The sequence below is a fragment of the Astatotilapia calliptera genome, chromosome 17 (assembly GCF_964374335.1).
Source record: "Astatotilapia calliptera chromosome 17, fAstCal68.1, whole genome shotgun sequence".
Classification (NCBI taxonomy): Eukaryota; Metazoa; Chordata; class Actinopteri; order Cichliformes; family Cichlidae; genus Astatotilapia; species Astatotilapia calliptera.
This window is the reverse complement of record NC_137438.1, coordinates 14,532,174-14,676,352: the sequence shown is the minus strand read 5'-3', so window position 1 is coordinate 14,676,352 and position 144,179 is coordinate 14,532,174. Positions and strand designations below refer to the sequence as shown.

At 40.4% G+C, this 144,179-nt stretch overlaps 5 protein-coding genes and 3 long non-coding RNA genes across 9 annotated transcripts; 5 read left to right on the top strand and 3 right to left on the bottom strand.

Moving 5' to 3' along the window:
• Positions 1 to 10,731: 10,731 nt before the first annotated feature.
• LOC145421550 (uncharacterized) lies at positions 10,732 to 11,927 on the bottom strand. Its single transcript, XR_013902933.1, has 2 exons — positions 11,810 to 11,927; positions 10,732 to 11,437 (listed from the first exon to the last, which is right to left on the bottom strand). It is a non-coding gene; the product is annotated as an uncharacterized LOC145421550 (long non-coding RNA).
• A 144-nt stretch (positions 11,928 to 12,071) lies between these two features.
• Positions 12,072 to 12,870, bottom strand: LOC145421549 (uncharacterized). The gene is made up of 3 exons (XR_013902932.1): positions 12,729 to 12,870; positions 12,335 to 12,436; positions 12,072 to 12,239 (listed from the first exon to the last, which is right to left on the bottom strand). It is a non-coding gene; the product is annotated as an uncharacterized LOC145421549 (long non-coding RNA).
• Positions 12,871 to 14,811: 1,941 nt separating this feature from the next.
• Positions 14,812 to 19,526, bottom strand: LOC145421617 (uncharacterized). The gene is made up of 2 exons (XR_013902993.1): positions 19,225 to 19,526; positions 14,812 to 15,340 (listed from the first exon to the last, which is right to left on the bottom strand). It is a non-coding gene; the product is annotated as an uncharacterized LOC145421617 (long non-coding RNA).
• Positions 19,527 to 25,791: 6,265 nt separating this feature from the next.
• Positions 25,792 to 29,624, top strand: c17h8orf82 (chromosome 17 C8orf82 homolog). The gene is made up of 3 exons (XM_026147039.2): positions 25,792 to 26,131; positions 26,224 to 26,272; positions 28,400 to 29,624. The coding sequence occupies exons 1-3, from the start codon at positions 25,967 to 25,969 to the stop codon at positions 28,885 to 28,887; spliced, it is 702 nt and encodes a 233-aa protein (XP_026002824.2). The 5' UTR covers positions 25,792 to 25,966; the 3' UTR covers positions 28,888 to 29,624.
• A 2,911-nt stretch (positions 29,625 to 32,535) lies between these two features.
• On the top strand, positions 32,536 to 39,445 carry naprt (nicotinate phosphoribosyltransferase). 2 transcript variants are annotated; one of them, XM_080291637.1, is made up of 13 exons: positions 32,536 to 33,021; positions 34,147 to 34,274; positions 34,362 to 34,444; positions 34,729 to 34,859; positions 35,279 to 35,415; positions 36,275 to 36,471; positions 37,533 to 37,673; positions 37,811 to 37,895; positions 38,010 to 38,090; positions 38,182 to 38,284; positions 38,475 to 38,632; positions 38,932 to 39,039; positions 39,174 to 39,445. In XM_080291637.1, exons 1-13 carry the CDS (start codon positions 32,769 to 32,771, stop codon positions 39,258 to 39,260), a joined length of 1,692 nt encoding a protein of 563 aa, XP_080147763.1. In that variant the 5' UTR covers positions 32,536 to 32,768; the 3' UTR covers positions 39,261 to 39,445. The 2 variants fall into 2 exon arrangements, with proteins under 2 accessions (XP_080147763.1, XP_026002812.1); XM_026147027.2 differs by having other exon boundaries at positions 32,541 to 33,021; positions 35,300 to 35,415.
• Positions 39,446 to 42,183: 2,738 nt separating this feature from the next.
• LOC113009003 (1-phosphatidylinositol 4,5-bisphosphate phosphodiesterase gamma-1-like) lies at positions 42,184 to 86,122 on the top strand. Its single transcript, XM_026147019.2, has 32 exons — positions 42,184 to 44,628; positions 55,734 to 55,883; positions 56,660 to 56,753; positions 61,000 to 61,047; positions 61,630 to 61,714; positions 61,863 to 61,943; positions 64,050 to 64,084; positions 64,431 to 64,503; positions 64,593 to 64,688; positions 64,971 to 65,089; positions 65,678 to 65,763; positions 65,922 to 66,042; positions 66,168 to 66,336; positions 70,073 to 70,192; positions 70,301 to 70,408; positions 70,503 to 70,687; positions 71,137 to 71,337; positions 71,744 to 71,863; positions 71,980 to 72,163; positions 73,433 to 73,510; positions 74,692 to 74,795; positions 74,876 to 74,972; positions 75,060 to 75,126; positions 76,506 to 76,672; positions 79,156 to 79,252; positions 79,339 to 79,563; positions 80,726 to 80,871; positions 81,330 to 81,444; positions 81,545 to 81,706; positions 81,839 to 81,927; positions 82,437 to 82,621; positions 82,749 to 86,122. The coding sequence occupies exons 1-32, from the start codon at positions 44,358 to 44,360 to the stop codon at positions 82,807 to 82,809; spliced, it is 3,939 nt and encodes a 1,312-aa protein (XP_026002804.2). The 5' UTR covers positions 42,184 to 44,357; the 3' UTR covers positions 82,810 to 86,122.
• A 1,789-nt stretch (positions 86,123 to 87,911) lies between these two features.
• On the top strand, positions 87,912 to 104,268 carry LOC113009009 (alanine aminotransferase 1-like). The gene is made up of 11 exons (XM_026147028.2): positions 87,912 to 88,619; positions 93,606 to 93,695; positions 94,021 to 94,129; positions 94,237 to 94,367; positions 95,861 to 96,104; positions 96,483 to 96,562; positions 96,652 to 96,788; positions 102,541 to 102,715; positions 102,793 to 102,948; positions 103,231 to 103,340; positions 103,435 to 104,268. The coding sequence occupies exons 1-11, from the start codon at positions 88,266 to 88,268 to the stop codon at positions 103,538 to 103,540; spliced, it is 1,692 nt and encodes a 563-aa protein (XP_026002813.2). The 5' UTR covers positions 87,912 to 88,265; the 3' UTR covers positions 103,541 to 104,268.
• A 1,929-nt stretch (positions 104,269 to 106,197) lies between these two features.
• On the top strand, positions 106,198 to 114,672 carry LOC113009018 (alanine aminotransferase 2-like). Its single transcript, XM_080291344.1, has 10 exons — positions 106,198 to 106,296; positions 107,037 to 107,145; positions 107,234 to 107,370; positions 108,291 to 108,534; positions 108,784 to 108,863; positions 110,989 to 111,125; positions 111,656 to 111,818; positions 112,743 to 112,898; positions 113,471 to 113,583; positions 114,464 to 114,672. The coding sequence occupies exons 1-10, from the start codon at positions 106,198 to 106,200 to the stop codon at positions 114,552 to 114,554; spliced, it is 1,329 nt and encodes a 442-aa protein (XP_080147470.1). The 3' UTR covers positions 114,555 to 114,672.
• The last annotated feature ends 29,507 nt before the right edge of the window (positions 114,673 to 144,179 follow it).

Sequence of the window (144,179 nt, the reverse complement as noted above, 5' to 3'; positions counted from 1 at the left end):
GTTGGGGTAGTGGTTGTTGTTGTAGTTGGGGTAGTAGTTGTAGTTGTCGCAGTACTTGTAGTTGGGGTGGTGGTTGTAGTTGTAGCTGGGGTGGTGGTTGTAGTTGTAGCTGGGGTGGTGGTTGTAGTTGTGGCGGTAGTTGTAGTTGGGGTAGTGGTTGTAGTTGTAACTGGGGCGGTGATTGTAGTTGTAGTTGGGGTGGTGGTTGTGGTCGTGGCGGTGCTTGTAGTTGGGGTGGTGGTTGTAGTTGGGGTGGTGGTTGTAGTTGTGGCGGTACTTGTAGTTGGGGTGGTGGTTGTAATTGGGGTGGTGGTTGTAGTTGCGGCGGTACTTGTAGTTGGGGCGGTGGTTGTAGTTGTGGCGGTCGTTGTAGTTGTAGTTGGGGTAGTGGTTGTTGTTGTAGTTGGGGTAGTAGTTGTAGTTGTCGCAGTACTTGTAGTTGGGGTGGTGGTTGTAGTTGTAGTTGGGGGGGTGGTTGTAGTTGTAGCTTGGGTGGAGGTTGTAGTTGTAGCTGGGGTAGTGGTTGTAGTTGTAGTTGGGGTGGTGGTTGTTGTTGTAGTTGGGGTGGTGGTTGTAGTTGTGGCGGTAGTTGTAGTTGGGGTAGTGGTTGTAGTTGTAACTGGGGCGGTGATTGTAGATGTAGTTGGGGTGGTGGTTGTGGTCGTGGCGGTGCTTGTAGTTTGGGTGGTGGTTGTAGTTGTGGCTGGGGTGGTGGTTGTAGTTGTGGCGGTAGTTGTAGTTGGGGTAGTGGTTGTAGTTGTAACTGGGGCGGTGGTTGTAGTTGCGGCGGTACTTGTAGTTGGGGTGGTGGTTGTAGTTGTGGCGGTCGTTGTAGTTGTAGTTGGGGTAGTGGTTGTTGTTGTAGTTGGGGTAGTAGTTGTAGTTGTCGCAGTACTTGTAGTTGGGGTGGTGGTTGTAGTTGTAGTTGGGGCGGTGGTTGTAGTTGTAGTTGGGGTGGTGATTGTAGTTGTAGCGGTGGTTGTAGTTGTAGTTGGGTTGGTGGTTGTAGTTGTAGTTGGGGTGGTGGTTGTAGTTGTGGCGGTACTTGTAGTTGGGGTGGTGGTTGTAGTTGTGGCAGTGGTTGTAGTTGTAGTTGGGGTGGTGGTTGAAGTTGTAGTTGGAGTGGTGGTTGTAGTTGTGGGGGTAGTTGTAGTTGGGGTGGTGGTTGTAGTTGTGGCAGTGGTTGTAGTTGTAGTTGGGGTGGTGGTTGTAGTTGTAGTTGGGGCGGTGGTTGTAGTTGAAGTTGGGGTAGTGGTTGTAGTTGTAGCTGGGGTGGTGGTTGGAGTTGTAGTTGTAGTTGGGGTTGTGGTTGTAGTTGTAGCTGGGGTAGTGGTTGTAGTTGTAGCTGGGGTGGTGGTTATAGTTGTGCCAGTGGTTGTAGTTGTAGTTGTGGCTGTGGTGGTTGTAGTTGGGATGGTGGTTGTAGTTGTAGTTTGGGTGGTGGTTGTAGTTGGGGTGGTGGTTGTAGTTGGGGCAGCAGAACAGGCAACACCTGATACTGTACCAACGCTCTGCATGAAAGGTAGAGACCCCAGGCTTAAAGCAGCTTCACACAGGTTTGCAGATGCACAGCCGTAACCTGGATATGTGCTGGTGCCGCTATTGACTGCAGAGCAAAAAGAAGAATTTCAGGATATGTTTTAAATTGGCTACTTTCCAGGAAGCTTAATATATTTCATGCAAAAAACAACTTAACAGCTTTTTAAAACGTTTATGTGTTTGTCTGACTTCCAGGCTTGAAATTTAAAATCTTATCACAGTAACTTTCACACCCAAGGATAACATTTAGTATAAATTAGGGTAAAAGTTTCTGCTCTTTTATATGTCAGATGTATTACAAAAGAATTTGAAATCATCTTTGATTGAAAACCGATGACACAACTGATACAACATAAAGACTCACTGGTTGATTGGAAGCATTGGTTCTCCACTCCCTGACACTGTAATGTGGAGGAGCACTGACCAGTGGAAGGGTCACAAAAGTTGCATACTCCACCATTATTTGACTGAGAAGCAGGATCTGAAACAGAAAAGGAGGACATTTCATTTCAGAACAGAGACTCTTACAACATCAGCTTATTGTTTTTATTTCTTTATATTATTCTTTTGTCTTCGATGAGCAACGTAGTATTTAACTTACTTGGTAGAGTTGCTGAGTTGCAGTTATCTGTGTTGCAGCATTGAGCAGAAGCCAGAGCACTTTGAAAACCCAGGTCGACTGAAAATGTCTGAGAGGTTACGGCTGGACACAGGGAGGTAGATGCACATGCCTTGTAGATTTGTGTGACCGGAGTTCCAGATGAAGTAGCTACAAATTCAAAGTGCGGTTTGTCAATGTTGATGGAACACAAATAGTTTCACAGCAGTTGTAATTTGGTGAAAATATGAAATATGATATGAAGAAAACATTACCTAGAATGGTAGCTGTAACACACATTGTTTCCGATGAGGAGCATGTAAGTAGTGCTGTGCTTGAACATGCTGAATTAATGCAGGTTTGGCACTGGAGGGCTCCAGCTGCAATCAGGAGAGAAACACAAAACTGATCATCACAATTTAAATATATAGCAAATATGAGATGTTCTGAAAGTTCATATTGGGTTACAGCAGGTTACAGTTGAGTCAATTCTACTCACTAACTTTGGGGGAAAAAATTACAATGTAAGATTTAAATAAAAGATTTAAAGCTTTAAATTAGACTCTCTTCTACCTGCAGGTGAAATGAGTGTAGTTACCTGTGGTGGAGAGTGCCCAGAGGAGAAACAGAGAAAACAGCAGCTTCATTGTGATGAACAGGTCTGTTCTGCAGATTAGTTTGCCTGGACTGTGATACTAAAGCTGAGGAGCAGCACTGCACTTTATATACTGAACAGGTGACCTCACAATTGCATGTGTTCACATTTTTACAGCATGACCATTCATGCAATTAACTCTTCTTTTGTCAAATCACTATGTCAGAGCACCTTACCACACCTTTCCTCTTCAATTCAACAACAAGTATCCGTGCATCACAAAAAACACAGGAATTCTTTTTTACATTATTAAGTTTTTAACAAATGTGAATGACCTTGCGTCTTGTGTCATTAAGCCATCATCTTTAATTTTGACTTTGAAACCATAATTGACTTTTTGTTCACACAATTCCATTTGTTTATAACAGTTGACACTTCCGAATAAAATCAGGACCAAATGTTATGAAACAACCCTGGAATAACTTTTCTACAACTGATGAAGATCAAGCCTAAATGCTTTACATCAAGTATTGTCCTCTACATATACTACTAATGATAAATGGTGTCTAAATAGATCAGGGGTTATCAACTACATTTGTCTAAGGACCAGAATTTTATCAGCACACACTGTGAGGACCAGATGCTCTCATAAAGTAACTGAAGTAACATAAACATAACATCAAGTACCTCACATTACCTGTACTGTAGTAAGCCACTAGAGAGCGACTGCAATATTTTAGGCTTCATATTTGTGAGGCTAATAATGCATGCACTGAAATCATACAGTTTTTGTCATAATGTAGCTTCGTGTTTGTTTGTCTAAGAGAGGGACACAAACATAGAGATACTACAGAGGTCAAGATAAAACAAAAGAAGTCCAAAAAGAACTATTAATTTGCTAACAAATGTTGTGTTTTTAATCTCAAAATTAATATATCTGAAAAAAACAGTGATCATTGTAGATGTCTATTTAATCAGCTTATACTACAATAACAGTTTTCATTCCTACTTGAATGCCAGTTGTTGACCATTTCAATATGAAAACTTGATTTTACTCACTAACACAGTACAAACAGTGTGGTGTGAAATCTGTTTGATTTTATGTGTAAGTTGAAAGAAAATCATCAGATGTTCCTTAATGCAAGAACTAACAGTCATGACTGGGAGGTAACTGTCTGAATAAAATATAAAACATGTTAATCACTCTTTATTTTCTTGCCCCACACCTGCTTCATTCTTTCCTGTAGATCTGGTTTGTTGAGAAACTGACGGCTTTGTGATCAATGGTGTAAAACCTGCTGCAGGTGTGGCAGCTGCCTTACCCGATCAAGATCAATACTTGAACAGTGGAGTAACTTTACTTTTACTCAGCTACTGTACTGAAATGTCTTTTAGCTCAAACATTGATTTTCTGGTTTATGCTTCTATGCTTTGTACATTTTGCTCTTACACGCTTCAAACAGCCAAGAAATCATCTAAACCTCATGATCTACCATCTCAAATGTTTTCAAAAACCATCATGAAGCACAACTGATGCTGTAACTCTGTCACAGTGTTGTGCTACTCTGAATTTACCACACCTGCTGTTGTTAAACGGATGTCATTGCCACGCTCTCTTTGTAACATAATAATAGCACGCCTATTCAAATCAAACATAAAGCATCTTATTTATCAAGTACGATCATGTGTTACACACCTGACTTACGTAGAACTTCTTTTTGTTCTATTATGCACTATCACAGAAATAACGCAGGTTGTTTCTGAATCACTTAATTAAGGGTTTGGCCATTGCAGTAATTCTTTAGCTAATGCCCTGGTATGTCACCTACACCCCACAGCCGAGTTATTTTTTAATATATGCTTCTCTTTACTATTTCTTTACTCCTTTCTGTTTCCATGTCTTAGATGAAACATCTGAAACACTACTGTGTGTCAGGGTCCTGGGAGCGTGGGACATCGGAGGGCAGCAGGCACGGGGTGTGTGTGGACACAAGAGAGTGGAGAACACGGAGCACGGACTTCTTGCATGACACAACACGAGAGTCATGGGAGAGCACGGGGATTTACTGTTATTGTTTCCATTATTGTTTCCATGAGTATATGCATCCTCACTGGGTCCTGTGCTCTCCTCAGCGCCATAGAGCCCTGTTGGCTAAACCAAACCAATTCTTATGCCTTCAACATGACTGGTTTGCTAATTAGTCAGTGATGATCTGGAGAGGGGCCTCTACAAGCTAGGCAACGGCAGCCTGACTGCTATTAGGTATGATCAAGAAATCCTTGGGCCCATTGTCAGACCCTGCTCTGTTGCTGTACATCCTGGCTCCTCCTGGTGCCCGTCAATGCCCAGCCTCAGCATTATTATTAGCCTCACGCAGGATCTCAGTGATGCCGTGGACCAAGCATGTCTTAACATTACAAGCATGCATACAAGCACATGGGCACTGTACAAACTAGAGATGGCACGATACCACTTTTTTATGTCAGATACTGACATCATAAATTTGGATATCTGCCGATATAGATATAAATCTGATATAACGTATTTTATAAACAATAAAACGTTATTTTTCTCAAATATCTTGCTGCATGTTGTATAAGTTCATACTCAAGTTTAATAAAACAAAACAAAATTAAAGCTATTCTACTATACCTGTATGCAAAAAATATATGGGGGTCGTACAAACTACTGATACTGATACTGATACTGCATTGAAATGTCTGCAAAATGAACTAGCCTACAGCATAATTTTTTCACTTTGATTTTAAATGTATCTTTTATTTGAGAGATATACAGCAAAAAAATCCCATTGAGATGGGGCATTTTCAAATTGTTTCTTTAATGTTTTTGTGCAGTGCATATATACAAATACTAGTGTTATGTCTAAGGAATTGTACATTTTTATTTTCTTTTTTTCCATTAAAATGTATTTAATATGAGTAATATAGCAACACTTCAATGGAAGCGCTTATATTTTTCAGAAAAACTGGCAGAGCCACATTGTATTTTTACTCTGTACAATCTGCCACCATCAGGGTGCAGTGTTGCAGTCAGTGAGCCTGTACTAGAAAGAGAGGGTGCAGAATTGTTTACGATTATTCTCTGGCTCATAATGTTGACCTGGGGCCTGTTCTTCGTACGTCGCTTACTACATCCAAGATCAAATGACACATCCAAGACCAAACCATCGCGCTAACCGTGAGCTCGCTAATCCGGTTCCCCGAACACACCTGCTGTTGACGATTAGTACAGCTGGACGCAGTAATGTGACATCACTGGGTGTCGTAAAAGGGGCTACGCATCGATAGTAGAAACATTGATCGGCAACCCGCTGATTGGTCGGCGAAAATGTCGAAGGAGCGCGCTCGGTATTTTCCGGCAGCAGAGCAAGAACTCATGAGTGAGGGATTTCAGGAGTTTCAGAGTTTAATGAAAACGCAAGAGAACACTGCAAAGGCTGCAAAAGCAAGGAGAGAGGGGCTGGCAGAAAGTTGCTGACAAATCAAACTCGTAGGTAATTTAATAATAATAATAATAATAATAATGGATTGGGTTTATATAGCGCTTTCCAAGGCACCCAAAGTGCTGTACGATACCACTATTCATTCACTCCCACATTCACACACTGGTGGAGGCAGCTACGGTTGTAGCCAGGCTGCCATATCGCGCCATCGGCCCCTCTGGCCAACACCAGTAGGCGGTAGGGTAGATCTATCATATGACACTATATTGTCCAATATCATATGGCATTATATTATATTATAATATGTTATATTATATTCCCTTTCACATTAGAGCCACAACAGGACCCACAAGAACATGGGAACAAGTAAAAGTGGAATACAGGAGTATTCTACAGAATGGTAATATTTATCTCTTAGATTGCTTTTCGTCTCTTGGCAAGGTAATACTGGCCTGTAATACTCTGTTAGTTTGTTCATAACAGCAACCAAGAAAAGGGCAGAGGAAAAAAAGACAGGTGGTGGTCCTGCACCCCCTCGTCAACAAGTTGGTTAAGTAAATAATACCCTCACGGGAATATCGATATCTCTCAATGAGCACACTGTCGCGCTGAGCTAAAGGATCCTGTCTATCCTGCAATATACGCTGAATTCTGAGGACTCTCCTTATCAATCTTGCACCTTCCACAATGGGTTGGTCGCGTATACGGACAGGACATGGCTGCGACAGGCTTCCCAAATCCACCTTCGCTTTTATAGCCGTGGTCTCTCATCTTGATTACACGAAGTAATTTACAATTACTACTCTGAAATATGAATTACATCTATAATAATCACATACATGTAATAGAATGTTAATAGTACATTTCCCTTTTTTAGGAAATGACCTGTATGTGTCTGTGTGACATCAATAAAAGGATCAAGTGCTGCATTATCTTTAGTTACATTGATGTTATTTATTTATGGTGAAACAGTGGTGGAATATCGCTGTTGCTTTCGTATAAATGAAGCGGACATACCTGCGTGGCCGCGATCTAATCCTGTTTACATAAAGTAAACCTGCTCCCGAGCAGGTTTACGCTTACGGCTCTGTTGCTATGACAGCAAGTCCCGGATGAGCTTCGGGGAACCGAACGATCCAGGATCACGCAAAATCGTCAACAATCTAATCCAGCTAACTTACTTAGCGAGGTACGAAGAACAGGCCCCTGGACTTTGTTGACTTTTGTTTGATATCTTTATTAGAATGCTTTTGGGCAAGAGACGAAAACAGGGCGTTGTTGGAATGCTACTACGCAAGTAACCCTGGCGGAAGGGGCTACATGAATAGGATGAGGGACCTATGGATTCTTCGATACCCAACATCCACAATGACGGGGAAACAACTAGTAGCTCAGTGTTCCAACATTCGAAAGAAGGGACTGCTCTCACAGCTAGAGATTGACGAGGTACAACACAAATGCTACGGCAAGGAGGAGTCAGGACGCCAGGTCAGGGGGGCGATATCATCACCCCCACCCGAGATTGGGTACATAGCCCCAAGTGCGATAGGAGAAGGATCGTTGAGTGCGAGAGGAACTGACCTGAAAAATAGGATCATGGCCAAGCTTGAAACCTGGATCCCCCGTAGCCGGTTACCAAGATTACGTGAAGTACCCTCAGAAGGTCTGCTAGATGATGTTAATGCAGCACTACGGGCAATACCTACAACCACGATTACCGACACTAACAAGCTGATCTACAATACGGCAGCAGTGATCAGTGAGATGCTTGGCTACAAGTTGAACAGCGACAAGGAGCAGTACCCTCCATGGAGAAGGAGGCTAGAGGGCAAGATCAAAGTAGCACGGAGGGAGGTTAGCCAACTAACGGAGTTGCAGAAAGGTGCGACAAATAAGGTTCCTAAGAAATACAGCAAGCTGTCCATACCTGAGGCCTTGGAAACTGCCAAGCAAAGACTCACAGCCTTGGCCAGCCGCTTGAGGAGGTACACCAGAGAGATAGAAGGCAGGAGAATAAACCAGCTGTTCTCCACAGAACCAGCAAAGGTGTACTCTCAGTGGCAAGGGAACAATAAGAGAACAGCACCACCAAGGCTGGAGACGGAGCAATACTGGAAGGGCATATGGGAGAATGATGCAACCCATAACGGCAGTGCTCAGTGGCTAGAGGATCTAAGGGCAGACCACAGCGACCTCCCTGAACAGGGTCCAGTAACCATCACAGTGGCAGATATCCAAGAAAGGGTCTCCAGTATGAAGAGTTGGACAGCACCAGGGCCCGACATGGTTCACGCCTACTGGCTGAAGAAGCTGACTGCACTCCACGAGCGTCTGGTAGCACAAATGAACCAGCTGCTAGTTAACGAGAGACACCCGGAATGGCTAACTGAAGGCCGGACGGTCCTGATCCCCAAGGACCCCAAGAAGGGACCGGTCCTCTCCAACTACCGACCAATAACCTGCCTCAGTACTACATGGAAGCTCCTGTCAGGCATCATATCGGCTAAGATGAACAGGCACATGGGTCAATACATGAGCGGGACACAGAAAGGAATAGGCAAGAATACCAGAGGCGCAAAACACCAGCTACTGGTAGACAGAACAATCAGCCAAGACTGCAAGACCAGACTGACCAACCTGTGCACTGCCTGGATTGATTACAAGAAGGCCTATGACTCAATGCCCCACAGCTGGATACTGGAATGCCTAGAATTGTACAAGATCAATGGGACCCTAAGAGCCTTCATCAGGAACTCAATGGGGATGTGGCGTACAACACTAGAGGCCAACTCAAAGCCCATAGCACAAGTCACCATCAAGTGCGGGATCTACCAAGGAGATGCTCTGTCCCCACTGCTGTTCTGCATAGGCCTGAACCCCCTCAGTGAGATCATTAGTAGTCAGAACTGAGGGGATTGAACTACCAGAAGGCAACATTGCAGACATAGAGGACAGTTACAAGTACTTGGGGATCCCGCAGGCGAATGGGAACCATGAAGAGGCCGCTAGAAAAGCTGCAACCACCAAGTACCTGCAGAGGGTCAGGCAAGTCCTGAGGAGTCAGCTGAATGGTAAGAACAAGATCCGGGCCATCAACACGTACGCCCTGCCCGTGATCAGGTACCCTGCTGGGGTAATAGGCTGGCGGAGGAGATAGAAGCCACTGACATAAAGACAAGAAAGCTCCTTACCATGCATGGAGGGTTTCACCCCAAGTCCAGCACCCTGAGGCTGTACGCTAAGCGGAAGGAAGGGGGCCGGGGACTGGTGAGTGTCAGCACCACAGTCCAGGATGAGACAACGAACATCCAAGAATACATTGGGAAGATGGCCCCAACTGACCGAGTGCTCAGTGAATACCTCAGGCAGCAGAAACCCAAGAAAGAGGAGGGAGACGAGGAACCATCATGGAAGGACAGGCCCCTGCACGGTATGTACCACCGGCAGATAGAGGAGGTGGCTGATATCCAGAAATCCTACCAGTGGCTGGACAAAGCTGGACTGAAAGACAGCACAGAGGCACTAATCATGGCAGCACAAGAACAAGCTCTGAGCACAAGATCCATAGAGGCTGGGGTCTATCACACCAGGCAAGACCCCAGGTGCAGGCTGTGTAAAGATGCCCCAGAGACAATCCAGCACATAACAGCAGGGTGCAAGATGCTAGCAGGCAAGGCATACATGGAACGCCATAACCAAGTGGCCGGCATAGTGTACAGGAACATCTGTGCCGAGTATAACCTGGAAGTCCCGAGGTCAAAATGGGAGATGCCCCCAAGGGTGGTGGAGAATGACCGAGCTAAGATCCTGTGGGACTTCCAGATACAGACGGACAAAATGGTGGTGGCTAACCAACCGGACATAGTGGTGGTAGACAAACAGAAGAAGACGGCCGTAGTGATCGATGTAGCGGTTCCGAATGACAGCAATATCAGGAAGAAGGAACACGAGAAGCTGGAGAAATACCAAGGGCTCAGAGAAGAGCTCGAGAGGATGTGGAGGGTGAAGGTAACGGTGGTCCCCGTGGTAATCGGAGCACTAGGTGCGGTGACTCCCAAGCTAGGCGAGTGGCTCCAGCAGATCCCGGGAATAACATCGGAGATCTCTGTCCAGAAGAGCGCAGTCCTGGGAACAGCTAAGATACTGCGCAGGACCCTCAAGCTCCCAGGCCTCTGGTAGAGGACCCGAGCTTGAAGGATAAACCGCCCACAGGGGCGTGTTGGGTGTTTATATGTATCTATATCTATATATGGTAAATGTATCTATCTATATCTATATATCTATATCTATATATAGATATATACATATATTTTACCATAAGTGTGTGAATGTTTGTGCCATTACTTTAATAGCCAGTTACAGTACGGATTGGAGGATATGTCAAGGCACACCGTCATTACCAAACACAGGTTGGACACCATGTAAATATTTATCTGTTTTTATTTATTTGTTTGTTTTTTTATTGTATTCTGTTTGGCCTAAGTATGACCACCAGCATGACATGAGAAAAAACAAAACAATAAATAAAATTCGTGTCGGTTTCAAACATTTTTATTTCTTGTTTTTATTTATATATTTTTGCTTTTCATGTATTTGATTTTATTTATTTTGTTCATGGTTTTACATTGAGAGCCATTTATGCAGAATCCCTTGTCCAGTAGATTGTTGATGCCTGTAAAGTCTTTAGCATTGTTTGAGTTGAATCTTCATTGTTTTCAGATATTGATACTATTTTTCCTGCTACAAGGAATGCTCCAGTTCCACATTTCACACAAGCCTTAAAATGCCTAATATCCTTGATAATTAAAAGAAAAAAGAAAATATGCAGAAAGTATGATATATTGAGTAAATATTGGTATGTATGCTGTTTTTTTTTTATTTGTCTTATATTGATGCCTTTTTACTGTACCTCAGCTTCAGACAGATTCCAGCCTCTTTTAACTAAATTTGGATTTCCTAACCCCAATCAGGTCTTGAAAAAGGTGTTTTCTGAGTCTTTCTGATACTTCAAATGTTTTTCATGCCTTTTTATTTTATTCTAATAGATAATATATATGAGTCCAAATATAAGATAGATGAACGTGGTAGTTGTTGTTGGAGCAGTATTACACAAATTGTTATCACAACAGCTGACGTTCCCAAGATTCAAGACAGGGAGACTTGACAGGCTGGACACTGCTGTACAGATGTTTTCAGACATGCAGCCCTTGACTGGAACTGAAGTGCTGATACCTGATGGCACTGTAGATAAAAATCATCATTTCAGATTTTTCATCTTTATAGAAACAATTTTGCTCAAATCAGAAAGAAGTATTGAAAGACGCTTTAAGCAAAAACCTTCTACAGCATGTAATTACAACATTTACCAGCAAGGTGTATTTTACCAGTGGGTTTGTAAGGTGTTTTTTTTCACGTAGCAGTCTCATTAAATTAGCTTCCTTATTTCGTCAGTGTAATAGTGACTCATAATATGACTCAAATAACAGAATATCTTGAAGTTGTATGTAATATAATGCTTTTTTTTCCTTTTGTTGATGTTTCATTTTTCATATTACAAAAACACAAATTTGTATAAACATTTCAAGGTAGCAAAACAGGTTTGAAGAGAATTACCAAATGCTTGAAAGCAGCGATTCTCTACTCCACTACACTTCACTGTAGAGTTACACTGAGTGGAGCCGGGGTCACATGAAAAACACTTCAGATTGTTCTCGGTCTGATCTGCAGGGACTGAAATAAGAATGAAAATCTTTTTCAAAAACAGAAAACATTACAGTGACCAGATTTAACATTCCAGGTCAAGAAGATGGCAGGATTCCGACATTATTATCTAGCTTGTGTTTTCTTGTCATATAGAAACTCTATCTTTACTTGCCAGGCAAAATGTTTAAGTTGCAGTTGTCTTTGTTGCAGCATTCAACAGATGCAGCTGCACTCAAAATACCCAGGTTTGCTGAATATGTCTGAGAGCCTAAGACAGGACACACGAAGTCTGGTGCACAACCCCTGATGATTTGTGGTACCTTAATTCCAGACGATGTCACTGCAGAATCAAAGTGGAGTTTGTTAACATTGATGTAACCTCCCAGTACATGTATGCTCACTGAAAAGTAAATGATGGAATAAAGAAGAGACTACCTAGAATAGAAGATGTCACACACGCCTTCTCTATAGTGCACTTAACTGGGTTTGTCGTTAAACATGTCACATCTTTGCAGGTTAAACACTGAAGGGCTCCCGCTGTGAAAAAAAAAAGTGAAATTGTGATCACATTTTCATTCACATTCATGAAGATAGCTGGGTTTTGCTTTATTGGTTGAAAGGCTTTAAGGGATCTTGCAATACATAACGTGCAATAATGGTGAGCAAAAATAGGCTAACTCCTAGTGCTTAGAAGCATGATTTGAAGTCAGTTCATAATTAGTCAGGATAACATTTATATTCCCTTTTAAAAAATGTTTTCTGCAGAAGTAAAAACGTTTAAGTCCTTACATTTTTGGAGAAGTCTAAATTTAAGAACAAGATGATGTACCTGTGCTGCAGAGTGCCCAGAAGAGAGTCAGGGAAAGAATCAGCTTCATCATAATGTGAAGATTTGTTTTCCCAGATAGTGACACTACACATAACATAAATGGATCCATTTATATACTCTACAGAGACTGAAAAACAAAGACAGACATCAATTTCCTAGAAGCTCCTCCTTCAAAAAAGAGAAAAGCAAACAAAAAGATTTCTGAAAGGACCTAAAGATCAAGATTACAGATGAGCTGATGAGGCAGTTTGGCCTACAGTGTTACTGCTACAGTAAGAGATATGATTGGAATTTAAATTTACCGCATTAATTCTTCACTCCACTGCTTTGGAGTGAACTCCACTGCTTTTCTAGACCTAGTAACACACACTGTACCATTCAATAATTTATATCTAAATATTGCTGGTTGTTATATTTTTACTTCTTAGGAAAAAAAAACAGCAGATGATATTCTGTGATAATAAATGTTTTTCTCCAAAAATGAGTGCTGTAAAACCTCAAAATTGATCTTTCCCTGCTCTCTGAAACATCATTAAGGATAAATCATACATTTATTACTTTATTTAATCAGAGAAAATGTATTTACTCAAAGAGGCTGTTTACACATGTTAAATTGATGTGTGGTTAAAGTGTATTGTATTGTAGAAAAAAATTTCTACACTACACAGATCCAATCATGATATAATCTAAGTTATGCATTTAAAAAAAAAAACTACATAGCAATTATATACTTACATTTCAAAGCCCACAATTGCTCCCTTCTGTCATTGTCTCCATTGAAGACGTTCTCAATACAGGTTAATACCAACGTTAAAATGTCTAACTTCATGATCCAGAACATGAAACAATAATTTACGTAGGACGTAAGGATGTAAGTATGTTTTGTAATGTAAAATGTACTGTTTTTCTTTAAATCAAACATGACACATTAGAGGTCATGGTATGCAAAAGTCATAGCATGTTTACTTTTTTACTCCATCACTAGCACAAACATTTGCTTGCTCTTCTTCAGAAATCCCTCAACTTGTCTTGTTCCAAATGCCACAAATACTTGCTTAGACTCCAACCACAGCCTCACACCCAGAAAAATACAGCAGGTGTTTTAGAAACAGTTTCTTTGGAACGTCTTTGTTCTGGCATTTTGTTCGTTTTTATTTAAGGCTGGGTAAACAACTTAGATACATACAACCTCCACAGTCACTCTTGCTGAGGTTTCACTAATGCTTGAGAGAGTCTTTTCAGTCTTTCCAAACAACACTATTTTGAAACAGATTTGCAAAACACACACGCACATCAAAATACATTTTTTAATTTTATGTAGCCCCTGACCTGAACGTTCCTTTTAAGTGAAAACTGCAACCACCTTCCACTAATTTTCCAGCTCAGTGGTGGTAATAACAAGTAGCTTTGCATTATATTCCACTGAATTATTGCTTTGCTATTTTTGTTAGTTGGTTAGGTATTTAAAACTGATGACCACAGCAAAAGTAGAAATTCAGAACCAGGTATTTAGTTCAGTTCAATTTTATTAATTTAGCACTAAATAACAGATACAGTTACCTTAAGTTTGGTTATATTGTATGCTAAAGACCCTACAATACACGTTTAAGATACCACCTCTCCATTCCTTTTGCTATATACTTACATTTTAGATCCCACATCTAGCCCCCTATATTTGACTTTTTGTGTGTTCTGTCTTTAATCATAGACTTAAGGCACAGGTATCAGTATTGGAATGTTTCACTAATGCAGCTGCATTCATAATCCTGAACATGAAACAGGAAATCTTCTGCATTTTACAACTCTTATTTAAATAACATATACTGTATATAGGGCAGTTCCTGGTTCAAATCAAATCTGCGACGTGAAAGGCCATACAGTAAGGTAAGAAAGGAGGAAGATTGTGAGACACAAGGTCTATTGACTGCTGATATTTTGTTACTGAATCAAAAGTGCAAACAGAAAACAAAAACCTTGTGGTTCATGAGAAGTCCCTCACCATGCCTGCTGTACTGGATTCCAAAAACATATCCCACCGTATAATAACACAATGGATGTTTTGAAGATGATATCTGGAAACTTGTTTGTTCTAGCATTTCAACACTTTTTATTTAGAGCCGGTTTAACACGTTTCATACATATAAGTCAAGATTCAGTTACTTTCTGCTGTGGTTCTAATGATTTCAATTGTGCATTCAGGGAGCACTTGCAGTCCAACAACAGATAGGTCTGTATAAAAGATGAAGCAATCACTTCCAAAAGTATTTTATGGAGAATGTTATCCAGGAGCTGTAACAGATGTACAGATAGAATAGAAATAATAGATGAATGCTTCATGTTTCATGTCGGATTGTGACTCGGACATTCATTAATCCTCCACATTTCCATTGCTTGAAGAGAGATAATGCTTTTTAAGGAGCCAGGGTACTTGTAACTGTTGAATCTCCTGATCAGCCTTCTAGGAACTCCACCCCGTCAGTCCAGATCCCTTTCCCTCTCTTTTCACTCTTTGGCCACACTGAACCTATTGTTCAAATTATGCTGTACCCTCCAGCTGTGAAAGGTCATTGTGGATGCTGGTTTTCGTCTTATCCCATGGTTCATATATTGCACTGTGTATGGGGAAAAGAATAAGAATTCAGCAATTCATATTCCATTATCAATGTTACCTATCGATTTGCTTCCTTTTTGATTCATTTATCAGTTCTCATTGAGTTCTTGTTTGCTCCTCTTTGAAAGTCACCATCATCACTTAGCAGCATACATTGCTTAATTAATTCCAGGAGAAACTAATTTGATACATTACTCATTGCATTACTTTCATGTTTCACCGTAAAATGACCAGAAACGCACTTTCTCACACTTAGCAGTTAACTACATAAACCTGAGGCCAACACAGCCTGGCTTCATATTAAATAGTTTTTTGAACAATAATAAAAATTTTAAAAAATTGTCAAGTCATTATGCAGGCCGCAAGATTGAGACATTAGAGCATCTTAATGTGTGTTTTGTTTCCATTGGTGTGGAATTACCTGTCACGGTCCTGGGCCATGTTGGCCCAGTATTCTTAGTTCTCATGTATCTTTGTATTCAGTTCCCTGTTTAGGCTCTGTTTCCTGAGTTGCCCTGTTGTGTTGTTCCCTGAGTGCTTTCCCTTTATGACTCTACCCCCTGTGTGCCCCTCTGTGTATTCATGAGCCCTCGTCCCCTTTCGTGTTTATTCCGTGTCTCCCCTGCCCGTTATGTTGGTGTTCTACTCGTGCTCTCTCTCCTCCTGTCTGAACCTCTGTACTTCCTGTTTCGCCTCGCCCGTCTTCCCACCAGTGTTGTGTTCACTCCTGCCATGTCTCGTGATTATTATCAGTGTCACCTGTGTTCCCCATGTGCTCCCACTCCGCTCGTTAACCCTTGGTGTATTTATGACTGCGTCTCCCTCAGTGCTGTGTCGCGTTCTCCCTCATGTTGTGTGGATCTTCCTGTGTCTACCTGCGAGTGTTAGTTTACTTTTCCCAGTTTAGTTTTGTATTTCCTGTGTTCTGCCGTGCCAGCATTAAAGCTGTGTTTCTCGAGTTCATCCCCGTGTCTGTGAGTTTTGCATTTGGGTCCTCCTCCTGCTTGCCACACAGCGTTCCATGACATTACCAAAAATAGACAGGGCATAGCCGAACACATGAAACAGGAAAAGACCGCCATGTAATCCCTTTATTTCAACAAAGTTACTGTATTTCTGAATACCACCTTTTAAAATGGTAACTGTAACGGAATACAGTTACTCATATCTTGTATTTTAAATACGTAATGCCGGGACATTTATTTCGTTACTCCCCAACACTGATTGTTCTTGAGATCTCTGAACCACACAGCTTCTCCACCATGAGAAGATGACAATCTTGGAAGAACAACAAAATTATTTTACTGTTTCCCCGGTAACTGTTATTTTTATATGCAATGTGCATAAGTAATTGGACAATTTCATGTGTTCACTGGAATGAGGCCCAAACACGATGATGACGTTGGTCATCATTAGAATGATCTTTGGGAGTGTCTAAACAGTCTATTAAAATCTTTTTTTTTTAAGTAAATGATTCCAGAATTTTTCTCTTACCTAAGAAAATTTCTTCACAATGTAATGAAAAGTCATCTGGGTTTACAGCATAGTGCTGGTTAGACTCAAGTACAAAATTAGACTTTGTCAGAGAATATCTGTCTATGAACAGCATGTAAGGTTCAATACTTAGACACTAAATGCTTTTATACTTTAATCAAACCTGCCTATGTTGTTTTTCATGCAGCCGCACGATGAGGTTCCGTGCAGGTATGTTCATGTCTGTTTCGTCACGCCATTTGGTTCACAGTTTCCATGCATCTACACAGCATTCTGTTCACAGTGGTCATAGTTATTCCTTTCAGTCAGGTTAGTGTTTTTCCAGTTTAGGTTTTTGGTTAGTTGCAGTCCCTGTCCCTGTTATGTTTTGTCTACTACCTTCTGCATCAGCCCAAATAAAGGCTTGCTTTCAGTTTAAGTTCACTCCAGTCTCCTCGCCTGTGTTCGCACCTGGGTCCACCACACACACTCTCCACATGGTCTGCCCCCGCTGGCCGTGACAACTACTAGGTATGGGGTAAGTGATTACTTAATCAGGCAGACCATAGTGATAGCATGAATGACATTTCAGAACCAACTGTGTTACTTAGGATTAAAATAATTAAATAAAGCTGCTTTTATATACACATTGCATATTCTCATTAACAAGTTGGCGCTCTGTGTTTTTGAGGGTCGGAAGTTTCAGTCAGTGTCATGACTGAATCAAAATATTGTGATTGACATAGATGGCAGAGAGTTTTTTGCAGCATGCTTAGATATCATAACTAGTTAACAGTCAGGATGATATTTGTCCCAAACTTAGATAATAAAAAGAATCAATAAGATAATATTAATAATCAAGGCTTGGCAGGTAGGTGTTTTTTCTGTCTTTGTCATTCCAGGAAAAGGAGCAGATACAAGGTTGGACGTGAACAGAGAGGAGACTCGAAGGGAGACAGCAGGACAGCCACGTTGCTTCCGGAAGAAGGTAGTAATAATAAAATGTGTTATTGTTGGGGTATAAAACTGTACGGCCTGATCCGGGGTCATCCTCTTTGTGAAGACATATAGCTGATTTCACATAGAGGGCCAGCACTGTAACTTGTAATTTCAACAGCCAAAGCAAATTAAATCTTTTGAAAAGGCAGATATTTCAGATAAATAAAGTTGACATGACTTTTGGAAAAACTGGACACAACACTATATAATTTCAAAGCCCACAGTTACTCCCTTTCATTGTTTTCCTTTTTTGCAGATGTTCTAAAATATTAGAGAAGAAGCAAAGGTGTTTTAAAATTACAATCTAAAATTAAAATGTCTAGCAAAAACAGCTGCATGAAACAAAAAATGAACTTCATGTAGAAAAACATTTTTTTTTTTGTATGTAGGTCAGTTTTTGTTTCAAATCAGACATGACACATTAGAAGTCATAATACACAAAGGTAAGAAGGGAGGAGTTGCAAATAAAAATAGATAAGGTGTGTCAACTGCTGATATTTGTTTTTACAAACAGCTAGCTCTTCATGAGAAGTCTCTCAGTTTACCTTGTTCCAAAATGCCAAAAATACCTGTTGCTTTGGGTTCCAACCACAAATCCCACACCCAGAAGAAATGACAGGTGTCTTAGAAACAGTATCTTTGGAAGTTGTTTGTTCTGGCAATTTATAAATTTTTGTTTAAAGCTGAATAAACAACTTAGATACATAAGTGAAGGTACACCCAACCTCTTGCTGTGATTTAAATGGATGGCATTCGGGGACTGTTTGACTTCACAATTGCCGTTTTACAATTCTGTAAAGAATGATAAATATACATTTTAATGTTATGTAACCACTGACAAAAAGGTTCTATTAAGTGAAAACTCTCACTGACCTCCACCAGCTTACCAACTCAATGGTCAATGAGATATAGCCAATACCTAAAAGCTGATTTTGTTATATTGTATGTTAAAGACTGGTGTGAATTAGATAGACATCTTTAATCAGAGCCATCTTTATTCATTCCGCTGCAACTCACAAGCTGCCAGCCACACATAACGCTACACCACAACTCTCTACCCCTGCTTCCCCATGGTTTTAAATACTGCGGACGGATGCCGTGCAGGTGCGTCCGCACGGTACGGCCAACCACACCTCACCACAAAGACCTACAACAGGGGTGTCCAATTCCAGTCCTTTAGAGCTACTGTCCTGTAGCCTTCAGACACATCCTTGTTCTAACCCACCTGAATCAGATGAATGGCCTGTTACCAGGCCTTTGCCAAACTTGAAGGCATGCTGAGGAGGTAATCCAACCCTTTTATTCAGCTGTGTTGGAAGCATCTAAAAACTGCAGGACAGTGGCTCTGGAGATGGATACCCCTGCCTTACTATATACATTTACCACCTCTCCATTATTTAATTTTATACTTACATTTCAAATCCCACAGGTACTCCTCTATGTTTGTCCCTTTGTGCATTCTGTTGTACTTTTTCAGGTTTTCAAAATTGTTAGATTTGAAGCACAGGTGTCAGTATTGAAATGTTTCACTAAAGCAGTTGCATGATCCTGAACATAAAACTCATTAAAGACACTTGTTGGTTTAAATCAAATACGACGAGGAAATAGAAGTGTATGTAGTGCAAATAGCAAAAAGCTTGTGGTTCAAAGCTAGTCCTTTTGTCCAAATGGCAAAAATACCTGCTTCACTAAATTTCAAACACAAACCCCACACCCATAATAACTCGACGGATGTTTTGAAGACACTTCTTCACTTTTTTTCCCCGCCCAAACCAGATTAACAAGTTTGCCACATAGTACAGACGGCTTCTTGCTGTGGTTCTAATGATTTAATTGGTGCATTCAGGGTGCCCTTGCAGTCCCACAACTGACAGCACTTATATACTCATAAAACATAAAACACTGACTTCCAAATATATTTTGTGGAGAATGTTATTGAGAAGCTGTAACAGATATACATTGCATTTTGATTTCATGGTTGACTGATTCTTATGTGTCCAGAGTCAGGTGATACAACAAGGTGTTGCATTCCTTCACTCTTTGCTGCAAATTATTTTCACTTTTTATTTTCTCTGTCTTTAGCATTGCTACTATACTGTCAGCCGGTTATGAAATCCTGCAGGTTAGAGCGCAAACATGATCCCTGCACAATCTCACTGAAGATTTGCTCACATCTCCCAACTCAATAAAGTCAGCATCAAAACACAAAAATATCTCATAATTTGAAAAGTCCAACAACATAGCAGTGATGAATTGAGCCCATAAACAGTACAGCACTTTCACTACTGTGATGCACTTACTTTGTTTTTCATATGTTAATCTTACAAAATCCTTCATATACATAATGATCTTCCTGGTGGTGCTGTTGCACAACCAGGTCTGTTAAAAAATGTTATAATGATATGGCTTCCAATTGATGTATATTTATTATATTACAGTATTCATAATGACACTATATCCAGGGTACTGTAAATTCTGTTTGTCAGTTTCACAGTCCACTTTAGGTTTTTGTAAGATTTATTTCTGTATCAATTAGTGATGGGATTTCCGGCTCTTTTTAGAGATCCGGCTCTTTCGGTTCGGCTCACTAAAAAGAGCCAGCTCTTTCGGCTCCGAACCGGCTCTTCAGGTTGTTTTGTTGCTTTAATTAATTTATTATTAACAACAGTATAAAATTGTGCACAAAAGGAATTACTAACGTTAAAAAAAAGTGGTTTTATTTATATATGTTTATATATAAATATAAAACACATTTCTAGCATGAACTGAACTTCCAAAGCAGAGCTACTAGATCACTTAAATTACACAATTGAAAGCATGTGTGTATTGTTTGTGTATTTATACACAGGCACTCATATATATTCAAATAATTTAAAAAAAAAAGGTCATTTACCTGTTATTACCACACACCAAATCCGGTCGTTGGTACTTGCTGGCTTGTGTAACCACTAGGTAACAAAAGCTCAACACTGCGCCCAGCATCCTGGAGCACTTCTGTTGTCTTTTGTACGTGTTTTGAGTTTTTATGTGCTTCTGAGTTTTTACGTGTTTTTACATATTTTGAAGTTTGTACGTGCTTCAGGGTTTGTATGTGGTTCAGAGTTCGTACGTGTTTTGGAGTTTTTACGTGCTTTGTCTCTAGGGGCCACCGTAAATATACTTTTATTTATTCACTCCACAAAAAAATGTAATAAATAAATCATATAATACAAAAATCAACTATTCACATTTCAACTTTTAACTATTTCAATTTTCCGCTTTTTCCTTTTACAAATTTAAAGTGAAACAACACAAAACACTGCAAACCACAACACAATTAAATATAAATTATAATATGAAAACAAAAAGAACATGCATATTCTCTGTCATATGGGCCCGCATGAATAAACTTTCTGAATCCTTTATCATCTACAACTGAAAATAGTTGTGTATGATTACTATACCTTTCTAATGTGATGTTGTTGTCCCTGGCTCTCTTTCTCTGTCTCTACCTCCTGCTCTGTTCCTGCACTATTGAGTGTAACTACCGCCCCTCCCCCCTCTGCCCAGCATAAAGCACAAGACTCACGTGCAGAGTGAAGCGGAAAAAAAGTGCGAGAGAGAGAGGGTGAGAGAAAGAGGGGAAAAAAACCAAAAAAAAAAAATGTGACGGCTCGCGATAAGGAGCCGGCTCGCGTCGTTCACGTCAAAGAGCCGGCTCTAAGAGCCATTTCGTTCGCGAACGACCCATCACTACAAGTTACTAGTAGTAAGGCAAGAACGTGGCAAGCTAACAGCAGTTAAACTAAACAATAAACAAAAGAAAAATCCTTTAACGGCTTGATGTAATTATTGCAGGACATTCTGGCCACTGGTATTAACTGCGTACAAATTAATTAAATACTTAAATAATCCTACCAATATGGTATCAATATACCGAGGCATAACTTTAACATGCACAGACAACTATAGCTATTATCATACTAGTTAAGCCGTCAAAGGTAATCACACTTACAGGTTAAATAACGCACGTGTAATCACACAACACCAACTGCCATGCTCTGCCGCTGCTCCTTTCGTCTCTCACTCCCCCTCTGCTGCGCACATGATCACTGATTCCCTTTGGGTGCGCTTGATTCTTGCCTGGTGACATCCTGAGGCCAAGTCAGCAGGTAATTTGCACAACCACCAAGGCAATTGACTCTCAGGGCATTATTCACTTTTAAAGGAATAGAATTCAATACAAAACAAGTACTATCCAAATGCAATGCAACACATTTTTTTCAGAATTTATTGAAAACCTTTTGAGCAATCATTTTTATAGACAGAATGACAAGCACGTACGCAAATGCTCTCAAATAAAATTTTTATTTTTTTTTAATTTCACCAGGAGCTTTTATTATGACTGGGAAGCCGTGTTTAATACAGGAGCAGTTGATTACTTCAAGACCTATCCTATAATGGTACCCGCAGCCACAGCAAACGTGCCATTTCAGAGCCTGTTATGTTACCAACTCTGTTTTTTGGGGGTTTTTGGTACTATCCTAATGATATATTTAGATTTTGAACCCCTGTCCATCATTTTACCCTTTGTGCATATTTTGACTTAGCACCTTGAGGCAGCTGTTGTTGTGATTTGGTGCTATATGAATTGAACTCGGTTTGCATTTTCTCCCTGTGTTTGCATGGGTTCTATCCAGGTACTTGAACTTCCTCCAACGGTCCAAAGACATGCAGTTGGTGGGGTTAGGTTAGCAGGTTACCAGCGACATTTCCCTGGTGTGTATGGGATAAGCTCCAGCTCCCCAGTGAACTGAATAAGAGAACTGATGGATGAATCAAACTGAACTGGTAGACTTAAAACGCAGGTGTCCGTAATGAAATTAAAATGTTTCACCAGTGCAACTGCTCTAACTAATGATCCTGAACATTAAGCAGGAAGAACTTTTATATGCATTTTATTTTATTACAAGGTGCTCTATGTGGGGAAGTTTTTGGTTCAAATCAAACACAATTCTTACCTTTAATATGCAAAAGTAAGAATGGAGGTGGAATGGAGGAGGGTTGCAAAAAGGGAAAAAAGAAGCTTGTACTTCATAAGAAATCCTTAATGTCGTAGTCCAGGTGCCCTAAATACCTGCTTCCTGCTACAATGGGTTCCAACTACAAACTTAAAAACAAGTTCTTGAGGAGTTGTTTTCTTTGACATTTTATCTTTTTTTTTTTTTTTTTTTAAGATGGTTTAAAAAGTTTGGTACATTATTAAAGATAAAGGCAACTTCCTGCTATAGCTCTAACAATTTAAACGGCGGTGTTCAGTGATTCTTTGTCGTCCAACAAACAAACTGAATGCATTTAAATACTAATTATAAGAATTGCTTTGATTTCTCTGTCCTGCAAAATGGCTTTTTGGGTAACACACACACACGCAACAATGTTATAATAATAATGGATTGCATTTATATAGCGCTTTTCAAGGCACTCAAAGCGCTTTACAATTCCACTATTCATTCACTCTCACATTCACACACTGGTGGAGGCAGCTACAGTTGTAGCCACAGCTGCCCTGGGGCAGACTGACAGAAGTGAGGCTGCCATATCGCGCCATCGGCCCCGTTAGCAACCAAAATTACACCTTGAATGAACTCTTGAGTTGTTGATGTGTATCTGGGATCTGATCCAGACAGGTCGGAGCTCCTCTTCTACCAGTCTGTCTGCTGCTGCAGGCTGAGTTCCTCTTCTGTCTCCAAAGTGGAACAGCTAACAATAAATACATGAATAGTACAATGAGACTGATGCACTGCAAATGTACTGGCTTAATCTAAATCCAACTTCCTACAGGGAGTGCAGAATTATTAGACAAATGAGTATTTTGTCCACATCATCCTCTTCATGCATGTTGTCTTACTCCAAGCTGTATAGGCTCGAAAGCCTACTACCAATTAAGCATGTTAGGTGATGTGCATCTCTGTAATGAGAAGGGGTGTGGTCTAATGACATCAACACCCTATATCAGGTGTGCATAATTATTAGGCAACATCCTTTCCTTTGGTAAAATGGGTCAAAAGAAGGACTTGACAGACTCAGAAAAGTCAAAAATAGTGAGATATCTTGCAGAGGGATGCAGCAGTCTCAAAATTGCAAAGCTTCTGAAGCGTGATCATCGAACAATCAAGCGTTTCATTCAAAATAGTCAACAGGGTCGCAAGAAGCGTGTGGAAAAACCAAGGCGCAAAATAACTGCCCATGAACTGAGAAAAGTCAAGCGTGCAGCTGCCAAGATGCCACTTGCCACCAGTTTGGCCATATTTCAGAGCTGCAACATCACTGGAGTGCCCAAAAGCACAAGGTGTGCAATACTCAGAGACATGGCCGAGGTAAGAAAGGCTGAAAGACGACCACCACTGAACAAGACACACAAGCTGAAACGTCAAGACTGGGCCAAGAAATATCTCAAGACTGATTTTTCTAAGGTTTTATGGACTGATGAAATGAGAGTGAGTCTTGATGGGCCAGATGGATGGGCCCGTGGCTGGATTGGTAAAGGGCAGAGAGCTCCAGTCCGACTCAGATGCCAGCAAGGTGGAGGTGGAGTACTGGTTTGGGCTGGTATGGTAAATAAATGGTAAATGGCCTGCATTTGTATAGCGCTTTTCTAGTCCATAGGACCCCAAAGCGCTTTACACTACATTCAGTCATTCACCCATTCACACACACATTCACACACTGGCAATGGCAAGCTACATTGTAGCCACAGCTGCCCTGGGGCGCACTGCCGGACACAGGCGCCACCGGGCCCTCTGACCACCACCAGTAGGCAAACATGGGGTTAGTATCTTGCCCAAGGATATTTGACATGCAGCCCGGAGGCAGCCTGGGATCGAACCACCGACCTTCTGATTAGTGGCAGACCTGCTCTGCCACCTGAGCTACAGCCCCACAAGCTCATCAAAGATGAGCTTGTGGAGCCTTTTCGGGTTGAGGATGGAGTCAAGCTAAACTCCCAGTTTCTGGAATACACCTTCTTCAAGCAGTGGTACAGGAAGAAGTCTGCATCCTTCAAGGAAAACATGATTTCCATGCAGGACAATGCTCCATCACACGCGTCCAAGTACTTTTTGGGTTCATTGAGAACATGGTTGTTGTTCAATATTAAAATTATTCCTCAAAAATGCAACTTGCCTAATAATTCTGCACTCCCTGTAGAGGGTGCATTCAAATAAACCTGATCACTCTTTCTTTAGCAGTTAATATACAATGAGCTAACATTGTAACAGAAACAATATGTACTCTGTGGTTATGAGGTTAGTACCAACTAATGCAACCAGTCACTGTCAAACATGTAACATCCATATACATATGTGTTATACTCTGTATTTTGTTCTTACCTTCACTTGGTCTATGCTGTACACCTGGCCTTTTTTTAAAAAATTGCTATGGCTATATCTTCTCAAACATCTTCACTTTTAGCTGATGTGAGAGATTTTACATGGTGTTCAATATGAACCAGCCGAATCAGACATTGCAGAACGGGTGCTGTACATTTAGCACTGAAAGAACTGACATAAAAAAAAAGCAATAAAGTCTGATTGACTGATAATAAAGACCAAATAGTATTTGATAAAACTGAAAGAATAAGAACAAAACAATAATAATTGTAAAAAAACAAATGTGACAAATAAAGGCTTCATCCATCTATCATAACCTTGGAGTTGGACTTCACATTTTTCTACCGCAAACCGACAAGTCAAACACATCAGATTTTTTTTTTTAGGATGACCTGATTCTTATCTACAAAGTCTAAAAATGTCTGTTTCACTACATTTTTAGATACGGCCAAGTAAAATAACAACACAGGTATTTAATATGTAAAGATTACAATTAGAATTCTATTATTCTTTTCTAATGTGTCGAGCCTCTCATGAAATATACGCGCGTTACATCTGCATTTCAAACGCGTGCATGATATCATCCACTAGGTGGCAGCAGAAAATAAATGACCACATTGCACCACTTAAACACTTCCGGGTAACGTTTGTTCGATTGTAAACACTTGGGGCTTTAATCTGAGTTGTGTAAGGTGTGCAAATAGCAGAAACACACAGGCTGTCGTTTGTGAAACACCACATTTTCGGTTCCCGTGTTTAATACGGAGCCTATTTACTATTACTCGGTTATGTTGTTCCTCCGGACCGCGGCTTTCAGCGCCAGAGCTCTGGCCGCTCTGCGCCGCGGACCAGCCGGCTTAACCGCCTCCAGAGCGACCGCTACGTACGTCCAGGGCCAGAGCCCCACACCACGCATCCGAGAATACTTCTACTATATCGACCATCAAGGACAGGTAAGAAAGTAAACTAGCTCTTCAAAAAGTAAACATCCGGAGTCTCCCTTTAGCAGTAAATATCATGTTAACTTTCATTCCTCTACTTGCAGCTTTTCCTCGATGATACCAAAGTGAAAAACTTTGTCACCTGCTTTAAAGGTAACCAAGAAACATACAGCACAGACTTATTATTTATTTTGACATTAAGAAATGACAGCGTTACAGTACACAGCAAAACTCTTGACTGGCCCATCATTTCTTTATAATTGAAAATGGGCAATGTATGTAACGATTTATTAAAATATCCAAACATGCATGGAAATACAGTTTAAGGCATAAACAGTTTGTATAATTCTAACGAGCTTGGAACCTCTCTCTCTTGGATTTTGGCACTCTTTTGTTCTCATCCCTTCATTAATTCTGAGGTCCAGGCTCAGGGAAGATAGTGTTTTGTTCTTCCGTCCCGTTTGGTATCCTCAGTACATACTGCCGACAATTTGAGCCCAAAATGTAAAGTTTGTATTCATCACTCCATACGACCAGTTGTCATTGATTTTTCAGTCCGGTTCTGGTGTAATGGTCACACCCCTTTTTCCCATCCTTAAGAATGTCTTCTTCTTCTTCTTCTTCTTCTTTTTTTTAAAGGTACAGCGTGTAAAATATCACCGCTATATGCTGGTAGATTGCAGTTGACTGATTTCTGTTTTCTTACGCCTCCCAAATCATGTGCATTATCGTAGCTTTAGTGACTTCTGTAGAACAAACAACTCTGGCCAGCATTAATCTGTAGTAAGAGCAGGCAGTCAGTCCACTATTTACCTCAAACATCAGAATTCTGAGTGTCCACATCTGTTTATTCTGGAGGATGCTGCAAAACTTTGTGAATGGAGTCTGATACACATCAATGAATCACTTAAGCTCACGTCTGTCAGATGACATGATATTGAGATGAGGTGATGAGGATGTCCTGAATTTTTCTGTTGGTTAGCGGTGCTGTTTTACCATTGTTAGCTGCTGTTAGGCAGCATTGATGAAACTTTCTCTGAAGTGGATCAAACCTTGCGGTGAACCCCAGGAGAACTGACGGCTCTGACGGCATCCCATGGGATGTTGTTAAAGCCTGCGTGAAACAACTGTCAGGGAATCCTCACCATGCTGTTCAACCTCTCCCCGACTCATGCCACCATTCCCACCTGTCTGCCTTAGCCATCATTTCCATCCTCCAAAAGACTGGAATAGACCGCCTCAATGACTACAGACCCATAGCCCTTACGTCTGTAGCCATGAAGTGTTTCAAGCAGAAGGCCCAACAGCAGCTGCACTTTCTACGCATCCTGAGGAAGAATAACCTGGACCAGAAGCTGCCGCTGGTCTTCTACCACACCTCAGTGGAGAGCGAGCCGTCCTACTGCCTGGGTGTTTTGTACTCCACTACTGAGCCCAGGATGTCCCACACCTCCAGACTCATGAACAGGTTCTTCCCTGGGACATTTAGACTGTTAACAAAAATTGTTCTCCCACACCCCACCCCTGCCCACCATCCTCACCAATATGAGCTATGGTCTGAGTAAACCTCACCATTCAGACCACTTACAAGAATGATACACGTGATAATGCACTGCTTCCAAGCACTTTGTTCTCCAGTGTGTGCCTTTATTTCCTTTTTGATTGTATATATTTCTCCTGTTTGTTATTTATTCCTTCTGTCTTACTGTTATTCATGTACAAATGTTAAATGGTTATATTTGAACCATTTGCGCTTTTTAAATTAAAAACAACTTATAAGGTGTATTACATATGCGGCCGGTCCTTAGCTATGTACATTAAACACATGATGTAGAAATACTTCAGAAAATAAGTGCTTGAGACCACTTATACCAGGTATTTCAGTTAATTATAAAAATGTCTGGATTCTTGGATGCAAGGAACCAGACTAAAGAAATGAGAGGTAACTTGTGACATTTCACAATTCGCAATTCACTTAAATTGCAGCCAGCTTGAATACATTGTAGTGTTGTACATTAAACTGGGAAAAGAAAAAAAAATGTACTTTGTGATAATCCTTGAGAGACATTTAAATTGTGTTACACTGAGATGATAAACTGTGACATTTAATTATGGATTTAATATCACATTCTTATGTTATACTAAAAAAGTTTTATACAAAATGTAGTGCGATGTTCATATACAGTTGAATTATTTTAATTTCAAGTAAATTGCATTAATACCACTTGTGAGACCATTACTGATGCCCTCATTTTTTATTTATTTGTTTTTTGTTACCAGATAAGGAATTCCTAGTCTTCTTCTTCACTCGTCTGCGCATGAATCATAGTGGTCGTTACGAGGATGACTTCCCCTTCCTGTCACTGTGCGGCAGGGAGAGGAATTTCCTGCGCTGCGATGACCGACCTGTGGTCTTCACCCACCTGCTGCAGAGCCCCACTGGACCGCAGGGCGAGCAGGAGCTGCTATCATACTGTGGCGGCGCAGAGAAACTCTCCGCCCTGTTCCGCCCCGAGGCGCTGTACATGCATCCTGTCAGCGGGCGAGTTTACCACCCCTGCTCAGAGCTTTCAGGTGGAGTCGGCCTGGTCAGGTCGGCTCTGGCAATTGAACTCAGCCCCTTCTTTGTGTATACACAAGAGCGAGACCAGTCAGGACAGCCTACATACTTTGTATGGGCAGGACAGAAGCACGCACTGACCAATGAGCTTGCAGGATACTTCCCTGTAGCTGAGCAGGGCAATGGACACCAGGGAGAAGTGGGATAATTTGGTAATGATTCCAGACTGAGTTTAAAATCTTCTTAGGGATGGGATGTGTGAGAAATGAGAATCACTAATGAATAATAGCTCCAACATTTTTTTGGCTTGCAAACAAAGAAATGCCTTCTTTTGTCTCAGTGTTTGAGGCTGTAGCCCACTAAAGGTGTCACATTTGAATTCGGTTTATGTGCCTGAAGCGATGAAATTATCCAGACAGTCAAAAGAGTACAGCTGTCTAGTGTTTAGGACTGTTACATTGCAGCAAGAAGGTACCCAGTTCAAATCCAGGCTGGGACTTTTCTGTGGGTTATTTGCTCTGTTGTGGTCTTCCTGTGCCTACGTGGGTTTCCTCCTCTTGCTCTTTCCCACAGTCCTGAGATATGCGTATTTTAGGAAGGATATTATTTATACTTCTGTTCTATTAATTAAGCTGTTCTCCTGAGGAAACTTGAAAAGAAATCCAAGTTGTTGTATCACAATAGAATGTGGTGTAAAACTGAGTTTTTTTTAACAGTTGTATATATCATATTATAGTTACAGTTTTTGCAAATTTAGGTGCAATTCCTTTTAAAGAAAGATTCAGATGTAGCCTCACTTTTAAAAGTTGAAACTTGATACAAATGCATTCATTGTGTTGAATGCAAAGTCTAAGAGTATTCATTTGAACACTGTAAAATCACAAGCAGTGTGAACTGAAGTGTGCTTTGGAAATATTTTGGAATTAAACTAATAACATATTCCAAGGTTTAGTTTTCAGTTTATTTTTGTCACACAAAAAACAAAATGCTTGGACACTGCTAGCATGGGCGCCTACAGAAACGCAAAGCAGTAGATGAAGCATCGCTGAATATGTTTCCAAACCAACTTCATTCTAAGCCAAAGACCAGAAAATATGGTGAAGCATATCTTCCCTTTGGTTTCACCTGCACAAGTGCCGAGGTAGGTCTCCACTGCAGAATTGGTTTTCCCTTCGTCGGGAGCAGCGCTGGGCTGTTTAAATCACGGACAAACAGTATCCCACATTCGTGATTTAGTTCACAAACACTTCTGGTAATGACTAACTACTCCTGACATTTTGGAGATATACATACTATACTTTATAGAGTAAAGTTACAGTGGGATACAAATGATATCAAGCTGATCCTGCCACGATTTGTTCCCCCGGTTCAAATCACGGACAAACAGTATCCCACCGTTATTTATGTTTTAAACCTGTTTTGCTCAGAGAGGCATTTTTTGAAAAATGTATTGATAGCAATGTTGAATATTATTACACAGAAAAAAAAACAACTACATGTAAAATAATTACACCGTGACGCCTCTGCCTTTGTAAATGGAGGGACAGTAACTGCGTGTGTAAATGTAAGCCTGTAAAACCTGAAGATGGTCAGATTAACACATTTGTCTCTATCTGCCAGTCTGCAATTCATCTCATGTAAACAATAACGTGGCGCACAGGGTGATGTGGAAAAAGGCACATACCTTTGACGTTGCATGATGAACTCTGTATTCCTCGTCCACACGTAAACGCAAAAAAGGAGTTTTAAAAAAAATCTCCGTTTTCGGTGATTCGAAACGCCGTTTACGTGTGGACGAAAGGTCAAAACGCATAGAAACAGCTGCGTTTTCAAAAATACCCGTGTAGATGTGGACGTAGCGTAAAAGAGTTAGTAGTTTATTTTCTTACTACCTGTAATTTATTGCAGATTACTTGTATTTGCTTAATTGTTTACTAAATGTTTGAGGTGTGAAATAAACCGCAATGGAGCAAAATATGGGTGTGTGTGGTTGGAGGATGTGTTAGTGCGTGTGCGTGCGCGCGTGCACGCGGTGGGGGGGGGGGGCGAACATTTTTCTTGTAAAACAAAGGGGGGCCAGCAAAAAAAGTTTGGGAACCACTGGGTTAACTAATGATTGTACATTGCCCATGCATGTGAATGTGAGTTTGAATAGTCTGCCCCTCTGTGTTAGCTTTCCGACAGACTGGTGCCTCTTCCCCTGTTGCAGCTGGGATAGGCTCCTGCTGCAAACCGCTCAGGTCCTATGGCTGCACAAGCCCAAATCATTAACCCTTCACCACTGTGCTGTGTATTACAACTAAACTTCTCCACTTTGCTCTTATCTGTCCAAAAGACATTGTTCCAAAAGTCTTGAGATTTGTTCAGGTGCAACTCTGCAAATCTAAGTCGTACTACCATGTTCTTTTTAGAGAGAAGAGACTTTCTCATAGCAACCTTCCAAACAAGACATGCTTGTTCTTTCTTTTTTATCTACATTCTCTTGTCATAATGGTTAACATTTAAAATCCAGAGGCCTGTGGCTTTATGGTTGTTGTTTTTTTTAATGTTCTCTAAGCATAAAGCAGTATGACCTTGGAGTAAATTTGTGTGATGTTCAAGTCTGGGAACACTGTGGGAGTGTGTTAAAACAACTCCTGCTGTGACTGGCCCTCTCAATTACCTATGGAAGCACTAAGGATGTGTTAGTTTTTCATAGGACTGCATAGAGTCACGGGAAGACTTTTTCACATGACTCTAGCTCATTGCCAGATTTAATTTCAGCTTGACATAGTGGCCTGCAGAGAACAAACTAAGACCAGTCATTACTAGATTGTTGATAACCAGAGATGGGCAGTAACGCGTTACAAGTAACACGTTAGTGTAATCCGATTACTTTTTTCAAGTAATGAGTAAAGACAGGGATTACTATTGCAAAGAAGGTAATTCGTTTACTGTTACTTTCCCGTGAGCACGCTGCGTTACTGCATTACTAAAACCATGATTTTTTTTGTGTGTGAGTGTCTCACGACAGTGACCTAAGCGAGTGCGGCATTCGTGGCAACAGCTGCGTGCAGATCAACAATGGATAATATAATGGATACTATAATATATCTCGAGAGAGAGAGTATGACCGTGCAGCATTTAAAGTGTGGAAGTACTGACCTTACTTTGAGTTTGATTCCGTAAGTGACAAAAACATTAGCGTCTGCTGTTCGAAGAAAACTTTTACAGCATCTGTTTGAAAGTGTGAGTTTAAACACAAAAGCCTATTTTTTATATGCTGGAATGTGCAGAAAATAGGTTTAAATGTTAAACAAATTTCTTCCAGTCAGAGAATGTTGCATATAATTAAAGTTTTGCTTGATGCATAAAGTTTAAAAATTAAAACTAATAAAACAAGTTTTAAAAAGAGACTTTTTCATTTGATTACATTTTATATGATGGATTATGCAGAAAAATGGTGTAAATGTTTTTAAAGATTAACTAAGTAACTAATTACTTTCAAAAATAAGTAATCAGTAGGGTAACAGGATTACTTTTGGGGGGTAATAATCAGTAATTAGTTACTGATTACTTTTTTCAAGTAACTTGACCAACCCTGTTCATAACTATGCAACTGACAAATAAAGAATCTTGAATAAGGTTAAAACCAGAGGATGCTTGCTGACATTTTGGAATAAATTTAGTCAGAAATTAGAAATAATCAAATAAGATATTCCAACATTTTCATGGCTCATTATAAATAAAGACTAATTTTGTAGTTGCAATATATGCATAGATGGTGGGTTTTTACATTGCGAGCTGAAGGATCTCGCTCCTTCACAGCAGGTGGCCACATGGACGCGATATTTTGAAAGTGAATCCAGTTTTCATCATCCAAAATTGCGTTAGGTTAAGCGCATGACTCGTGACACGGGCTGACACTAATGGGAATCACTAGACCATAAATGTACGCCAACAAAGAGACTAACTGAAAAGTCTTTAATGCAACAACGTGAGCCGTGGCTGTATTTCCCAGCTGCCCCGCTCCGTCTCTGCCTCAGGGGGTAAAGGAGTCGGTGGGAGAACTGCAAGTCCCAGAGGTCTCGGCATCAGCCCTGGGAGAACATGGCAGCGCCGTCCAGCAGTAGCACGTGCAGCGGGGTTATGGAGCGGTGTATCCGGGAGCGGGTTCCCCCGCTGCTCACCGACTTGTACCAGTTCACCATGGCGTATGCGTACTGGCGGGCCGGTCGCCACGACGAGCACGCCGTGTTCGATCTCTTCTTCAGGGACAATCCGTTCGGCGGAGGCTTCTCGCTGTTCGCCGGGGTGCACGACTGCCTGCTGTTCCTGCGCAGCTTTCGCTTCGCAGACGAAGGTGAGGAGATCAACTAACTACATGTTACTGTCACTGACTACAAACTGGACATAAACGCTAGATTAAATAATAAAAGTCTCGTTATTAATCCGCTGACAGTCACGTTTCTCTCCCGTGGAGCTCTGGTAGGCATACAGAACTGGTTGCGCAATACTACTTATTATTTCTTAAGAACTGGAAAAGAGAAAGTAGTGACTTGTGAAAACTTACAGAAGCCCAAGAAGCAACTGTGCTTCTTTAAGTTCGTAAAGTCCAGTTTCCCCAAAGCCGTTAAGAATACCACCATTAATCGTATGATCGTGTTACTATTTGTTCCACCAGCAGCAGCTTTGCTACTCCAGGACCGATTTAACCGCAAAAGGCACACAGGGGCTCTGCAACCTTGGTTTTATGTAGGAATATAAGCAAATCATCTGTAGCCCACTGCACATCTACTCAGACTGACTGCGAGGTGTTAGTGCTCTGTCTGTCTGTATGAGAGTGACAGCAGTCAGTCCGAGTGGGACCACTGTTGATTTTGGATACACAGATATGCCAGTCCAGCATCAGTATCGGATGACATGACTGCATTAGATGTTGCTACCTATCCCAGTAACTAATGTTAATGTGCTTCCCTCGCTTTGATATAGGACTGTTTCAGTGTTTGAAAGTGATGAGGTTTGCACAGTAGTACACAGCAGAGGAGCACTGTTTCACACTGCCTTCAAAGTGGTGGACCTATGATGTTTCTTCTATACATGTGTTGGAACGTGTACTTGAGTAAAAACAGGAAATCTATTTTCTCTACCACAAAAGTATGGTCTAAAGTAGCATAACATCATCAGTTAAGTAAAACCACCAATTTCTTTGCAATACTTGAATTAATGCACTTTTTAAAACTTTAGCAGCTGCACAGGTGAAAAGTGATCAGCGCTAAGACAGGATCACTGTGCCACACTTGTGCAACAAACATGTTTAGTCTAACCTTCGTTATAGTCGCACCACTGATTTACAGGAAACGATGTGATTTATTTATTTATTTTTCTGTTCCTGTGAGTGTAGGTGCGTGAGACAGGAGGACAAACAGAGAAGTGAGTCAGGAGAGTGTTACAGGGTTGTGTTAACATTTTGTGTTCATGGATCCAGATGTGGAGTTCCTGCGCTCTGTCATGCCTCCAGACACTGACCCTGCCTTCTTCCAGTTTCTGCGATGCCTCGACTGTTCGGGTGTAACGCTCCATTCCGTCCCCGAAGGCACTGTGGTCTTTGCCAGGGTGAGCTATGAGTCTTTAAGGTTAAACTGAGGTTCAAAGGTCACAGTCTGAGGGACTAACTAGTGCTGCATGTCATCATATCTTCAGGTGCCTCTCATGGAAGTGGCTGGTCCACTGGCTGTGGTACAACTACTGGAGACAAGTCTATTGTGTCTTGTCAACTATGCCAGGTAATACATAGTCATATTTCTGTCTTTCCTGGAAAAGTAACATCCTGGTTATTTTCCCATGTTGTGCCATCTTTAAAGCTACTGCGTTCACCCCGAGGACCTTAGGAAATATATTTCTGAAGAATTCTATTTCATATTTGGGAAAATGTAAATAAGCTTATTTGCGATATTTTGTTTGTTGCTTTCATGGAATATAAATGTCATATACTGTAGCTTCATTGAAGCAAAGCTAAATTTATATAATGGACTGTTGCTTCAGTGTCCTCTCTCTTCTCTGTTGTCAGTCTGGTCTGCACTAATGCTGCCCGTTTCCGTTTGGCGGCAGGCCCTAAGAGGAAGCTGCTGGAAATGGGCCTCAGGAGGGCTCAGGGTCCAGATGGAGGACTCACCGCCTCCCGATACACACACATCGGAGGTGATTGCTGTGTGATTACTTTGTTTTGATCCTCCCAGATCTCGACAGATAACTTGGCACATTTGTGGAGTTGTCACTTAAAGGCTGCTTTCCTATATATATATATATATTTTTTAAATGCCAATATCAAAAATCAGAAATGTGATTTTTTTTGATATTGGCATTCCATCCAACGAAACTCATGAAGAGGACGCCTGTCTTAATGAGAGGATAAAAGCATCCATCTGTAACCTCTGAAGGAATGTAGCGATCTGGACTTCATTTCCATGCTGTCTTACACAGCGTGTCTGCAGTATTTACTGAAATTCCCAAAGAACATTACTATATGACATCAAATGAACAAAAACCAGCATGTTTTATGTTGAAATAATGCATGAAATAATGTGGAAATGATTTTCTTCTGTTCTGCATACACACAGAGACTTTATTCCATCTTTCAGGGTTTGATCTTACCAGTAATGTTCAGGCTGGTTTCCTGTTTGGAATCCCAGTTGCAGGGACCATGGCACACTCGTACGTAACTTCTTTTACCTCCCTGGAGGAAGTGTGGCCGCAAGTGAGTATGTGCACTCTGTCTTTACGTCATCTGAATGGAACCATACCATTCAGATAATTGAGCTACACATCTTATGTGTTTATACTGGCAAACCAGAACATGACTTCCATTTTACACTCGGCAGGGTTTGTAAAGATCAGCTGTGACATGTTCCACGACTCATTAATGCAAATATCCTATGAGCCAATCACATGGCAGCAATGCAATTATGGCAGCAATGCAATTAAGCGAATTAAAACATTACTATACTAGCAAGGTCTACCAAAAAAGCTGGTCTGGGAGTTTATGTAAGGTAAAGGTGATGTAATATTAGAGAGAATGCAAGAATCAGACCACTCGGCGACAGTGAGGAGGACACCCCCCCCCTTACCACACTCCCTGCCGGTGCCTGATGCCCTCGTGTGTTGGTGGTTCCCGGTGTCTGGGACTGGGCGCTCAGGTATGTACTGGCTCACTCCCAGTGGCTGCTTGACAAGGCCTGGCGCCCGGGACTTGGTCGGGCCCCTTCTAGGGGGTGGGGCACCCCCTGACAGTGGGCCCCTGGGCCCGGGATTCGGTCCGTCCAAAAAACACAAACTACCAGAGAGAGTTGACAAATGAAAATGAACGACGTGCACCAGTGGCATATAAACACCACAGTCCCCAGCCACCTGAGTTATCACCACCAAAACTACGGGATGGTTCAAAAGATTCAGCTCCCATTTGAACCCTAATTTCAAAAGTAGAGAGGGTATCAGTCTCCTGAGGGCTGGTTTCACAGGAGAGGCACACGTTAGGCTCTCCTTATGTTGTAATTTGGTAACTGAAATGCTCTATTGCATTTAACAAACTCTTAAACGTCTTGTTTGTCTCTTTACAGACACTTTCGGCGGTGAACGGGGAGCATAATCCAGTCGATATCATTTCTTTAACAAAAGGCTGGCTGAGTCGTGTGTGTGATCTTCTGGGAGCAGAGCCAGGGAAGATCCATGAGGGAGAGCTGGCTGCTTTCTTGTCTTATGCCATCGCGTATCCTCAGAACTTCCTCCCAGTGATTGACAGCTACAGTGTTGGCTGGTAACTCCTGCCTTACATTAAGTTAAAGTTAAAGTTTACACTGCATATATGAGATAAAGCTGACAAATTGGCAGTTTGGCTAATGAAAGCCAGAAAACTAAGAAGCTCTAAAAACTAAAGGAACACTTTTTAATCAGAATAAAGCATCTAGTCACTGAAACTTCTGGGATTAGAGTTAAAATAATGAGACAAGCCCCAAAACAAAGGTGGAGGCCACTGACATTTTTCCCTCATCTTTTCTGACTGATTTATTCATTGGTTTTGCATTTGGCTACAGTCAGAGTCACTACTTTTAGCATGAGGTGATACCTGGACCCTACGAATTGATGTTGTAGAGGTAATCCAACTCCACATCAGTCTATCACAAGGTAGGCTGGGTCTTCCAGCAAAGTTTGAAGTGCATGGAAGAGATTCCAGGAGACAGGCGGTTGCTCTAGGAGAGCTGGACTGTGCAGGAAAAGGTCTTTAACCCACCAGCAGGACCTGTATCTGCTCTTTTGCGCAATAAGGAACAGGATGAGTGATGCCATAGTCCTATGAAATGACCTTCAACAGGCCACTGGTGTGAATGTCTCTGAGCTAACAATCACAAACAGACTTCACAAGAGTGCCTGATGACCTTGGAGCACAATTAGCATTTTCCATACAATATTAGAACTGACAGGTCCACCACTGGTGCCCTGTGATTTTCAGTTTAAGAGCAGGTTCACCCTGAGCACATGTGACTGATGTGTCTGGAGAAGCTGTGGGGAATGTTATGTAAAATCATTAAACATGACTGGATTGGTGGTGGGTCATTGATGGTCAGGGGAGGCATATCCATGGAAGGACACAGACTTGTACAGGCTAGGCAGTGGCACCCTGACTTACATTAGGTATCAGTTTCATGTGATGAGAGTATGCAGTCAGCTCCTGGAGGACGAAGGAATTGATATCACTGACTGGCCCTTCTCTTTTAAGCCTTGTCTTTTCTCCATTCCCTAGCTTTGTTTCCATTAAACAAAGCTAAACACAAAGCAGTTCAATGATCTCATCTATTCTGTGTGTAAATATAATTTCAGCAGCGGCATCTTGAACTTCTGTGCTGTGGCACTGGTACTGTGTGAGCTGGGCTACAGGCCGGTGGGGGTTCGTCTTGACAGCGGGGACCTTTGCAAGCAGTCCCTTGATGTGCACCGTGTCTTCAGACTCTGCAGCGAGCAGTGAGTAAGGTGTCCTCCCGTCTGTCTTTAAACTTACAGTGAGATATGTTCTGACTCCTCCAGAGATCTGTGGCTCGCGTCTAATTTTGTGTCACTGCTTTTTGATTCCTCTCTTATTGTTCATTTCATCTCTGCAGATTCTCCATTCCTGCTTTTGATTCCCTGATCATCGTTGGGACTAATAACATCTCAGAAGAGAGCTTGGCTGAAGTCAACAGTAAGGTAAATTGAGTGGCCATACAGGGTAATTCATTAGGAGTCAGTCAAATTTTGTGACTTGTAAAAGTGACTCCCTGCAAGACCTTTCCATGTCAGCTTGATGTGTCATTGTCTTAGGAGAACGCGATCAGTGTAGTTGGTGTTGGAACACATCTGGTGACTTGCACAAAACAACCTTCCCTTGGCTGTGTATATAAGGTGATTTAATGAGAATTCACACTTACTAGCCTCTCTCCTCTCCTGCCATGTTTAACACCTGTATGGTTTTGTTTGTTCCTCTGTTCATTAGCTGGTGGAGGTGAGAGGAAGACCCAGGATGAAGGTCAGTGAGGACCCAGAAAAGAGCACTGTTCCTGGGAGGAAAGCTGTCTACCGGCTAATAGATCCTGAAGGTGAGAATTGAGTACTACCTGCTGCAGCTGAGCTTCTTTCTCTGTGTGGCACAACAACAGGAACGCCACAAATTACTTGTTATAAATGATCAGAGACAGGTCCGTGAATGGCAGTATGATCGTCCCTTTAGGCAGAAATGAATATGTTCCTGTAAATCTATAATTGGTTTCTGTCCTTTCTCCTCTGCAGGTCATCCATTTCTAGACGTGGTATGTCTGGCGGTGGAGTCTCCTCCAGAGGCGGGACTCCCACTGAGCTGTTACCCCCTGGGATGCAACCACACCGCCCTCTCAGTCACTCCAGCTCGGGTCACCTGTCTGCGTCAGGAAGTGTTTAGTAAAGGACAGGTGAGGATGGGCCGCTCTCTCAAACATTAGCAGACAGCTTATGAAGAATTGTGGGATAATCACACTGAATACATACTTTTTTTTTAAGCTTTGTATCTTAAAGATTTTCCATTTAGATTTTTAATCAGTGACTAATAAGTTTACAAAGAACACCAAACGTATGTAATATAACAGCAAAGAAAAGTACTTTCTTTAAAAACTATTAAAAAAAAATCACACTTCATGTACTAAACAGTACCAAACAAGCCACTATAGTGTGTGGGAGCTTTGCCTTTATGAGTGTCTCCAACATTTTCTAGGTCACACAGCCTTTGTGCAGCACTGCAGAAACTAGAGCAAAGGTCCAGCGCTCCCTCCAGACTCTGCACCCTCGGCACAAGAGACTGCAGAAGCCGGATTCCTACACAGTAAGTCTCTCAGTACAAGCTGTACTGAATGCAAGAGTACAGACCAACTTAGTCCTTCACTAAGATGCAGAAATTAACTCTCACAGATTGTGAAAGATTTCTTTACCTATGCCTGTGGCTTTCTCTTCCACTAGGTGGCCCTCTCCCAGAAACTCCACAACATGGTCAAAGAGATCCAAAAAGGAAGCAGCAACAACACCAACTTTCTTTTAGCCAACTAAAGCGAATCAAGTGTTTCCTAAATTGCCTCACAGAAGTTCTTATATTTATAGAGCATTGTCTGAATGAACCCTTACAGTGGGGACACTCCAAATACTGGAATAACAGCTGTTGTGTCGCCGGTGTTATTCAGATGTAACGAATGTTTTTAAAGAAGGATTAAAATAAAGGTGTTTAGTGCAATGATCATCAGGGTTAGACACTCTTTCAGACATATCCTTATAGTTATGTTTTCTACATTTGGAAACTTTCGACAATAAACATCCAACAAATCTAAAAACAGGAGCCGCACTGTGAAATGAAGACATAACAGTGCAGAAATAATCATGTTCTCTGAACCAGACTTTGCTGCCTTGTTGCAGATTAATATCATTAAGTTCATGTTAAGGTGCTGAAGAAAGACGTGGTTGGAAACTAGAAAAAAAAATAGAAAGCTGCCCGTGCATTAATTATTTTTTCATATTAATAATATTCTAAACTTGGGACTAAGACTCAGGTTAGTGGAATTTTTTAAATAAATATGTAACCTCAGACCCTTTGATCATGCTTTTGAAAAAGTGGAAGCAATTACAGGTTGATATTTTAGCTCCTGTCAAAGATTATGATTTTGTTTGACAGTATAGAAGCTAAGGAAGTTTGACCCTAAAGTATTTGTGCTTTCTTATCCATAACACTTCATCCATAATCACAGTAATCAACATTTTATGTAGGTGAGACTACACAGGATGAAGGCACTGAGGAATATCGAAATTTCAGGTTACTTTAGGTTCATCACACTGTCGTCTTTTCACTTAAATTAAGAGGAAATCACCAGATTATAGATTACGTTTCCTTTGTCTACATGATATTAATGTAAAATGATTCATATGTAATATGTAAAACACACACTTTTCATATTTAAAATTCTTACTGATAACTTGTATTTAATAATAAAATCTCATCTTCAATAACAAAGGCTGCTTTTTGTGAGCAAGAAATCACCACTTCAGTTGTATTTACATCTCTGAACTTTCCTGCTGTATTACTGCAAATTATAGCACTTTTTTAACCAACAAGTGTATTGATTGTCATTGAGTGCTTGATTTATGGAACAGTTTTACCTAATGTGTTTCTTTCTGGGCTCTTAATATGAAAATAAAATGACACAACAATGAGGTTTTTATCAAATATTCACATTTGTTTTGAAAAGGTATGCTCAAGTTAAACATAGAAATGTAACAAAAAAGTTGTAAACATATTCTTTATGTTAGTAATAAACAAGCCCAGTTTCGTAGTGATATGTGTTAGTAATAAAAACCTATTCACAACAAAAGTCTCTCAAATCCAATGGAAGGACTCAGTAAAAGATAAATGGCTGCTTGTGTTAAATCCACACAGAAAAAGAAAGTTCTAAAGCTGTGTATAAGTCCTTGGACTCACGTGTAGCTTATTTCTTTCAGCTGTTCTGACAGTATCTGTGTTTCTGTCCAGTGATGGTAAAGAAACTGAAAATCAAAGACTGCAGCTGTTTCCAAGTGTTCTTCTCATTTACCTACAAACCAAACGCATGCCACTAAAACAGTATTAAATGTGCCATGATAACAACTTTAAGTTCATTTCAACATGTTTTTCTGCTTTTTGCAGTTTATGGTTTCTTTGCAGGATTCATTTTAAGTTTGAAAAGAAGCAGCAGAGTGAAGATGGAGACAGAGTGTAATGGTACTGCTCTTAGTTTAGATGTAAAATTTAACCTTTAGGCGATTAACTGAATGCTCACCATTCCTCTTTACTCTGCTTCAATCTGAAAACTGTTGGCAACAATTCTCTACATCCCACCCCCCAAGCCTCTTTTCCTTGCTGCTGCAGGACATGTGAGAAGAGTTCCCTTGAATTCTGATTGGCTGCCTGCTGACCAGTGGTAGTGGAACTGGAGATACACCCAGTGGACATATGGAGCTGATTAAAAACAGAGAGGCAGTGATATCATCCTTGACTGTCTCAGCGGTGGATCAGTCCACACTCTTTTACAGCCTCAGGGAGTCCTGCTAATGCACATTACTGAACTTTAGTCTATTTCACTACATAAATAATGGTCAGTAGTGGGCGAGTTATTCCTTTAGTTATGGGGATCACAAGGCACAAATCCTCTATCCAAAATTCCACGACACTACTTTTAAGCCATCCCTAATCTCTTTATATTTTGCTGGAAAAATGGGAAATAGGTGATTTATTGGAATGTCCAAATATATGGAAATGTAGTATATAAGGCAAAAACAGTTTGTGCTGTTCTATAGTTTGAAAGTCTGTAAGGCATGACCACCTTTACTCTATAAGTAGTTTTCAGGAATAGTTCTCCAGGATTCTTGCAAGACATTCAAGCTCTTCTTTTGGATGTTGGCTGCCTTTTGTTCTGTTCTCTGCCAAGATGATCCCACACTGCTTCAATAATGTTGAGGTCTGGTCTCTGCTGAGGCCAGTCCATGATTGATAGTGTCATGGATAAAACACTGTTTTGGGATCATTGTCATGATAAAAAAAAAACTTTCTATTTTTGTGTTCTTAATGCCATCAATTTTGACAAGTTCCCCAACACCACTGGCTGAAGTGCAATTCAAATCCACCTTGTTTGTGCAAAGATACACTCAATGCCTGTCAAACAGTCTTTTCTTTAGCAATTTGGTTTTTTGTATTTGTGTAAAGAAATGGGAACCAATTATGTGCTTTTTGCCTCTGGCTGCTAGTAACAAAGTGTCTAAAGGTATAATTTTAAGTTGTTTCTTTGCTAAGTTTTCTGTTTCCTGCAGACAACACACTGATACACTGCTTTTAATGCTTGGCTGATAGGTCAGTGGTAAGTGACTTAAAAAACAAAAGTGGCAATGTGCATAGACGCGACTGAAAACGAGTGAAAATCTCCACACACAAAAAAGCTCGGGACCACTTTAAAAGTTAGAAGAATGCATTTTTTATTATAAGAAAAATAAATGACTAGTGGCTCAAGACTTCTGCAAAGTACTGTACATAATAAAAGTTACTAAAGTTTTGCATTGTGCAGTAAGATGAGAATCAATTTATTATCCTGTTAGGTCCACATATATTTGGACTTCTTCTTCTCTATTTTCCCTATCCTTCTGTTCATTCTCTCCCAACCTCTCTGTCCTTTTTCTTTCTCTTCGTCATCCCCCAGTTATGTCTGTTCTGATTGTAATGACTTAAAATAAAATAACAATATTAAAATTTAAAAAGTAATAAAAAAAAATCCTGACAAAATTCTAATTAACTATGACAATCAAGTGGACCAGAATAGCAAAAGGTCCACTTGGCACAATCAATCTGGGCATTTTCCTTGGACTTCAGAAGACAATTCCGATTGCTACAGTGACGCGGGAAAAAAAGTGATCAATACAATCCTAAAATTAGTTCTAATAGGTACATTAAGAAACCACAGAGCAGCATTTTGAACAGAGTTCAGGATGACTTTTTAGGGATACCCCAGAGGAGGGAGTGGAAGCGGTTAAGAAATACTGTATATACTAGCTGGAAATGAGATTCAGATTCTGACTCTAACCAGTATTCTTTTTATTTCAAGGACATAAATTACTATATTTGGAAAGAGGGGGGGCATATTAAATAGCACACGCAATTTGCAAAGTGCATCCATAAAATAAGCGCAAGATGCAGACATATTGGCTAATTAGTGCTAGGTAATGGACTGATAAGCCACTACAGTTTCACCCCCCAGAATTAAAGCACAAACTTGCTGAATGGTCTGTTGTACACTACAAACATGTTGGTCAGATAATCCATCAAAATGCTCCCAAACATGCTCCCCTTATTAACAGTATTAGTTTAAAACGATTATATGTATAATGTCCTGGAAATCTAAATTTCAGCTACGACATAAAAACAAAACAAAATAAACAAAAAGAACAACCTCTAGCGAGCTCACCAGTCTTTTGATTTACTGTTACTGGGTGACACATCAGTGACCTTTGTAATTTGAACCGCACTTAACCTCCTGACATGCCCAGATACCCGCTGAGTCCACTGCGCATTCGCTGCAGAAAACGCTTTCACCTGCAGATCTTGTAGAGGCCGGCAGGGGGCGCTCTGTTCTCTGGCTTCTCTCCCTCTCTGGCTGTCCCTGCGACTCTCCCTCTACTCCCCTCATCTTCCCTCAGATACTGTACAGCAGGCAAAAAAAAAAAAGTCGGATCAAGCTTTTCCGGTCTGCTGGCACTAATTTCCTCTCAAGACCTCTGGCGTTGAAGCTGAGGATACGCACAGATCCAGAGACAGAGAGCGACATCCTGGGGAAGGAGCAGCAGGGAGGACCTGGTGAAATTAACCGCACAGTCTTGCACCCGTCTCAAGGGGTTTTCTACCACGGGTGAGTGGATCCTGTGAGCAGGGAGAGGAGGAACAGAGAGGGAGAAGGGAGCAGAATGCTTCGGCAGATGGGAGCGCTCCCGAGTCTCGTCGCGGCTGCTCCGTGCTTTCCCATCCGCGCGTCTCTTCGTCTCCGTGAAGCCGCCACATAGCGGCCGCCGCTGCCCGTCCTCCTCTCCGCCGCCACTCCGGGTATTTGCCCGGCTCGTTATTGCATAACCCAGCGTCTTTGTCACCAGCCCCGACTTGATTCTCGTCAGTCAGCGGTGAGGGGATCCACATCTTGTTTACCGGCCCAGCGAGAGCAGCGAGGCGTCCAAGCAGGATTTTAAGCCGGATCATCACGCTGTCTGGCGGTGATGAGAACTCACCCCGAGTGGATTTCACTGGTGTGCTGCCAGAAGCATCTGGAAAGGATAAGACAGGAATACACTCCCCCCTCCAGAGTACCAGAGGATAGTTCACATCTCAGACGGGTCGGTGTTTGAGCTGTGCAGCTGCTGACTGATGCCTTTTAGCTTGTGTTTTATTGGGGAATAGTTTTATTCACTCTGGCTGCCCCAACTGACACAGTTCATAACCAGATTTCCTCCTGACCCCAGTGGGCTTGAACATGTTGAATACCCCTGTCCTTGTTGCTTGCAGCTGGTGACTGAAGGATAAGCATCCTATTCGACAAATCACAACAGATTAGTAATCCAGCAAGGTTTACTTTTAGCGATGCAGTGAAGATGTGTGCAGCCAGATTCAGTGGCTGCCTCAATGGCTGTGCTGAGGAGGCCCCCAGTAGTGTTGCAGGGGCTGCTGGTTCAGTCATGGTCTCCAGGATGCTGGACTGGTCTGAGGCAGGTGCCCGCATCCTCCACAGCCTGGAAATGGGCACAGTGATGACCATCTTCTATCAGAAAAAGTCTCAGCGCCCTGAGAGGAGAACGTTCCAGATAAGGCAGGACACGAGGCAGATAGTGTGGAGCAGAAACCCAGACAAAATAGAAGGAGAGAGTAAGTATAAAATTGGGGATTGATTTCTGTGAAATGTTTAAAGTCAGTAATTCATGTTGAAAAGTCAAACAGTTCTTCTAAACTAGCAGCAGTGAAACAATTGTGCTTTTAAGGCTTTTAAGGCTAATCCAATGTTTGCGTCTGCCAAGTTTAAACCAGCCCGCAAAACACAAGCATGTTTAAACCATGGAAACATCTGTCTCACATTTATAACACGCAGAAGTGTGTTTGAGTCAACCAAAGAGTCAACCTGGTTGAGCCTTTCCATCTTGGAGCTGTTCTGAAACAAGACCACAGATTCAGACAGCAGCGCTCCATATAAAACAACCTGAAGAACCAATCCCATAAACGTATAGGTTTGCTCTACATCACAGGTGTCGAACTCCAGTCCTCGAAGGCCGCAGTCCTGAAACGTTTCCATGTGTCTGTGCTGCAACACATGGAGAAAATTAGTAGGTCATTATCAGAACTCTATGGAACTTGACTGCATGCTGAGGTGGCAATTCAGCCATTTGATTCATGGTACAGCAGCTCATGAATATGGTGCAATAAAAGTACTTTTAGAAGTTAAAACTTAAATTTATTTAAACTTACTTGCACAAGGGTTAGGGGTTGCCACCTCGGCATGCAGTCAAGTCTTTCCAATGACCTAATTTTATTCAGGTTTGTGCAGCAGGGACACATTTCAAAGTTTCGAGGACTGGAGTTTGACACATGGTCAGAGCTGCTGACCATGCATGTAACGCATTATTAGAAATCTGAGTATGATGTTATTTATGTGGACTCTTTCAGCTCATTGTGAAAGTCTCTACTGCTGTTTTGGTACCATTGTGCTTGATTCTCTCCTCTGCTCGCTGTTTTCTGTCTGGTTTAGGTTGATACCTGGCTTTTTTTTAAGGCAGTAAATGAGAATTTTTAGGAAAAAAAACCCCACCATCACTTCATCAAGACAAGGTTATTAAAGAAAATCCAATATTCTGATGTTCCAGTTCAGTCTTTATTTGAAAAATCTTCAAAATAGATATTATGCGTCATATAAAAGTGGTTAGAAACAGTCTCACATAGATGCAGTGCCAACACTAGACAGCAGATTTTCCCACGTCAGTTACATTAAAAGCTGAAATGAAAGGCAGTGATCAATACAGTTTTCTCCAGGCGTTAATCTGCTTAACATGGCTAACTAGCATAGGCAACATGAGCACTTGGCTAATTAGCCATCAATATATAATTCACATAATCAGAATTATGTCCTGACCCCTGTTTCCTTTCTTTATTTACAATCATCCCATTACAAACTGTAGTCTGTATAAAAATGTTAAAGAGTTATTATGTGTATTTATGTGTATGCTCATATGCTCCCTAACTTGCTGCACTTATGCAAGATTTCTGTATCGTGCTATTAAATAATGAGAGCTCAACAGCAGGGGCAGTGGATCATGTGTTTGATGACCTGAAGTTGAGGCAGCAGCACAGAAAGGCCTTCTGTCTTGAACCATCACACCCATGTTCACAGACTCATCAAGCCTCAAAGATAAATCTGCGGATGTGACAAAGTTTTGTATTCACACAAATGAATGTGAATGGCTGTGTTTACGCTATATTTATGAGTTAAATGAAGGAGAACAATAGATCCCATAGAACTTCTTAACATTTTTTACACACCTCACACAGTACAGCCTCTGTCTGAGTGCTCACTGCTGATCCGTACAAAGAGAATACCTTGTTCTGAAAGCAAGGCATAATTGCGTGATGTGGTACTGTGTATTTTTTTTTCTTTTTTGGGAGGTGGGGCTGCTGTAGGGCTATAAAAAGTGGGTAAATCTAGAGAAAATAGTTGATATAGAGATATATAGTTGGCAACACTGCTGTAAATAAGGGTTGCAGGCATACAGAGAATTCTCTTTATTGAAAAAAAGAGAATCTATGTCTATTATTAAAAAAGAATATATACAACAAACAAATATCCAGATACATACAGTGATTACATAGTTATGAAGAAGCTTTATAAAAATGCAAAATAACAATAATTGGGTGTATTTCTCTATAGCAGAGGTTTGATTGATTTTAAATATTTGTGCTCAGAAATCTTTTAACTATTGAGAATAACACATTCATACAGGATATGATGGCGCTGTTTTCCACAAATCACATGCACAGATTGTGTATCAGAAGATGTTGAAGTATCAGCCAACGATTAGGTGTCAGTGAAATATGCTGACAAGCAAAGAAACAGGACACCACAGTCTGCTTCCTCAGCTCTGTGTTCACGCTTTTAAGAGGTGATTACCAACTATAGACTGTATGTAAAAGATGGATATGGACACCTTGATGTTGGTCACTGGGCTGCAAAGCTTTTTAAAGCCTCAAGCTGAGGATTTTTGCAGGTGCCATTGTCAATAGAGACCTGTCCTAAACCACACTCTGCTTTAATGTCCTAAACAGTGTGAAATCCACTTCTTGAAAACACCACCTTCAAGCGGTTACATCTTTTAAATCCATCCATCCATTTTTTTAAATACAGCATACCAGCTGTGACCCATTAAGATGCAGTTTAATGTTAATTTTTATCTGTTATGGCAGCAGGATAAAGGATAAAAGTACAGTCAAGTGCCCAGTGAGGCCTTATACTGAGACAGTGCAAATGTACAAAAATTACACATTTTGTTGCTTTTCTGTCTCAGTTTCTTTGTCCATAAGTGCACTATGGATAAAGAAAGTGAGGTTTTACAAACCAAATGACACAAATATTTATGCACACCGTGTGTGTTTGTGTGTACAGCACTTTCTTTCTCCACAGTGCGCTTGTGGGCAAAGAAACTTTGACAGCCTAAAATAAAACCAACTTCAAAGTAAATGTAGGAAAAGCTGACTTTGAAGGCTTAGCCAACTGTTTAATCAAGTTTCTTCTGATTTAAAACTAAATTTGTCCAGTTTTACGCTCTAATTCAGATTCCTTATAAAGGTTTTGTATTTAACAATTTTAAGAGTGTTTTAGAGCTTTAAAGTTTGATTTCTCATGGAACTCATGGCTCAGTAGCTTTCCTTTTTCGGGGGTTTTGAGCTATGAGATTCCCTCTGTAGTCACTGGATGAAAACCAGACCTGATGTGGTTGAAAGCTCAGGAAAAAGGCATTGTTTTGCTGGTGATGCAAAAAGCTCTGAGATCTGGATGCTGCTTAAGCTTGAAGCAAAATCAATATATAGTTAACTGATCCTTTGAAAAAACAGGTTTCTGGGGTTTTCGTTCTAAGCGTTGCTGTAAAATGACATTTTGCTGTGGCAGGCTGTTCCCCACAGTGTCGGAGTGTCTCCCGTCCCGACACTGTGACAGGGCCCTCAGACGACAGACAGATCATGACCCTGTGACCTCTGTTTCCTCCAAGTCAGCCTGCCTGTCACTCTCAGCACACATGCTGCTGCGGCGTGGATCTTTGGCCAGCTTTAGCTTTTCTGCCGGCTGCCCAACATCCTGACTGACTGACTGGCAGGTTGTGGGCTTAGACGACTGAGACAGCCTATTGGAGTGGAGTCAAGTGGCAGTGGTAAACTTAAAGCAGGCGGCTGTTGTTGGGCTGTTGATTCGTCCTGTCTGGGGTGTGGACGCTATTGTCTGCGTCCTGGATTTTGTTGCCCGGGAGTGGATTTGTTACAGATTCTGTTAGTACTGAGAAAACTTATGGTATTCACAGCTGGCATGCTAGAGTTTCCTTCTGTCTGCCATGTGTTATTTTAACTCCAGCAACTCTTCAGAGGCGACGCATCACCCTGACAACCAAGAAAACTGAGGTTTAAATAGGTGTCAGGTGTTGTATTTTGATCCAAGCCATGATTTTTTAAAAACCAAACCAAGTAGGTCATATATACAAATATATATATATACAGTATTCTGTAAGTCTTGAGACAACTGAATTTCTGTGAAAAATTGGAAATTGGTGCAGCGATTTATTGAAAGCTATCCAAACATAAATGGATATATAATCTATAAGGCAACAAGAGAGTGGTTCAGAACAGCCTCCTTGTAATTTCGATAAGTATTCTTCATGAGTAGCACTCCAAGCTTCTTAAGCTCTTCTTTGGATGGTGGCTGCCCTTTGTGCTGTTATTTGTCAAGATGATCCCACACCACTTCAATAAAGTTCAGGTCTGGATTCTGGGGAGGCCAGTCCACGACCGATAATATTTCATTGTGTTTTTGTATCTAAGTATGCTTTTACTGGATGTGTTTGGGGTCATTGTCATGCTGAAAAATGAGGCTGCTGCCAATCAGACATTTTCCTTGAAAAGCAGCCCTAAACCAGGACATACATTTGAAATTAGGATTCACTACAGGATCTGTTGCCACTGATTTTTATTAAAGTCATTGTGTAATTTGGCTTAATAATAAGATATTTTGTGTTATTTGCTTTGTGAGGGTTTCGATCATTGTCTGTTGTGTGAGCAGCAGAATGAAATTTTTATTTTATGAACACATTCACAATGAAAAGCTAAAACATACAGCACAGAAGCTGGGAGAACACAGAAAAGCTAGCCTATAGTTTTTAGATGACCTTCCTTTTTTTTAAAATTGTTGAGCTGTGATATTCAAACTGTAGCAAAGTTCATGTGTGCCATCTCGGCCCTCTGTTTCAACAACAAACAGTTCAGTATCAGTAAGCATTTCTTAAGCTAGCAGTCATTTAAGGGGTTGGGCAAGTCAGCAGTTGTTAGAACCACAGACTGTAAGTAAAAGATGGTTTCTGGACTTCTCTGCATCTCATTTTTCACAATCACATGTTGTTACTTGCTCTGCAGATGATGTCCAGTAGGTGAATAATGAAGAATTTATTAATACTGTTTAGTTATCTGTAGTTGCCCCTCCTCTCTTCTGAACTCTCCTCTGCCAATCTTTCTCTGAACGCTCAGAGGCTGATTTAACCTTAATTGTAAACCTAGCAAAAAACAGCACCTTGGCTAATGAAGGGAAAAACATTCAAGTGTGAGCATGTACAAAATCACAGAGAACACCTACTCTGTCCAAGTCTACACATTCCCACAATGGTAAAAACAAAAACACCCCGTTTACACAAAAACACAAAAATCCTCCCACTGGAAAAACTCATCAGTAGATTCTAGGAATTCAGCAGGTCTCTCTTTGACTTTAGCTCCCACAGCTCTTACTCTCAGCCACCCATGTTTATCCCTCCTCTTCTCGCCTCTCCATTTTCTTCCCCCAGCTGTCCTTTCTCATTTTCCTGCCCCCACGCATTCACCTAAACACCCTTCTCATTTCCAGATTTTCTCTGACCTCCCACATTATTTTCTCACTCTGCTTTCTTTCACTTTCTTTTTGTAGTTACAAGCTCATTTATCTCACGCTTAGACCATCATGACCTTCCCCTTCTCTCCTGCTTTTCTTTCCTTTGTTTTTGTTGTTTTTTTCCCCTACTGTTTGCTCAGCTATGTACACACCTGCATGCTTGGATTCAGTGTTTTTTGTCTGAGATGAGCACTTTGGCAAACAGTGGAGGTATTAAGTCTTGAGGCAAAGGAAGTATGGGGTTATCAAGGAGTGTCTCACTTCCTGCCTCAGATTGAAGGGCCGAAAACAAAAGGCCCAGCGTCATCTACAGGAAGCAGAGACATGGTCCACAAATGAGGAGTTGGATGTTTGAGATACTCAGAGTGTTTTGAATCAACAAAGAACAATTTTGTTCTTGATTAGGGTTAGCCAGAGTCAGTTTATCTGAAATGTGCATATGTAAGATCACTATGCTGAAAAATATGAGATTGCTCTCAGCGGTGTCGATTGTCCTCCCATCTTTAAATTTTTTCTTTAGCTCCATTAAGCTGGGACCATACAGAGTATAGAAAAGTAGCTTCAGAATCTGAAAAATGAAGTCTGCATCCTTTATAATGGCCAGCAGGGGGCAACTCCTGTGGTCACTAAAAGAAGGTTGTAAGTATGTGGAAAAACTTCTCCTTTGTTATTTGATCTGTGACCTCAGTAAATGGTTTCCTTCTAATTTATTGTCTCCATTAGAGTGAAAAACAAGGATAGAGCCAGGCATTATTCAGTGCTTAACAGTTAATCGAATATAAATTTTAGGTATGATTTTGTCTTTTAGTATTTATGAAAAAAAAAGTAGTGCTATCAGCGTTAATCTTCATGGGGCTGTACGGCGCTAACGCGGTAACAAGCTAACCGCTCTAATGTGTTGACGCCGTGCAGTCCCACGCACGGGACGACCCATGCTAACTCGCTAACGGAGATTTGCCGTGTTAATGTGGTTATGGCGTTAACGTCATTTTAACGAGATTAATGCTGACAGCACAAAAAATTGGATAAATTGCATTTTTGTATTCATTTTTACTATCATTTTCTCTTGTCTAGCATGAACATTTTCCTTTACAGCAATGCACTTTCTCCCCTCCTTCAGAGCCAACTCAAAATTTAGTTCAACTACATTATTTGGTTGACAAGATTGTCTAAAAGAAGTAAAAGGTTTTTGACAAGTGAACCTGCCTATTAGCAGCGGTAGGTGCCTTTGTGTACAGATCACCAGAGGTGTTTCACCTCACCAGTCCTGGAGCACAGTGTTGGTTGGCTTCAGGCTCTCCATCGCTCCCTGCATGGCTACCACGCATGTCTCTTCCTGAAGATGCAACATAATTACCAGTAGAGCCCTATGTCTGTGAAGGTTCTCAGTCATCCAGGTCTAAGGGCTTGGAAAGAAAAGCGTCTGAAGAGCCCTACCTATTTATACATGGGCCTAAATTATTGTCTGTTATAAGCTGTTTGGCAGTCTTTCAGTATCTACATTTATAACTAAATGAAAACTAAAAAGTAAAGAGAGAAGAGAAATATCCTTTAGTCGTGTTGCATAGTTTGTCCATTAGAGGCCACAGTATCAGTCCACCTCTGATGACCAGTTTACATGTATTTGAAGTGCCTGAAGAAAGCTGCTGTTACTTTTAGAAGCTGTCTTCATCCACAGCCTTTCCCACTCCTTTCTACTCTTCTTATTAACAGTAAACATCTGTGAATTACAGTAGAAAATGGAAATCAGAGCCAGAAGTGGGGCAACGTGGCATTTTTGATGCTTTTTATATAACTACAGCAAGTGCAAGAGGTTCACATCGTCGACCCAGAGTGCATTGCTCATGCACGGTAATGACAGCTTCCATAAGTCATAATATGTATTAAAGTGGGATTTTTTGATTATTTTTTAAATATTTAAATTCCAAATTTGTAATCTCCATTAAATTTAACTTCATTTTGCCTTGTCTAGCTGGGCTATACATCTGTGTTTGGATGTCAGCTGAGTTCTTCGATAATGAAAGCTTAGAAGTTTTGCGCAGCAATAATACTATTAAACCATGTTACAGTTATGTCATATCAAGCTTTTCAATGACGAGTCCTTCTAACTGTTCATTATTTAGTCCTTGTCTAACCTGAACACCTCCCTCCCTTCAATTCAAATTCTTTGAGCTGCCATAAACTATTTGTTCCAACGGGCAGGAAATTCTGTTACTAGCTGTACCAGAAGAAATTTGTTTCACTGGAAGTCCACTGCAGCTATCAGTGGTGTGTGGTTTTAGGTCAGCTATGCACAAAATGGCTTTTAGGAGAGTTTCTACAGCCAGTGTCCGTCTAGCACTGAGTATTGACAGCAAACCAGAGAAGTTCATAAGCTGCTCTCATGATAAAACAACTGATTATATCTCTTTTTGTGATGGAGGTTTACCTTGTATTTTCTTTCTGTGAGGCTTCTGACATTACCTCACACTCTTACATGCTAAATGTGCAATTGGCCCTTTGGATACGTCTCCCTACTTATTCTTTAAACTTTACTTTAGATTGCAGAGTCTGTGTGTCTTTATCACAGCTATGTTTACAGCTTAGACCCGGATTAAAGACCGTAATATGTGTGGTATTTATCAGTCTCTGCATACTGCGGAGTGGGAAAGGCTGGGTGTGTGCTGCCATAGTTATGGTGAGCGAAGTGTGACGTTTGGTGAGCCGAGCGCCTGTTTGCCTTATTGTCCGGAGTCCAAACGAAATGGCAGGAAATAATAACGAGAGCGAGCAGAGGAAAACAAATAGGAGGTTTTTGAGGTATTTCTAAAATTAGTTTGGGAAGAAAGTGACTCAGCTTAGACTGTGAAGCACTTTGTATAGCTTCATGACTGATGCATATAGTGAGGCATTTTTGTTTTTTACATGTCTAGCTTGAGGGATATAAAAAAGGCCATGGCCTAAAAAGGAGTTTTATGATGCATCAGACAAACAAAAATAAAATTAGACTTAAAAAAGTGAAAGTTTTTGGTGTTGGGCTCTGACTAGGTCTTTTCTTTTTCAGCCAGTCTGTTGCAGGCTTGCTGCTGTGTTTGGGATCACTGTCCTGTTGCATGACATCTATCTGTCTTCTCTCTCCCCAGCAGATGGCCGCCCCTCCCTGAGCTTAGTTCTGCTGGAGGTTTCTTCCTGTTAAAAGGGAGTTTTTCCTTCCCACTGTCGCCAAAGTGCTTGCTCATAGGGGGTCATATGATTGTTGGGGTTCTCTCTGTATGTATTATTTTAGGGTCTACCTTACGATATAAAGTACCTCTAGGTGGCTGTTGTTTTGATTTGGCGCTATATAAATAAGATTGTATTGAATTGAACCCAGTTTCAGACAACTTTCAGCTGTCAGACATTTGACTCTTTGGTATACAAAGGGGTTTATAGTTGATTCAAGGTGTCAAGGTAAGGTGTCCAGGTCCTGTGGCTGCAAAACAAGTCCACTCCCCCCAACCCCCCACTGTGCTTGATAGTTGGTATGAGGTGTTTGCGCTGGTATGCTTTGTGCATTATGTGCATTATGGCCAAACATTTCCACTTTTGTCTCTTTTCTTGTAGGAAGTCTTGTTGTTTGTTCAGATGTACCTTTGAAACCTTAAGCTCTGCTCTATGTGCTTTTAGAGGTTTTTCTTGGTCCTCATTCGTGTGAAGACTTTCTTTTACACATGACTGTATATGATCATGAAGACCGCTATTAAGAGTTACCAAGCAAACATTAGCTGTGTTTCCTCTTGGTTTAGTTTGAGTGCAACACCAGGTTAGTATTTCCAAGTACGAATAACCTGGATCTTGTTTTAAATTTCACCATGATTTTTACTTTGAGACAATCAAAGGGATATTTTTTAAGCTAATGTATGTGTGAATCATTTATGTTTATAATGGTGTTTTTTTTTACATCTTATAAAGTTATTATTTCCATGTACTGAAACCAAACAGATCTCTGGTTAAGAAATTGCTGCTTCCAGTGCTGGACCCCATCTCAATGAAGTACGGCCACATTTCCATCTGAGGAAAATGGCTTTCTCTTAATCTCATGCCAAACGTGCTCCATGTCATCTCCACATGCAGGAGGCTCAGATAGGAACCAGATTTCTGTTTGATTCCAGATTATTTACAACCTGCTGAGGATGGCCTTGGCTTGATAAAGACCCGGAACACTGTTCTTTCCCCTGCTGTGTGTTCTCTGTTGTGTATGCCCTGCAGTGTACATTTTGGAAAGATAGCTTTTTCCTGGTGGGATTTTTTTATGCCAATGGGAAAAAAGCTGTTGGGCTTCTGCTTGATTCCTGTTTTTATTCGGAAGAAGCTTCTCTGTGGTGGAAAAATCACATCCAGGCTTATAAAAGTCACATTCAGTTCAAGTGTGTGTGTGCTACAGTGGGTCTTTCTGTGGTCTGTGAATGGCAGAGCATTTTTGAGCCTATGTTTATGTGTGTTTGCACAAGACATCTGCTATGTCAGTAAGCTGGGGTTTTCTTTGTGGGTGTGTCGACTGCTGCCAGTGTCAAAGCAGAGGCCGGAGTTTACATCATATTCGGCGGTCTGTCACCCGACTCCATAAGCCTGCCAGTGGAGCTTTCACTGACTGAGCCACAAGTGTGCATTACATCTATGAAAGCCTTTATATGACACAGGAAATAAGCCAACGGTTAGATTGCATGTAAATCTTCATCAAATAAACAAAACTGCTTGACGTGCTATATTTTGAGAAATAAAAATGACTTATTTATAATAACTTTATGTTATGACTAAGACTGCAGTGCATATTGTAGGCACTACAGTGCAGTGCCTACAATGTGCACTGCAGTCTTAGTCATAGAATAGTTTCGGACTGTGTGCTTACCCTGACATTGAACAGGCATGTTCACAATTTGCTTCAGAATTCCAGAAGAAGTTCCAACCATCAGAACCAAAGTAAAGTTTTCTCATGTTTCGTTTTGTAATTCTAACCAAAGTTTATCTCTATTTATGTTGTTTTCATGGTCACCGCCTGGCTGCTTGCACAGAGACTAAAGGTACAAATTGGTTTTATAGCAGGCCGAATATTTTTTTGTCCAGATGCTTAAGACTGAGACCTATCCCAGCTGTCATAAGGGGAGAAACAGAGTACACCCTGGACTCTTGAAATGTCGTTGAGCATCCTCAGTACATTTTAATTAAGTTAATAAACGAAATTAAGTAAATTTAGTGGCTTAAAGCCATGATTATAAAAAGGGGCCTAATCTATTTTTCTGTTTCAGTGAGTTCAGAATATTTCTAAGTAATTCCCATGACCCAAAAGTTTAGCTCTAAACTCGCAATTTGAGACATTTTTCTTTCTTTTCTTTGCTCTGTGATGTCATTGAGAGCAGATAGACCTAATATGGTCATCTCAGGCACACAGCTCTGGCTGTGAGTACAGAAGCCCCACCCACCTGTTATTCAAAACTTCTTTTTCCAAGGAGAAGCCAATCAGAAGGGAGACTGAAAGTATAATCTCGCACTGTTAATAATGCAAAACTACTAGAGTCTCAAATTAAAAATACATTAGAGAATCTTTTCCTTTAATAATGTGGAAGGAAAGCGTAAACATCGGTGTGTTGCAGACATTCTGCAGTCAGCAGAAATGTTAGTGTGTGTTTTTGGGCTCTCACACACAAACACTGAGTATTTGTTCAGCTCTTCAGCAGCAGATTTCTGTGTGTTTGGCACTGAAATGAACAACGTGCCAAAGTGTGATTTATGGTTGTGCATATTTGCATTCATGCAACACAATCTTTCCTTCCTCTCTCTCTCCCTCCTACAGTCGACATACGGGAGATCCGGGAGCTGCGGTTGGGGAAGGGCTCCCGTGATTTTGAGCGCTACCCTGAGGAGGCTCGTAAGCTGGACTCCACCCACTGCTTTATAGTGCTGTACGGCCTGGAGTTTCGCCTCCGGAGCCTCAGTGTAGCTGGTCAGTGTGTGTGTGTATATAAGCTACTGTCTGTGTATGTGTACTGATGATTCCCAAAGTGTTTTCACAGCTACTGTTTGGTTTTTCTCACAGTCATGTCTGCTGCTCAACTAGAACTCGCATCACATCACATAACATATTTTCTGTTACTCATTTTCACAACTTTGTTCATCTTAAACAATCAGTTTAGCACTGCTGTTTATTTAATTACTGTCAAAATGCCACATTTTGACACAATCTAACAATGTGCTTGGTTTCTCTATCATGATGTTAAGGCTCTACTGCAAACATATGTTGGTGGGCCCCTGGTGTTCAGTGTACAGTATCATAATTTGCCAAGTAACCATAATAAGCAAAGCTTAGTTATGTAATCAACTTAAAATCACATCTTAAAATTTGATTTTCAACAACAAATAAAACAACCGTGTTTTATATTGTACTGTTACTTTACAATGAATCGTACAGACCTCAGTTATAATGAGTAAACCTGGAACCTACGTGGGTTTAAAACTACTGGTTTCCAAGTGAAGGTGTAAATCTTCAAAATAACAACTATGGGGAAAATGAACTCTTATTTGTTAGTGTGTGTTTTTAATAGTTTTTGATACAGAGTTATATTTGTTATGAGAATCATTTTACTGTTGGGTATGGTCTTTTATTTCTGGAGGAATTCAAGACAACAATAAAACTACAAAATTTAAAATACCTACAATTCAGTTTTAGCAGGACAATTGTTGCCCTAAAAACATTCTTGCTCTGTGAATTTGTGTTTGTAGCCTTCAGTGAAGAGGAAGTCAACATGTGGATCACTGGACTCAACTGGCTAATGATGGACACGCAGAGGGCACCGGCACCACAACAGATTGACAGGTTTGTGTGTTTGTGTTTGAGAGAGCTGTAAACCTGAGGCTTCATATACACAAATGGATATGCTCCTATATCAACACACAAATCATTCCTGTCCATCATCTTAAAGGGCAGTTTGTGCTGGGAAGGTAGAGGAACGACAAAGAGACTCTCAGATTTATTACAGTTGGTCTTCTGATCACATCAGTGTAGCTTTGTACCAGAATGACAAGTATCACAAGAAACCTGTGGCAAACATCAGAAGAAACTCTGGATGAAAATCTGTATTATGAGTAATAATAAGAGTAGAAAACAATAATCATATACTTACACATATATAGACCACCGGAAGGGACCGGTCCGGTCTGGGGGATCTTGAGGATCAGGACTGTCCAGCCTTCGGTTAGCCATTCCGGGTGTCTAGCAGCTGGTTCATTAGTACTGGGTGTCTCTCGTTAACTAGCAGCTGGTTCATTTGTGCTACCAGACGCTCGTGGAGTGCAGTCAGCTTCTTCAGCCAGTAGGCGTGAACCATGTCGGGCCCTGGTGCTGTCCAACTCTTCATACTGGAGACCCTTTCTTGGATATCTGCCACTGTGATGGTTACTGGACCCTGTTAAGGGAGGTTGCTGTGGTCTGCTCTTAGATCCACTAGCCCCTGAGCATTGCCGTTAAGGGTTGCGTCCTTCTCCCATAAGCTCTTCCAGTATTGCTCCGTCTCCAGCCTTGGGGGTGCTGTTCTCACAAATTCACATTAACTACTTACATCCAGGGTCTAGCTAGAACCTCATAGATTTGAAACTGAAAGTTAGAAATTCCTCCACAAATAGTGATCCAATTGCTGCAGTATGGTGATATAGGCACTCTGCAGCTTTGCTTTACATAGAAATATGTCAAGTGTCCTGATTTTATTCGGTGTGTTAAAGAGACAGTAAGTAAGTAACAACTAAAAACACATCTTTTTATAATTGCATTTTGTTAACTTTTGTCTGTTTTTGTTTTATACCTTGTGAAGCACTTTGTGATCTTTTATCTAGAAATGTGCTATATAAATAAAATTTTACTTACTTACTTATTAAGTATTAATGTACAGGATGTTTTATTAAATGTCAGAAGTTTGTGAAGCTTTTATTTTGACATTTAAATAAACAGGAAGCTGGAGGTTCAGAGAATAGTGGGGAAAGCATGGCTGCACCTTTGAGACCATTCATCAAAACAATCCTTTGGAAAGCAAAGGATGTGAGTTCCATCAGTTCTTTGGGAACTGATTATAGTGTGTTTTGTGACAAACCAGTAATAGAAGTTCTAACCTGCTTATTGTGTTAATATAAGATTATATGTGTAGGAAACTTAACTTGTAGTCTCTTGTGTTAGTACTATTTACATGACAACCTATTAAGAGTTTTTTTTCTGGCTTTCTGATTTCACTCCAGTTGATGTCAATGATGTCAGTTCGATGTGATGGATGTGTACGAAGTCAATAAAGGAGCAAGTATGCTCTCTTTCCTTTCCCTGAAAAGGAGTTTGGCTGGTTGATTATCTATAACTCATTTATTCAGATTGATTAGTTAAAAAGAAGTTAGCCCCACTCAGAGTTATTATGAAGAGGGAAGCTTTCTAAAGAAGGCTATAAACATGCTTTTAAATGCTGTAAAGTTGCCCACAGGAACCTATATAGACTGGCCAGCTGGGTTCAGCAGAAGCTATAGGTTAACAAGTAGCTTTTCTTTAGTCAAAATCTAAACATGAACTCTTAAACTTTTTCTGGCATGCCCCACTTCAACAGCCCAACGGGTCAAGCCCCATAGCCCACATTTTTTATCGATTATTAACAATGAAAAAAATATCTACGTTGAATTTGACTTAAATAGGGGTGAAGATAATCAGTGCAGTAACAACAGGAAATTCTCCTTTTCTCTGGGAAAAAACAGGAAACTGTTGAACAAAAACTAAACAAAATGAGCAGGAAAATTATACACCCCCTCCCACTCTCTTCCCCAAAACTAAAAAAAAGGCTTTTCAGTGCCTCACCTGCAATGTCTCTGCATCTCACGTTACCTATACATTCACATCATCTGGCAATCATTTTCAATTCAATTTCAATTCTTGTTGTAGTGGACAGCAAGAGAGAGGGGCAAATGCACAGCAGCCACTATCCATTATTAATGAGTAGCAATGTATAACTTAGGGCTTTTTAGAAATACAATGTGTGGAAGGCAAAATAAAACACACATATGTGTGTATGTGATTTTGGTCTACACAAAGAGTCTTCAAATCCTGAGGCTTCTGTTTTTCTATGAGGTTGCAATTGGATTCAGGTCAGGTGATTGGCTGGGTCATTCTAGCTGCTTTATTTTCTTTGTCTGAAATAAATTGAGAGTTTTCTTGGCTGTGTGTTTGGGATCATTGTCCTGCTGAAACTTCCATCCCTGTTTTATCTTCATCATCCTGATAGATGGAAGCTGGTTTCTCACAAGAATGTCTCAGTAAATTTTCCATTTGTTCTTCTAGCTCTGCACAAGTGGTCCTTGGCTCTGGGGAAACTCTTGTGATAATTCTTTTCAGTTCTCTGTCTGAAATCTTGTGGGGAGCATCTGGTCGTGACCAGTTTACGGTGAAATTATGTTCTTTCCACTTCCAGATTATGGATCCAACAGCGCTCACTGGAACCTTGAGTAGTTCCGAAGATTTTCTGTGACTAATACTAACAGTATATTTTGCAACAATAACTTTGCAAAGGTCTTGAGAGAGCTCATTGGTTTTACCCATCATGAGATGTTTCTTCTGTGACAACTTGGTAATGAGACACCATTTTATAAGCCATCAGTTGGGACTGAAAAAGCTGATTTTAATTTGCACTAAGTGGCAGATGCTAGATATCAGCTGGTGTCCCATGCCTTTTTGCACCTCCCTTTCTTCAATACTTATTGTCCTCGCTGTATATACGTGCGGAAATTGGGTTGTTTTTAATATGAAACATTAAACTGGACAATGCTCCCCACAACCACCAAAACGGGAGGTCAATTGGTGCCAATTAAAAGTACAAAACTGAAGTAATGGAAACAATTAAAAAAAACCTGTCTATATTTGTGATCTGGGTATATCAAAGGAGTGGTGACCTGGACAGAAACGGAATTGTGAGTCAGCAGTGAGGACAAATATTTATTTTGGGATGAAAATATTTGTTCCGGACAAATGTGCGGAGGCAGTTTTTTGGCTTATGTGGTGAAAGCAGAGGAACAGAGAGGTGTTGTATGGCAGAAAGACAGTTTTGTTGTCTACATAGTGAGCACAGTTTATGTTTGGAAGTGGTCGAAGGGAATGAAATGGATAATTTTATCTATTTATGAAGTTAAGGAGAAGAACCATTGGCTGAATACTTAAAATAGACGCAGGCATTATGACAAAAGTCAACTTCAATGTCTTTGAAAGTTTAATAGTTAAACAAAAAGGGAAACTCTGTATAACATTGGTAATGTGTGTCTTTGTGTGTTTTAACACTGGAACACTAATTAGATTAGCTTTGTAATGTTACAGTATGTTGTAAGTAGCACTAATATTGAAGACATTAAAAGTGAAACTTTTTCATCCCAAATATAAATGATGATCTTTTTAAAAGAAAGAAAAAGAAGGGTACTCTTAATGAAAGACAATAAAAATATCCTACTTGAATGACTTGGCACTATGACCGGCAATTTCAATTCCATTTTATTTATATAGCACCAAATCACAACAGCAGTTGCCTCAAGGCAATTTAGAATGTAAGGGAAAGACCCTATAATAATATAGAGAAAACATCAACAATCAGGTGCAAGCACTTGGCAATTGTGGGAAGGAAAAACTCCCTTTTAACAGGAAGAAAACTCCACCAGAACCAGGCTCAGGGAGAGTCAGCCATCTGCAGCAATCCCAAGTTGTTAGGAAATGAGCACACCATGGATAATGTTCCTTCCTCACACTAAGAATAACCAAAATCGATAACATCGACTTAATGTTTTAGTTAGTATGACCAAAAATGATGCACTGGGCACATTATCATCAGGAAATTATTTATTAGTTTTACCTAAAATAGAATGACTTCTTTTCAGAGCACAGTCTGTCAGAATACATGTTCTGCTTCTATGTTAACAGTTAAAACAAAGTCTAAAAATATTCAGTGCTTTCCTTTAACTTCAGTGTTTTAGCACAGTACCCAGAAGTGTGTATGTTAGAGTTTAATGCTTTTAAATGCTTTCTCTCTCCTATTACTTTACCCTCTCTCCCTCTGTAGGTGGCTGAGGAAACAGTTTGAAGTCATGGACAGGAGCCACGAGGGCAGGTGAGTGACATGCAGGCCTTCAGCACCCAGTTGTAAAGCCTATGACGGCTGCTCATTAGTGGGTGCCACAGCAGGTGGAATTACGGTGAAATCATATCCAGATCTCATCAGAGAGACTCTGCCAGGGACCTGCCCATACACCTCCATGCTCCGAGGCAAATATCACGCAGACTATTTTAAATCCAGGCTTCTGTTTGGGTGGAAGTAGCTCCAGGACAAACAGCCTGCCACCCCCTGATAAGGAGGAGGAAGTGATGTGATGCGATGCCGGGAGAGGGCAACTTCCTGTCTCCTGTGAAAATAGTAACAGTAGCTAGAGAGAAAGAGGAGGGAGGTGGCAGGTCTGAGACCAGTAGTGATAGCGGTCATTGAACCTAAAAGATCCCAAGAGCGCTGACCTAGATTCTTTTCCAGCTTCCTTCTGTAATCTCTTATTGATTTCTGAAGTTGCATATGTAACGGTATGGTATTTGCCACCATGTGACTCACTCTGAACAAACTAGATGATTTTTTCATGTGCTGAGTTTAGATTCACTGCACTTGAATAAGGTTTTTCTTTCTTTTCTTTTGTTCCCATCCCAGCATTACAGTAAAGGATGTGAAAGCTCTGCTGCCTCAGGTCAACTATCGAGTGCCCAACATGCGCTTTCTCAAAGACAAGCTACAGGTTAGAGTGAAACATAAGTCTGAGGATCATTTTAATGTTTTACTGCCTGCAGCTTCTTTGCCTTTTTGAATTTGCTCTCCTGCATGTTCTGACTTGACCACAGCACTGTTTGGTGTCACTGTAACTCACAACAAACCCATTTACATAGGAGGTGGAGGCCAGGAGCGACCTGTCATACCCCAACTTTGCACAGCTCTACAGAACACTGATGTTTGATGCACAGAGGAGTGTGAGTGTCAGATATAAACCTACATACATTTGCAGAGCACTGGAGGAAGTATTAAAATCGTATACTTAATAAGTAGCATCATCAGGATGGAAAAGACAATAAAGAAGGTTTTTCTTAAGTCACTATTATAAACCATATACTAAATGTTATGCAAGGAAAGTTTTACTGTCCAAGTGGTTTCAAGGGTGGGGGGTACACCTTGCCACACCAGAATGTGAAATAAGCCAGCGAGCTTGAGCCTACACTAATGATATGATAAGGAACTCATTATTGGAGTTTGGATTTCATTAAATCTATATGATGAGATATAGTAGGTTGTTCACCAGCTAAATTGTTTCATGTCCTCTGGAGGATTCATTTTGACATTAGGAACTGTAGGAAAAAATCTGGGTTAAGTTCAATATCAGCAACTAGCGCTATAAACTAAGCATGCTACGTCCTGCGACAATTTTCACTTTGATCAGGAATAAGCTTACTGAGGAAACTGAGACTCAGTTGCCTTTTTTAGGATGCCATTACATGTTGTTAGTGCTTCGTAGCTACAGGGTGTTATACAGCATGACCCAAAGTGGCAACTGATGAAAATCTTTCAAGAACCTTTTTTTGTTGTTGACTTAGCAAGCATAGACAGTGAAGGAAATGGAGCTGTCATGATGTCAACCATCAGTTTCTGAAGTAACTTTTGAACCCTCAAGATGAATGTTTTCGCTGTCTTCATCTTGGTTGCAATAAACTTGACATGAAAGGCAGGTCTGGCTGAAAAGCACACTCATTAGCAAATGATGCCACTAACAACTCTTTAGGCAGTTAGCTTGCTGTTTCTCACGGGTCCTCCATTTTGAAACACAGCATGACCAAAATGTACAAAATAGGCTTCATTTTTTTATTTAGTATATCCCAAAATGAGTAACTGAGCTCACAATTTACTATGGTCAACACATGAAGTTGTTTTTTTCCTAGACTTCTATGCTATGTTAAGTAGCTAGCAAAGTGTCTGTGTTAGCATGCTACGAGCACACATTGGTTTTGATACCTAAGACCAAACAGAGAAATCCTGTTCAGGATGTTTTATTCAAGAAATCATGCAGCACGATTTTAGTCGTTTTTATATTCTTCAATTTTCTAAAGCTCTGGCTGCTACAACAGCAATATAACATAATTGTTTTCAAAACATTTGTAGACAAAATTAAAGAGGTAAGGATGAGAGTGTTTGGTAGGGTTGCTGTCCCGTTTTAGCCTAGACATGGCGTATAATGAGGCAAATTAGTTTGTTCCTTATTAATGTCCCTGGATGCTTGTGTCCAGTCACAACCAACACTGATGACCTATCAGGCACACCACATGTGAGGAGTAACACGTGATTCGTAAAAATAACGTTTGGTCTCCGTAGCATAATAAACTGGGTAATTGAAGCCTGTATTTACAGTATTTTTATTTGAATATTTTTTTCTTTTCTGATTATTTTTCAAAAAAATGACCATCATTTACTTTATTTTTCTTTATTGTGTTAGAAAAGGCATTGAAACTGATTACCAACATTTTACTGCATTTTTATTATAAGAATATGGACATAAAGTGCATATTAAACTTTGCCCAGCTGACTGTGCATTGTGCTTCTGGTGCACCAGTGTCCCTATTTGATAGTTAAAAAGTTGGCAACCCTATGATTGGGACATGTGCAGAGAAGCGATGGGGATATATTGGTCAAAGGATGTTAACCATTGAGCTGCCAGCAGGAAGGAAAGAAGGAGATTCCAGAGAAGATTCATGAATGTAGTGAAGGAGGGCATGCAGAGGATTGGTGTGACAGAAGAGTTTGCAAAGTATAGGGTGAGATGATCCACTGTGGCAACCCCTGAGGGGCTAGCTCAAGGAAGAAACAACAGCAATATTTTATATGTTTATACAGTATTATATTTATCTGATCTTGATTGTTGTACTTAAATATCACTTAGCTAAAAGTTTCAGTAGCTCAGAATTCCACTAAGTAAACACACCAGTGCTGTGATACTTCCTCTTCTGCTCTCATGCACGCTTTGCTCACTTTGTCCTTTACTGCTCCCTCCCACCTGTCCATCACCTGGTTCCTTCCCTTTTGTTCTTCAGATTATTGAGCAGCTGGAGCTCTCCTTCCCTCTGCGGTGAGTTCCTCCACCTTTTTGTCCTCAGTGTCTTGTCCTTCATCCTCACATCCCCTGCTATCCCACTACTCCTCCAGTTTTCCCAGTTTATCAGGGAAGTTTTGCATTTCAAATCTTTATATGATTTGTCACATTAATGAAATTTAATAATTGTTTTGGATGTCCAAAAAAGTGAAATGTTTTCTTAAAGTTATGTATGCGATGGGGCGGTGGTAATAAAATAAAGAAAGCTATCACAATGAAATTATCTATCACTAAAATTCTTGATGTTTCATGCCTGCTTTCTCATTCAATAGTACTTTCAGACGTCTGCCAGCTAATATCTTGTAAATCACTGTCTTTTCAGAAATGTTGACAGACCAGAGCTATGTCAAATCTCCCTCTATGACTTTCAAAAGTTTTTACAGATGGACCAGAAGGTACAGAAAAGATTGAGTGCCCATCAGCACACAGAAAAAGCTTCCCAAAACTTCTTTGCGCTTACTTTTCTTTATCCGGCTCGTCTCAGGAGTCCTGGGCGTCAGATCTTGGTCGTGTCAGGGAGTTTCTTATGGGCTACATGAGGGGGGCACCACAGCCTGAGCCGATGCTACAACTGGATGAGGTGACACACTAAATAAGCACAAAAAGTTAACCTCTCAACAATCCACCAGGTCACTGACAACCTCGCTGTACGGCTGCTTTTGTTATAGACACATACGTGGTCAGTGCTGGTGTTCCAAATGACCAAAGGAAAATGGTACATTACTGAAGTGAAACCCTAACCTGAGATGAAATGCCATTGGCCTGATGGATGTTCTCGATAAACTTGAGCATACAGTCAAATCACAGTGTTTTCCTGACAATTAGATCTTTTTGCTGTTTTTTGTTTTTGTTTTTTTTTTAGTTCCTGACCTTCCTGTACTCTAAAGAGAATTCTGTGTGTGACCCTCGTCTTTCACCCGTAGTTCCTGATGACATGAAAAGGCCATTGTCTCAGTACTGGATCTCATCTTCGCACAACACGTAGGTCTCACAGGAAATCTTTCAAGTTCACAAATATTCATAATTCAATAAGAACATCTTTTAAGCTAAACACAGATGACAGTTTAAAAAGTTCAGTGATAAACTACCAACTTTATTATTATAGAGAGCATGTCATTAGAGACTGAGTTTGCAGATAGGAATTTTTATTCTGCTTGCTAATATTTTTAGGATTTTTATACATTTTTTGAATGTTTTTTCCAACGCAGAAGTGAAAGGGATATTGCTGTTCTTTGACATCTAATTATCAAAAATGTTGAGTTAAAAAAATTGGAAATTGAAAAGTCCTTCATGACAGAGATATTTCAAGAGAGATATTCAAAATCCTCGGATTTGCTGGTAACTGCTGAAAACAATACGATTCAATATTTCTGTGGAAATTTAAAGACTGGAGTCTGTTTTGTTTTTGGTTTTTTTTGCTTGCTAGTTGCGTCGAGGGGTAGTGCTGGGGGTTGTTAGTATTTATTTTTTTAAATATCATTACGGTATATTTTTACTTGCTACAGTATTAGTTATTCTATAACCACCGCTGCTATAACCAGGTTGTTTTCTACATTCATGCTTTTTCAGGTACCTGACAGGTGACCAGTTTTCCAGTGAATCATCTCTAGAAGCCTACGCTCGCTGTCTGAGGATGGGCTGCCGCTGCATTGAACGTATGCGAGATGTTTTTTAAACTCACTGGTGAACTACTCCTTCCTGCAGTTTATTACATACATAGTGCTGTTCCACAAGCTTTGGGTTAACCAATACAGGCTTCATTTCAGGGTCTAAAATCTTAACTATATGTTTGATTTTTAATTTCTAATCTAAGTGGACTGCTGGGATGGACCTGATGACCTGCCAATCATCTACCACGGCCACACATTAACTTCCAAGATCAAATTCCTGGATGTGCTGCATACCATCAAAGAACATGCCTTTGTTATATCTGAGTGAGTACATGATTGTGTTCATTTACTGAGCCGTATTGCTAAAGTAGCAGTTTTAAGTAGCGACTGAATCACCATTTTTTTTCTTTAGCATTACAGCTCTTCTACCTACTGTTGTGTCTTTGCAGGTATCCTGTGATCTTATCCATCGAGGACCACTGCAGTGTGGTCCAGCAGAGGAACATGGCCACGCACTTCAAGAAAGTTTTCGGAGATCTGCTGCTCACCAAACCGGTTGACAATAACGCAGAGGAGCTTCCTTCGCCCTACCAGCTCCGCAGGAAGATCCTCATCAAAGTATATACTCAACACCTCAACACTGAAGAGATTTTTCATTTTAAATTGAAGTTAATATCACACAGTGATGTTTGTCAGGTGGTAACAATGTGTGCAGAGATGTGAGTTAATTCAGAACAATGGAGGAGGTGTAGATAATGGAAAAATAAAACTATTTTTAAAGGTTGCCTTCAAAATAGATTCAAAGCTGTATTGCTCTCAGCTCTGTATATATCTGGTCAAAAGTTTCATCATATCCTGAAAATTTACACCACATGTTCACCAGAAAGCTTGACTATTCCACAGAGTGGTAGATAGAGTAGCTGACAGTAATTACGATGCTGCCCTCAGCTCTCTGTCATCAGCCCCAAAGCACAGCGTCCCACCCTGTCTATGACCAGCCAATCCTTCCTGATTATAGGCTAGAAATGCACGCAAGCACAATTAGTCTGCCTATAGTTAAGACAAAGAGTTACTTTTGGCCATTTGAAAAACAAAAATCTCTTTGAAGTTTAAGTTAATGAAATGCCACCTACAAAAAAGGTGTTAAATGAAATGTCGAAAAATCGTTTTATATTTATACATTGGTGTGGAAAAGTGTTTTTGCACCCTTTCTGTTTTCTTATTTTGTTTTGTTGTTTGTCACACTTAAATGTTTCAGATCATCAAACAAAATGTAAATATTAGACAATGATACACAAGTAAACACAGCATGCCATTTCTAAATGAAGGTCTTTATTATTAAGGGGCAAACCTTAATAATGAACTGCATCGCCCTGTGTGAAAATGTGATTGCTGCGAAAGCTGTGGGATTCCAGTGAACCATAGTGAGAGCCATTATCCACAGATGGTGAACACATGGAATAGAGGTGAACTTTCCCAGGAGTGGCCGGCTGACCAAAATTAGCCTAAGAGCGCAGCGACGACTAGTCCAAGAGCTCACAAAAGACCCCAGAACAACATCCAAAGGACTCACTTGCCTCAGTTAAGGTCAGTGTTCACCATAAGAAAGAGACTGGGCAAAAAGCAACATAAAGGCTCTGTGGACTGATGAGACAGAAGTTAAACTTTGTGGAAGGTGTGTGCCTCATTACATCTGGCGTAAAAGTAACAGGAACATCATATTAACAGTGTGATGGTCTGGGGCAGGTCAGGACCTGGAAGACTTGCTGTGTTAAATGAACCATGAATGCTGCTGTCTGCCAAAACATCCTGAAGGAGAAAGTCCAGCCATCTGTTTGTGACCTCAAGCTGAAGCACACCTCAGGTCTGCAGCAGGACAATGAACCCAAGCCCACCAGCAAGTCCACTTCTGAATAGCTTAAGAAAAACAAAATGAAGACTTTGGAGGGGCCTGGTCGAAGTCCTGACCTGAATCTGACTGAGATGCTGTGGGATGACCTTAAAAGGGTGTTTCATGCTGGAAAACCCTCCAATGTGGATGAATTATAACAATTCTGCAAAGATGAGTGGGTCAGAATCCCTCCACAGTGCTTCACTACCAGTTATCACAAATGCTTAATTGCAGTTGTTGCTGCTAAGGGAGAAATCAGGAAGGGGACAAACACTTTTTCAAACCACTATAAAATTTATAATGCCAGGTATTTATTTCTTGTCTTGATATCACTTGCATACTCTTACCTCCACCTAGGCAAGATATATTTTTTCCCACATTTTTTTCCACACAATTTGTCATAATTTAAAAAGAGAAAAAGGTTTCTGATTATGACAAGAAACTCAAGAAAAACTGCTTTGGTAATGAGTGCGGCAAAATAATACACTGTTTTGATTTGCAGAGGTGTGGACTCGAGTCACATGACTTGGACTCGAGTCAGACTCGAGTCATTAATTTTATGACTTTAGACTTGACTTGAAAAAATGTTCTAAGACTTGTGACTTGACTTGGACTTTTACACCAATGACTTGGGACTTGAATTGGACTTGAACCGGTTTACTTGAAAAGACTTGATATTTTACCCCAAATATAAAATTTAACATGCATATTATATAGAGATTGAAAATGTGACGTCATTCACGGGTAGAACCGCAAAGGATTCTGGGAACTCGTGGCAAGCGGTACTAGGCTTTCAATTAAAATCAGTTATACAGCGATAAAAAGAAACACAAAAATGTCAATAAGCTGTTGTATTATTAACTGCAATAGCCGGTCGCATGACAGCCACGGGAAGCCGACGGGTAAAGAGATCGGTTGTTATCGGATTACGTCGTTGAAGAGAAATTGTTCGAGCCATGTTTCCGAAGTAACAAAGAGGCGACGGGTGGCCTGGATTGCAGCCATTCAAAGATCAAATATAACGTCCCAGAACACTCCAGCTCACAGGTTAGTCTGCTCCAAGCATTTACACAAAGGTCAGTCTGCTGTAGTAGTTAATACGTCATTTTCATAACATAATTGGTGATATAGGTTACAAGCAAGTCTGGCGCTGAACAGAAATTGTCGCGCTATGCTCCTTTATTTATTGTGCATAAATAGTGAATTGTCCTGACACAATATTGCGTTTCGCTTCTGTTATTATGGTACATTGACAAAAACATATACTTTTATTCACAGGATAAAACAGGTTTTTTTGTATCACTAATTGCCCAGTACGATTACAGCATACAGTATTATTGTCACTGCTACATTTCTGTGATGAACCAGAAATTATTTCCACTACTAATTAATTACCGTTGAGCTCAAAGGTCCTATTAATAAACGGTTAACGAATGTGTATTTATGACGACAATTTGTGAGACTGGTAAACTTATGATACGTACGATGGTCTTTCGTTCTACACGGTGCATTTCAAGGTCCTGTACCCATCCGTCGGTAAACTGTACCTGGGCTTGTTGCAGTGACCTGAAGTTACTAAACTTCATGAGTGTATGCACTCACTCCAAGAACCGTATGATTATAAATATGCATATAAATATGCTACGATGAGATAGCTGACTTCATCTAACTAGCAAATGTTGTCCAGGCTACGTTGGTGATACAGTTTTTTTTAATGTGTATGATATTTTTGTCATGCGATTTTAAAGCTGGTCCTACAACCGCATCCAAGAATAACATGCAGCTTATCTCAGAACCGTCGGTGAAAATTATTCTTGGAGCTAGGTTTAATTGAGCTGCATTTTAAAGAGGTGCAATTTTACAATTTGTGTATATTTTCTAAGTTCACTATTTTGTCATGTGTTGAGAAAAACACCGATTTTAAAATTACATGGTCTAATATTTACATTTAGCATAACTGCAACATGCTTTTTTTTTTTTTTTTTTAAAGACTCGAAAGGACTTGAAATTCAAAGTTTCAGACTTGAGACTTGACTCGGACTTTTACACCAGTGACTTGAGACTCGACTCTGACTTGCCTGACATTACTTGAGACTTGACTTGAGACTTGAGGATAAAGACTTGAGACTTACTTGAGACTTGCAAAACAATGACTTGGTCCCACCTCTGTTGATTTGTATGTGTAGATTTTTCTTCCCCTTGATTTTACTTAAAAATGGCTTGTATGTCATGGCATGGTGGCCAGTTCTTTGACATCATTTCAGGCCGTGTTGAAATCGTACAAATGCAAACACTGACAGTTCCATTCCCTAAATGGTGATGTCTGACAATGAGATCACTGTTTACCTTGAGCTGTCAATTAACATTTCAGATTCCACATTAATGGAAAATACACCTGGTTGAGATTTTCCTGGGACAGTAAACCTGTGGTGCTCAGCATCTTTCTTTCTTCCTCTGTCACAGCACAAGAAGCTGGTTGAAGGAACCCTGTATGAAGAGGTGACGTCAGCCAGCTACTCTGAAAACGACATCAGTAACTCCCTAAAGAACGGCATCCTTTACCTCGAAGACCCCATTGACCATGTGAGTTTGTGTAAGCTTGGCTAAGTGATTATGAAGAAAATATACTTTAACCTCTAACTCTAACTATACTGATCGTTGTGTGTCTAAAATGTGTGTATCCATTTGCAGACATGGACGCCACATTATTTTGTCTTGACCAGTAATAAGATTTACTACTCTGAGGAGACGTCTCATTATCAGACAGCTGATGAAGAGGAGGATGATGAAGGAAAGGAGGTAGAAAAGTGGCACATAGCAACACATGGCAAAACTTGGTGCTTTCGCAACCAACTTTGGTATTACTACCTCCTATGTCTTTGTAATTGGTCAGGAGTGCAACAACAATGAGCAGCACTGTGCAGAGCGCTGGTTTCATGGGAAGCTGGGTGGAGGACGCGATGGCCGACAGGTGGCTGAGAAACTCCTGCAGGAGTACTGCGAGGGCGGGGCCAAAGACGGCACCTTCCTGGTCCGGGAGAGTGAGACATTTGTTGGAGATTACACCCTCTCCTTCTGGTCCGTGTGTTTTCTGTCATAAAATAGCTGATAAATTAGTAACACAATCTGGTGCAGAGAAAGAAAAAAAAAAACAACATTTGTAAAAAAAAAAATTGCCATTTCATGATCAGACATCTCAAATTTAAATTATCTCCAAACCCCATATCCAGGAATGTCAGAAAAGGTTTCTAATTATCTTGAAAGTTCATTAACAGAACAGCTTTACACACTAGACAGACTCGCTTAGGAAAGCCCAGGCTTTCCTAAAATGACTAGCGGTAACTAGGCTTAAAAAAAACTTTAGCAAATAAGGAACCTAAATGTTTAGAAGTTGCCTACAGAAGAATAAATCATCGACAGTTCAGGGACCCACATATGATAAAACTCTGACTGAAGAAGATAGGACTAAAGAGACTAGAGAGAAGGAACTAAATCACAGTACTAATGCAATCTTATTCGCCTTCCAGGCGCTCTGGTCGGGTCCAGCACTGCAGGATACATTCACGTCAAGAGTCTGGCTCCACCCGCTTCTACCTGACTGATAACCTGGTGTTTGACAGCCTCTACCGGCTCATCTGCCACTATAGAGACACGCCGCTCCGCTGCAACGAGTTTGAGATGAGGCTGGGAAACCCTGTACCTCAGCCGAATGCACACGAAAGCCGAGAGTGAGTGACTCACATCTTAATATAATAAAGTAGAGGGTAAATGTATTGATACTTTAGTGTAAAAATACATTACAAGTTCAAGTCGTGCATTAAAAATGTCCTGTAATGTAAGCAAAATGATGCTAGAATAGAGGAAAAAATATGAATCTTTATTATTGATGCCTTTAATATTTATTGTATTTTATAGACTGCAGGTTACATAATTTTCATTACTGAATCAAATCGTCTTTGAATTATGTTAGTAATTAGTTCATTAAAACAATCATAAAATTAAAGTAACAGCTTTTGTCCTGCCAGCAATTTAAAAGGTTGAAGCCCAGGGAGCAAACTGAATTCATTGCTCAATGTACTCCACAAGTGACAGTGCAAATAACAAACTGTTAAAATGAAGTTTGTTGCTGTTCAGGTGGTACCACTCCAACCTGTCCCGTGTTCAGGCTGAACACATGCTGATGCGTGTGCCCAGAGACGGAGCTTTCCTGGTTCGAAAACGCAGTGAACACAACTCCTACGCCATCTCCTTCAGGTAGAACTTGACACACCGTAAAGGACAAAAATATGAGTTCTGGTCTCTGCTCAGTTAATTCTTAAAGCCAGCATAAAAATGTCATTTATTTTTGTCTATAACTTTTTTGTGTGTAGGGCAGAGGGTAAGATCAAACACTGCCGTATCCAGCAAGAAGGCCGTCTCTTCATGTTGGGTAGCTCGGCAGAGTTTGAGAGTCTGGTGGATCTGGTGAGCTACTATGAGAAACATCCTCTGTATCGTAAAATGAGGCTCCGCTACCCCATCAATGAAGACACTCTGGACCGGATGGGCACCACGGTTGGTCAAGACACACCTCACTTCAAAGCATAACCTTGTTGTACAGTATTGTGTAGTCTTAAGCGCCCCCTCATTTCTTTTTATTTTCTCTACAGGGAGACAAAATGTAATGAAATTTTCACTCCTTTTCAGTCCAGTCCTTGTACTGGACCATTTTCAGTGTTTTGATTGTTTGTTGAGCCACTCAACACTGAATTATTCAAACATAAAAATGCATCTAACTCAAGGCACGGACCTGTGTTGTTACACATAACAGACAACTTGGCAAAGAACGAATTTTACATTTTATCGTTTTGTAACTAGCAGCCGGTCACAAAGACACATCATTTGTTTACATTTCACTGGTTGAATCACGAAAAATGCACAGTGAAAAATCAGACATATGCCAAATTACAGAAGAGCTGGACTGAAAATCAGTGGCAACCATTTTTATACACTATTGAATTTCAGCCAGTGGGGATGGGGATCTTAATAGAATTGATGGAATTATGTAGAAATGTACCATCAGATTTTGATCAGTCATGCAATAGCATCTGGAAAGCACCTGAATGGCAGCAGCTATATTTTTCAGCATAAGAATGATCCCTGATACATTACGTATGCAGTAAAAGCATAGCTGCATACAAAAACACACCAATGGAACACTGTCAGTCATGGCACCCCCAGATCCTGAGTCCCAACATTGCTGTAGTGGTGCGGGATCAGTTTGACAGAGAACAGAACAAAAGGCAGCCATGATCCAAAGAAGAGCTTTGGAATGACTTTAAAGAAGCTTTGAGAACCATTCCTGAAGAATATTTACAGAAATGACAAGAAACCTTGCCTAAAAGATCTCAGGCTATGTTGAAGAATAAAGGTGCTGATACTAAATATTGGCTTTCATGCTTGTTAAAATTGTACAAAATCAGTTCTTACATTATACTACTACTACTCATCAAGAAATGCTACACAACTAAGTGAATTTCCATTCAATATGAACATATAAAAAGCTGATTTTCAGAGTTTTAGGGTGCAACGGAGTCATTAATCTAATAATAATTTAATGTGCTTAATATTTCGTTGTTGTTTAGTCTATGTCTGACAATAGCAAACAAAAAGGCAGACCTTGTATTTCCTGTTAAACATGCACACTGTTCCAATGGTGGAATGCTTCTATTAAACATTGCCAAAGTCAAATATTGATGTTAGTGTATGTTGAATTAATTCAAAGTCAGTCAGAAGTAACAAAACAAAAACGGTGGCTGAAAACTTGATTATTTATTTTTCCAGGAGCTTGACTATGGAGCGCTGTATGAAGTTCGCACTCCTCATTTCTATGTGGAGGCTAATAAGATGCCCACAGCACGGGTGAGTGTGACTGGAAACACATGGCCTATGGCCCTTAAGTTTAATGGGTTTGTTTATTGATTATCACATATTATCATATTCTTTAGTAAATGATTAGTAGTTTTAATTGCCTCATTTTGCTACTATGGAAACACGGTCTAATAGCCTTTGGCAGCTCTCTGCAGTAGCAGCACAAGTACAAAGTACAGGAAATGTTTGTTTTCAGTCGGGTATTGGGAGTCCAATGTCCTTCTTGAGGGGCTAACAGTAAAACTACTGGCACCAAAGAAGAGAGTGGGGTTTGTGCTTTTAGAATAATTAAAGGAACCAAAAAGAGAGACTTTATTTAAAAAGAGAAGCTGTGACTGAAAGAAACAAACGAAGAAAGAACAGAAGGAAAGAACCAGCTGTGTTTTTAAGAGACAGTTTAAAAAAAATGTAATTAACTTTGGCGCCATCAAGCGGCTGCATCTAAAGCACAATGTGGCGGTTACGTCCCCACTTAAAAGCTAGGCGATGAGGGTGGGGGACAGTAACAGTTAGATCCAGGTGGAATGAAAAGAACGCCAGGCAGAGGTATTTAATATAAAATAGATCTTTATTGTAGGCAAACACCTCAATAATCATATAAATGGCAACAACAAAAGGAGACAGCACCGCTGCTTTAATGAGAAATCAGGGAGGTCAACCCAAAGTGGTAATGACCACTTCAACAAAGAAAGCAACAATAAGGCTTCAACAGAAAGAGACAGCAATGCTGCTAGCAAACAATATCCAGGCAGGCCACACAAACTAATGAAGGCTGCCGTCACTCATGGGCAATCACTGCTCAGTTAAGCACTACTCACAAAGAGCCACACACCAGAAGGCAGATGAGCAGCAGGTGTGACCTAAAGGAGAAGGCAGGGGCAGAGAGAGACAAGGGGAGGGGCCAGAACGAAGGAGGAGGAGAGGGAGAAGAAAACACCACGCCCACACAAGGGCAGTATCAGGAGGCCCAGCTAGGGCCGTAACAGTGGCATAAATGCTGCAATGAACTCAGTGAAAGCAACACATGTGATGCTTCTTATCACTTTAATTCACGTTTCAAACCTCCACAGCATTAGTTATGTCTCAAAGTGCGTTCTCATTTCTCTAAAATTGTGTTTTCTTAATTGCATCAGAGTTTGTGAATTGGTCCTGTTTCTCCCTGCATGTTTTAGTGTACGGTCAAAGCTCTGTATGACTATCGAGCTCAGAGAGAAGACGAGCTATGTTTCCCCAAACAAGCGCTCATCCTGAATGTGGATAAGCAGGAGGGCGGCTGGTGAGTGACGCTCAGGTGCACATGTACCTTCTTCTGTTTTCTGCATACCTTCTTGCTGTTGATATGCGACCTGCCTTTAGGTGGAGAGGTGACTATGGAGGAAAGAAGCAGCTGTGGTTCCCTGCAAACTATGTAGAGGAGGTCCCTAGTTCCCCCACTAGAGAGATGGATGAAGCAGTGAGCTCTGATTCACTCACTACTTTCAAATGAGCTTCCAGCTTTCACTGTGTATTATTCTGACAAATATTTATTCTTTTGTGTCAGTCCACAGAGAACAGTCCTCTGGGAACTTTCCTCAAAGGCTTCATAGATGTACCAACCTGCCACCTGGGTTAGTGGATAAACGTTCTTATATGTTATAGTTTTATCAGGTATATTAAATAATTACTGCAGGAAGGGACTAGTTCCTGCTCAAAATGATGTTGAAATTTAACCTTGATCAAAAAGATCAGTCCACAACTAGGATCATTGACTATTTTAGAAATCGAGGATTTGGTCTTTTAAAACGAGCTGCTCTCTGGTTTGTATTTTAGACAATGCAATGTTTTTAATAGTTTAACTGCATACATGTGTTTACCAGAACAATTTATTGTTTTACATGTCATATTAAAAAATATTATTTTAAAGAAAACAATTTCTTACATGCAAAAGAAAAGAAATAAGTAAAGTAGTGTCAAATAAGATAAGGTGTACATGCAACCTAAATAAGGTATATAAAAAAATAAGCCTTTATCTTCTTGGAATGCTTTCCAACATTATTACGAGGCAAAAAAGGACTCTGACAGTATTGTATCTCCTGAGTGAGGTAATTGTGGGTTTTTATGTGAAATACATACATCTTGTAAACTCCAAGCCCTTATTTAAAGCTGGATAGCTGCTGTCAACCTTAAGCTACCAAATTGAAACATGGTTTCAGACTAAGTTAACAGTTGATCTGAATCAGTGTTTTTGTTGAAAAATTGGGCGTCACTTTTTATTCATACACATGATACATTTCTACTGCAGGTGTATTTTTAGTCACAAATGTGGGTGAAGCGGTTGCACTTACATGGTGACAACTGGGCTCTACAGAGTTATATTAGTATTGAAGTATTAAAGTAAAAACAGCATAACAGATTTTGTTAATGCTGTTTTTAGATTGCTCTGTGGAAGTCCTGTTCTCACTCCTTGCAGGCTTGCCCCTGCTGTGACTTCCACATGTCTCAACTTTCTCAACTTTAAGACTTCATCATCGTCACCAACATGAATTTCAAGTTCAAGATTTCTGTGTTTTGACACAGAATGAAAGAGACTTGTCGTGCATCACAGAGGCCGTCACAGAGCAGTCTAAAAAAAACCCATCACTGGTAGCGAGGCAGAAATGCAAAAGATGATGAACTTGAAGGTGAGATTGGCCTAAATTAAATTAGTCAGGGTTTTAGATTTGCATGGATTCATTAGTGGAAAGTAAAGCTCTGGGCTCTTACCTAGGCATAATACTGCTTTGCACATGTAGATGATACTGGGCTCAAAATTCAAAACCAGGAAGTCCAGCCAGTTGTTTTAGGACTGAAGAAGCCTCTTGGATGATCAGTAAAATGTTTTCATAAACCAGCTCTCAAGACTATCATGACCTAGATGAATGAGAAACTACACAGGCACATTTATCCAATTCTAACTTCTTCCCTCCCTTTTTTCTCATTCCACTTGTACCTCCTTTAATCTCTGCAGTGGTGCATAAAGACGGAAAGAATTCCCGGGCCTTTGTGTTCACTATCCACTCCCAACACCTCTCTTCTCATCCGGTCCAGACTCTGGACGTAGCAGCTGACAGTCTGGAAGATCTCACCGGCTGGGTCAGCAAGATCAGAGAGGCTGCACAGAATGCTGATGCACGAGTGAGTGCAACTCCGCACACATACACAGATGAGTGCAAACACATCTGTTAGAGTTTTTGCTACTTGAATAATTAGACCGCAGGTCGTCAGGACTTCACTTAAGGACTTTCCTTGCTTACATGAAAACGTGACAGAGCCTCGATTACACTTCGCATCACAACTAAATTTTGTAAATAGCAATATTTATGACTATGTATATGATATATGTGGCTTTTCTAGAACAATTAAGTATGAATATTTTTCAGATGTTTGTGTAAAATGATTTGTTTTATCTTTATGCTCGATTGGACTGGATGTTTGCTGTGTTTGTCAAACTGACTTATGGTTACTCTTTTGATCATAAAGCAGGAAACTACATATAAAAAATTTAGAGATTAGGAAATGTTTTCATCTCTAAGCGGAGTCTGCATTTATGGGTCCGAGCCTGTGGTGAGCTTAGCAGTTTTGTCTTGCTGAATATCTAATTTTGGGGGTGACAAACTGAGAGATTAATGGGTTGGTGAGTTATATCTGTGCTATGAAGGGGGCTCTCTCTTCACCTGGTCAAAGCACTTTAGTCACTTGCCGAGGACATCATCTGCTCCTGACAATGTTGTATTCAGATTTCACTTTAAAATTGTCTACATGCACCACATTTTCATGTCTTCTTTAATACACTACAGCAGGGGTGAGGGAACTCCAGGCCTCGAGGGCAGGTTTTAGATCTCACCCTGGGTCAACACATCTGAATCAAATGATTAGTTCATTAACAGGTCTCTTGAGAACTTCAAGACATGTTGAGGAGGTCATTTAGCCATTTAAATCAGCTGTGATGGATCAAGGACACATCTAAAACCTGCAGTTCCCTACCCCTACGTTATGGTGTAGTGTAAAACTTGAACACGCTCTCAGTCTTGCAGAAGTCCACTTTACTGTTAGTGTGAACACTGAGGTTCTTGTAACCCTCTGCTGTCTCCAAACAGAGCTTGGGAATGGAAATAGGGATCACTGGTGTTGTTGTCCTCCTCATGCCCACAACCAGTTCCTAGGTCGTTACCTCATTAAGCTGCAGATGGTTGTGCTTTGCTGCATTCTTCCTCATCACCAGCCTAAAGTCTGTGGTGTTTGGGGTGAAGAGAAAGGGAGACGGGATAGGAGATATGTTTCCTGTGTTTTGTGATCAGCAACACACAAGTCTGTGAGAAACACAAAAACACTGTGGGAATCACTTTGTTGACTCTTGCATGCTAACTCCCCACTTCTTCGACTCCACTGCTGTTGGCTGGCCTTAAACCAGTGATGGTCTTCAGACCTCCCTCATGTTGTTTTGCTGAGATTTCCACTCCAGCTCCCTCCTGTATTTGTCCTTGGCCTCCCTGACTTATGCCTTCAGTTCATTTTGAACTTCTCTCACTGCCTCCCTGTTAGCAGACCTCAAAGCTCTCTTTTTCCTGTTGAGCAGTGCTTTGATGTCCTTTGTTACCCATGGCTTGTTGTTTGGATAACACTTCACACTCTCTGTTGCAATTGTGGAGTCGGTGTACAAATTTATGTAGTCTGTGGTTAATTCTGTGAGCCCATCGATATCCTCCCACAGAGTGCTTGGCAATTAGTCACCTCAAAACAGCCCTGGAGAGCCACAAAAGCATCCACGTATTCTTTCCCCACCGTCCTTGTGGTCACAGGCTATCTCTTGACTAAAGGGGCATTGCACAGAGTGATGTGAACCAGGCTGTGATCCAAACGACTAAGCGTGTGGGGGGGAGGATCAGGTTTGGAGCAGATCTATTGTCCTGTCATTTTTGGTGGGGCAGCTAGCCTGCTGGGTGAAGGTGGTTATTGCGTTGTCAAAGGTGTTGTGGTTAAATTCTCAAGCGATAGCAATAAATGCACTTGGATTTTGTCTCTGTAACCGGGTCTGGGCATTTAGGTTCAACATGGCAGTGGAGAAAGCAATCCCCTCAAGATGCTTGGATCTGTTTCCTAGTCCACTGTTTACATCACAGAATGATACATGGGGAACTTAGTTGGAAGTTGCTGTCAGTTTAAGTTGATATAAGAGTTGTAGGTCATAGGTGGGTACATTCCAAATGGGATTCCTAGAAGCTGCTGAAGCATGTTTTTGAATCAAACTGCTACACCACCAGCAGTAATCTCAGCTAGAGTAGAGAGTGTGAATGTATAAAGTTTTCTACGGGACAACCTTGTCAAATAGTGAAACTCCAAACTTGACAGTTTCCTCATACTCATATGTCAGATACATGCTGTTATAATGTCGGTTGTTTATAGAAAATATAGTTAATGTTGTCAGAAGATGATGCCATGTTCAAGATTCAAGATTCTTTATTTGTCACATGCATAGTCTGAGCAGAGCGGTCAGGAATGTTGCTCCTTGTTGTCCATGTTGTTGTTTTCATGGTGTGAAAACCGTTTGCAGAAAAAAATGTAACATATGTTTAAGAAATGTTCATATTTGTATGGTTGTCTCATCTCCATGGTAACAGATGCAGGAGGAGAAACAGATGGAGAGGAGGAAGAAGATTGCAGTGGAGCTGTCTGACCTCGTGGTCTACTGCAGACCAGTGCCCTTCAATGAGGACAGTAAGGACCATACCATTTCATTTCTTTTACCATTATAAACTGTTGCTGTATGCAATCTCATGTCTCACTTCCTGTTTCATTTGCAGAGATTGGGACGGAGCGAGCATGTTACCGGGATATGTCCTCCTTCCCGGAGACAAAGGCAGAAAAGTTTGCGACCCGTGGCCGAGGGAAACGCTTTCTGCAGTACAACCGTCGTCAGCTTTCCAGGATTTATCCCAGAGGACAGAGGCTGGACTCCTCCAACTATGACCCTCTACCTATGTGGCTCTGCGGCTCACAGCTGGTTGCACTCAATTTCCAGACCCCAGGTTAGTGTGTGGATGCATTACTGTAGAGAGCCTTTCTATCCACACAGTGAGTCCAAGACAGCATGGGTTGATGGCAAGTTGTAAGATTTTCCTCATCTCAGACACTAATTCATGTCTGTTCTCAGAGAAATTTATCCATCCATCTTTTTCCACTTATCTGGGGCTGGGTTGTGGGGGCAGCAGCCTAAGTAGAGAAGCCCAGACCTCCCTCTCTTTGGCTACCTCCTCCAGCTTGTGTGGGAGAACACCAAGGTGTTCCGAGGCCAGCCGAGAGATATAATCTCTCCAGCGTGTTCTGGGTCTGTCCCGTAGCCTCCTCCCATTGGAGGAGTGAGGAGGAGCAAGAGGCCGGGCAGACCCACCTCACCCGGGAGACACTTAGGAGGCATCCGTGACAGATGCCCGAACCACCTCAACTGGCTCCTTTCGATGTGGGGGAGCAGTTGCTCTACTCTGAGCCCCTCCTGGAGGGCTGTACTTCTCACCCTATCTCTAAGAGAGAGGCCAGCCACTCTTCGGAGGAAGCTCATTTCCACCGTTTTTATCCACAGTCTTGTTCTTTTGGTCACTACCCACAGCTTGTGACCATAGGTGAGGGTGGAGACGTAAAACAACTGGTAAATCGAAAGCTTCACTTTTATACTCAGATCTCTCTTCACCACGACAGACCGTAACAGCATCCACATCACTGCAGTCACAGCACCAATCTGTCTGTGGATCTCCCGCTCCCTTCTACCATCACTGGTGACCTGTCACCCTGGATACTTAAACTCCTCAACTCAGGGTAGGAACTCGTCCCTGACCTGGAGTGGACACACACCTTTTCCAGCTGAGTACCATGGCCTCAGATTTGGAGGTGCAGACTCTTGTTCCCACTGCTTTACACTCGGCTGATGCTTGCCCTCAGGCACGCTCCCCGGGCCTGGCTCCTGAGCAAGTTATCGCTAACAAATTCCTAACAAATTTGACTCAAGCAGTGGCCACCAGGGGGAGACATTGATACAGTGTAACATCTGGCTTACTTTAACAGAAAAGCTCCTATTTGCCTCTAAGAACAACAGGCCGCAGTCTGTCCACATACTCAACCTGTGATGGATCAGTAATCAATTAGTGATGCTAAATACAATTTTACACTCATTCTTTAAAACCTGTCTGTTTGTAGATAAACCCATGCAGCTGAACCAAGCTTTGTTCATGCTTGGAGGTGGGAGTGGCTATGTTCCCCAGCCTGACATCATGAGGGATGACATGTTTGACCCTTTCGACAAGGACACATTGCACGTGGAGCCAATCACCATCCAATTACAGGTCAGATTAAATAAGCAGGATAGAGGGAGTTTGATTGTACAGCTAAGTCAATCCTAAGAGAAAGCAAAGGAGCAGTTCACATTGTCCAGGCATGCTCCCTTTCTAGGTGAGAACAAGCTTAAAACTACACTTTTATTGTTCTTTGAACCATAATGAAAGTTAATGGAAGAAACTGACCATAGCTAGAGTTAGAAAGGCCACAAAGTCACACTCAGCCACCGTTTTGGCAGATCAGTTCATACAGAAGGTGGTATTTTTGCTCCCCCCTTTTTTCAAAGCGGAGTGAAAAAAATATCATATGAAGTCAGTTGTCTGACAATATGATCATGAGCCAATTTCAGCTGATTTCTAAAAAATACAGACCGATTTTACTTTGTCTATAAGTGCTCCTGGCCCACTTTAATATTCTAAGTGTCCAATTTTCCCACTGTCTTGCTTATTCTTGCTCTGTTTCCCAGGTGCTGGGAGCTCGCCATCTACCTAAGAATGGTCGGAGCATTGTCTGTCCTTTTGTAGAGTTGGAAATCTGTGGAGCCGACTATGACAGCTACAAGTGCAAGACAGATGTTGTAGGTAAGACAGCTGCTGCATAGCAGCAATGAAAATGCAACATTTCAGCAGTTTATGTGCACTCACTGCAGTGTTAACCCTCTGCTTTTCTCCACCCTCCTAGCTGATAATGGTCTGAATCCTGTGTGGGTGCAGAAGCAGTTTGTGTTTGATATCCACAACCCTACCTTCGCCTTTCTGCGCTTCACTGTCTACGAGGAGGACATGTTCAGCGATCCCAACTTCCTGGCACAGGCAACCTACCCAGTCCGTCTGCTCAAAACAGGTGAGTGCGCAAATGTCTCCAGAATACAAACTTAGGAGTTATTTATTTTTGTATTTTTTAGATTGCAATGTTTCTGGAAATATTTCCTAATCTTAATTTACATTGAATTGGTTTAATTTTCTGTTTTACCAGGCTACAGGAGTGTACCTCTAAAGAACAGCTACAGTGAGGAGCTCGAGCTAGCGTCCCTTCTGGTTCACATAGAAATCGTCAATGCTAAGGTTTGGGCTACTTTATCTCTGCAACAAACAGGACATCTGAATAATAGTACTCTGCAGGCATGAGGCAAGATTTTTGGTTTCCATTTGTAGTTCAAAGATCTGTTGATGTGGAATCTACACACAGAACCCCTGACTTTCACCGCTGTGAGATACATAGCCACAAATAACATGGTATCAGCAAATAAAGTTCACTAAGCACAGTCATATTTGATGATTTCTGGATTTCCAGTTAGCAGCACTGCTGTTAGTTGAAGCTGAACACCACCATCTGAACGTGAAAATTCCAGCGTGAAATAACCTTTTTGACCACGTCTTCATCATTATTTCCACAAAACAAATATCACACAGCCTCTTTTTTCAACTAGGCACTAAAAGTCACAAATTCATGAATTGTTAAAAATGTTCAAAATTTATGATTCATTACAAATCCACATTTATCAAATCCCACTGTTAAGTATTACATTCTGAAATAAAGCTGTTGCATTCTCTATCCACCTTGTGGCTACAAGGAGGAAGACGATGAGAACTTGTACACATCCATCCAGCGGTTGCGAGATCGAACCTGCGAGCTGTCCAACCAGGTTTCTCTCCTGGAGAGGTCAGGCTCCGCAGACCTGAGCTATCAGCAAAGTCTGGAGGAGCTCCGAGCCGCTCAGGACCAGCTGAGTGAGCTGGTGGAGGCTCGCAACCGCAGGTTAGTCCCTTAGCAGTGGCTCCTGCAAGCTTTAATTTAACATCTCCAAATTACATCTGTATCTGCTACATCTGCTATCTGTCTGTCTTCCACTAATCTGTCACTGTTTTTCTTGCTGCTCTTTCAGGCTGATGGAGAAGAAGAGAAGGGAGAAGCTGAGACAACAGGTGATAGCAAAGCGCAGCTAATCCTCCCGTCCACCCGAGAGCGCTAAACTCCAACACAAACTGTGCCTCATAGGTTGTGTGGTGACAGCCTGAATAGAACAGGGCTCGGTTCCAGGAAGCATATTCAATAAACTGTTAGTCTGATAAACTCTTAGTTGATTAACTCTGATATCAGAAGCTCAAGGTTTTCAGTTTCAGAACTGCTCATAAGTGTTTTCTTTCTCTACTCACTTGCATGAGTAGAGAAAGGAAACACTCATCACTGAAGATCAGATACCACAATGCAACAGGGGAATATAGTGCAGAGTCTCAATTTTAATCAAATGAATGGAGGAATGTGAACATGTGCCAGTGCTGACTATGAAATTATTCGGGGGGGGGGGGGGGTACTCATTTTAATTTGCTTGGACCAGTCTGTTATCATTACAGACCTTACAAACTTTTATATGAAATTTAAAATTTTCTATCGTGTTCACAGTCCTTTACATGAGATGTGCATCCAAAACGGACCAAAAACGCATGAACTGGGAAATTACTGAAGCCGAATTCAATCCAGGCCCGATCCAGTATGAATCTGTGATTCTTGTCCATTTTTAATCTTTTCTGTTGTGCAAGTGGACTCCAACCTGAACATAGTTTTTGATCCATTGTGGAGCCTATCATAGGCTACCTGTGGGCAAATCTGGGTCTGAGTTGATCCAATGAGAAAGATTCAGGTGATTTTTTTAGTCGAAAACATCAGATTCAAATTCTGATTTTCAGACTCTCTACCATTCAGCCTGATGTTTGACTTTAATTTAATGAGTTAATGACTGAATATCAATCTGTGAACACATTTCAACATGAAATCTACAGAACACACCGCATTTTGCCTAAAAAGCCAATTTAAAATACATTTTTAGACTCTTAATGCCCTTTCAGCCTAATCTTCATTCAAATATTCATCTCCAACATCTGTGACTGATAGTATGACCGATAGCAACACGGGAAATGAAGTTCATTGACCAGTGTGTTGTCTGTCTAACGCTTCATACAGATCAATTTAACATAAACAGTAACTGCTACAGTGCTCTAAACTTGTTGATAGGCTGACAGTTACACAGCTGTCCACAGGGTCACAGAAGAGATGGATCTGAGTGAGGGTAAAAGCACTCAAATCTTAAAACAGCTAACTGAGGTCTAACTGGGATTTGTGTTTTTCTAAAAATGTAAATTTCCTTAAATGAATTACCTGTGCTATGCACTTTCATAGTGAATGAGGAGCTGAATCAGAGTATCAGTCAGCTGATTCAGCAGCAGCAGGACATTGAGTGGGTTTAGTTCTGTTTACCCAGTGACTGAGTTTAAGTTAACTCGCTTTCTGGAACAGAAAACCTGGCGTTTTCCTGATCTCAGGGTTAACAAAGAGTTGTTAGATAAACCTGCTTCCTGGAGTAGACTCTAGCAGGCTTTCTACAGCAGCCACATGCAATCCATTTAGAAGTGAAGAAAACATGTTCTTTGACGAGAAAATATCATATAGTATAGCAACGTTCTGTGCTGAGGGCAGAATGAAAAAAGTAAACACAAACATAAGTATCTCATGGACTGAAAAGACATAAAACTAAGCTATAAAAACAATCGTGGACTAAAGGCTGAAACATATTAATTGCAAACTGGTTTTTCTGTGACAGATTTCATGAAAAGTAGATCGCATAACAAAACTACAACGTGTTTCTAATACTTTTGGCAATAGTGTCCAATGAAATGGAATCTGGGGAAGTTTAAACCATTGGTGAGAAAAAGAAAGTGTTTGAAAATGAAATATTTATGAAAACAGACATTATTCATTATTTTGATGGACCTGGAAGTTATTTAAAAAGGAAAAAACAATCAGTACAATAACAAATAATGAAATTATTCTTTAATTATTATTTGCCATTATTATAAAGAGTCATTGTGGGAATCAGCAGTAAATACAGCTAGCACTTTTTCAAATGCAAACACAATATAAATTTCCATTTGACATTTTCAGATGAATGCTGTACAATTTAAACAATAATTTACCTACAAAGCTCCCCCTGAAATTTGCACTTACTTTGTTTCAGGCTTTACCAAGAAAAACAGGATAAAAAGGGAGACGAAAACTCAGGTTACACAAATGTGGGGAATGAAAAATTAAACTGTTCGTAATGGATGGAAAAAGGGGTTAGAGGGCACTTGTAGCAAAAAGGAAGTATCCTGTATGTGCCTTTGTTCTGGAGTGTAATTACTCTTGTATTTAAGAAAGAACAGGAGCTCTCTTTACAACTGGAATAATTTCCCTTTTAGGGAAAACGATCTACAGTCTAGAGGAACATGCTCATTTGGTTTTTGACCACTACCCATGAAATAGGGTTTAAAGGGATCTAAAGATGCAAGTCTGTTCCTCCTAATCAAGACCAAGTCCTCGGTTGATCACTTGAACTCTGCCTCCAGGTGGTGGGGGCTTCTGTCATAGACTTTCTTGTTCTGCCGGGGAGAGCACAAATTCTCACCAAACCACGTAGAGAAGTTTTTTTTTAATATTTCTTCAAAGGGCTCTAAATTTATCTATACTACCTTCAGAGAAGTGTGAGAACAGTGAGTGGGGGAGGAGACGAGAACGCTCCCCTGGGTGTCTGCATAGGGGCTCAGATGTGTTCGCTTCTACAGGGAAACACCCACAAATAAAGGGCTATCACTAAAAAAAAAAAAAACCAAGCAAAGAAAAAAACAACAACAAAAAAACCTAGTAAAGCATTCTTTTTACCTGCCAGCTCTGATTTCATGCCTTGTTTCTAAACCATCGATCAAGATCAGTTTCCATCATCTGACTTTAATCAACAGATGTGGCCCAACTGGTCCTGAATTTGCCAAAAGCAGCTTTGATTGGACCCTCTGCATGACTTTATATTTAACCACCCACCCCTGTAGCTACTTCATCTCCTCCCCTGTCTGATTTCTCATTGTATATAACTTCTTTTATTTATCAGACAGCTGTAGATCCTGTTTTAATAGATAAAAGAACGTGCTACAAGGATGCTAGCGGACTTCAGATTGAAGATACTATAACTTTATGTAGAAATTATTATTGTGTACCTGGAGCTCCCTTTAACTGTCCCCGTAGACACAAACCTCTCTTTCTCCCTACACTGCAGTTGCACTGGGTAGGGACTTCTATGCAAAGGTCATCGTTTTGGCCTATAGCCATTGTGTATTAGGCGGTTGACAAAAGTTGTGTTTTTCTCTCTGCACCTATGCTAACTGTCCAGTATTATTATTCTGCATTGCAAATCATGTGCAAGTTTCCATTTAATAAAGCTCTTTCATGTAATCGGCAGAGTGTCTTTTCATTTTAAAACAAAAATCCAGAAAAAGGAGTGATCACATTTTTATTGATATATATTTTTTTTTCTTCTTTTTTTTTCTTCTAATGATTAAAAAAAATTGCATCCAAACAAATTCTGTCCCCTAACGTGCGGCAACCAGCCGCTCTCCACCTAGCTCCCTCCTCAGGTATGGCTCCAGGGTGGGGCCCTGGTTAACCGTCTCAGGTAATTTCACCCCATGGCAGGAAAGGGACCGTCTAGTCCAGGGCTGCCCAATCCCAGTCCTCAAGAGCTACTATCCTGCAGCTTTTAGATGCATCCCTACTCCAACACAGCTGAATCAAATGGTTTGATTACCTCTTCAGCATGCCATCATGTTTGGCAAAGGCCTGATAACAAGCCATTCATTTGATTCGGGTGTGTGGGAACAAGGATGCATCTAAAAGCTGCAGGACGGTAGCTCTCGAGGACCGGGATTGGGCACCCCTGGTCTAGTCCAAGTCTGCTCTGTTGTATAAAAGCTAAACTTATACAATTATATATGTGTCAAGTAATTGATAAGCAACATTTTTCACTGAGTCATTATGTGAACCAAATTAAGAACTGTTTAAATGCTGCTATGCTGCTACCAGTTAAAGAAAATTCAAAGTTATGGGCTAGCACAATCCATTTCATTCCAAACTTCCCAAAATATTCTACTTTTGCACTTTGTCATAGTTGTCTGTAAAAAGATTTCCCACTTTATTTTAATGTTGTTTTATTAGTTATTATTTTTCCTCTGTACGGTGTTTATCCTTATTCCTATGTTGCATTTCTGAAGAATAGTTGTTGCCAAGCTTTTTATCCTTGATCGGCAAATGAAGTAGATTTCTATTCTGATTTTGTCAAAGCATTACATTACAAGCATTACAAAGAGCTTGTTCAACAGGTAGTCATATGATAAAAATATTTATTGACCCTTATTTATTTATTCGGAACATGCTGATATGTATGTGACTGGAGCCCCAGTGTAAATTAAATAAGAGCCTTATAAAAGGAATGGTGTCATTAATAACTGCAAAAACAGTTGCGTATTAAAACCACAAATTTCTAAAATATTGTGATCTATTTAAAAATACAAGTTAATATATAAATATTCTTGCTTGGGTTTTACATTACATTATTTTCTTTTAGACCAGTACATAGGTCTCTTTCTGGTCAAAGAATTACATATTAAACCTGCAGTCCCATTTCATTCTGTTGAAGTGGTCCACCAGTTAGTTATTCTTTAATTTGTTGTGGTAGAACAGTGGTTCCCAAAATGTCTGTGAAGGTTCTCAGTCATCCAGGTCATCGTAGTCAAAGGAGCTTGCAAAGAAAAGCGGTGGTTCCCAAACTTTTTTTCCTCCCCCCCCCGCGCGCGCACACTCACACTCACGCACAATCACATCCTCCAACCACACACACCCATATTTTGCTCCATTGCGGTTTATTTCACACCTCAAATATTTAGTAAACAGTTACGCAAATACAAGTAATTGCAATAAATTACAGGTAGTAAGGAAATAAACTACTAACTCTTTTACGCTACGTCCGCACCTACACGGGTATTTTTGAAAATGCAGCGGTTTCGTCCGCACGTAAACGGCGTTTTGAATCACAGAAAACTGAGATTTTAAAACTCCTTTTTTGCGTTTACGTGTGGAGGAGGAATACAGAGTTCGTCATGCAACGTCAAAGGTATGTGCCTTTTTTCACGTCACGCTGTGCGTCACGTTATTGTTTACATGAGATGAATTGCAGAATGGCAGATATTCAGATTTACAGGTTTTACACGCTTGCATATAAACACGCAGTTACTGTCTCTATTTAGAACGGCAGAGGCGTCACGGTGTAATTATTTTACATGTAGTTGTTTTTATTCTGTGTAATAATATTCAACATTGCTATCAATACATTTTTCAAAAAATGCTTCTCTGTGCAAAATGGGTTTAAAAACATAAACAGCTGTGGGATACTATTTGTCTGTTTAGACAGGGGGACCAAATCGTGGTAGGATGGCAGAATCAGCCTGATATTATTTGTATCCCACTGTAACTTTACTGTATAAAGAGCTAACATCTGAAAGGGAAGATATGCTTCACCATATTTTCTAGTCTTTGGCTTAGAATGAAGTTGGTTTGGAAACATTCAGCGATGCTTCATCTCCTGCTTTGCATTTGTGTGGCTCCCTGTGCTAGCAGTGTCCAAGCGTTGCCCCCGCCCCCCGCAATGGCTTTGGGCGGGCCCCACATTTTGGGAAAGTCTGTGCTAGAAAGTAATTTGGAAGAAGCAGTGTCTGTCTGGCAAAGCTCCTCGGACTGCAATAGTTTTAAATGGACAGCTCCAACATTTGAGTTCAACTGTTTCATGGAGATGATGACTTCTCTTCAACATGTGAACCCCACAGTGAGAGGGCTTAGAGACTCTCCGCAAACTATGCTTCAGAATCTGGCTGAACGAATCAGAAAAGAGATTTCACTGGTAAGTCCTGGCAATCAGCTCAAACGTATATATCCAAAATATCTTTCTTTTAAGTAAAAGTGTCCGTGGAATAAAGTAAATGCAATCTCTGTAGCAAACATCGGGAAAGACTAGCCTCTCTTCAAGTGGTAACGCAATGTGTGGTTTTTTTTTAAATTTATTTATTTTTAGAACATGTAGCCAAATGTGTAAATGAGAATGCATACATTTCCCTACTGGAGATGTAAATATAGGTAAGTTGACACTTGCCAAACTCCTTGATTTACACATAAAAGGTATTTACAGATCTGTCATAGCAAACAATCACAAAAATCACTTGTGACAAGACAGCTCTACTTGCTTACAGGATTTACAGTTATCTACACACTCTTAGATCTACTGAGGAGTGCTAAATTAAAGGAGTTAAAGTAACATACAGCATCTCAGTAAGGTGACAACATGCAACTACACTATGCGGCTGTGCCTTAGATGTTGAAGCAGGCCGTCTACTAATCAGAAGGTCTTACAAATTGAGAGTTACAGATTCCTGTTTAATTGTTTATTTTTTAATGGTTGTCACAGGGTTGTGAACAAATGTCTACATCTTCTCCACATACACAGCAGTAGTGTTACACCACCTTTAAAGGTGAAGTCAGTAATTTATTTTACACTATTAAATAGCCAAAAACCATAGTGTACTCTGAAATATATAGGAGGTTGGTGTGTAATTACGTCTTCCAACAAACATATAATTAATCTATTAAAAATACACATCAGTGAGTTTGCAGTTTGTGGAAGCAGCAATGTTGTCCCACTCTATTTGAATGCAGTGGTCGGGAAGGACTTCTTTCATCAGACTAATCACGTTTTATGTGGGCCAAATGTAAAATACCAAATGTAGAAGAGAAGAGAGTCCCCGTAGGCATTTGCATACTGTGAGGATACATTTTAATTCATGTCTGCTCCTCCATATTCAAGATATGAAGCATCACATCTATGTTCTGTTGTAGGAGAAAGATTCCAACAGACAAAAACTGGCTAAATAATAACAACAGCTGGTTAAAAACTAACACTATGTTAATGTTCCATCACACTTTCTCAATGATAAACAGTTTGGTTACATTCTTACGGTGGCCCCTAGAGACAAAGCACGTACAAACTCCAAAACACTTGCAAACTCCAAAACACTTGCAAACTCCAAAACACTTGCAAACTCCAAAACACTTGCAAACTCCAAAACACATGCAAACTCCAAAACACGTACAAACTCCAAAACACTTGCGAACTCCAAAACACATGCAAACTCCAAAACATGTACAAACTCCAAAACACTTGCAAACTCCAAAACACTTGCAAAATCCAAAACACGTACAAACTCCAAAACACTTGCAAACTCCAAAACACGTACAAACTCCAAAACACTTGCAAACTCCAAAACACGTACAAACTCCAAAACACTTGCAAACTCCAAAACACTTGCAAACTCCAAAACACTTGCAAACTCCAAAACACTTGCAAACTCCAAAACACTTGCAAACTTGTTACGGATTCAAATATTGGGGATGGACACAAGAGGAAAAACCACAATAACAACACTGGTCCGGCCGGGTTGAGTCAAACAATGATTTTAATGATCACACGCGTGGGAGATGGACACCGTACGCAGACAGCATCAGATCTCAAAATGGTGGAGCATTGATCAAACTCTTAGGCTACGTTCACACTGCAGGCGAAAGCGCATCAAATCCGATTTTTTTGACCCTATGCGACCCATATCCGATCATGCTATGACAGTGTGAACGGCGCAAATCCGATATTTTCAAATCCGATCTGGGTCACTTTCGTATGTGGTACTGAATCCGATACATATCCGATGTTTTAGAAAGCGACTGCTGTTTGAACGGTCAAGTCGCATTAAATCCGCCTTTTACGTCACCGACACAAGACTGAAGCCAATTATCAGCGCCAGAGAAGACATCGCGAACGCTTCCTGGCCATCCAGTGTGGATGTCAGTGAAACTGTTGGGAAGACAACGTAAACATTTTATTTGTACTGTATAATCTGCAGATTCTGACAGAAATCTACAGCTATCCTTTGAAGCACCGCTCCTCTCTTAAACGGCAATAAGGATCATTATTAGGTTATTTACATTATTATGTAAATAACAAAATAACTTAAAGCAAAAATTGGGAAACGTGAAGACCGAAGTCTTTATATTAAGGGCCATCAGTCAAACAATACTGTTGCTCTGGGTCTAAACAGAGCGCGTTGTGTGTGACATATTCTTTTGCGCATGCGGGCCGCTTTGAGCGTTCACACTAGAGAGCGTTTGCTGTCGCATTTTATTTGTAGTGTGAACGAGGAGACAAAAAAATCGGATTTGATCAAAAAATCGGAATTGAGCATTAAGACCTGCAGTGTGAACGTAGCCTTATAGCCTCTAGTGGCCCCCACCTTATCATAAAAGCCTAAACATTCACATGCTTTCTCTCACACAGTGCCTAAGCTACGACCTTGGCTCCCTGTTTATCTGCTCCTGCTGAGATGGGGCAGAAAACTCCAGTATGTTCTGTTCTCTTCTAATCAGACAAATAAGGCGATGACTTTCTGCGAACAGTATTTCTTATAACTCAGCAGTATAATGCATCATAAAACAATATCATTCATTCACAATAAATCAGCAATCTAATGTAATGCAAATCAGTTTAACAAATGCAATAGTTATCACCTTCTTCTAATTCAGGAGAATAATGCAAACTAAAACTACATAATAATTCACAATCTTTAATTAGGGGTATAACATGGCATAAAATAATATTATAATCTCACAAACTCCAAAACACGTACAAACTCCAAAACACTTGCAAAATCCAAAACACTTGCAAACTCCAAAACACGTACAAACTCCAAAACACTTGCAAAATCCAAAACACTTGCAAACTCCAAAACACGTACAAACTCCAAAACACTTGCAAACTCCAAAACACTTGCAAACTCCAAAACACGTACAAACTCCAAAACACTTGCAAACTCCAAAACACTTGCAAACTCCAAAACACTTGCAAACTCCAAAACACGTACAAACTCCAAAACACTTGCAAAATCCAAAACACTTGCAAACTCCAAAACACATGCAAATTCCAAAACACAACGGAAGTGCTCCAGGACGCTAGGGGCAGTGTTGAGCTCGATTTGCAAATTAAACAGCAAGTTTGTCTGTATGCGACGGTCTAGTCTCCGTCGCGCTTCCCAGGTTGCCTAGCAACCATGATACTAACCGCTGGAAATGTGTCATACAACTTTGCTTGACAGAAATGAAGGAGAACATATTTTGTTCATTTGTTTGTTTGTTTCTACAAGAGCTTTGTGTGATTTGATAAGTATCTGAGGCTGAGACCACAGGACAGTAAAACATGATTTTTGGGCTTCATTTCTGTACTGAACAGTTATTTCAAGATTAGTTAGTAAATAACAATTAGCTAATGTTGTTCATGAGACTAAAGTCATATCACTTTGGTAATGTAAATATAATATGCCCAATATTATTATAGTTATTATATTAATCATTATTAGCTATTACAGCAGTGAACATGAACTCTGTGTCAAATACTGAGCCTCAGTACAGATTCAAGTTGCAGTTATTTATATGTCTTATCACCTTAAATCTTCACTCAAAGACAAGTATCTTTGACAGTGCATATATAGGTGTATCATATATATGAGACAAATGTTGTTCCTTCAGTTATTCCTTCAGTGAGTGCAATGCCTCACAGATGATGTGCAGCAGTGGGTCCCTCAGTCTGTCATCACTCTGGACACTTGCAGTTGTCACACATGGAAATCAAATGTGTGATAAGCTGCAGGATTCAAACACAAGTGTAACTTATAAATACATGTTCATACTTTTATTACACAACACAGAGAGAAAGAAACAGAGAGAGAGTGCAGCACAGACAGACAGGTGACAGTCTCAGGTGTATACACTGCTACAAAACAGCACAAAAGAAGGAGGATTTAGTATTTGTGTTATTACGAAACAAGAAGAGTTCCCAGATGGTTCAGTGGACACATGTGTGACTCCTGTGATTAAAGCATCTTTCTTTCAGCTTAACGAGTGAACCGTCAGCTCGTTCAAACACACGTTAAAGTCCGTTTGGCTCAACACCACCGAACAGAGGCAGCAATATAACATAGCTAACATTAACATCCATGCTACGGAGGGGGACAGTAGTGGCGTGGCACTTTCAAAACACGTCTTTCAGCCTTCCGCACTGAGAAGCAACATTTCCAGCTTACTTAGTTTTTCTAAGTTAAGACAACTCAAATAAATTGAGTTGATCAGCGTTTTTGCATAAAAAGTACTGGTAACTTACTTAAATTGAGTTCTAATAACAAATTGTTAAAAATTGAGTTCAACCTACTTAATATTTTTAATTAAACACAATATCAGTCCCTGATTCTTCAAGTCTGATTAACTGAGTGTCTTTGGGCAAGATATTAAACCCATATTTGCCCCTGATATATGTAAGCATATTCACAGAGCACACACACAACAGGTTTGCAGCAATTTCAAACATAGCGGAGCTGCTTGGATAAAATCTTTGAGGAATGAAGAGCTAGCAAAGTTGAAGTCTCAGTGAAAGAGTTAAACCAAAAGCGTTAAATATGACAGAAATGGCTCACTTCAGAAAGGAACTTCAGGGGTTACTTAAGGGTTAAAGAGTTAAGAAAATTTGAAGATGAGGAACACACTTCTGTGGTCCACTGCCATTTTGATTAAAAATCTAAATATTTTAACCAGGCTGGTTTTCATTAAATCAAAGAAACTTTCAGCTGTAATAAACATTCAAACTGCTTCTTCATTTATGAGTTAATTGTTTTAACTGAGTTGTTTCTCTAAAACTGTTAGCTAACTTGGGAGCTGAGAACCTCAGAAATGTTGCGAGAAATGAGAAAATCTGTTTCGGGTCTAGAGAATTGAGTCCTAAACATGTGTTGTCCTGCAGGGGGCGCAGAAACCCTTCAAGAAGGTGATTGATGTTAGCTCAGGTGATCCCCACAGAGTTGATTTACAACATGTTTCATTTCTTCGACAGGTTAGTGTTCATTAATTGTGTTGTGTAACTTTTTGTGTTGTGTAAGCATTCCTGTCAAACTTGTGTATCTGTCATATAAGTTGTGATTTTTTAAGTGTAATCTTATTTATCCATTTTATTTTCATGTGCTTTATTTATGTCCATTACTTTCTGCAGTGGATGTAATGTATAGTGATTATTGTTAATTCCTGCATTTTATATTACTCTTGCACCATACATATCCTATATTTGTAACCATGTTGTCTTCTTAATGTGTTAAAAACACTTTCCTTGTTCAAAAAGTCTTGTCTACAAACTCCTCTCTGAATCTGGCCTACTTCCTCAGGTCTTGGCAGTGTGTATATACCCTCAGCTGCTGGAAGACAAATGTTTTCCTCTGGATGTCAAGATAAGAGCTCAGAAACTCCTGGAGGCCTGTGACGGAGCAAGTGTGGGTGAGGGTTAAAAAATTTGCATGTACAAACTGAATTTTAAACTTGAGAGTCTGGGATTTTAACTCACATGTATATTGAAATATACTTAAATAATTATAATTTGATAGGTTCATACACTGCATCCTCTGGTCTTCGTCATGTGAGGCAAAGCATCGCTGAGTTCATCACAAAAAGAGATGGAGTTCCTTCATATGCCCAAAACATCTTTATTTCTGCTGGCTCTCAAAGGGCTATAATGGTATGACTATGAACACTATTCGTACTATTTCTAGTTACACAAATGCTACATGTATCTACTCTGGTCGAAAGAATCCACGCTTCATACTGATGTCCACAATTCTTTTATTCCTCTCACAATCATGGAGCACCGTGAAAACTAGAAACAAGTAAACTAATATCAACAGCACATATGACATTCATCTCAGCCACCTATTCCTATAAGTCGCAGGGCAGTGGATCAGTCCCAGCCTATACCAAACGACTCACGAACCGGTCCGATGCCCGGGGGGTTGGGGACCGCTGCACTACATAATTAAACATGTCTAACATCAAGGGAGGCCACACAATAAAACACATTTTAAGCAAGATGCAATGTCCAACTTTATCAGCCACTTTATCTTTTTTAAAATGCTTTGAAAGGACACAATAGCATAAAAACAGACAGCTGGAAAGTGCAGTTATCTGAGTGAACACACCTATCACTCAGACCACACACCCACAAATCTTTAGGGTTTACCATCGCTCAAAAAACTAAAATTGGATAGTTATTTCATTTAAAGAGTCTAAGTTGTAATTTGAACTAAACAATTTGATGTTTCTATAGTGAACATAGTTGAAACATATACAATCTGCATCAAATTCATCAGCATAACACTTGCTAAATTTATTCTTGTTGAGATGACATAATGCAAGCTAGCAAGACTGGTTAGTTGCCTGGACTAGCAATATCACAAAATCATTACAAACCACAGGAAAATCACTAGGGTCACAAGAGGCAGGAAATTATACACACACCACGTGTATGCTATTGCTATTTATTGTTCATAAATGACTTTTTATCAGCATTAAGTGCTTTTGCTGGACTAATGTAATTTGCGTGGCTTGGATCAACTCAATTAAATTAAGCTGGACTCAACTGCAGTAAATAAGTTGATTCATCATTAATTAATAAGCCAACTCAAGTACATTAAGTTGGAATAACAGACCTGCATAATGCTGAAATAAAGCAATTTGATGACGTGGAAATCCTTTCCATGACTTTTTTATGTATCTTCTGCTATAGCAAACTGTAGTAGTTGTTTAGCTTTCACATTTTATCTTTGCACTTAACTGAAAAATAATATGATTTGTATTAATAATAATGTCCAGTCTTTACACATTGTAAAAACCTCAACCAAAATAACCAAAATATTCTCAAACAACAGCTTAAACATTTTTACTTCTACATGTAACATATTTTTAGAATCTTTGAAACAAGCAGGTGTATTGTATTAATTTAGCCTTTAAACATAGTTTATTGAGTTAGTTGTAAAGAAAAGCTTAAATGTGTGAGTGATCTCTCATTGTTGCAAAGGGAGTTGCAAGGGGAAACAGTTTTACTTTGTTTTCTGCTTCAAACATTTATTTTATTTCATTTATTCCTGATTTTTTAATAACCTGTAGCAAAAAGTGACAGAAAAGATTGCTCTCCCTAAAGGAAAAAAATATAGCTTTTTCGATTATTGTTATAAGATTGCTGTGAAACTGCTGGCCAGTGGTGAGGGGAATACTCGGACAGGCGTGCTGATACCTGGGCCCTGCCCACACATGCTGTACAATGTGCTGGAGGAGGCTGGGGTAGTCTTGGTACCGTACCAGCTGACAGAGGAGAGAGGGTGGGCTGTAGACCTGGACAACATGCATCAAGCTTTAAAGGCTGCTCGGGGGTACTGTGAGCCCAGAGCCATTTACATCAGCAACCCGGGAAATCCCACAGGTAAGTAAAACACAGTAGCTAAGTGAAATGAGAATCTGAATCAGCACACCTTATTAATCCCGAAGGAAATTATGTGGTTACAGTTGCTGGACAGCAACTGACTGAAATAAATTCAATAATACAATATATTAAAAAGTTACAAAATATTAGAAATAGCTCTAATATATACAAATAGCTCAATTATAAATATCCAGAATATTAAAGAGGTTAAATATATATGACTGACATTTTACTTTAGACTGTAATCTGTAAAACTTTGCTATTTGTTATTTTCACTGTAGAGGATGTGCCAAATGGTGTAACTATTGCACTGTACTGTACATTAGATGGAGATACAGTCTTCTTTCATCACTGTTTATATTACCTTTGTCTTTCTAGGCCATGTGCAGGACAGGAAGTCAATAGAGGAAGTGATTCAGTTCGCAGCAGCTGAGAGAGTCCTACTGTTAGCTGATGAGGTGACCATGAGCTGTCTTTTCAGATTGGCTTTTTATTATGCATTTGTCAGGTTTTCTTTATCTATCAGTTTCTTTCCTCTGCACTCCAGGTGTACCAGGACAGCGTGTATGGGAAGGACAGAGAGTTTATTTCCTATAAGAAAGTCCTGTTTGAAATGGATATAGAGCTTGCAGAAACAGTGCAGCTGATCTCCTTCCACTCTTTATCCAGTACCTGCATTAGAGAGTGAGTTCTGTCTCTTATGTTTGTCAACAACAATTTCCAACAGGATCCTAGACAAAAGTTCTGGTGGATGGCCGCATGGACAGTGGTGGCATTGGAGTTCAACTGGAAGCCGGAGGCGCAAAAATGTAGTTTTTTTTAAAGATATTTGTAATAATATCATTTTAGGCCTCAGTCAATTTTCTATACTTTATAATTGAGATATTGCCAGTCCAGCGATGCTCCACTGTGGACCGGCGGAGGTGATGGGACCAGCAGGTGCAGAAACCTCCGGCTCGGGTGGAGGCCTCCAGACTTGTGCAGAAAAAATTGCATCTGTATGGCTTGATGAGCAAAAGGCATGGCTAAGGTCTGTCCATGCAAAGAAAAGGGTGCTCAACTCCTTCTAGCCAATGTCTCCAACATCATTGTCTATTGTTTTTTGGGAAAGAGACAGCGAGAGAAAAAGGCATATGGGTGCATTTTACCTGAGATGGATGTGGCTTAATGGGGATGGAGGCTGAACCGAAGAGTGTGTCAAAGGCTTCTTGAGTGGAGGCATCCACTGAAAAGGAATTTTGGGAGATGTTAGGTTAGTGAGTGTTTGGGCTATTTGGCTGAAGTTGCAAATGAATCAATTGTAGCAAATGCTAGGAAACACCGGAGTTGGTTCCAGCCTGGTTCCAGCCAGAACAGGCCATTCTACCACTACTTGCACCACAGCAAGTCTGCTGGGTCTGCTTTGGCTCTATCTATATCTGACACACTCTGCTATACAAGCTTGTCATTAGTACACGGAGATCTGCCTGGCCTGAGAGCCTCCGCCAGTCCCACCTGAGGCTCTCCCCAATCTACAGCCTTAATTCATGTTCAAACCATTTGCCTTTTATCTATTAAAAATGCCGCTGCGCTCTGCTTGTATGTCAGTTTTGTTTATGGCCGTTCTACATGTACTAGATGCCCCAGCTCCGTGTCATTTCAAAACATGTATCTCTGTGACTTTGTGTCCTCTTTGAGAGTTTGTGTTGTATTATGTTCAAATGTGAAGAAAAAAAAAGTATCTCTCAAAGAAGAAAGCTTTAAAGAAGAAGTTCTGGAAGTTTAAAAACTATGCACCTTAACTTCTGTCAAAAAGTTCACCCAACTCGAATATGCGCAAAAATTTTTTCTTCATCCTATGGTTGAACTTTATGAGGTGCCGTAAGGGACATTATTACTGAAACGCTCTCACACACACAACTGAAACGCTCTCACACACACTACTGAAACGCTCTCACACACACTACTGAAACGCTCTCACACACACTACTGAAACGCTCTCACACACACTACTGAAACGCTCTCACACACACTACTGAAATTTTAGCTCTCACACACACTACTGAAACGCTCTCACACACACTACTGAAATTTTAGCTCTCACACACACTACTGAAACGCTCTCACACACACTACTGAAACGCTCTCACACACACTACTGAAATTTTAGCTCTCACACACACAACTGAAACGCTCTTACACACACTACTGAAACGCTCTCACACACACTACTGAAACGCTCTCACACACACTACTGAAATTTTAGCTCTCACACACACTACTGAAACGCTCTCACACACACAACTGAAACGCTCTCACACACACTACTGAAATTTTAGCTCTCACACACACAACTGAAACGCTCTCACACACACTACTGAAATTTTAGCTCTCACACACACAACTGAAACGCTCTCACACACACTACTGAAACGCTCTCACACACACTACTGAAACGCTCTCACACACACTACTGAAACGCTCTCACACACACTACTGAAATTTTAGCTCTCACACACACAACTGAAACGCTCTCACACACACTACTGAAACGCTCTCACACACACAACTGAAAAACCAAGTCATTTCAGTTGAACAGGAAGGCATTTCAGTTGAACAGGAAGGCATTTCAGTTGAACAGGAAGGTGTTTCAGTTGAACAGGAAGGCGTTTCAGTTGAACAGGAAGGCATTTCAGTTAAACAGGAAGGCATTTCAGTTGAACAGGAAGGCATTTCAGTTAAACAGGAAGGCATTTCAGTTAAACAGGAAGTTAATTCTTGACAAGGAAACTGAAGGAAAAAGTGTTAGATTTCAAACAAACCACTACACAGATGTCTACTCAGCAACCTGTTAGTTAGGGGTGGGTTTTTATAATCGATTTATTGATTAAAATCAATTCTGGCTTGGATAACGTGAAATCGATTCATTAAAATCCTGAATCGATTTTTTAATATAAATTTATTTTGCCCGAAATGCCAGAATCTCTGGTGAAACCTCACAAAATTTCAACAACCACCAAAAAGCTAAGACAGTAAATCAGAGCAGGTACACGGCTTCTGCACAAAGACGTAAACACACAGCGCGGACCCGCGGATCAGAATCAGTGAGATGTCGCCTTTCTCACCCGACAGCACGGACACGGTCGGGGCTGAAAGCCGACAGCTCGCTGACTCTGATCTGTCGGCAGGTCGCGCTTTGTTTTCACGCCGTTTTTGCGCCGATTCTAAAGCTGTTAGTTTTATCTCTCTCCAAACAATATTGACTGAACCAGCAGCAAAAGAAGATCCAAACTGCGCTTCACATAAACATCGTCATGAATTCCCTCACTGTTTTGCTTCCACCACGATAAAATCGCACGTCATGCACAGCCCTCTCTCTCTCTTTCTCTCTCTCTGTACTTCAAGAACAGTTTTCCGTTTAAAAATCTGTTTTCTGCATTATTCGCTTGCTTGTTATGCACAAGTCTACTGTTGTTTACAGCGCAGTCGGCCGCTGTTTGTTTGTTTTTTTCATTTTACATACTTCCGAAAAGAAAACCTAATTTCTGCTGTTCAATACTGAATAAATTTAAACTTTTTAAAATTATGCAAAATGCAAAACGTTAGCCGTGTCTCTAATAAAACCGCTGTAACGTCAGAGGTAACGTTCATATGTTGATTAATGGTTTTCTTTCGTTTTTGATGTACTGCAGAATATTTTTTTATAAAATCCCAGGCCAGGAAAACCACCTTCATGTTTTTATGTGTTTTATCTTCAGCTACTTTGACACAAAGGCATCTGCTGTGATGCTCACACCTTTGATAAAGTCTTGCGTGTGTCAGCTTCCTTTTTTAAATACAAAAATATGTAAATGTACTGATCTGAATTATAATATTTCTGACTGTCAAAATTCCCCATAATCAAATCGAATTGAATTGAATTGAATCGAATCGTGGAACAAATCGATTCTGGACCTTAGTGAGACAGCTGCATTACTTAACAATATATTAGCCTCAGCATAAGTCAAAATTTAGAATAGCGGGAGACGTGCATTATCCTGGTTATTTTTTTGGCATATGTGCTTTTTGTCTTTTTTAGCAAAGAAATATATCTTAAAATCATCAATAAAACCAGGGAGAGAAGGCTTAGCGTTCCTCCATTTAGCACAATGGATATGATATTTACTCAAAAGTATGATGATGTTAATAATGTCTGAGACATCCAATGCTAGATGATCCATATAAAAAAATTATGATGTAATTCAAACAGTGGCACATCATTAATATTTAGGGAAATCCAATTTTTTAAGTTGCACCAAATACATTGTGTGATAGGGCATAGAAAAAAAAAGATGTTCTAGGGTTTCATTTTCATCAGTACAAAAAGAACACTGATCCACCTCAAAGCCAAATCTCTTTTTTTAGAAATTCTGCCACAGTATTAGTTTTGTTTAAAGTGTGTTTCTTTAACTTTAGGTAGAATAGGCTATTTCATAAATTTTTAGTATGCTTTATCCAGTGTATATGAAATAACTAAATTAGAACCATGCCATGTAACCATTCTGTTGTAACTATGAAATATTTTGTCTTTGAAGAAACTATTAACAAATTTCTTATTGCATTTTTATCAAACAGCTGACATTGCCCTAGCAATAAATTTGGGAGCACTGATGAGAAATTATTGTATATCATAAAAATTTTAATCAAATGAAGCAGAGGCAGTGGGACCAGTTCACAAAATTTGTTATATTCTCTTTGAGAACAGTTTAGACAATATTTTTCTGAAAAGTCTGTGTAACTTAGAATGACACCGTTATCATCCAACAAATCTGTTATGAATATAATATTTTTGTTCAAACCAGTCACTCTTGAAAATTGATTTTTGATTAAGTGTTATTACCCTATTATTTCATAAGGTTGAATTATGAGGAGAAGTTGTGGGTAAATCTCATTTTCCCAAAAATGCAACGTCTGTTTTATAAAGTTTGATATCTTTATGGGGATTTTATTTGCCGCAAAATCACATTTCAAAATAAAGTCTAATCCTGTATACTATTTTATTAAACAAGAATCATGGGATGTGGAGCTAAGTAGAGTCTGGCTGTGACAGACAAGATTTTAACCATTTAATTCTAAGGGTGCCAACCATAAATTCCAATTCTGGAGTTTTGATACCACCTTTATTGTATCCCTTCACAAGCTGAGATCTTTCTATGTAATGGGTTTTATTCCTCCACAAAAATTCGAACACATTTCTATTTATGGTTTTCATGGTATTTATCGTTTTTTTATTTTTATATCATTTACGTGGCGCAAAAAAGGTTGGGGACTGCTGTACTAGCAGGTTGCTGAGTAGACATCCTTGTAGTGTTTTGAAATATACCACTTTTTCCATCAGTTTCCTTGTCAGGAAACAACTTCCTGTTCAGCGGAAATGCCTCTGGTTTCAGTGGTGTGTGTGAGAGCGTTTCAGTAGTGTGTGTGAGAGCGTTTCAGTTGTGTGTGTGAGAGCTAAAATTTCAGTAGTGTGTGTGAGAGCGTTTCAGTAGTGTGTGTGAGAGCGTTTCAGTTGTGTGTGTGAGAGCGTTTCAGTAGTGTGTGTGAGAGCGTTTCAGTTGTATGTGTGAGAGCGTTTCAGTAGTGTGTGTGAGAGCGTTTCAGTTGTATGTGTGAGAGCGTTTCAGTTGTGTGTGTGAGAGCGTTTCAGTTGTGTGTGTGAGAGCTAAAATTTCAGTAGTGTGTGTGAGAGCTAAAATTTCAGTAGTGTGTGTGAGAGCGTTTCAGTAGTGTGTGTGAGAGCGTTTCAGTAGTGTGTGTGAGAGCGTTTCAGTAGTGTGTGTGAGAGCTAAAATTTCAGTAGTGTGTGTGAGAGCGTTTCAGTAGTGTGTGTGAGAGCGTTTCAGTAGTGTGTGTGAGAGCGTTTCAGTAGTGTGTGTGAGAGCTAAAATTTCAGTAGTGTGTGAGAGCGTTTCAGTAGTGTGTGTGAGAGCGTTTCAGTAATAATGTCCCTTACGGCACCTCATAGAACTTAGTGCAACTGTGGGCTTCTTTTTTATTGGTTGCACAAATTTACATAACAACGCGCAGCAGTCAAAGTTAAACTGGTTTGAACTTTGACCACGGGATGTGTCAGTACCTTTTGCTGATATGCTTGCGCTGCACTTTGCTTGACGCAGCAGTAAACCATTATTCTGCACCACAAGCAATAGAAATGAATGTGTTTCTGTGCGCAGCACTGTATGCGCCGTATCCTTTGTGAAAAGGGCTTTAGGCTTCTATAGCATAGCTTGTTTATGCAACCACATACTGATCATTAGAATTAATGTAGGCTAAATACACTTTGAAATATACTTTCAAGCTTCACTTTTCATGCCTTCTTATACCATACATGCATTTAAATGAATAGTTTAGACATTTCTCAAATTTTAAATGCATTATATTGATAAATTAATTAAGATAATCTGTGTCTGCATCTTAGGTGTGGTCTGAGGGCTGGATACATGGAGGTAGTTAATATGGATCCAGAGGTGATTTATTATTTTGATAACACATTGTGTTGTGATATCAGTACTCCAGTCACAGGACAGCTTGGTTTGGATCTTATGGTCAATCCGCCACAATCTGGAGACCCATCGTATCACACATACATGCAGGTGAGGAAACAGCAAAAGCCAACAGTTGTCCTCTGTTACACTCTTACTTTTAATTACTGGTTGTTCTGTTCACAAAGGAGACCTTCTTCATCCTGGCTACTCTGTCCCATAATGCTCAATGGGTTCAGGAGCTCCTAAATAAACTGCCAGGGGTAAGGTGTCAGCCAGTGTTTGGAGGAATCTATGTTTTTCCTCGCCTGCACTTACCATGTGGGATTAAGGAGCAGGCCAAGGTGGGAAATGTTCCAACAATCTTCCATCTTTCTTTCTCCATCAGTCTATTATCAATGTTAATGGAATACCAAGTCTAACCACTAAGTTTAGCCATTACAAATGAATGCCAAACCATTATCCTTACTTGAACCTGATTCCATCTTTATTCCTTACATGGCTTAACCTTGAAAACAGACTATTGAGGGATTGTGAAAAAAATGTGAATATTAAAAAAAAAAAACATCATTCTGATGGTACAAAAGTTGAAAGCCATACTGTCCTATATGCACTTCTGTTTTCAGTTATTGGGGCTGAAAGCTGATGTTCTGTACTGTCAGAAATTACTGGAAGAGGAGGGTGTATTAGCTGGTGCAGGTGAACATGGGGAAATGACTGACAGCTTCCATTTGAGGTAAAGTATATGAAATCATAAAACCTTTTGAGGTTTGTACTGCATGTTGTATTGCTTCAAAAAGTTGACTCTTGTTTGTGGTGCTCTCCCGCAGATTATGCATCCTTGTTCCTCATTACACCCTGGTAGAGGTCCTAGCTCGCCTCACCTCCTTTCACTGCCGTCTAATGGGTGGCACTGTGACCCCAACAGAAGTGTAAAGAAAGAGAAGCAAGAAGTCAGCTTATAGTGCCCTGTGGAGGAGGGTGGCCTAAACTAAGTGTAAACTTGAGATTGGTCAGATTTATGTGAAGTATCTCAAGAGGATAATTCAAATAACTGTCTGTATAACTAAAATAATATTTTTTTTAGAAAGATTTCAGTGTCATTCTGCAATAGTAACATCTGCTTTGCAACAGTTCATAGGCTATATTGAAGTTTTGACATGATGCTCATGATTCTCAGTAGTGAGCGTCTTCTTCTTCTTCTTCTTTCAGCTGCTCCCTTTTTGTGTGCCACAGTAAATCATTGATGTCCATCTCATTCTTTCCTGGTCTCATTCACACGCAAAACCTTCCTTTTCTCCATCATATCAGCTTTACAAATCAGAGCACTTTATTTAGAAGTTAGAGTGTTAGCCAGCACTCTGTCAGCTTACAACACTAGAGTCAGTCATTATTAACCTGGGCCACGAACAAAGTGGTACAGAAATTTCATTCTTTATGATCTTCATGATACAACCCACACCATTTATCTGGGCTTGTATAAAAAATTTGAATAAAGCATAGGTGGATGATATCCAACAACAAATAAAACAGATTTTTTGGTTTTCCAGTTAATGTGAACAAAGCTAAGACTGACGCTTTTAGATGAATTATAACTGTCTAGGTCTTATCGTTGATTCATATGTGTTGTGGAAATCTTAAATAAATTGAGGTGCATGGAAACATGTTGTCTCTATGTGCTTTATTTATCTTGAAAAGGAATGTAATCGTTGAATGTTTAAACACACACATGAACACGTGGTATATCTGAAAGATTACATGGACAGAATGGAGCTTAATTAACCTTGTGTTGTGGATGGATCTCAGATGTTGTCTTGACTGAAGTCTGGTCCATTTTCAGCGTCTGTTTTACTATATGATTGCATTTGTCTCTGCCTATCAGGGATTCCCACATTAACTTTTACTGAAAAAAGTTTATTTTCTCATCCTTCTAACACTCATCCTCCATCTTTGCTCTTCTAATGTGTTTACCTTATCTTAACCATAGCTCGGTAGGTAGGCAACAATTAGCATACGATTAATGTCATGTTTTGTGTGCAAGCAGGATATTGGATTCAAATGCAGGACTCGCAGGACACAGAGGAATGAACTAAAGGAAGCAGCTTTTATTTCGCTGTACATAACTTACTACAAATACAAAAAGAAAACTTGAAACTAAAAAACTCAAACTAAAACACTACAAAATAAATGAGGAACTGACAACTAGGAATTAAGTGGGAATGCGGAGGGAAGAAACACAGTATAGTGAAGGTACAACATAACAGCTAACAGGAAGGAACACGGGACTTAAATACACAAGCAGGACAATGAGAGGATGGAAACAGGTGGTAAGATAGCTGGGATGAATCAGACCTAATGAGACAAGGGGAAGCAAAACCAGACACACTGAGCACTAGGGATGGGTATCGTTTAGGTTTTATCCAATACCAGTACCAAACCGGTACTTTTGAAATGGTGCCGGTGCTTAAACGGTGCTCGAACTGGTGCTCGAACCGGTGCTTAAAGAATGGAGAACACACACTTTGTCCAAAAACCTCTTATGTTTAGCTGGTTTTTTTTGTAAAAAGATAACAATGTTAGCCTTTTCTGCAGCTATAGGGCATATATGGTATCACTCTTGGCTGGAAAAAGTGCTTAATCAATGGAAAAAAACCACCAATTTTGTCTAAAAACCTCTCATGTTTAGCTGTTTCCCACTTTTCTTTGGTCATTTTAGGCTTTTTGGCCAGGGTGAAGGGAGTATCTGCCATCAAACAAGAAGAAAGCTGCAAAGTTAACATAATTCATAGAGCGACAATAGATATAATTACAGGAAATACTCCCAGATTAAAATATACTCAGTTTTTTAAAAAGGCATGACAATATCTGCTTGTACTAACTCTTTAAAACGTTATTACACCAAGGAATAATAAAAGATCTTATTTTGCTGTATGATTATACTTTTGAACTTAAGGCCCATTATGTCAGTCAGTAACAAGCAGTTAGTTTTATATTTAAACTCCAGACTGTGCTGCTTGTCACAAGGTTAAAACATTTCTTTTGTTTTTAAAGTAGGAAAAGTCTTAAACGAACAAGTTCAAGTTCTAAGAATAGTAGACTTCTCTGGTAAACATTTAAAAGCGAACAAAATGAACAGACTGCAGAAAAACTACAAAGGATTCCGATTCAAACATATGCTGATATCCAAGTATGTAAAATTCATTTTTAAGCTTTATTTATACAAAAAGTGTCACAGTTGAAAAAGTCATATGGACAATTTCAGATATTAAAGGCAGTTTAACAATTAAGGCACAAAAACTTCAGATATAATCAGATAACACTATTGCGTTACCACTGGCAAACTGTGATTAGCCTGGAGTGTACCAGTCAGCAGCAACTTTGAAGGAAAGAGTATATTTCTTCCGTATTAGTTTCTCCTCATTTGCTCTTTTCTAAATCTGAATTTAAAAGGTGCTGAATAATCTGACACCGTCTTCTCTTAAAGACCAGACTCATCAGGAGGCGGGTATTCTAATTACAAAGTACCCGCCTCCTGAGTGTATTTCCAGGCCTCTCACTGGACCTTGATCAGTTAGACAGTTGAATCAGGAGAGATGAGCACTGTGCAGGACGTGAATCCCAGGGTGCGTGGGATCCGAGCCCCAGTGAACCTGCAGGGTCTAGCAGCATGCATCTCAGAGCAGATTGCACAGGTGAGTCAGCTGTAAAGAAGTTGAGAGACAGTATAAATTATGAGTCATTGTTAGCAGTGTAATAGTAAATAGTAGTCATTCAATTTGGTCAACCACACATCTGCAGCTTATCCTCTTTTGTCAAAGGATTATATCCACCTGTGGTGTATATATATATATATATATATATATATATATATATATACATATATATATAGTAACTTGATAGTTACTACAAATGAAATGTCTGAAAACCAAATAAATATTAAGGCCACAGATCAGACTATTTTTTCCCTTGTGCTCTCTTATTCTTCTACTTATTCAAAAAAAAAGGCCAGCATTTCCTTGACCTCCACGTCAAGGAAATGGATGAGGATGAGTGTACATTTTTAACCACAAGTATAAGCTATGGTTATGTCATATATGGTTAATATTGAATTCATTCTCTATCTCTATATAGTTTAAATTAGCCAAGGGAAAACCAAATGTCAAAGGGTTAAAGAGATAAGTACATGATTGGCATAGATAGAATTTAGCTGTCAATTTAAAAAACGGTCAATATTGATAAACACTGACGTATTTTTCCAGAGTGTAAAAAAACCCTTCAAGAGTGTGATTGATGTCAGCTCAGGTGATCCACACAAGGCAGGAATGCCACCTATCTCATTTATTCGCCAGGTTGGTGTTTTATGTATCATCTGTGAATTTTACCTGCACTTCTCTGTCAACCTGAGCACATCACTTTCTGATTGCTTTCTTAGGTTATGGCAGTGTGTCTGTACCCTGAGCTCCTCAAAGAAAAAAGCCTTCCTCTGGATGTCAGGCAAAGGGCACAGAAGCTTCTGGACATGTGTTCTGGAGGGAGTGTGGGTGAGAAAAAACAATTATATCTGCAAGCAATGCACAAAGTGAGTATAAATGCTTCTGCTGGCCAGTCTAATCACTTTGCCTGTGACAGGTTCATACTCCACAACCTCCGGTGGTTTACCACAAGTCCAGAAAAGCATTTCTGAATTTATCACAAGGCGAGATGGTGGCGTGCCTTCTCATCCAGAAGACATTATCTTAACTACTGGATTACAGAAGAGTTTGTCGGTGTGACACTTTATACTGAACATTTTAATGAAGGTTTCTTTTTGTTTTCTTTTTTAAATAAAGCTATATCTTTCTGCTTTGTATAATTAGTTACTTAAGAAATGCTTAAAAATTGGCCAATTCTTGGAAAGGTGTTCCACCAGATGTAATCTGTGAGTGATGTGGTGTGTTTCTTAGCAAATCATTCTTATTCTCTGGACTCTGACAGACACTTTAAATCCTGATTGTGAGACGCAGGCCAACCATTCCTTTAACTTGTAACCACCAGAAATGTAACCACTTGGCAAAGCCAAGAAAAAGGAAAAGTAAAATGCAGTAAAAGTTAACGTACTTCTGCAACTTCTTCACTTAAGAAGTTGCAGAAGCGAACAAGTGCAGACTCTGAAATGTACTCAGAGTAAGAAAGTAAAAGGTAGCTCCTTGAAGGACAATTCTACCATCTATTTTTATACAAAGGTAACTGAACCTGCTGGTATCTTAATATAAAAATATCAGCACACGAGAATACAAATGTACTTAGCTTGAATCTGTATCTAGGATACAAGCAGTGAATGAAAAACAAAAAACCCCCCAGCTATTTAGACTGATTTCTATTTCCTACACTAACAGTGTCTTTATCATAGTATATAACTGGCATAAAGGAGGACTTGAGTGAATGAGTCTAAGCTGTAATCAACTCTCTTCAGCTTAAATTAAAATTAATCTCTGCTATGCTTGATGTAACCGAACACTGACCATGAGCACCACCGCCACTGTGTATCAGTCCCACACCATTCCTTACTGTGAATTCACCACTTTGCTGCAACCACATCTTTTGATCATGCACAAAACTACCCACTATTTTCATCTATTATTATTATTATTATTATTATTATTATTATTATTATTATGACAAAAACAACATAATTTTTGCACTATAGGTGTTTTTGAACCTGCTTACCAGCGGAGAGGGCAAAACTCAGACAGGTGTGCTGACCCCCATGCCCTGTCCACATACTCTGCCCATGCTGCTGGACATGACTGGGCTGGCACTGGTTCCATACCGTCTTTTTGAAGAACAAGGCTGGGCTGTAAACCTGGATGAGCTGCATAGAGCTTTAGAGGCTGGAAGAGTCCACTGTGAGCCCAAAGCCATATACATCAGCAACCCAGGAAAACCTACAGGTGAGCAGCCCATTGTTGGTACATCCTGCACAGCTTTTGATCTATTCTATATTCGTGTATACGTTAAGAGAATCCTCGTCCTCTTTTTAAAACTATATCATGCTAAGAGGTCAACTGTCTTAAAGCCTAAGAGTTAAATAAAAACTAAAATGTGAGTCTCTTTCTAGCTGTTTGCACTGCACATGTGGATTTGTGGTTTACAGCTACTTCATAGAAGCTCATTCAATAATGTGACTTTTCCCCTGGTAGGTTACGTGCAAGACAGAGAAACTATTGAGAAGGTGATTCACTTTGCTGCTACCAATGGCCTCATCATACTGGCTGAAGAGGTGACCACAAGCATAACGTTTACTCTCCCCTCAAAGAGAAAGAGTACATCATCAGTCTGGCTGTTTTTGCCTGCCTGTTTTTTAGCAGTCTAACCTCCACAGTTTTCAAAATATCATGTACAAAGTTTGTGTGATGGTAGCTACCAGTAACAGCTCGAGCTGACTTAATGTTTGTGAAAATCAAGTGAAACCAAATATAAAAATATGTAAAAAAAAACAAAACAAACTTATATTACCCACAATTTTTTTTAGAATAGAATAGAATAGAATAGAATTCAACTTTATTGTCATTGCACATGCACAGGTACAGGGCAACGAAATGCAGTTTGCATCCACCCAGAAGTGCTTAGTGATATAGATATATTACAATATATATTAGCAATAATATAGATATGTAAGTATATTACAGAAATGGGTCTATTATGTTATAATGTACACGGTATGAAGTATGTTGTGAATATTCTATAACTATAAGTATGTACAGGCTGTAGTGAGTACAAGCTATGGACAGGATATGGACAGGATATAAATATGAAAAACTATACAGAATATGAAATAAATAACTTTACAGGAATCTGAGATATACAGCTATACAGAAATGGGAACTATGCAAGTTGTAAACAGTTGTAGGGTTAAAAATTATCGTATGTACAGAATGATTGTTTACACAGGGCTATACAGTAGTGCAGTTAAGGTAAGTGAGGGTGTGGATAATTTCTACAGAGGCTATATAAAGTGCTAGTGGTTGTGAGTGGTGGTTCACTCCATGTTATTATTGTGTGTTTGAGGGTACAGTTGTCCATTGTGTGTGTGTGTGTGTGTATGTTCAGTCCATGAGTTAACGTGGGTCAGATGTCAGGAGGCAGAGTTCAGGAGTCTGACAGCTGTGGGGAAGAAGCTGTTCCGGTACCTGGTGGTCTTAGTCCGGAGGCTCCTGTGGCGCCTCCCAGAGGGCAGGAGGGTGAAGAGTCCATGTGATGGGTGACTGGGGTCTTTGATGATTTTCCCAGCCCTTTTCAGACACCGCTTCCTGTAGATGTCTTTTATGGCAGGAAGTGGTGCTCCGGCGATGCGCTGGGCAGTTTTCACGACCCTCTGCAACACCTTCCGGTCCGAGGCAGAGCAGTTCCCGTACCAGACTGTTATACAGTTGGTCAGGATGCTCTCGATGGTGCAGCGATAGAAGTTCACCAGGATGTCTGAGGACAGGTGGTTCTTCCTCAGAGTCCTCAAGAAGAAGAGGCGCTGGTGAGCCTTCTTGACCAGCTTGGAGCAGTTGGTCGTCCAGGTGAGATCCTCGGAGATGTGGACTCCCAGGAACTTGAAGCTGCTCACACGCTCCACAGCCGTCCCCTTAATGTGGATGGGTGGATGTGGGTCAGCATTCCTCCTGTAGTCCACGATGAGCTCCTTGGTCTTCTCGGTGTTAAGCAGCAGGTTGTTTGTGTCGCACCACTCAGCCAGACGATCCACCTCCTCCCTGTAGGCGGCCTCATCGTTGTCACTGATGAGGCCAATCACCGTGGTGTCATCTGCAAACTTAATGATGGTGTTGGAACCATCAGCAGGTCTGCAGTCGTGGGTGAAGAGGGAGTAGAGGAAAGGGCTCATCACACAGCCTTGTGGTACACCGGTGTTCATTGTGATGGTAGATGAGCAGCGGTTATCCAGCCGGACATGTTGGGGGCGGTTGGTCAGGAAGTCCAGTAACCATTTGCAGATGAGGGAACTGATTGTCTTCAAACTTTCATTGTTAGCATCCAAGGTTGACTTCAAGAAACCATGTTAAGTAATATGTCATATTAAAAAGGGCATGGAGAGAGCTATACAACAGTTTTTATTACCACAATGATGCTATAATGTTTCAGAAAATCACACATAAGCAAATTCTTCTCCAACCATATGGGTAAAGACAATAAAATACACAATTTTAGTATGTAATCCTTCAAGATCATAGTTCCAAGGTCAGAAAGCAGAGGGCTATTATAAAAGCAGCTCGAGGTCAGCACGTAGTAATTCAAATATCATAAAACCTCATTGTTTTAGTTTAGCCCTTGCCCTTTGGAGGAGTTGTGCAGGTTTTCACTTTTCACTTTTTCTTTTGATGTTCACTTGTACTGTCTAGGTGCACCAGGATAGTGTGTACGGCCAGGACAAAGAATTTATTTCCTACAAGAAAGTGCTGTCTGAGATGGGTAAAATGTATGCTGAGACAATGGAGCTGGTGTCTTTCCATTCAATTTCCACAGCCCACATAGGAGAGTGAGTGTCATTCAATGATCAATGTCTAACCTCAACATGTGTTAGTCATTGTCCCTATTATCCCAATGTCCTTATTAGTTAGCTCTATTTCACAGATATCTATGTACTTGTACAGTTTATGGACTTTCTAACCAAGCTTGCTACTGTTAGTTGATAAATGAACACTCATGTCTAAATATGATCACTTTTGCCTTCAAATATAATAACTCTAAAATTGACTTTTTCTTAAAGCTTCAGAGCATAAAAGTGGTTGACATCTCGATAGGGTCCATTTTTAATATACAAATCGACTGCTGATGGAAATATAAGAACACCCTACAAAGTTGATTCTGTCACTCATCCTAGTCAGTCACTGGTTTGAGTGACTGAAGGAGTCACTGGAATGAGTTCGAGAAGCGTTTTCTCTGCCTCTGAAAATACAATGTCCAGATCAATACAATTAACCTTTTGGAATTTCCTTTCCTGAATGATAGAGCATTCATCAGTGTTAATCAATGCTGTTTATTAAACTCTGCATTTGCTTTGTTTAGGGGTGGTCTGAGAGGAGGGTATATGGAGGTAATCAACATTGACCCAGCAGTGAAAAAGTACTTAACTGTCATTTCCAGCGCTTCAGTGTTACCACAGCTGGCACTGGAACTTAGTGTTAATCCACCTAGACCTGAAGATTCTTCCTATAACTCATACACACAGGTAAGGGGACTGTCCTATGGTAACGTCTTTATTTAATCAAAAAGGATCTCTGGTAAATGCATTGTATTAAAGTGTAATCATGGAGACAAAACAGTTATGCTGTAGGAAAAATGCAATAAGGAGCTTAACAAGGATAAACACATTCACAAAACTAAAGGAAACTGCAGAGAAATTAGATTTGCTGTTGGTTTATCATCATAAGCCGCAGCATCCACATTACATGTTGTCATGGTACATTTAGCAGATGCTTTATAAGGTACACCGACTCAGCTATTAATGCAAATATCTAATCAGCCAATCACATAGCAGCAACTCAATGCATGTAGGCATGTAAACATCCCAATAAGGGTGTTTGAGGGTGGCTGTAGCTCAGGTGGCAGAGCAGGTCAGCCACTAATCAGAAGGTCGGTAGTTCGATCCCAGGCTGCACCCTGGCTGCATGCCAAATATCCTTGGGCAAGATACTAACCCCGTGTTTGCCTACTGGTGGTGGTCAGAGGACCCGGTGGCGCCAGTGTCCGGCAGCCTCGCCTCTGTCAGTGCGCCCCAGGGCAACTGTGGCTACAATGTAGCTTGCTATCGCCAGTGTGTGAATGTGTGTGTGAATGGGTGGAATGTAGTGTAAAGCGCTTTGGGGTCCTATGGACTAGAAAAGCGCTATACAAATGCAGGCCATTTACCATTACCATAACACTTGAACTGTTAAACTGGCAGGGGGATTGTTCCTTTCCCTGATATACTCTGTTAGGTGAATCCAAAGTCTTGTGAATATTTACAGCATTGGTGCAGCGTCAGCATGACCCAGTGAGCCATAGCATCCAAGAGGATATGAGATACAATATGTTGAATAAAACTGCAGTTGAGTAAATGAGTGTTTTTCAAGGAGCTCCCCAGCCTACAGTAATATTTATTTTATTCTTAAAGGAGATTCATCATATTGAGGATACTCTTTCCCAGAATGCTAAACGGGCGTGTGAGTTTCTGAATAGAGTAGAAGGGATGAGCTGTCAGCCATCAATGGCAGGACTCTTTCTTTATCCCCGGGTACACTTGCCACCTCACATCGTAGAGGAGGCTAAGGTGAGATTTCAAAGATAAAAATATGGATGTTATTCTGATTGTGTGCCTGTTTTTTTTTTAAATTCGATTTCAGGGAACTTTACATTCCTACTTTTTTAAATTTCAGGGGTAAAATTTAATCCAGTATGTTTTTACAGCTTTGCTTTTAAGATTAAAATAATGTCAAAATAAAAGCCCACTGCAGTTTATATTAACTTATAAACTGCCCCACATCACATTAGACTTCCCAGTTTGGGAACATAAATGCACGCTGAAGAAAAAAAGGTCTCTCTTCACTTGGATCTCACCCAAGTCACTTCTTCTGTCACTTGGGTGAATGAAAGAATCAATTTAGCGGGAGAAGCATTTTTTCGTCTCCCACAACTTGGATGAGCGAGATTTATAATCTTACCAAAAGTAAGGATTTCAGTCAGGAAAAGTTAGGATTTTTCAAGTGTTCCCTTCATTTTTTGAGCAGTATATATGAGTAAAAAAAATTGTTAACATTAAAAATCCAGCATTTAATTGCTTGCATTTTTATGTAACAGTGAAAATCATAAATTGATACAATGTTTTACTGTCTTTAATTTCAGAGGCTGGAAGTGAAGGCGGATGTGCTTTACTGTCAGAGGTTGCTGAGAGAAGAGGGTATTTGTGTGGGGGCAGGTTGTGAGAATGGACAGGAAGATAAAAACTATCACATCAGGTAAAATTTTATTTTATGTTTCTAGTCAGATCTTTAATTAGCCCTTAGTCCCCTAAATGTGTGATTTTGTGAAAAAATGTAGAGAATGATTTGTAGACAAAATAAACAGTTTGCTGATGCTGTTGTGCTGACCATTATCTCATTAACATTTTTACTTGGGTCTTTTTTGATTGCTAATTGCTTAATTTTATTGGAATTGCATTCTCATTCCTACCGCATTATTTAAAGAGGTTTTTGAAAAATCTTAAATAGCAAACTGTATGTAAAAGATTAAGTTAACCCACGAACTGTCACTCTTTGGTTTCTGAAGCCTCAATGTTAACATTCAAGTCCCTAACTGTGTTGTTGTTGTTTTTTAAAGCCAGAAGTGGCCATATTACAGAGTTGTCAGCTATTGCTAGCCTGGTTGGTTAGCAGCACAGAAACAACACAAAGACATATAATAAAATAAACCAGTTTCACAGATCTTTCTGTGAAGCCACGTTTACTGGCTAACACTTTAGTACAGATTAAAGCATTATATGAATGTGTGTGAATAGGGAAACATGTCTTGTAATAAAGTGCTTCTAGTGCTCAGTTAGAGCAAGTGCAAGAAATGCTATATAAGTACTAGTTAATCAGATACTAATAATTAGGTTCTAATAATTAGCACACAATCTGGATCCTTTATTTGTAACTTTATGAAATGTAGGGCTCTATTTAGTTTCGTTGTATATATTTAAAATTGGTAAAATCGAGCAAATGCAGGCACTATTCCAAAGGTCAAATGCTTGGTGATCTAAACACATTAAAAATGTAAGTAGTTTTCATGTGACTGTTCTTTTTCAAGGTAGTATATGTTAATGTTGTGTTGGTGTGTTTCTTTTTCCTTCTCTCTCAGGCTGTGTATTTTGACTCCTCCTTCCACTCTGGAGGAGATCTTGGCACGCCTTCGTTCTTTCCACCATCGCCTGCTGGAAAAACTTGCCTGATAAAAATGTCAACAACAGAATGAAGGAAACACCTTTTAATAATAATGCTGTTGCTTCCTTTGCAGCACAATGTAACCAATAATGTAGTTACTGTACATAAAATCAACTGTGAATACTACTGTATAGATAGAGATCTCTTTAAACCTTAATCTGTCATTTTAACCAGATTATGCACTGATACTCTGCACCAGCAGTTTAGCCACTCTCCCTTTCACACCTTTCCCTAACAAGCAAAAGCCCCCTGACGCAGTCCCGGGAGGAACCACAGATCTCTTGAGGGCTGTGTCAGTGGGGCATTTGGGATAAAAATAAATGTTAAAAAAAAATCCAAAACAAATATGTGGCAAATCCGTGTGATTAAGGGAGCCCTTGAAAGCAGCCCCACCACTCTGCAGTAACTGATTTTGGTTGATTACACTGAAGTTAAACTGTTGGTAATTAAAACACTAAGATTTTTAGTGATCACTTTGTGTAAAAGTAAAAATTCCCAAAATGTTTTGAGAATATTGTGTTTATAAATAGCTGCTAGTCTGGTGTGGAGATGCCGTGGAAGCAGGACAGATCTGGACATAAGCGAAAGCATGAGTGATAAGTAAGTGTTGGCAGTAAACTGGTTGTTGCCGTCTTCCAGGATGGGCTAAAGTTTAGTTTAGTTTAACCTTAACTAAACTAAACTACAGTGTAGTTTAGTTTAGTTAAACTACACTGTAGTTTAGTTTAAAACGCATAATAGCATAAAGCAATAGCAATAGAGAAACATGACTTGAAGTAAAAAACAGTGCCACACCATGAATTTTGCTCTATACCAGAAAATCCTGAAGGACTGTGTGGCCAACAATTCGTGTTCTGAAGCTCAAGTACACACAACTTAGGAAGCAGGTCAATGATCCAAAACACAACAGCAAACTTCCCACTGAATAGCTAAAACAACAAAACAAAGGTCTTGGAGTGGTCTAGTCACAATCTGGACTTGAATCTGATTGAGAGGATTTGGCATGACCTTAAACAGGACATTCATGCTCAAAAACACTCCATTGTGGTTAAATTAAAACAATTCTTCAATGAGTGGGCCAAAATTCCTCCACAGCCATGTGAAAGACTCATTACTGGTTATCACACTTAATTGCAGTTCTTTATGCCAAGGATGGCGCTGGCAATTACTTTTTCACACATGGCCAGTTAGGTTTGGATAGCTTTTTTCCCTTAATAAATTAAATCATCATCAACCATCAACATAAAAAACTACATTTTGTACTTACTCGTGTCATTTTTGTGACAAAATCACAAAAAATGAGGAAAAGAAGGGGACAAGTACTTTTTCACAACACTGTACATTGTTGCATCTCCATGAATGGCTAAGTCACTACATGATCTTTGTGTCCCACCTTAAACTAAATTTCATTAATTCATATTTTTTTACACTCAAATCACCACTGTTACAAAAAACAGAATAAAAAAAGACACATGTCCCAGTGTAAACTTGGTAAGTAGATGGATTTATATTGAATTACCCTCTGCTCACTGGGAGCCTAAACCCTCCCAAACTTTACTTTGTGTCATTTAGATCGAGGAAGTTTGTATTTTCATTGAGGTAGGACAGAACTCCTCTGTGTCTGAGATAGCAATGGGGAGGAGTCTGAAAGGAAGAATGGTGGAGAGCACCAATTTAAACCATGCAAAGCAGAGGCTAATTGGCTCAAAGAAGGCAAGCGAGAAGATGATTGGACCAGAGTAATGACGTCAGTATTTGGATTGACAGTGTAAGAAAGCAGTAGTCATGTAAGGAGCTAGGACCCATCAAACGTTTGTGCCCAGTGGTCTGTAACTCAATCATATACACAGCAAATGCAGAAGTTCATTTAAGCTGAAACATTTTAGTGAAGTGAAAATGATCTGGGAACATTTTTTCTTTATTCACAATTACATTTTGTACTTTTAGTATAACAGGCAAAGGTTTTGATTTCTTGCATACTATCAAATGTACACCTTTGTGTCACAGGTTACAGCTACTTCAGTCTTTCTTCAAATGTATTCACTTCACTGTAATGTTTGATTGTGGTGGAGATTTTATTTTGAAATAGTAACATCTTAAACTTTATCATTACTTTTCAGTCACTGACCCAAGTGTTTATTTGTTAAATTATACTTTTTAATGTTTTTATTTTCTCCATGTGTGTTTTCATAAAAATCTTTTTGGGAAAATTGCTCCAAACAATGTGATGATTTCTGTTTTGTTCAAGATAACTATAAAAACCAAATATATTTTCTAAATTCAATCCAAAAAAACATCATTAGAAGAAAAACTGAAAACATGACTCCTGGTCACCACCAGGAGTCATTGTCAGCTTTTCCTTTAAATGTGCTACTTTGCCTGTAGGTGGTTGGTGGCTGCTGCTGCTGACCAGCAGCAACAAAATAAGCAGATACTTGGAGGAGGGTGGTTGGTCTGTGCTTTCATCTCTGTTTTATCTGTCTGTGTATTATCAGTGTCCTCTCTTCATATCAGTTATAAATGTATTTTCCTCCACATGTGAAAAGTGTCAGTTGAACTCATGTATCCACTTTAAGGCGGAAACAAAAAGGGAAATATCAGAAATCTTAAAATTTATTTCCAAGTTGCAAATGGACTAAACTTGGGTAAGACACAAAGACAATGATAACACGCACTGTATCACAGCCTGAAACACACTGCTACGATTCCTAAGCTATCTGTTTTCATTCTACATGGTCTTTGGCTCCATTATCATAACAGCTGGAGGACACATCGTGCAAGCAAGCTTCTGAACAGCCTGTGCATTTCTGTTGCTTGTTTGTTAGTAGGCGTATGTTAAAACTGGAATCACATTTTGTGATCATTCTTAATTTGTGAAATTACCAATATTGAACCTCTCTCACTACATAACACCGAACCACCGTTTTGGAGCTGTGACCAAAGATACTATAATTCTTCAATGTGTTTTCATCCTGTTTTGTCAGATTGTTCATACAGTACATCCATCTTGCTCCAGCTCCCTAGATACAGTAATGCAATGATCTCATTGATCTACAAAGTCAGTGTTTGAAATTTGCAGGGATTCTAAATTTTTCCCTGGGATACAACTTTGGTTTTTAGACAGGCCAAAATCCCACAGTGTAACAAGCTTTCGACTTAAGGACTGAATATAATTTTCAGTGATTGTTTTCAGGGTTTCAGTCTACAAATATTCTTAAAGCCATGCCAAAAAAATGTAATTTACTGAACAATTTCTGATCTCTTTTATCATATTAACAATCTCTTGGTGATGGTAGAGAGAAAGAACTCCAGCCACACACACCTACCATTGCATTTTGGCCATTCACATTCACTTCATCTGCTCTGCACTACCCGACTCACTGGACCCTCTACAATTTGCTTACTGCCACAACAGGTCCACTGATGACACCATAGCCCTGCCACTGCATACTGCCCTCTCGCACCTGGAGAACAGAGACATGTATGTGAGAATGCTGTTTGCCGATTACAGCTCAGCATTCAATACCATCGTTCCCTCGAAGCTGGACAGGAAAAGGCAAGATCTAGGCAGCTCTGACGAGCTCTCTGTGCAGCTGGATCCTTAACGTCCTGTCTGACAGATTCCAAGCGGTCAGTCTGGCCAGCATCACCTCGTATCCCGTCATAATGAACACTGGTGCCCCACAGGTGTGTGTACTGAGCCCTCTCCTGTACTCACTCTACACCTATAACTGCACAGACACAAGCAACTCCAACATCATTGTAAGGTATGCGGACAACACTACAGTGGTGGGTCTTACAAGGAGGAGGTCAGCACCCTGACATACTGGTGCCGAGACAACCATCTCACCCTCAACGTCACAAAAACAACAGAGTTGATAGTGGACTTCTGAGGGTGCAGAGAAGCACACACCCCCATCACTATCAACAGCAGTGCTGTGGAGAGAGTGAGTAGCTTCTCTTTTCTAGGTGTACATCTGGCGGAGGATCTTACATGGTCAGTACACATAAACAATACAGTGAAGAAGGTGCAGCAATGCCTCTTCTTTCTCAGGAGACTGAAAAGATTCAGCATGAGTCCCCGCATCCTCAGGACCTTCTACCGCTATGCCATTGAGAGCATCCTCACTGGATGCATCACCACCAGGTATAGCAACAGCACCGCTTACAACCGCAAAGCTCTCCAGAGAGTGGTCTGGTGTGCCGAAAGGATAATTGGAAGTGAACTTCCCTCCCTCCAGGACATCTACAGGAAGCGGTGCCCGAGGAAAGCTGGGAGGATCATCAAACACTCCAGTCACCTGAGCCATAAACTGTTAAAACTACTTCCAACACCTTCCATCATCTATCTATAGATCCATAGATCTATATAGATCTATAGATAGACAGAGATAGATATAGATATCTGTAGATCTATATATATATATATATATATATATATATATATATATATATATATATTTAAATATATACATATATATAAATGAGTTTGCGGCATTTAAGCAGCCTTTTGCTGCCCAATCCGACCGGGCTAAAGCTATTGGGGTGTTTAGCTGCAGATGGGAGGCCGTATTCCGTTGTGTAAAACAAGAGGTTTAAACTGTGATGAACCAACCCGTTCTCACTCCCAAAGCGTAACATTTTACGCTAGGTGACAAATCGTCACCATATTACGTTTTCGGCTACCCACCACGTTCCTAAATGACGACCTCGGAAAAAGAGGAAATATGAGAACCGTCTGGACTGAACCTACACATGTTCGCTCTTTTTCTTCAAATCGCTTAGAAACACGCTATTTAACATCATTAAAGTCCTGGTTAAGGTCAGGAATAAGGTTATGGTCAGGGCTAGGGATAAGGTTAGGTTTAGGGCTGGAATACAGGGCTGGAACGTCTACTACCGCGGGAGCGTCATTGCACTGGATTCCAGCCATAACCCGCCGCGTACCATAAGAACGCCGAAGGTCTCCTTTCGCGTTCCTCAGGAATGCCGCGGGACGTGACAAAACGTCGACATGTTACGCCTCGGGAGTGAGAACGCTCTGGATGAACGTGCTTAAGCCATGCTATGATATCTCGTTGCGCGTCCACTTCAGTGTGACAAGATCGTTCCAAGCATGTATGAGCAGGAAAAGTTTAAAGTTATGGCTGAACTGGTGCAGGCGTCTTCTGTTGCTCTAACTACAAATGGGTGGACCTCCAGGGCAACGGAAAGCCACGTGACCGTGACCGCTCATTATATCACAGCGAGTGATAGATACAAAGCCCTGTACTGCCCTATAGATTACATTAGATTAGATTAAACTTTATTTATCCCTCAGATGGGTTCCTCCGGGAAATTCAGTTTCCAGTAGCACAGCACTGACAGAAGTTGCAGAATGTGAGCAGAAATATACCATATATACACATATATAAATACAGAGAATACAAAAGGGATAAATAGAATAAATAGGAATAAGAATACAAGGGAACGGCACATTTCAAGTTTTGTGAGTCTATTACACCGTTGGATATTAACAAAAACTATTGCACAGTGAAAAGGCACTACAGCTTACTTGTTCCCCCCTCCTTTGTCCCAGTTTTCCTTCCCTCTCCCCTCCAGCGAGGAGTTAAACAGTTTGATAGCGTGTGGGACAAAGGACTTTTTAAGTCTACTGGTCCTTGACTTTGGGAGAAGCAACCTGTCACTGAACAGACTCCTCTGGTTGTTTTTGGCCGTGTGCAGAGGATGCAGAGGATGCCCAGCATGATCCATAATGTCCATATTGCACGCACCTTAATTTGTTTTTATATAAGTGTCATGGTCCTGGGCCATGTTGGCCCAGTGTTCTTAGTTTTCTTGTATGTTTGTATTTTGTTCCTTGCTTAGGCCATGTTTTCTGAGTTGCCCTGTTGTGTTGTTCCCTAAGTGTTTTCCCTTCATGGCTTTTACCCCCTGTGTGCCCCTCTGTGTATCTGTGAGCCCTCGTCTCTCCTTATGTTTTATTCCATGTTTCCCCTGCCCATTATGTCTAAGTTCTCCCCGTGCTCTCTCTTCCCCCTGTGTGCCCTCTATGTATTTATGAGCCCTCGTCTCCCTTTGTGGTTGTTTCATGTTTTCCCAGCCCGTTATGTCTGTGTTTTCCCCGTGCTCTCTCTCTCCTCCTGTCTGAACCTCTGTGCACTTCCTGTTTACTTTGTGACTCTCACGCCCGTACATGTCATGTTCAGTTCACCCCGCCCTGTCTCGTTATGATTATCAGTGTCACCTGTGTTCCCCGTGTGTTCCCACTTTCCTCGTTAACCCTCTGTGTATTTCTGTCTGCGTCTCCCTCTGTTCAGCGTGACGTCGTCCCTCATGCTGTGTGGATCTCCCTGTGTCTCTCTGTGAGTTCTTAGTTTGTGGTTTCCCAGTTTAGTTTAGTTTGTATATTTGTTCTGCCAGCAAATAAAGCTGAGTTTTGAGTTCATTCCCTCGTGCCTGTGAGTCCTGCATTTTGGGTCCTACTCCTGCCTGCCGCACAGCGATTCGTGACAATAAGTACATGGAATGAGTCTTCAGTTGAATGTTTTTTAATAGGCAAAAAATACTTAAATACGTAAATGGCGAGTCAAATTTTGGTCTTTTTTTTTCTATTTTTGCTGATCCGAAAATTGATCCGATCCGTGACTTAAAACCATGATCCGATCCGAACCGTGAGATTCTATATATATATATATATATATATATACATATATATATATATACATATATATACATATATATATGTATATATATATAGAATCTCACGGTCCATCCTCTGCTACCAGCAGCTGGATAGCGTAGTGGTTAGACTACACGCCTTTGGAACAGAGGAACAGAGGATCGCAAGTTTGATTCCTGCCTGGGGCGTCTGTATCCAGTAAGGGTCCTAAGGCTAGACCCCCTATGCTAAGCAAGCCTACCGCAGACATGAGCGAGACAGATAAATATGAAGGCATGCCGGCTCGGACGTCGCCCGGATCAACAAGGTCCGCGTCAGGTGTTGAGGAACCAGGGCACCCTGACGAAAAGTGGGCTACTGGAACAAGAAGGCATCGGTGGGCAAGAGACGAAAACAGGGCGTTGTTGGAATGCTACTACGCAAGTAACCCCGGCGGAAGGGGCTACATGAATAGGATGAGGGACCTATGGATTCTTCGATACCCAACATCCACAATGACGGCGAAACAACTAGTAGCTCAGTGTTCCAACATTCGAAAGAAGGGACTGCTCTCACAGCTAGAGATTGACGAGGTATAACACAAATGCTACGGCAAGGAGGAGTCAGGACGCCAGGTCAGGGGGAAGATATCATCACCCCCACCCGAGATTGGGTACATAGCCCCAAGTGCGATAGGAGAAGGATCGTTGAGTGCGAGGGGAACTGACCTGAAAAATAGGATCATGGCCAAGCTTGAAACCTGGATCCCCCGTAGCCGGTTACCAAGATTACGTGAAGTACCCTCAGAAGGTCTGCTAGATGATGTTAATGCAGCACTATGGGCAATACCTACAACCACGATTACCGACACTAACAAGCTGATCTACAATACGGCAGCAGTGATCAGTGAGATGCTTGGCTACAAGTTGAACAGCGACAAGGGGCAGTACCCTCCATGGAGAAGGAGGCTAGAGGGCAAGATCAAAGTAGCACGGAGGGAGGTTAGCCAACTAACGGAGTTGCAGAAAGGTGCGACAAATAAGGTGCCTAAGAAATACAGCAAGCTGTCCATACCTGAGGCCTTGGAAACTGCCAAGCAAAGACTCACAGCCTTGGCCAGCCGCTTGAGGAGGTACACCAGAGAGATAGAAGGCAGGAGAATAAACCAGCTGTTCTCCACAGAACCAGCAAAGGTGTACTCTCAGTGGCAAGGGAACAATAAGTGAACAGCACCACCAAGGCTGGAGACGGAGCAATACTGGAAGAGCATATGGGAGAAGGACGCAACCCATAACGGCAATGCTCAGTGGCTAGTGGATCTGAGGGCAGACCACAGCGACCTCCCTGAACAGGGTCCAGTAAGCATCACAGTGGCAGATATCCAAGAAAGGGTCTCCAGTATGAAGAGTTGGACAGCACCAGGTGGTTCACGCCTACCGCCTGACATGGTTCACGCCTACTGGCTGAAGAAGCTGACTCCACGAGCGTCTGGCAGCACAAATGAACCAGCTGTTAGTTAACGAGAGACACCCGGAATGGCTAACCGAAGGCCGGACGGTCCTGATCCCCAAGGACCCCAAGAAGGGACCGGTCCCCTCCAACTACCGACCAATAACCTGCCTCAGTACTACATGGAAGCTCCTGTCAGGCATCATATTGGCTAAGATGAACAGGCACATGGGTCAATACATGAGCGGGACACAGAAAGGAATTGGCAAGAATACCAGAGGCGCAAAACACCAGCTACTGGTAGACAGAACAGTCAGCCGAGACTGCAAGACCAGACTGACCAACCTGTGCACTGCCTGGATTGATTACAAGAAGGCCTATGACTCAATGGGACCCTAAGAGCCTTCATCAGGAACTCAATGAGGATGTGGCGTACAACATGGACAAGGACCCTCAAGCTCCCAGGCCTCTGGTAGAGGACCCGAGCTTGAAGGATAAACCGCCCGCAGGGGCGTGCTGGGTGTTGTTTTTATATATATATATATATATATTCCTTCTTCCTGATATTGCTGTCATTCGGAACCGCTACATCGATCACTACGAACACGAGAAGCTGGAGAAATACCAAGGGCTCAGAGAAGAGCTCGAGAGGATGTGGAGGGTGAAGGTAACGGTGGTCCCCGTGGTAATCGGAGCACTAGGTGCGGTGACTCCCAAGCTAGGCGAGTGGCTCCAGCAGATCCCGGGAACAACATCGGAGATCTCTGTCCAGAAGAGCGCAGTCCTGGGAACAGCTAAGATACTGCGCAGGACCCTCAAGCTCCCAGGCCTCTGGTAGAGGACCCGAGCTTGAAGGATAAACCGCCCGCAAGGGCGTGCTGGGTGTTTTTTTTATATATATATACATATATATATATATAGAGAGAGAGATATCTCTCTCTATATATAGAGAGAGATGTATAGATATATATGTACACACACACACACACACACACACACACACACACACACACACACACACACACACACACACACACACACACACACACACACTTAGGGCAGTATATGAGAAATACTGATGTCACATGCATTTTACAGACACACATAATGAATTACACTTGACTGCAAAAGAATAAAGTGAAAAATAGCAATGGGAGCTGGCTTTGTTTCCATCCGGAGGGACTCCTCCAGCTTTTTTCTGCCTGGAGTTCAGCCCAGTGAGTGAATAACTGAGCTTCAGATCACAGGCCATTGGCTGGCTGCTCATTACTGAACGATGCATTAAATTCTCAGTTGTAAATAATGTGATGACTGCTGTGCAGGTCTCCACAGTTACCCAAATGATCTGGCAGCCATCTTTCTTTTTTCTCTGCTTCATGTCTCTCCTTACCACCCAGTCTATTCTTTCACAAGGACCATTTATTGTCCCGGTTCAGTTTTGCACATGCTATGTAATTATTCCACTCCAGTTGCTCAGGGGAGAGAAGAGAGAGGGCTTATTCCTCAAAAGTAAAGCCCCACAGCCCTCCTAAAATCCTGCTGCCTCCATCTAGCCTCCATCACCCAGGGAAACCACAGAGAGGCTTCACAGAAATTCAGTCTTCAGCTTTACTGGAAAGAAAAAACAAGGTGAGAAATTAAACATTCATCATGTTTAGTTCTATTCACACATAGATCTCACAATTAAAAACCAAAAGAAGGATATTAGTGTACATTTGTTTTCTATTTTATAATGGTATTACACTGAATACACTGCAAGCCATTTTTACCCAAAATTGAATGATTAATCAAATAGTTTCTCACCTTAGTGTGGTGCTTTGTAGACTAGTGGCAACTGTGGACATGTAAAAAGAGCTAGGGAATTAAGCTAATTGTCTTTCTTGATCAGAGTTGAAGAATATCAAGACCAATACAACTCATATGTACAGTTCACACAGAAATACACCTCTTGCCTTATGCATGCAAACTGAAACATAAATATTACAGTTTGCGAACTGTTCCTCCAATATGGCTGAAAATATAACAGAGCGTAAGTCTCCACATACTAAGATCCTGGCTTACACTCAACATGTAATTACATACAAGTGTTTAGAACAACTGTTCTTTTTAGATGCAAAAAACCAAAAGTCAACTGAAGATAAACAATTAACTGTATAGAGAAAATCTATTTTTTTTTATTGAGATGTATATATTTTTTTGACACTTTCACAACAGGAAAGAAGATATATCTGTAGCACCACAGAATCAATAACTGAATTTATTACCTAATGAATGCTTTTTAATTAATACATGTCTACACTTAACTGAATCTTTTATAAAGAGATCAATATTGTTGGCCTGGAGGGCCACTTCAGACCCTTTGGTTTATGAGAGATTCCAGAGATTTTATTGACAGACGATTACTAAAAATAGTCTTTTTTGTTTAAGCCCTAATTACTGTGACAACCACCAAAGAGCTTTTGTTGTAAACTTCAGACTTCTTGTGTTTGTGCCAAGGTTGCTATGAAACCCAGGCATCATTTGGATGCCACTTTTAATTTTTCCTTACGTGTTTTCTCTGGTTTCTCAAATGTAATTAGATCCTTGTATTAATCCAATCTCCACCACCAATTGTCTGTTTGTTTGGCCATCTGCCGCCTGTTCAGCCTGCCTGCCTGCATTTCCACTGCAGACATGATACTAGTAACACACATACAGTGCAGCACATCTGATGCACCTGACTGTAAACGCAATATAATAACAGAAGGTGACAAGAGTGAGCATGCAGGCCCAAACTAAATCTGCTCGAAGTGGAGGTGTGTTCGTTCCGCAAGGAGTTACAGCAGGAGCTCACAAGCTGTTGTGATGATTGCAAAACAGATCTGATGAGATGAACTGCTTGCTTTCATTCTCCTCATTTCTCCAGTCTCACATGTATTTGTTTTTCTTTTCTTTGAACTCTGTTTGACAGTACAGATTACTATTATTATGATAATAACTAATGATAGCTAATTAAAAAAATAATGATGAAGATAGATAGATATATCCCCCAATATTTTAAATCTTCAATATATACAGTAAAATGGTAAGTGCATGTATGATGCTCTAAAGAAGGGTTTGTCCTTAAAATGAAGACTGCCTTCTAATCTAACTAATTGGAAGGTTTGTAAACCCTGGCTACTCCAACCCCAAGTTGCTCTCATTTGTCATAGTAAAAGGTGGTTGTGTGAATAAGGCCAGTTGTATAAAAGACTTTGAATGTTCAGGTAGAGCAGAAAGTGCTATATAAGAAACAATCAGTATTTAGCAAAATGCTCTTAAAACAAACATCACATCTGTAGTGCTCTTTCTCTGCTTCGAGCTGTTCTGCTGCTCGCTGATCATCACCTCTCTTCTTAAGAAAGCTTCAACAACTCCTTCCCATGGCTTCATGTTATGGTTCATCAGCTTTATCCCTTTGTAGTTACTTCAGCTCTGCACATCACCCACGTTCTTGAATATTGATACCAGTAAACTTCTTCATTCCACAGGCACCCTCTCACTCTCCAAGACTGTGTTAAACAATCTGGTTCAAAAGTCCACTGCCCTCTCTCCTTGACAGCTCCACACCTACTGTACACAGGTATGTTATCTGGACCAACAGCCTTTCCTCTCTTCATCCTCTTCATATCTGCCCTCACTTCCTTACAGATCCTCTGCACTTCCTGAATTAATAACTGTCCTTCGTCTGTCCTCCTTGCTCTTTCATTTTCTTCATTCCTTAGCTCTTTAAAGTACTCCTTGCACTTTCTCAACACACTCAGTTTATTTTTATATTTTGCAGAATAAGTTACACATGGCTTATTGGAGAGAAAAGTCCAATGTGGATAATGATAACAAGTCTACAGTCTTCAGAGACTCATGATCACTAGTGCCTGTATCATCCATCATTACAGAGGCGGATGTGAACGCTGGCGCCAGCTTTAATAGACAGAGCAGACACATTTCACACACATGCATTGAGAACACACAAAAGTGACCTCTTGAAAGCCCTCCTTTGTTTATTTTCCTGAACGTGTGAACATGTAATGAGTGGGTCGAGGATGTGAAACACCAAACATAATGTAATGCACGTGTTTGGTTTGCATGGTGGTCTTATCATGTGTGTGTGTGAACACAATCACAGGCATGTTGATTGGCAACATTCATAAGATATAAGATAATTTTTTTTTTTAAAACCAAACTTTTTTAAAATCACATACTTTAAAAAGAATGCTGACATTATTTTAACATCTTCTCACAAAAATGTCCACTTAACATTGATAGTCAACACTGCATATTCTGTATATACTTATCAATAAAATATGTCTTTACTGGTTAAGATAATGTGTTTATTTTTATTTTCACAGCCTGTGTTGGAATAGATTTTCATAGCAGTACTGATGCTGTGTGACTCACTTTTTATTGGCCTTTTTGGATGTAATTTATTTCTATGACCCTATAACTCAGCTCTTGCAGTAAGATTGTTGGAAAGATGGTACAATCTATGCAAAATCATTTCATGACCATTCTGCAGTAGCTGCTGCACTGATTAACTCTTTATAGCTCGCCATTGTGTAACACTGTACAATACCACCAGGTTTAATATCAAGAAGATAATTACCGGGAAACATCAACAGGAGTATCAGGCTGCACTAATGTTAGGGGGGAAAAAATCTGTTAATGACTTTTTATTTAGTAATGAATTTAAATTATCATATGTTTCTGTTGTGGTTTCTGTGGGCGCGTCACTGGGTCATGAAATATAGTTTCCCCCTTAAACATCATTTAAGATAACACAGTGATATTTCAGTTCAGTTTTTTTATAGCGCCAAATCACAACAACAGTTGTCTCAAGGCACTTTATATTATAAGGCATTTTATAATGTAAAGACCATAGAAAAATAGAGAGGAAACCCAAACAATCAAACAACACCCTTTCAGGAAAAGGAAAATTTCCTTTTGTAACTCCTCTGTGTGAAGAGGACTCTCAATTTATGTGGACAAATTGGAGTCTTTTCCATAGATATGATTCAAACCACTGCAGCGCTTTACCTTACTTACCTACCACATGCTCCATTCTCTGTAATTAAAATATGGTCAGCAGTACTCAACGCTGCACTGAGGTCTAGTAGGAGAAGCACAGATAAGAGTCCACTATCAGAAGAAGAGCATTTGTAATCTTCACTAAATCTGTTTCTGTATGTGATGAGCTAATTCCACCTATTCAAGGCAGTAAGATGTTTGAAAGTGTTTCAGCTCATGTTGAGATTATGGATGTTCACATCTCACAGCTTCTGAGAAGCGATGCTTGACACAGTGTTGCCATGGATGCCTTCTTTGAGGGCTCTGGTCCATGTCTTTTTGCATACATTATTACACATAATGCTTTTATTTAGGGCACATGTTTTATTACTCTACAAATGTCTATTTGTATGTATATTTGCCTGTCATCAAAAATGTAATGTGCAAAATAGAGAATCTACATTTCCTGGCTCTATCTTCTTTTAATGTTTTAGCCGAAGCTGGTGAATACCAGCAGGCGATGTAAGGTATTTACTAGAAGAGTAAGAGATACCAGCTGGTGAGACTCCAGGGGGATTTGGCAGGTACAAGATATATGGGGATGAGTGACACTGAATAAGCAGGACGGGGTCAGGGGTTAGACAGTTAGCATGTTGTTCATATTTCCTGCAGGTATACTTAATCCTGTCAGAACAAAGAAAGGGATGTGGAGATGGGGCAATGCAGAGAACTAAAATTCTTTCTGAGGGGCTGGAATTTTTCTGGTGGGTCAGCCTCCCCACACCAGAACTCAAATGACCTGATACTTAGTTAATACAATTTTTTGACTATAGCTACAATGTATGCTAAGAGAATGGGTTTATTTAGGGAATCTGCAGATGATGGTGAGGACAGTGATGCAGAGGCAGACACACTGAAGAGGAGTGTTTTTAAAAATCGTTGGTGTTTTAATTCTTCAGGAGTTGTGCTGGTGGTTCAGTTGGTAATTCAGATTATAAAAAGATAGTGACCTCTAATATGAATGTCATCTTTGACCTTAAATGACACTAAAATTTTCTTTTTTTAGTGACTTTTAAGATCAAAATTCAAAATGGTAATTTTAAAACCTATGCAACAAGAACAGATCAGTTAAATTTCTAATTGTGTTATGATCGTCTTTGAAGCCTCCTTATGTTATATATGTTATTATATGCTATTTTATCATTTTTCCTTGATGTGGACTGCAAAGTTCCTTTCTTTCATTTACATTTACTACCAGTGTACTTTCTCCCCTGTTAACACCTTTAATAAAGGTACATAATAATTTGAAGCTACCTGAAGTCATTGATCTAATGCTTTGACTTGCATAATTAGCAAAGAGCCTCAGAGGTCTGCAGCACCCAGCTTTCTATTACTATAAGTAGCCACTCTGCGTTTGTCATCAGCTTGTGTGGCATTTCTTCTAAGTGAAGTAGTGTCTCTTTCACACAATGTCTCCCTGGAGATGTTTTAGGCTTGATACATTTCCATTCCTTTACTTTGCCAGCCTGGAGACTGGAGACAGGCTATTGTTGCTGCTGCTGTGATGCGTGTGTCTGTGTGTGTGTGAATAAAAGACTGGGGGTGGGTGGGTGAGACTGTGGCTGTTGTGGTTGAAAAATTATCCTCCTCAGGGCTCAGTTTCTGTTGTGTTTAGTGCGTCATAGTGACATTATGTGATACTGGAAATGATCTGTAGAATATACACAGCTTAGAAAGTGGTTGTTACAAATGCTTAAAACAGAAACCAGGACTTCATTCAGTCCGATTAAGCAGACTGATGTGATTCTGGTTGTCTGCCTACCTGCCTAAAGTCCAAATTAACGGAAGTAAACACTGTGTACGCCCACACCATCTCCCTCGCATGCTCTGGACAGTGGCTGAATCATCAAGTCGTCATCCTTCACAGGGGACCAGACACTGGGAGGACATACAGCCATCATTCCTCCTTGTATTAAATTAGTTATATACACTGAGGGCAATAAAGCTGAGCAATTTGCAGCACTGTTGCTTTTTGTTATCTAATACTGAATGAAAGAATACAGTCTAAAAACCTTTATTTTTCAGACATGGATAATGTCAAATAACATTACTGATAGCTACTGTATTACTGGAAGCAACATTTGTCTTTATGAACACAAAATGTCAAGCTGTTGAATCAACTAGTGATCAAGGTTGTTTTTAGGTAAATTAGCAAATCAAATCAGTACTCAGTCTATCTTACGGTGGCCCTGAGAGGCCAAACGGACTGCAACTTAAGAAAACACCAGCAATAAGAAAAACGCTGCAAAACATAATGGAAATAGGAAAACGAAAACGGAAATAGCTTCTAGCTTTCTCATGTGGGTTTTGAAGTCCTCTAAAATCTGAATGTTCTCTCTTGGTGGTTAATTTTGTACTCAGGGTCCCTGTGCAAACAACACCTTGCCTGTAACATGACAAAATGGTCTTCTATTACTATCTGAGATGAGAAAACGCTGGAACTTTAAACCTTATGTTAAGAGATGCCTTTGTGGTAAAAACAGTCAGATTTTTATGTAACACAGCTGAAAATAACTGTGAATTTATTTACGTCATTTGACGGGTCCCTTTAAGTGTCACTGTCCATCACCAGACCCAGACTCAAATATTTTTCCTTGTGAATAGGTGGAGACCGAACCAGAGCAGCAAAAGAGCTACCAGCAAAATTGTAACATTAACAGTCATTTAATGTTACAATTTTACACATCATTTATTGTCCTCCTTTAGTCTTGGACAGGAATCAATGAACAATGATTAGGCGGATGTTCGAGTGCAGACTGCAGCCGTTTTTAATCTCCTCCATTGGCTCATTCATTAATTGTTTTAAACAGACTCAGTGGTGAGCAGCAGTTTACTGCTTATTTATGCATGCTATCAAAAGCAACTTTGCACGTCATAAAGCGTCCTGCTTGTTGCCATTAATTACCTCTGTAAGCAGTTACACCTTGCTGGATAGCAGACAGAGCAGATCACAGCAAGACAAATACCAGAATATGTGATCAACTGCTAGGTATGGCACTACATGGGGGCACAAAGTGATGCTGTAGCATGATTGTTATTCTTAAATGAGGTGAAGCTGAGAAGGAAATGAGGCTCTATTTGGTTGCCATGGTGATTAGTTATCTGTAGGTGCTACAGAGGACACTGTGTGTGTCTGTCCAAGAAAGTAGCAAACATTACATTTTTAATCTGTAGTTTTAATCTAGTTTTGTATATAAAGTTGAACATAGAGCATCTAAGTGATTGTTTATTAAAACATTTGTCCTCAGTTTTAAGCTAAAAAAAATCCTCATGACAGCTCTACTAAGCAATAGCAATGCTGTCATCTGGATTTTTTTTTTTTTAAATAAATTCATGTTGTCAAAATGTGTTTTCTCCACTTGTCATGAGAGCTAAGACTGTGTTCAGCTCATGGGTGAGGCAATAGCTTTCTGCAGGTATTGACCAGATACTAGATATTGTCTGTCTTGAGTGCAGAAGTTAAAAATGATCTGTCGGATTTAACAGTACTGTTTGTGCTGTGCATTCAGAGAACCTTTTTTTCATATCAGCCTTATGTAACAATCTGACACCTTTCTGTGGAGTTTGGCTGTTCCTCCCATTTCTACATGGGTTCTCTCCAAATACTCTAGCTTCCTACCACAACACTAACAAATAGAGTTAGTGGGGTTAACTTTATTGGTGATGCTAAATAGCAGTTAGTGGCAGTCTGTCTCTGTTAGCCCAGTGACAGACTGGTGACCTGTACATGGCCTACCCCAACTCTTGCTCTGGCAGCTGGGATAGGCTCCAGTCTCCCACAAACTTGAATTGGATGAGCGGGTATATAATGGATGTATGCGTGTAAATACCTATAGCAGTAGGTTTGTCTAGGTGCTTACTATCTACATTTTAGTAATGACTAATCTACCACATGGTAACAATTTATACTGGCCCTCAGTATCAAATCCTGTATAATGATAGTTAAAAAATAAATGAATAAAGATATTGTACACAACAGTCACAGTTTTAATCAATGAGTCTTGATATACTGTGCAAAACAATGTCGTCAGCTTTTGTTTTGATCCAGAGCTGAATTCTAGCCTAGAGAATAAGTTTAGGCTCATTCCGTCATTTCTTCCTGATTGAGCCATGATCTTTTAAATATGAGAAAAAGGCAGGGGAGCAGAGTGACACTTCACTTGACACAAAATCTGACCTTAGGAATGTAATGGGTTAGCCAACAGCCATGATGGACCTGACTCTATAACTGTATATTAAGTGCATTAACTGTCATAACTATTAAAAATGAATTCTGTGTCTATTTCAAGCCCATGAACATTTCAGTGGACATAAACTATTGATTTTTTTAAATTTAGTTTTTAACAAGCCATTTCTTGTAAACACATCTCCTGGAAAATCTTTTGGAAAACTCATATTTTGTATGTAATCATATATAATTTTGCCATCAAAAACAAATGGCAAAATTATATATGATTACATTATATATGTCCTGTGCTATTTACATAGAACAGGACAGTAGAACAATGTTCAGAGGTTGACCTGATTAAATCGGTACTGGTGTTATTCAATGGATTCCTGTGTTTGGAAAATTATATAGCCTTTTCAAAGTATACATTCATAAATCATAAAATATTGACTGCACAATATGCAAGCATGATTCTTTTTTTTTTCTTCTTTTTTTTGCCTGTCCCGTTTGGTTCTTTTGCCATCAGAATTGTTGTCTAAAGGCAAAGAAAGATGCCCAACGGATTTACTTTACCAAATGGACCATCCCAGCCTTGCTGTATAGATCTATTTGATTCACCTTTGCTTTTATTGTTTATTTAATTTTCATTTGCTGAACACGGGACAGACTTGACTGGGGAAAAGAAAAGGGAGAAAGAAAGAAGGAAAGAAAAAGAGCGGGGAAGAGGGACGGGGCTAAAGCAACAAAACAAACAGACTAAAAATACATATATCAATCACCTGGATCACCTGTTGAGAAAGAAAAAAGAGAAAACAAGCAAAGAAAAAGAGAGCAATATAATAAACAACATCATCGTGATGATCTATGTGAATATAACAGTAAATATTAAATATTATTGTGCAGCACGTAAGATCGACAGCGCACAGTGTGCTTTGAGGTAACAGGCAAAAAGGGTGTAGTTTGTTTGTGTGAGCACCCGTGTGTACATCTGTGAGCATGAGCGCGCTTGTATTTAAAAGGTTCCTTCATGTAATGATCTGCTAGAGGGTGTGGGGGCCATAGCCCCGTCCTCCAGGGCATAAAGCAGGTATGGAGGAGATCAAAACTCCAGACATCCAGAGGCCCCAAGAGCAAAGGAGACCAAGGAAGACCAACGGAGGGGCAGCTGCACCACTATCCCAGAAAGAGCTGAGGAGAGCCCCAAATGAGGGGTCGCTCAGCAGCCGCGGAGCAGAAGCCGGGGGGTTGCAGTGACGTACCCGTGAGCTCCGCCGGCAGCCAGCTGTGCCAGAGTGACCCAGGCCGAGAGGCCGAGGGCACCCCACCCCCAAAGGAGCCCGATCGAACCCCAGGCTCCAGGCCCCGACAAGCAGCCACCAGGAGTGAGCTGGTGTGTACCTGGACGCCCATCCCCGGACACAAAGAACCACCAATGCACCGATGTCTGAGGCCGTCTGCCACTGGCAGGGGAAGTGGTGGTAGGGGGAGATAGGCCTCCATACCTTGGAGGGCCTGAGATGTCCCCAGAGAGGTGCCGTCTGATACCCGACCTGACATATAGACACAAAGAAAAACAGGCACACACAGATACAAACATCCATTCCCACCCTCATGCTCTCATATGCAATTACTCAGCACTCACCCAACGTGGAGACAGACATAGAGAGACACTGTACACACGATCACACTCCCCAAGCGTACTCTATACTCCAGGTCTAGGTACCCTTGCCCCCGGAGGGGGAAACCGCACCCAGACCCAGGTAGTGTTACCCTTTTCCCTGGGGTGGAGAGAAGCAGACCGCCCCGACTCTGCAGCAGCAGGGAGGCCCCACACTCCAGACCCCAGTCGGATGGCCAACTCCTCCTCCCAGCCCCCCCGCCCCAACAGGCAGCAGAGAACAGGGATGTGTGTGAAGACTCCAAACCTCCGTCCACCCGCTCATATGTAGTGTTGATGCATGTGTGAAAACCCAGGGGGGCATGGAGCTACCTGCCAGAGAGCAGCAGGTAAGCCCATAGCCCCTCCTGTTTGCCCTCAATGTAAATGGTAAATGGCCTGTATTTATATAGCGCTTTACTAGTCCCTAAGGACCCCAAAGCGCTTTACATATCCAGTCATCCACCCATTCACACACACATTCACACACTGGTGATGGTAAGCTACATTGTAGCCACAGCCACCACTGACAGAGGCGAGGCTGCCGGACACTGGCGCCACCGGGCCCTCTGACCACCACCAGTAGGCAATGAGTGAAGTGTCTTGCCCAAGGACACAACGACCGAGACTGTCCAAGCCGGGGCTCGAACCGGCAACCTTCCGATTACAAGGCGAACTCCCAACTCTTGAGCCACGATCGCCCCCTTCCTCCCATGTCTACGTGTATTTAAAATTGAGAGGTGGGCAACGACGCCAGGGGTGAGGTTGTACACCCTGATGGATTTCTGGATGACGTGTAGCATGGCAAGTGGCAAGTGGCCCCTCCCTTGGGCCAGCTCCCCCGCTGACCCCAGTAGGCACCCCCACACTCTGCAACCCACCAGGGAAAGGGGGCCCAGGCCCATCCTGACCGGGTTCCAGTTCAGCAGCGCCACCCGACCCCACCACAGAGAAAACTGCACCCACCCCATCATCCACTTATCTTCCAGACACAAGACAATACAGGGAGTGCAGAATTATTAGGCAAATGAGTATTTTGTCCACATCATCCTCTTCGTGCATGTTGTCTTACTCCAAGCTGTATAGCCTACTACCAATTAAGCATGTTAGGTGATGTGCATCTCTGTAATGAGAAGGGGTGTGGTCTAATGACATCAACACCCTATATCAGGTGTGCATAATTATTAGGCAACGTCCTTTCCTCTGGCAAAATGGGTCAAAAGAAGGACTTGACAGGCTCAGAAAAGTCAAAAATAGTGAGATATCTTGCAGAGGGATGCAGCAGTCTCAAAATTGCAAAGCTTCTGAAGCGTGATCATCGAACAATCAAGCGTTTCATTCAAAATAGTCAACAGGGTCGCAAGAAGCGTGTGGAAAAACCAAGGCACAAAATAACTGCCCACGAACCGACGAAAGTCAAGCGTGCAGCTGCCAAGATGCCACTTGCAACCAGTTTGGCCATATTTCAGAGCTGCAACATCACTGGAGTGCCCAAAAGCACAAGGTGTGCAATACTCAGAGACATGGCCAAGGTAAGAAAGGCTGAAAGACGACCACCACTGAACAAGACACACAAGCTGAAATGTCAAGACTGGGCCAAGAAATATCTCAAGAACGATTTTTCTAAGGTTTTATGGACTGATGAAATGAGAGTGAGTCTTGATGGGCCAGATGGATGGGCCCGTGGCTGGATTGATAAAGGGCAGAGAGCTCCAGTCCGACTCAGACGTCAGCAAGGTGGAGTACTGGTTTGGGCTGGTATCATCAAAGATGAGCTTGTGGGGCCTTTTCGGGTTGAGGATGGAGTCAAGCTCAACTCCCAGTCCTACTGCCAGTTTCTGGAAGACACCTTCTTCAAGCAGTGGTACAGGAAGAAGTCAGAATGTCAGAAATGTATATTTGTGAATGTGGAGATGTTATATTGGTTTCACTGGTAAAATAATTGAAATGGGTATATATTTGTTTTTTGTTAAGTTGCCTAATAATTATGCACAGTAATAGTCACCTGCACACACAGATATCCCCCTAAAATAGCTAAAACTAAAAACAAACTAAAAACTACTTCCAAAAATATTCAGCTTTGATATTAATGAGTTTTTTGGGTTCATTGAGAACATGGTTGTTGTTCAATAATAAAATTATTCCTCAAAAATGCAACTTGCCTAATAATTCTGCACTCCCTGAGTTCTTCCTCCACCTCTGCTGCAAGGATGATTCTAACAGGGTATCTTTATAGTGGTGGTCTGCTGGCACCAAACCTTTCACTTGTTCTTCTACTTGTTTTGTATTAGTGTAACAAAAACAAACAAAAAATATTTATAAACTGCCTATTTAGGCATGTTAGCAACCTAACACAAAAACAAATTCATTCTTCCCATTTCGTTGGTTGAATTTAGGAAAAATGCCCAAAAAACAACACAGTTTGACAAGAATAAAGCACTATTTTTTCCCAACCATGATATCAAAGCAGCTGTTAACCCCCAGATGTGGTATAATTTGTTATGGTGTGGAGTGTGTCCTTAAAAAAGTTGAGGAAACTTAACAAGTAGAGGTCAAAATAGAACTGCCAAGCCGCAAGAACCATCTACAGCAGCTGAACACTATATTGGGAATTAAACTGAACTGACGTTGGAGATTTTGATTAAATTACGAATGTAGTAAAATAACATCAGATTTTGAATGCGGTACCATCTGGTAAGTGGCAAAGGCTCCATTTACCTCCAATGCAGTGAAAACATCTCTGAATTTGATATTCAGCACTGATCTGTATCTGCTGCTCTCTGCACTTGATTCCTTTTTAGATAGTACACATGGAACAATTCACCCTAGAATTTATATCAAAATAGTGATGGAAAACTGAGAGCCAGACATGTAGGACAAATATTACCCTCTCAGCTTGTAATAATCAAATCTCTCACTTTTTATTACAAATATTCTCCAACCAAAACTGATGGCACAAACGATTTCCCTTTCTTCTATTCTGCTTTCCCCCCTAAACGTGTTAGTGCTCTTGCCCCATCTGTCTCCATCAACTGTTTATATAGCAAATCGTTTTTCTTCTGGGCCCCTGCAACGATGCATGACCCAAACACACACGCACAAAGTCAAATATTTCAGGACAGTAAACAACAAACAAACAACAAAAGGAGCTAAAAGTGTTTCAGTGCCTCACTCCCTCATTTCCTGATCAATGGAGGGCATTGAGCTTGGTTCAGAGAAACGACCCCAGTTCATTGACCTCCTCTGACCCAGAATAAACACGCTCAAACATTCTGACAGCAGCAGGGAGGACTGGTTGAAACAAAGAAGTTGGACAGTGGGCAAAACAACAATCCCAACTAGGCAACAGGATTTTTGTCACGCCACTGGGTCTGATGACCCAGTGCTTGTGTTTTGGGGGTTCAGTTATACTCTTTGAATTATGTGTTTTTTTGTTTTGTACTGTATTTACAGTTCCTGGTTTCTAGCTTTCTGTTCTGTTTCTGCTCTCTGTGTGTTATATGCCTAGTCTTAGTTTTCTATCTCTATGTCTTTCCTGTGTCCCACGTCTTGTTACTTTTGTCTCTGTGCTTCATGTTCCAACTGTTCCACAGTGTGTCATGTTTTTATGTCTGTGTCAAGTCCGTGTCTCTGAGTTATGCTTCCTCTTTTACTTTGACAGTCGGTGTCCTTTGTCAATGTATTCTGCTATGCTTCCTTTGTCTTGTTATGTCTGATTTGTTCCAGCTGTGTTCCCACCTGTTCCCAGTGCCTCGTTGTCTTGCTTGTGCATTAAAGCCCTGTGTCCCGTCATACCCTCTCTGTGCTGTGTTTTCCCCCCTTCATGTTCCTGATGAAATTCTTGTGTTCAGTCCCTGGTTTGTTTTCCTTGTTTGGGTTTCTTATTTTCTAGTTTCCAGTTTAGTCTCTAGTTTTCATGTTCTAGGTTTTGGTTTGTGTTTTGAGAGTTTATTTTCTATGGAAAGTCATCCATCAATAAAGGTTGCCACTTTAAGTTTTCATTCCGTGTACGAGTCCTGCCTGCTACAGCACACACCTTCAAAAATTTTCTTTCTCTTTAGCCTTTCTTCACAGCGTGAAGACGCCTTTTCATCTCTCTTAATGTGTGGAATCATCTAGATGGGGAGGAGGGAAGGAAAAGGTCAAATATAGCACAATATAAAAAGTCTGCACAATAAAAAGCACATTATAACAACAGAAATATATACATTTTACTTTGCCTTGAATTCAAAACTAAAATCCAAACAAAAATCATACAAGCAACTCGTTGAATTTTGTGAGGATATCCATTATGAACAGTTTAACTCAAAGCTTTCTGGATAGTCAGAGGAAGTCATGGTTTAGTAATAATTTATTGAATGAATGAATCTAAAACTGCACTGCAATACTGTTCAATATGGGAACATTTCCACCCTTAAATATTTGAGCTGGCAGAAAAGCACAGGCACTAGGTCTGTAATCTGCTGTGCTATGTTGTGATGAATAACTCTCTCTCTGTGCATATGTGTGTTTGTAATTCACTGATCCATCTGTTTTAGTGTGCAAACAAGTGAGAGTAGCAGTTACAGAATCATGAGGCTCTTCATCTGGCTTGCTGTCTGCCTCTCTTTCTCTCACCTGGCTCTATCTGCATGCACCCACCTTCATTCTGTGTACACATTTGTCACCATACCACATTATTCAAACGTGACACAGATAAGTGAAGTGGTGTAGTGCTGTTTCAGGGATACTACAAAGTAAAGAGAGTCTTTATAAAGACAGACAACTGTCCCAATAAAACTGAGACAAACCAGGATCCAGCAGTAGAAGTTTCTTGAGGGCAAAGCTGCTGGCACCAGAAAAGCACTTATTGGCCTACTTATTTCTTAAAATAGCTTATTTCTGTGATTGTGTGTTTTTGAGATTATTTTGTCTGTTGGGGTGTTTAATATGTGCTTGGCTGCCTGGTCACTGTTACAGCCATATTATTGGAATTAGCCTTAAAATGAACCTTTTAAAAAACTTTAGATATAATCACCAGATACGGGGAATTCAGAAGCAAGTTGTACAGGGTGCTTATTTCCTATCTTCTTAGGCAGATTAACGTAGCTAATACACCTGATTTGTACTGTGCTACTGTTCGGTGAAAAGCCCAGTGTCAACATGTAATCTTGGCTAAAAATTAGTTTTAAATCAAAGTTATAGAATTGGATGATTACTATTGTTTGATCATCACTCTGTGAGCCACTCTATGAGATCACCATTAACGCTATAGTCACACTGGGAAAAACAGTTATTAGAGAGCATAGCACGCCAAAAGTATTGCAACTGTTTGCAGTGATCTTGATGCCTTTTGAAGTGGTTGCTTTGAAGATGGGGACCAGGTCTGCAACCAATTGCAGTCACATGTTGTCCTCAAAGTGACTTTAGTTCATCAAGATCCGTTTCCATCTACATACACAGAAATGCACATGAAACAGAAAATGCAATTAACTACTCCAGTATCCACCCAGAACCTCACAGATTTGAAACTGAAATTCACAAACTGACAACAATAAACATTGCTGACACAGTTGCTGCTGGACAGTTTTGTGATGACGAAGGATCAAAGAAGAGAGAGTTATGAGCACTAAATTGTTTGTGTCAGGTATTGCTGACATGAAATTCTGACATGTGTTATTATGAGTCGGTAGCAAAACAGATTCAATTGAATCTGACTCTAATATTAATAATAATACTGATTTTGCTTTATGTAAAAGTCAACAATATAAAACAACAAGAACATAAACTCACAAGGGAAAAACAACAACAACAACAACAACAACAAAACAAAATAAGAAAAAAGAGAATTTCAGTCAAAGTTTAATATCAATATAGTTCGAGTTGAAAATCCTTCATGTCTAACATGTTCATTAGACCCAGGAATGTTGACTGTGCAATGACCTATATCTGATAACATTAAGACCACTCTTTGGCATTCAAATTTGTGTTGAATCTTAAGCACATTAATCAATTAAAGAATTCAGGATAGGCTGTTGTCAAGATACATGTTGCTAAAATGGTTGCGCAGTTAACCCTGTTTCCTCTCGACTCTGCTATCTGATAAAAATGTCTTGAAAAATAAGGTGTAAGATAGCGTCAACAAAATGGACAACTAAGTTCCCTAAACACAATGAGACAGGAACATGATTTACTGTATATAAGTCAAATGCATTTTAACATGTTAATACAAATAAACAAACAATTTCATAACATAATTATCTATCAAATCAAAGCTGTTGTGTCAAAAGCAAATGTCTCATTGGCTTACTTTACTGGAACGATATGATCAGTATTTGTTCCTTTGTGAGAGACTGTCTGTAAGGAAACAACATCAACATTGGCTTATCTGTGTTGTAGATTTTACCACACCACAGACAGACTGACCAGACAAAACTGTTCTGGTGAACCACAGCCTACTTTTATCTGGCGAGATAACATTGATGAGCCAACATTATCTGCTATCCTGTTGATCTGAACTTAAGCTGACCCAGGTCAACAGTCGGGGTTTTTTTTTGTAAATATTGTATGGTTTTAGGTATAGCTGTGCAATAATGAGGCTATAAGGCTTTGCTTGTTTGTTTTTTCCTCATATTTACAAACAAGCAATATCTAAGTTCAATCACTGATAATATATGATTATATGCTACAGACTTTATGTGATGGATTTTTCTTTCGATGACAGGTCCTCAGTCCTGTGACTTTGCTGAAAGTCATCTAATTACATGCAAGTGATTTAAATGTATATCGCTTTTCCTCTGTCATTTAGACTCATAGTCTACCCTGTCACATTCCTGCCCCCCACCCCCCACCCCCCCAGTGAGCAACATGGTTTGCAGGCGTGTGTGTGATCTGAATTTCAACATCAGTGTCTGTCTTCGAACAAGATTTCTTGTTTTCTCTCCCCTTGACTCCTCCCCTGAAATCAAACAATGCGATAACATCAGTCAATGGATTTCTAATCACAACAATGCATTGCGCAAGACACGCTTGCTGTAAAAACAGAGTTAATTCTGTCCTTGCAACTGCGACATACACGCGCTCCCTTAAGATTATGTAATGCACTGTGTGGCACACATAGTACATATCAAACTCATCAGTAGATTTTCACTGCAGACCGAGTCCTCCTCCTGCTGCTGCTGTCATGGGAACAAAAGCTTAGTCTGAATTGTTTTTGGTTTCCAGGCTTATGAAACCTTGAATGCTTGCTGTTAATTTATCTCTGCTCTTACCTGGTCTTATCACAGTCATTTCACCTTAAGAGGTATTTAAAGCAAACATGCCAATATGTTATTATTGCTCCTGGGTAGTAAATAACACAATATAACTTAAAAATAGGATAAAAAAGAAGCTCATTTAAATTCTTTTGACATAAATAACCACAGACTAGTTCACAATTTAGTAAATTTAATCCTCAGTTTTTCTTAATGACAGATGCAAATATTTTCAATGATTCCTGGCTGAATAGGTTGGGAGATTGTGAACTGATTGCAGTAAAATTCATAATACAGTTTTTCTTTGCTGGCAATTCGTAATATGGAAAGAATACATGGTGATGACGTGCAGCGAGAGACTACAATTGTGGTTAAGTTCATGTAAGGTCATTTTGAGGCTGTTATGGATGCAGTTAGGATTAAAATATATGATTATTTTGAAATTACGCTGGTGTATTTATATATACAAAACGACTGTTTAAAATTAGAACACATAATTGATCAAGGGATTCCATGCACTTTTGATTAAAAAAAAAAACTTGCATGGATTAAGAAGGAAAGCGTTAAGGAGGTAAGTATCTGGGTGTTTGCCTCATTTATGAATTTCAAAATGCATATTTGGAGTTGAGCAATACAAAAATGAGAACATTTCTTAAAGCAAACTGTAACATACCTGCAGGTGTTGTACATTTTCCTATTCCATCATTTTCAGATGGAGCGCACCACATCATTATTCACTTGTGGTTGTTCTATACTTTTCAGAGGCCCTCAGTTCTGCCTTATTGTCCTCTGTGTTTAGGAACCAGAGTGCACTGCTGACAGGAGCATTCACACAATTCTTGCCTCAATGTATTTACAGTGGCAAGTATACCTACATTAGTCAAGTGAAAGAGCAAATGATAAAATATTAAACTGAATTTATAAATAGATTCCAAAGTCCCTCAGACCTGATCTAGATCTCTGCCTATTTGACCATCTTGATAAGACTTTCACTGTATGCTATATTCCTCACATCTAACTGCTCACATTAAATATGCTCTTGTTTCTCTGTCTCTCTCTCTCTCTCTCTGTCTGTGTCTTTGGTGTGTTTGAATAACACTGAAATTAGTTGAAATTAGTTGTCATTTCGTGATTGTCCCGGCCACATGTTTTAATGTCCTGTATTTCTTAAACAGTAAGTGTTGTTTGCACCCCCCACTAAATTTCCTGCAAACATTTCACCATTTGACTTCAGCATACCCAGAACTTTGACGGAGGTGAGATATCTAACAAGCCAGATGGTTCTGCACTCTCTTGGAAGAGACTATGATTCCAAGCTGACCAGTGGAAGTGAACTTCATAATCCAGCACCAGACAATTAGCCCTCCTTCACCTCCTTGACAGGTCTAAATTGATGGACTTCCCACAGTTCTGAGTAAAAGACTTCCTGCCTCCTCTGTCCACTGCTTCCTGAAAGTGGTTTTAAAAAGAGTTTTGAAAGGTTCAAAATTTCTGAAGTCTTGCTAAAATGAAGCTAAGACCCATTTATTGATGATACAACTTGGTTTTTACCAACAGAGTATTACCAAAAAATTAATCACCTAAGTTTCTTGTCATAAAATGTGGAAAATGCCGTCAGACATAAAACAACAAGTCCTTTGGCTCTATTAACCACACTCTGACAAATGTGTTTTTTATAGAAAACCCAACGTATGGACATCAAGACTCATCCATCTATCCATGTTCTTGTGCTCATGCAGATTTTGTAAATTATACTTAATTTAAAAAGTCTCAAGAGTCATGTTTCCTATAGAGGAAAAATAATAATCACATCAGGACTAATCAAAACTGTGATATATTCTGATCACTATCAGTTATTAATATTAATTCAAGAAGATGGTCATAGCTAGCCAATGTTAGATATTTTACTGGGTTTTGTGTGTGGGATATGTGGACCACACAGTATTGCAGATTTTAAACGTGTAGCAGTGAGAAAAGCAAACATTCTCTCTGTTCTAATTGAAATGCGTGTCAGTGGGGCCTCTTTGTCTATGCTGTTTCAGTCTACCATGCAGCTTCAACAAGCCCCACAGAGAGTAGGTACAGTAGCAGTAAAGCAATCAACTAGACTGGAGCTCAGGGCTTGAAAGGCACATCATCATATGGAACAGCATCGTCACTGGGGTGTGAAATCAAAGCTACACTCAACAAAAATATAAACGCAACACCTTTGTTACTGCTCCCAATCCCCATGGGATGGACGTAGAGACCTAAAATTCATTCCAGATACACAATATAACCATCCCTCCCAAACAGTGGTCACAAATCAGTCCAAATGTGTGGTAGTGGGCACATCTGCTATATTGAGATAATCCTCTACGTCCATCCCATGGGGAAAAATAAAAACACTCTGCATGATAGCCTCCCTGACAAGTGTATTAAACATTATCTGGATGCTACTGTCACATGATCAGACTCTTTATCCTGACCTATGTGTTTAGCCTGTCGCTTTTTTAAAACTTCTCTCTCTCCACCTGGGATTCTTAAATATTAATAATGTATATTATAATTATGTTAGTTTGAAATTTTCTCTCTGTTCATTTGCAACTTTGTTTATAGTTAGATTCCTTTCACGTCACCAATCTCTCTCCCACTTTATTCTGTTTCACCAGAATGACTCGTCACTGCAGCATCTCCTTAATTTAATTTGCACTCGTCCCTGACCTCTCAGCTTTCTTTTGCCGCTCTAGTCTATGTTCACTGAAGGCACTTTACATTTAAGTGTCATGTCTGAAATTCATGTTCTCAGCCACGGGGCTTTGAGCTTGGTCTGTCCCTGCCGACGGACAGCACAGCCAATTTCATTAATCAAACAATCCACGAGAAAATGACCCCAGCCCAGAGGTACCTGAGTGAGAGGAGACGGTATCGAAACATAAACTGAGTACAACCGACTCAACTCAGACAAAATGACCATTTCTTTTCGTATAAAACTCTAAATTAGACTCTTTGTAATTATGAATCATTCAGTTAATCATAAGCCTTTGGTAGATATTTTAGAAATTGCACCCTTTGTTTCAACATATGCTTCGCACTCATTATTGTACTATTAAATATAATTATTAGTCATGTCAAAGAGACATTTCTTTGCACTTTAAGATTCAATTCTTACATATTGTAAGTGTGGCACATGCTGTAGACACTATTTTGAGGACGTGGAACACGACAAGCCACAATCCTCCTCAAACCTGTTGTTTATTGAAATGCCAGCGAGTCAACATGCACTACCTGACATTTCCAGTGGCCGGTTCAGAGCATGTGGAGAGGAGGTTACAGCAGTGTCATCTTTCATGTAAAGTGGCCTTTGATGACCAAGGAAAGGCTGTGGATTTACAGCCATAGTGT

Bases quoted from the DNA above. Each gene is read 5' to 3' on its own strand.
- c17h8orf82 (XM_026147039.2), top strand. From the start codon at position 25,967: ATGTTGTTCCTCCGGACCGCGGCTTTCAGCGCCAGAGCTCTGGCCGCT. The intron at 26,132-26,223 runs GTAAGAAAGTAA...CTCTACTTGCAG, and splicing joins ATATCGACCATCAAGGACAG to CTTTTCCTCGATGATACCAA. The intron at 26,273-28,399 runs GTAACCAAGAAA...TTTTGTTACCAG, and splicing joins CTTTGTCACCTGCTTTAAAG to ATAAGGAATTCCTAGTCTTC.
- naprt (XM_080291637.1), top strand. From the start codon at position 32,769: ATGGCAGCGCCGTCCAGCAGTAGCACGTGCAGCGGGGTTATGGAGCGG. The intron at 33,022-34,146 runs GTGAGGAGATCA...TCATGGATCCAG, and splicing joins CTTTCGCTTCGCAGACGAAG to ATGTGGAGTTCCTGCGCTCT. The intron at 34,275-34,361 runs GTGAGCTATGAG...TCATATCTTCAG, and splicing joins GCACTGTGGTCTTTGCCAGG to GTGCCTCTCATGGAAGTGGC.
- LOC113009003 (XM_026147019.2), top strand. From the start codon at position 44,358: ATGTGTGCAGCCAGATTCAGTGGCTGCCTCAATGGCTGTGCTGAGGAG. The intron at 61,944-64,049 runs GTGAGTGTCAGA...TTTGTTCTTCAG, and splicing joins TGTTTGATGCACAGAGGAGT to ATTATTGAGCAGCTGGAGCT. The intron at 79,564-80,725 runs GTTAGTGTGTGG...GTCTGTTTGTAG, and splicing joins ACTCAATTTCCAGACCCCAG to ATAAACCCATGCAGCTGAAC.
- LOC113009009 (XM_026147028.2), top strand. From the start codon at position 88,266: ATGAAGTTGGTTTGGAAACATTCAGCGATGCTTCATCTCCTGCTTTGC. The intron at 102,716-102,792 runs GTGAGGAAACAG...CTGTTCACAAAG, and splicing joins CGTATCACACATACATGCAG to GAGACCTTCTTCATCCTGGC. The intron at 102,949-103,230 runs GTGGGAAATGTT...TTCTGTTTTCAG, and splicing joins GGATTAAGGAGCAGGCCAAG to TTATTGGGGCTGAAAGCTGA.
- LOC113009018 (XM_080291344.1), top strand. From the start codon at position 106,198: ATGAGCACTGTGCAGGACGTGAATCCCAGGGTGCGTGGGATCCGAGCC. The intron at 112,899-113,470 runs GTGAGATTTCAA...CTTTAATTTCAG, and splicing joins ACATCGTAGAGGAGGCTAAG to AGGCTGGAAGTGAAGGCGGA. The intron at 113,584-114,463 runs GTAAAATTTTAT...CTTCTCTCTCAG, and splicing joins GATAAAAACTATCACATCAG to GCTGTGTATTTTGACTCCTC.